Source organism: Indicator indicator, chromosome 10 (genome assembly GCF_027791375.1).
Source record: "Indicator indicator isolate 239-I01 chromosome 10, UM_Iind_1.1, whole genome shotgun sequence".
Classification (NCBI taxonomy): Eukaryota; Metazoa; Chordata; class Aves; order Piciformes; family Indicatoridae; genus Indicator; species Indicator indicator.
Genome location: NC_072019.1, coordinates 36,167,521 through 36,299,142, shown reverse-complemented (window position 1 = coordinate 36,299,142; position 131,622 = coordinate 36,167,521). Strand labels below are relative to the sequence as shown.

The 131,622-nt window shown below is 52.6% G+C and overlaps 5 protein-coding genes across 35 annotated transcripts; 3 read left to right on the top strand and 2 right to left on the bottom strand.

The window, feature by feature from the left end:
• The first annotated feature begins 1,897 nt into the window (after positions 1-1,897).
• On the top strand, positions 1,898-3,301 carry PARS2 (prolyl-tRNA synthetase 2, mitochondrial). The gene has a single exon (XM_054384598.1). It carries the CDS (start codon positions 1,898-1,900, stop codon positions 3,299-3,301), a length of 1,404 nt encoding a protein of 467 aa, XP_054240573.1.
• Positions 3,302-4,836: 1,535 nt separating this feature from the next.
• Positions 4,837-15,348, top strand: TTC4 (tetratricopeptide repeat domain 4). Its single transcript, XM_054384280.1, has 10 exons — positions 4,837-4,908; positions 4,983-5,100; positions 5,230-5,391; positions 6,428-6,505; positions 7,805-7,929; positions 8,217-8,303; positions 9,466-9,680; positions 10,853-10,934; positions 13,940-14,022; positions 14,965-15,348. The coding sequence occupies exons 1-10, from the start codon at positions 4,837-4,839 to the stop codon at positions 15,065-15,067; spliced, it is 1,125 nt and encodes a 374-aa protein (XP_054240255.1). The 3' UTR covers positions 15,068-15,348.
• An 833-nt stretch (positions 15,349-16,181) lies between these two features.
• On the bottom strand, positions 16,182-17,413 carry TMEM205 (transmembrane protein 205). The gene is made up of 3 exons (XM_054384585.1): positions 17,325-17,413; positions 17,079-17,259; positions 16,182-16,466 (listed from the first exon to the last, which is right to left on the bottom strand). The coding sequence occupies exons 1-3, from the start codon at positions 17,411-17,413 to the stop codon at positions 16,182-16,184; spliced, it is 555 nt and encodes a 184-aa protein (XP_054240560.1).
• Positions 17,414-21,205: 3,792 nt separating this feature from the next.
• On the bottom strand, positions 21,206-42,142 carry ACOT11 (acyl-CoA thioesterase 11). Its single transcript, XM_054384232.1, has 17 exons — positions 42,120-42,142; positions 37,340-37,415; positions 35,328-35,520; positions 33,923-33,992; positions 28,943-29,003; positions 28,631-28,732; positions 26,918-27,053; positions 25,778-25,934; positions 25,304-25,423; positions 25,063-25,207; positions 24,504-24,559; positions 24,318-24,384; positions 24,138-24,221; positions 23,898-24,031; positions 22,441-22,572; positions 22,233-22,359; positions 21,206-21,486 (listed from the first exon to the last, which is right to left on the bottom strand). The coding sequence occupies exons 1-17, from the start codon at positions 42,140-42,142 to the stop codon at positions 21,340-21,342; spliced, it is 1,830 nt and encodes a 609-aa protein (XP_054240207.1). The 3' UTR covers positions 21,206-21,339.
• A 16,658-nt stretch (positions 42,143-58,800) lies between these two features.
• SSBP3 (single stranded DNA binding protein 3) lies at positions 58,801-128,071 on the top strand. Of its 31 annotated transcripts, XM_054383985.1 has the most exons (19): positions 58,801-58,856; positions 59,002-59,074; positions 59,282-59,343; positions 60,022-60,106; positions 106,282-106,371; positions 110,138-110,140; positions 115,931-116,011; positions 116,968-117,027; positions 119,765-119,831; positions 119,944-120,020; positions 124,153-124,244; positions 124,352-124,400; positions 124,707-124,742; positions 124,941-124,995; positions 125,464-125,534; positions 126,381-126,459; positions 126,637-126,665; positions 126,849-126,950; positions 127,971-128,071. In XM_054383985.1, the coding sequence occupies exons 1-19, from the start codon at positions 58,801-58,803 to the stop codon at positions 127,998-128,000; spliced, it is 1,197 nt and encodes a 398-aa protein (XP_054239960.1). In that variant the 3' UTR covers positions 128,001-128,071. The 31 variants fall into 31 exon arrangements, with proteins under 31 accessions (XP_054239960.1, XP_054239959.1, XP_054239958.1 ...); XM_054383984.1 differs by lacking the exon at positions 110,138-110,140 and having other exon boundaries at positions 124,180-124,244; XM_054383983.1 differs by lacking the exon at positions 110,138-110,140.
• Positions 128,072-131,622: the final 3,551 nt, after the last annotated feature.

Below are 131,622 nucleotides of genomic sequence, written 5' to 3'. Positions count from 1 at the left end.
TTTCCTGCCTTGTCTGCTCAAGAGGACTTCCTGCTGCTGTTGCTGTCACTGTCTCCTGCACCGGACCACGTGGCTGGGGCCCTTTCTCTCTCTCAACTGAATCCACCGACATCCAGGGGAACACAAGACCATCCAGGCTTGGTTTTATATATTTTTTCCCACTTACCCTCATCCCTCACCCCTGTGAACCCTCCCCCCCCACCCCCCGTTACTGAGATAGATATAGAGATATCTATGTATGTAAAAAAAAATTTTTTCCCTTTCCCTTTTGTGAAAAGAGAAAAATTTACTCCTCCTACTTCCAAACAGACTCCAGAATATTTCTTTCATGAATTTTTTTTTCTTTTTCTTTCCCCTACCCCTTTTTTTTTTTTTTCTTTTTTTCTTTCTTCTCCCTCTCCACCCTGCTGAGAAAAAAGGGAGAGGGGCAGGGGGAGGAATTTATATCTATTATCATTTGAGCTCCTAAACTCAGAGCTCAAACTACCCCACCTGTACATGGGCCAGGTGAGGATGGGAGGAGCTCCTCACAGTGTCCCCAACTTTTTGTTAACTCTCAGCCCTAAAGCAAGACCACAAAACTGAGGGGACTGAGGACTCCCAGCTGCCTCTTCCTCCTGTTGGGGTTTGGTTCCAGTGAGGCACGAGGGACATGGTGTAGTGCAGCAGGGCTGAAGGCAGGAACAGGGAAGAAAAGGATTGCTGGGTGTCAGGGGGTTAGGGTTCTCTGTGAAGCCCTCTGCTTCCCAAAGGGGAAGAGAAAGGGAATAAGGGGGAGAGACTGATGGCTTGGAAAAGAAAAGTAAACCAGCTTTAATGAAAAAAATAATAAAATTGAAGATACACAAATATACACCAAATTAATATTGAACCCAGCCCCTCTGGACTCGGTGGCAAATGGGAACTGGATTCAGGAGCTGGGAACTGGATTCAAGAGTTTTATGAAACTGGACTCAGGAACACATAAGTTGAGACCCAAGGCAGGAATATCTTGCTGGCCAATTTAGGGTCACCTGTCCTGTCCACTCCTCTCTGCAGATGTGGCCTTTTACTTTCTGCACCCCCGATGTGGCACACCAGATTTAACAGTGACCTTGGTCTGCACAGGATCAAGTCCCTGAGCAAGAGCCTTTCTGCACAGCAATTCTTGGGAGTAAACTCTTCAGTGTTATCACTGCTAGGAGCAGCCACTGTCTGCAGAAACACACTGCGAACTTCAGAAGTTCTGTTCTAACTCAAACCCAGGACACTATGGGAAACATTCACCTTAGATGAGAAGGAAGTTCTGAGAGCTTACAGCAGCAAAGAGCCACCTTGAGTCAAGCTGACGGTAGAAGCCCTATCCCTGGAAACATTCCTGATCAGGCTGGACGGAGCAACCTGATCTAGTTACAAATGGCCCTGCTGACTGCAGGGTGGGGTGGAGTAGGTGACCTTTACAGGTCTCTCCCGACTCTCACCCATTCCATGATTCTGCGAGTCTGACGCCTCATGCAGCTTGTTCTTCCCGCCCGGCAGGGGGCGCCCGCCCCGCACCCATACCATAGAGTCCCGGCCTACACCTCCCTCCGGCAGGGACATGTTCCGCTAACTTCATGATTCCGGCCGAGGTCTCCCACGTGACAGGGGGCTGTGCTTCCCATTGGCTGTGCCGGCGGGGCCGGGGCGCGTGGGGGTCCCGGCGGGTTCCGCACACCTCTAAGTCGTGGCCGTGTCTGTCCGTGCCCGGTTGCCTGTATCTACACGTCCCGTGTGGACTCCTGTGCACCCCTAACTGTGTCGGTGGGAGGGCGCGCTGCCCCCCGGTACCTGTCCCGGGCCGTGCATCGGGTGTGCAGGGCCTTCCTCACAGCCAGCGCTAATTCCCCGTCCCCATTCCGCAGGTCCCGGCTCCGCCATGGAGGGCTTGCTGAGAAGATGGAGGCTCCCAGCGCTGAGCGCCCGGCAGCGCGGCTCTAGGCTCCGGCACGGTGCACCGGGCAGGGCGAAGCGGCTGCTGCTCTCGCAGCTTTTCCAGCCCCTCAACCTACAGGGCGAGGCGGCTGGGGAGGGCAGGGCCGGGGAGCCCACCTGCCGGAGCCAGAAACTGATGCTGCAAGCGGGGCTCATCCACCCCTCCAGCCCTGGCTGCTACTCCTACATGCCGCCCACCGTGCGTGCCATGGAGAAGCTCATCAAGGTGATGGACGAGGAGATGCAGGCCGTGGGTGGGCAGAAGCTGAACATGCCCAGCCTGAGCTCAGCGGAGCTGTGGCGCGCCAGCGGGCGCTGGGATCGGATGGGGCCGGAGCTTTTCCGGCTGGTGGACCGGCACGGCAAGGGCTACTGCCTGGGGCCCACGCACGAGGAGGCCGTGACAGAGCTGGTGGCCGCTCAGAGAAACCTGTCCTACAAGCAGCTGCCGCTGCGCCTCTACCAGGTAAGCAGGAAGTTTCGCGACGAGCCCAAGCCACGCTTCGGGCTGCTGCGCAGCCGGGAGTTCTACATGAAGGACATGTACACCTTCGACGCCTCCAACGAGGCCGCCCGGCACACCTACCACCTGCTGTGCGAGGCCTACCGCAGCCTCTTCGACCGCCTGGGCCTGCCCGTTGTCAAAGTGCACGCGGCCACGGGCACCATTGGTGGCACCATGTCCCACGAATTCCAGCTCCCGGCAGACGTGGGTGAGGACAGGCTGCTCCTGTGCCCAGACGGACACTTTGCAGCCAACGTGGAGACATTAAGTGAGGAGCAAACGGCGTGCCCCACCTGTGGGGGAAAGCTCTCCCAGACGAGAGGGATTGAAGTGGGGCACACATTTTATTTGGGCACCAAGTACTCCTCTGTCTCCAACGCTGTCTTCTACTCCTCTGACAACAAACCCCAGCTGGCAGAAATGGGTTGCTACGGTCTGGGTGTCACCCGCATCCTGGCAGCCTCCATCGAGGTGCTCTCTACAGAGGACAGCATCCGCTGGCCGAGCCTCATTGCACCTTACCAGCTCTGCTTCATTGCCCCCAAGAGAGGCAGCAAGGAGGAGAAGGAGGGAGCTGTGGTGCTGGAGCAAATGTATGATGACCTTGCTGAAGCACTGCCCCACCTCGCTGGTGATTCGGTGCTGGATGACAGGACACAGCTGACCATAGGCAAAAGGCTGAAGGATGCCAACAGGCTGGGCTATCCCTACGTGATCATAGCTGGGAAGAGGGTTTGTGAGGATCCCCCTGTCTTTGAGGTCTGGAATCAGAACACTGGTGAGGTTTTGTTTCTAACCAAGGAAGGTACCATTAAGTTGTTGAGTAAAGTGCAAGTCCCTTAAACTCCTCGTCTCTTGAATCTTATCTTTCCTGCACTAAGTTTAGGATGGTACAGGAAGTTGCATCTGAACATGAGTAAAAACTTCTTTACTGTGAGGGTGACAGAGTGCTGGAACAGGCTGTCCAGAGAGGTTCAGGAGTCTCCTCTGGAGATACTCAAAACTTGCCTGGGTGCAGTCTTGGGAAGCCTGCTGGAGGTGAACCTGCTTTAGCAGGAGCATTGGACTAGATTTCTAGAGCTCCTTTCTAAACCCTACCATTCTGTGATTTGTGATTCTGTAATCTGGTGTTTTGCAACCATGTCAGGGTTGAGCTGGACTCAGCCCACATTCCCCATAGGGCCAGGAGTGTTTCTCTCTCTAGCTGCAGGCCCCTACAAGCTCCTTTTATTGGCACACATAGCCCTGTGCAGCTGTGGATGCATGGGGGTCAGCCCCTTTTTGCCCAGCCATGGCAAACGTGGCCTCTGTTGAGCATACAAAGAGCTGTGGCTGCAGGAAAGGGGTGGGGAGGGCTTTCCCTTGCCCTTTACAGGTGCTGAGTTGTCAGCATGAGGGATTTAAAGGAGAAGGAAGGTGCCTTTCCTCTGTTTGCATCTTGTCTTCGGAGACACTCAGGTTCCATGAAGGTGAATGTTAATTTATAGCAGAATGGTGAACTGGAGCCTTGAAAATGCTGTGGTGCTGTGAATCTGCAGGAATTAGCATGAAGAAAGATGTCAGGGACCTGTACCTCAGCCCTGCAGGTTGGTGCAGCTGACAAGATACCTGGACTTGGGTGGTGGTGGTGTGGTGTTGGGAATGCAGCCTCAGCATGGTAGGAAACGTTTGCAAAACAATTAACCAGGAAACAGAACATCTGGGGACCTGCAAAGCCTGGGGGTAAGGATGATCAGAGGGTTAGAGCACCTCTCCTATGGAGACAGACTGAGAGGGTTGGGGCTGTTCAGTCTGGAGAGGAGGAGGCTCCAAGGAGACCTTATTGTGGCCTTCCAGTATCTGAAGGGGAGCTACAAGAAAGCTGGTGAGGAATTTAGGGTGTCAGGTAGTGATAGGACAGGGGGGGAATGGAGCAAAACTAGAAATGGGGAGATTCAGATTGGATGGTAAGTTCTTCCCCATGAGGGTGGTGAGACACTGGAACAGGTTGCCGAGGGAGGTGGTAGAAGCCTCATCCCTCGAGGTTTTTAAGGCCAGGCTGGATGTGGCTGTGAGCAGCCTGCTGTAGAGTGAGGTGTCCCTGCCCACGGCAGGGGGGTTGGAACTGGATAATCCTTGAGGTCCCTTCCAACCCTAACAATTCTGTGATTCTATGCCCAGGCCATGTTGTTGCTAACTGGCCACAGTCACTTTGTCTTGGAGGGTGGTGACATCCCGTTCCCGGGCCTGAGGGGGTCACCTAGTCCTTTCCCCTGCCCCAGGCAGGATCTGCTCCGCCGGCCATCCCCGTGCAGGCGAGCGGGGGCCGGAGTGCGCCGGTGCGGGAGCTGAGGTAGCGGGGCCGGGCCGGAAGGCGCGGGGCGGGTCCGAGCGGCAGCATGGCGGAGACCGGGGAGGGCGGCGGCGGACCGCGGTACCGGGGAGCCTTCAACTCCGACACCTGGGAGGAGGTGAGGCGCCGGGGCCGGGGGTGCGTGGCGCCGGGCCGGGCTGAGCCGAGGGGACACTGTGTGTCTGCCCGCAGGAGCTGGAGGCCATCCCCATGTTCATGAAGCGGTGCCCGGCTGAGATCGACGCGGCGCGGCAGCCCGACCTGGCCTGCCTGCAGTCCCTCCTGTTCGACGAGGAGCAGAGCCCCGCAGGTGGGCTGCCCGGGCTGGGCTCTGTCCGTCTGCCCCTGCGGCCGTGGCCGGGTGGAGGCTGCTTGGGGTGCCCGTGAGGAGAGCTGCCGCCCGCGCTCAGGTCGTGTCCTCTCCCTCCATCCCCTGCAGAGCTGGCCAAGATGTACAAAAACGAAGGGAACGAGTACTTCAAGGAGAAGGACTACAAGAGAGCTGTGGTGGCCTACAGCGAGGGGCTGAAGAAGAAATGTGAGGACCCCGATCTGAACGCCGTACTGCACACAAACCGAGCGGCTGCGCAGTTCCACCTGGGTAAGGAGCTGTGCCCTATCCTGCCTCCAGGGAAGGGGACTCTGCAGTCTGCCTTTGCCTTTCCTGCCCGCTTTGGGTTTTCTTTTTTCTTGTCATAGAGCATACTAAATAGCTCATTCGTGAGAAAAAGACACTTTGAACCCTGAAGATCTGGCTGAGTTCAGAGCACAGCTGCATGCAGGGGTTGTGCTTTGTTCATTACCTGCTGCTCAAGCCTTGAGCTCCAGGAGAGGGCCAAGCTTTTGGTGCTGAGCAGATTCACGGGGCGATTGGAACTGTGGGGGGATGCCCTGGCCTCAAAAATCTGTTGAAGCAACACATTCTATCACTCTTTGCTGGCCATGTCCTCCTCAAGCATCCACCCACCCTACCACCAGTACCCACACAGCAGGGAAGGGGTTCTTGGCCTCTTAATGCTGTTGTGTGTTGCAAGTGGGAAGTGATTTGTTCACAGTCATGGTTTCTTCTCACCTGCATGGTGGATTCCTGTCCTTTGTCTTGAAAGAGTTGGGGCTGTTCAGTCTGGAGAAGAGAAGGCTCCAAGGACACCTTCTTCTGGCCTTCCAGTATCTGAAGGGGGCTACAGGAAAGCTGGGGAGGGACTTCTTAGGGTATAAGGTAGTGACAGGACTGGGGGGAATGGAAAAAAAATATAAATGGATAGATTCAGATCAGATATTAGAAAGAAATGGTTCACCATGAGGGTGGTGAGACAGTGGAACAGGTGGCCCAGGGAGGTGGTAGAAACACCATCCCTGGAGGTTTTTAAGTCTGGATGTGGCTGTGAGCAACCTGCTCTAGTGTGAGGTGTCCCTGCCCATGGCAGGGGTGTTGGAACTGGATGATGCTTGAGGTCCCTTCCAATCCTAAAAATTCTATGATTCTATGATTCTTGCTCTAAGTTTGCTCCATTCTTCCTTTGCTCACCTCACAGTGAGTGAATCACAGTCTCCACATAAGCTGTTTTGTTACCTTGAGATCTAGTTGGATTTTAAACATAAGCGAAAGGTTCTGAGCAGTTTTGCTTCCTCTGTAGGTAACTACCGCTCTGCTCTCAACGATTCCATCCAAGCCAGAAGACTGAAGCCCACCCATCTCAAAGCAATCATCAGAGGTAAGAGCTAAAGGACTAAAGGTCACAGAATCACAGAAACATTCAGGCTGGAAAAGACCCTCAGGATCACCAAGTCCAACCAAGAACCCTACTCCACAAGGCTCACCCCTAAACTGTAGCCCCAAGCACCACATCCAAACCACCTTTAAACACATCCAGGGTTGGTCACTTTACCCCCTCCATGTGAAGGCTATTCCAATCCCTGACCACTCTTTCCATGGAGAATTTTTTCCTACTGTCCAGTCTAAACCTACCCAGTGGCAGCTTAAGGCCATTCCTTCTTGTTCTATTGCTAATTACCTGTGAGAAGAGACCAGCAACCAGCCTCTCCACAACCTCGTTTCAGGTAGTTGTAGACTCAGGTAGTGAGGTCTCCCCTCAGCCTCCTCTTTCCCCAGCTCTTTCAGTCGCTCTTCATCAGATTTATTCTCGAGGAACATTGTTTTGAAACAGCTTTGCAGTGGTAGTTTTGCTTAGGATGTTGTTACTGTTACAAACCCTGGAGCAGACTGTGGTTGGCTATTGCTTTGTTTCCCTGCCTGTTTCTGTGTGTTAACAAAGACTTTATAAACCTTAAAATTGCTGTGAGTGGGCATCAGGCTTGGTGTTTGAACAGCATTCATTTCAGAAAAGTAAAGTGGTTTCTGTAGGAGGCTTTTTTCCCTCTTGTTATTGCTGTTTCTCCCCAAAACAGAGCTCTGTGTTTTGCTTTGGATTTTGGGTCAAACCACTAATTTTTTTGGCTCCTGAATCTGCCAAAGAGTCATTGGACCTCTTTCTGTAGAGCACAGCACAACTTTGTCTGTATTATTGTGTTATTGACCATGCTAGTTTTTGGAGGGTTGTATATTTTTTCTCCAGCATTCCTCACTCCATGAAAATCACCACTTTATTTTTTTCCTTTATGAGCCTAACAATGTTGTGTTCATTATAATCATAGACATCATAAAGCTTTTTTGGTTGGAAGAGACCTTTAAGATCATCAAGTCCAACCATTAAGCCAATACTAGCAGGTCGTTACTAAAGCCTGTCCCTCAATCAGTAAAATCAACATTTTACTTGGAGCAGACACTTCCAGTATCATTCTGCTGATTTCTGTGACTAAAGGAGCAAATGTGACAAGAAATATTTCAGATTTTCTTCTCAGCTGACCTGCTGGAAGCCTGCAGTCAAACATGACACTTAAAGACAATAGCTTGTGCTGCTGGATATGCCTCTGGAAAGCAGAAGGGCTGATGCTGTCTTTATAAGCACCATTCTTGAGTGTAAGTTGTACACTGAAAACCTTCATCCTTCCAGGAGCCCTCTGCCACATGGAGCTGAAGAACTTCTCTGAAGCAATAGCATGGTGTGAGGATGGCTTGCTAATAGATTCCAAAGAGAAAAAGCTTGTGGAAACAAGAGCTAAAGCTGACAAATTGAAGGTAACTATTAAGGCAGTTGAGCATTTACCAATTCTTGTCACCTGCTCTGTGTTGAGAAGCACTTTGGGATTCTTGGTTGGAGTGTGCTCCGTACAAGTTTCTGGGCAGTACAATATCCCCAGGCAGAACTGAGTGGTGCTTCCACATCGTGTGTGGTTGTTGAGATATGGGAGAGAAAGAGCCAGAGGGGACCCTCCTGGAGATGGGAATGGATTTCTCCACTCCTTGGCAGCACAGGGTAGCGATGGGCATTGACCTGCTTGTGTGCAACCTTGTCTTATGTGTAGCGAGCTGAGGAGCGGGATGCAAGGAGAGCAAAGGTGATGGAGAAGAAGGAGCAGTGTCAAAAGGAAATCTTGCTTGCAGCAATAAAGGTGGGTTTGTGGGGTTTGTTTTCCTGGGGTGTTTTATTTTGCTTTCTATCACAGTATATCAGGTTGGAAGGGACCTCCAGAGATCATCCAGTCCAACCCCCCTGCCAGAGCAGGATCACTTAGGGTAGTCCACACAGGAATGCATCCAGGTGGATTTTGAAAGTCTCCAGAGAAGGAGATTCCACAACCCCCCTGGGCAGCCTGTTCCAGTGCTCTGTCACTCTCACTGTAAAGAAGTTTCTCCTCATGTTGAGGTGAAATCTTCTATGTTCAAGTCTGAACCCATTGTTCCTTGTCTTACCACTGTGAACCACCAAAAAGAGCCTGGCCCCCTCCACTTGACACCCACCCCTCAGATACTGATAGACATTGATCAGATCCCCTCTCAGTCTGTCCTCTTTGTCTCTGAGAGATTTTGCTCACACACAGGTTTTAGGGGCTAGAGCCAAAAAAATTGGGGGTAAGACCACAATTCTCCCTGTCTGCACAGCTCTACCTATTTCCATATTTCAGGTGGCAACTGTTAATGCAGAATATGAACACAGTGTTAGGAGATGCACTGAGCATCCGAGAGAGGTCTCCAGCACACTGGGCCAATGAACTTTGCTTTACTTCAGAGGATAGAAGATAACCATCCAGTAGTGTGGAGGAGAGAATCAGTCCTGGATCCTCTCCTTAATGTTTGAGCTACTTTTAAGTATTTTTAGGTTAGGTAAAGTTGGATCTCCTGCTCTGCAGTTGTCTTTCCAAAGACAAGTGTGAGCTTTCTTCAGTTCTCTGATAAAGTGGATGTTTTCAGGAGCTGGGATGTGGAGTTGTACCCTGAAGTTATGCCTGCTAGGTCCCAAAGGAGAAGATTTCAGATGCTTCCCTTTCCCCACATTCTGTCAGGCTCTTTTCTCAGCATGAAGGCTCCTCTGGGTTCCCACCTCTCCTCTGTCTTATGAGGAGACTGGGGTGTCTGGCTGAGGTTCTGGATTCTACAGGGAAGACCAGTCACCTGCTACTGCAGGAAGGCTTTTGGTAGCATGTTTAAGAGCTGACTCATGAAGAGTTGACACAATTTGTCCTTTTACTGACTGCAGATTTTCACTCTCACTCTCCCCACCATACCTGTTTGTGTTTTGGTCAAGGTTTTTATTTTTCCCTTCCTGCCCTTCAGGAAAGAAACATCAAGCTGGTTCTTGAGCCTTCAAATGAAGAAGAGGAAATATCGGATGGCCTGGCTGAGATATCCTTAGATGGGTTCCACTCTGGCAATGCCACGGGGGCCAAGGTGCACTTAGATGCTGATGGCAACCTGAACTGGCCTGTCCTCTTTCTGTACCCTGAGCACGAGCAAACAGACTTCATTGCAGCTTTCCATGAGAACTCCAGGTGAGTGCACTGTCAGCAGCACTCTTGCAGAAAGGAGGTGTTGGAGAAGATGAGAACAGACAGCAAGGGATGCACTGCCATGCTAATGAAGTGGCGCCAGATTGCTCATCTCCTAGCTGGCCCTGCTTTGCAGCAGGAGGCTGTAGCAGGTGACCTCCCAAGGTCCTTTCCAACCTCAATTATTCTGTGACTTACAGATGCAGCTTTAAAATGTGACAGGAAAATGCTGTGAGGGGCCAAATATGATGCTGCAGAGAAACAGGTCTGAGGCAAGGGGCTTGCAGGGGGAGCACAGACCAGTAGCCAACAATAGAGGTGACCCCTCCACACACATGGATTTCAGAGGGTTGCTAAGCTGCTGTCTCAAAGCCCTCCAAATATGGGAGTTTTGGAAAGAGGATTAAACTTAGAAACTCTAACTGGCTTCCAAAAGGGACCTCTTGTAACCACCAGCTGGCTCCATGGTTTCCTTAGGGCTTACAGCAGGCCTGACTGGAGTGCTGCAGACCTTTCAGGCTATGAGCCAAGGTGAGAGTTGCACTTTTCGTGATGGTTAACTTCAGTTTCTGCTCTTGCAAGGTTAAACAAACTTGGAATGTGTTGCTTTTATTTTATGTGGGGAGATGATGCATTCCTCAGACCTACTAATAAGTTTAGGACTGCAAAATTCCTGTGCCAACAGATTGGTAAAGCTGTGATCCTTGTATGGCAGCAATCACTACACCTTTTCATGACCAAAAGAAGTGAAAAAAGGCTTCTTAAATTGGCCACCAACACTCTTGGAGTACCAAAATAAACAAGCCTCTGACACACCAGCATGCTGTCAGCTCTGATGAAGTGTGGGACCATGTAGAAGGAAAGAAAAAAATCAATTTTAGGTTAAAAGCAGGCAGTTTATTTTGACATCTTTATCAGTGTGGAAATGAAAAGTTAAAAATAATTGGCTGCTGCACTGCTCAAGTTTGAAACTGGTGCTAGAAGTTACAGCAGGGTCTCAGTGTCATTGGGAAAGGGATGAGTTGGAAGGGAAGAAGCAGTTGGTGATCTAAACTTAATTCCAGGTTTGGTGGCTAGCTTGCTGATGTATTTTTGCCACCATTCAAGTGGAACTGTACAAATCACTGAAGCTGAACACCTTGTCTAAGCTAACCAAGTGAATTTTGGCTTTCCAGGTTTATTGACCATTTAATGGTGATGTTTGCTGAGTTACCTCCTTGGGATGTAGAAAGAAAATACCTTCCCAGCAATCTGGAGGTGAGAAGTTTGAGTTTCCTTCTCTTTCAGGGTGGTTGTGGTTTGGTTTGGTTTCCTTTTCTGGAGTGAGAATATAGCCAGGTTTGAGTGTATGAAAGCAATGCCTTCATTACTTGTTTACCATGTCTGGATGGGAAATAAGGATCTGGAGAGCTGCACTCACTTGGAAACTCAAATACTTTCTGGATGTGCTGACAGGGACACAGAATTCATTGATGAAAATGAAGGTTCTTTGTCTGCCACTGACAGTGGTAGACAGTCCAGTTCTGGTGTCCCCATCATGAGAAGAACACAGAGCTGTTGGAGTGAGTCCAGAGGAGGCCACAAAGATGAGCCAAGGGCTGGAGCACCTCTGCTGTGAGGATAGGCTGAGGGAGCTGGGGGTGTTCAGCCTGGAGAAGAGAAGACTGCTTCCCAATAGCTGAAGGAATCCTACAGGAAGGCTGCATAGGGACTTCTCCTGAGGGTGTCTAGAGACAGGACAGGGGGGAATGGTTTGAAGCTGAGGGATAGCAGGGTTAGACTGGAGCTTAGGAAGAAGTTCTTTAGTAGGAGGGTGGTGAGACTCTGGAATAAGCTGCCCAGGAAGGTTGTGGATGCTTCCTGTTTGGAGTTGTTGAAGGCCAGGTTGGATGAGGCCTTGAGCAGCTGAGTCTAGTTGAGAGGTGTCCCTGCCCATGGCAGAGAGATTGGAGGAGATGATCTCTGAGGTCCCTTCCGACCTGAACTATTCTATGACATATTTGGCCGAATGCATTTATAAATATTGCTCAGATTCTCATCTTTGTAGTGATAATTAAGATTTAGAGCATCAGGCTGTAGGCTGTCAGCTTTTTTCAACTGCATTAGGAAGTTGCTTGATACAGATAAGAAACTGTTATTAAAACCCAGGTTCTTTTCAGGACTTAATGGGTTGTACTCAAACACTTCATCCCATCAGGCCAACAAAATGTCAGTTTAGACTATAGCAGAGGTGGGATGTGAATTCACAGGATCACAGTACATTAGGGGTTGGAAGGGACCTCCAGAGATCATCCAGTCCAACCCCCCTGCCAAAGCAGCATCACCCAGGGTAGTCAGCACAGGAATGCATCCAGGCAGGTTTTGAAAGTCTCCAGAGAAGGAGACTCCACAACCTCCCTGGGCAGCCTGTTCCAGTGCTCTGTCACCCTCACTGTAAAGAAGTTTCTCCTCATGTTGAGGTGAAATCCTCTATGTTCAAATTTGTATTCATTATTCCTTGTCTTATTACTGTGCCCAAAGAGCCTGGCCCCCTCCACTTGACAGCCTCCCCTCAGATATTGATAGACATTGATCAGATCCCTTCTCAGTCTTCTCCAGACTAAAGAGCCCCAGGGCTCTGAGAGATGCTCAGGTCCCCTAATCATCCTCGTAGCTCTCCATTGGATTCTCTTCAGCAGGTCTCTGTCTCTCTAGAACTGGGGAGCCCAAAACTGGACACAGTATTGCAAGGTGTGGTCTCACCAGGGCAGAGTAGAGGGGGAGAAGAACCTCCCTAGACTTGCTGGACACACTTTTTTTGGTGCACCCCAGGATCCCTTTGGCTCTCTTGACCACAAGAGCACATTGCTGTCCCATGCAAAACTTGCTGTCCACCAGCACTTCAAGGTCTTTCTTCGTGGAGCTGCTTTCCAGCAGGGCAGCCTCTAACCTGTCCTGGTACCTGAATTGGTTGTGGCTGCAAGAGGTTCTGAAAAGTGTTCAGCAGGTGGATGCAAATGTTTATTCCTCATTTTACACTTGAGTGTCACCAGGTGCCAGGCCTCAGTGCAGCCCTTAGTGCAGTGAGCAGCCAGGTTCAGAAGGACAGTGGCTGTGTACTTGACCTTGGAATTAAAGCTCTGCATGTGCAGTCTAAGGCACAGTTGCTGAATTAGAATCTCAGATCTACTCTGTTTGGTCAGGTACTTTTAAACCTGCTCAGTTTAGAATTGGAATCACAGAATTAAGCAGGTTGGAAAAGACCTTTGAGATCATCAAGTCCAACCTATCACCCAACACCATCTAATCAACTAAACCATGGCACTGAGTGCCTCATCCAGGCTTGTTTTAAACACTTCCAGGGATGGTGACTCCACCACCCCCCTGGACAGCACGTTCCAATGGCCAATCTCTCTTTCTGGGAAGAATTTCTTCCTCACATCCAGCCTAAACCTCCCCTGGTGCAGCTTAAGATTGTATCCTCTCATTCTGTCACTGTTGCATAGGAGAAGAGACCAACCCCCACCTGGCTACAACCTCTCTTCAGGTAGTTGTAGAGAGCAATAAGGTCTCCCCTGAGCCTCCTCTTCTCCAGGCTAAACAATCCCAGCTCCCTCAGCTTTTCCTCATAGGGCTCATAAGGGAAAAGCGGGGAACTAAATATGAGAAACAAGGATGTTGGGAAAAAAAAAAAACATGAGTTGTTGTTTAGAGGGGGTAACAAGCCTGAGGAAAAATGAAATCCAAACCCAATCAAAAAGCATGCAGGAACACAGGTCAAAATGTTAGAAAGGGAGGAATTCAAGTTAGCCTCTTGCCAAAGCATAACAGAGAACATGAGGTCCACTCAGAGCAGCGCCAGTCTGTCTCTAAAGGTAGCATTGAAAAGTTGCTGTTACAAATGCACTGCCCCAGGTCTCTCACCTCTGTAAGAACAGATCAGCATGTCAGCCAGGTGATCAAACTTTGGATTGGATAAGCTCATGCCACTGCTGTGTTTCCCCTGTCAAAAGGCAGCGCACAGATTTGCTTTGCTCCTCTGTAAAGCACAAGAGCAGGCAGTGTGTTTTGCTTTCCTGCTGCCACTGCCAGAGGAAGCTACACTGGTTAGGATAGGGGGAAAACTTGGAATTTCCACACCGCTGAAGCTGGCACCCACACAATGGGTTCCAGCTCCACAAGTTTGATAAACCTCTAGCAGATACGCTGTTAATGGATTTGGTAGTTTCCTTCACATTCCTTAGGTGTGTAATAACCCTCCTTCTTTTTTTTTTCTTTTTCAGCTCTACTTTGAAGATGAAGATAGAGCAGAAATGTACGAGCTGAACCCAGGCCACACCTTGCTACAGGCGCTGCAGCACAAAAGGTGAGGTTGTAGCTGTTCATGTCCAGAGAGAGCACAAGGGCAAAACGAAGTGTGAACTTTGGGCTTCTAGTGCAGTTTGTTCTCTGATTTAATAGTCCTAACTCTTCTCTGGTTTAGAAGTCCTGTCTCTAGGAGGTGTAAAGTGTATGGATTTCATGCCTGGCTTTAGTGACTTCCATACTTTTTTTTTTCTCCTCCCCCCCCCAAAAAAAAAAAATGAACGACTCTTTCCAGGACTGGGTGGGAGATAGGAAGGGGAGTTGGGCTACACCCAAGCAGCAGCACAGAAGGACAGTTTCAGCTCCCATCTGCAGAGTACTACTTTAAAACCCCAAGAGCAGCAGCAGCTTATAAAGAGAGGATATGGAAGGTTAACAATTCTCTCACTGTTAATAACACTGCGTGAGCAGTGCCCAGCACAGCATATACTGCACAGTTTCACTCTGAAACAGACTTTAAAATGCTGGGCAACTATTGAGAGAGAAGAATTTGCTGTTTGGGCAGCCAAAAAAAGTTGCTGTGAAGTCTGTGCTGTTAAATTGCACCATTTTGTATCTGGCTGGAGAAGGCCTGCAGCACAGCGCCAGGGGCTTGGTCTGTCGCAGTGGGAGCAGAGCTCTGGGTCTGCTGCTGGGCTCTGTCTGAGCTGTCACTCCATAAAACTCAGCAGCATTCAGAAAGCCTCAGATTTCAAGCTGTAAGGGCAGCTGCAAAAGAAACCTCCTTGCAGAGGGAGAGGAACAGATTTAATTAGAAGTAGCTGTTGGGAGAGAAATTGATTCACAAACCAGTCCTGCTCGGATGTGCACAGCCCTGGTCAGCAAAAGGCTTCCCACCAGCCCTGGGGGAGATTGGCCCTTCTGTGGGGGCAGGAAGTACCTTGCTTTGCACGACAGTTGGCCAGCTACAAGGAAACCAAAGGACTCCTTTTAATCTTTGCAGGTATTTTGTGAAAGCTGGGACCCCAACAGTTTTGGCGCTTGTAAAGCACTCTCCTTTCTCCAAGAAGTATTTCAGCGGCAAGAAGGTTCATCGGCTGTCATGAGCAGGAGTGAAACAAGGAATCCTCTGCAAGAGGCTGCTGGTTGGCATCCCAGCTGCAGCCTGCAAGCTCCTGCTGGAGCAAAAACCCCTTGCACACTTCAGAGGAGAAGTAATCTTGGCACACAGGGAAGCTTCCAGGAAAGCAGTACAGGAGAATGAAGGACTTACCAGAGGGGATTATTTGTTTAAAAAGAAACCCAGATGGCTTGCAGAAGGTCTTCTCTAGTGCAGGCTGCATGTGGGTTTGAAATAAACCTGAAGCAGTGCCAAACACTGGCTGCAGTTGAAGCAACAGCAGCTGGGGATGTGCTTACTTACCTGTGACAAATCACTGATTGCCTTGGAGGTGGCCTGTAGCTGCTGGGTTTTAACAGCAGTGGTCTGGGGAGATACCTGCCTTAGTGTAGCAGGCTGGATGCAGTCAGATTCCTGCCTGGCATGAGCAGCTGCTAGGTTTTCACCACTTGGCTCTGCTGCTGGCCAGGGTAAAGTAGAGCCCTTGGTTTGGAGCAGTGTTTTACTGGCCCTTTTTACTACCTGACTGACTGTCCTTTAGAACCTGGAAATAAAGCTGTCTATTTTAAATAGACTGACTTCTGCCCACTAAATGGGACAGTAACTCTGCTCACCTCATGAAACACTACAGGAGAATGACCAACAGCAACTCAAAACCCACACACAACAGCCTTGTCCCCTGCCCTGACTGTTTCAGCCAACAGCCATGTTCTGTGCTTCTGTACTAGCTTTCAGCATTTAATTACAAGCAATTCTAAGTCTCTCCTTTCTCCTTCTTCTGCAGTCTCTCTCTCACTGCAGCTTTGGCCACATCTAACGCACAGGGCATTAAAAAGCTGCTGAGCCATAGACACTCCTGCTTAGATCAGGGAGGAGTTTTCTCATGCCAGAGCTGGGTTTAGACAGACCTGAAGAAATCATTTCCTATTCCCTAACTTTCTGCACCATGCACAAATACAGTTCAAAGTATCTCCATCTGAGGATGAGGGCATTTAATCTCAAAGCTCAGGGTAACTTCACACCAAGGCAACAGGATGTGGCTCCCTTTGCCCAGAGTGCTGCTTCTGCCCAGCCAGCCTTCCCCTGGCGTCATCCTGTTCTCACAGGGCAGGGAGAGCAGCAGCCAGGTAGTAGAGGTTCAGACCGTTACACACAATGCAGCAGAAGTTGCAGAGGGAAGAGAGAGCATGGTAGAAGGTGAGCTCCTGGGACAGCTGCTTGTAGGTGGGGTTGGAGGCAGGCAGCTGCTGGCAGGACTGGTGGGTGGCTGGGCCGAGGCTGTGGGTAAGCTCCATGAGGTGCATGGCTGCCACCGTGTCAGAGGTGACCCTCCTGAACCACTGTGTGTTCAGCACTGAGGCAGCCACACAAACAAAGAGGACGAGCTGCAGGGAGCAAAGCTTGCTATGAGTATCTCATACATGGTGTCACAGTGCCACAGTATATTAGAGGTTGGAAGGGACCTCCAAAGATCATCGTGTCCAATCCCCCCTGCCAGAGCAGGATCACCCAGGGTAATCTGCTCAGGAATGCATCCAGGTGGATTTTGAATATGTCCAGACAAGGAGATTCCACAATCTCTCTGGGCAGCCTGCTCCAGTGCTCTGTCACTCTCACTATAAAGAAGTTTCTCCTCATGTTGAGCTGAAACCTTCTATGTTCAAGTTTGAACCTGTTGTTCCTTGTCTTATCACTGTGCACCACCCAAAGGAGCTTGGCCCCCTCCACTTGACACCCACCCCTCAGATATTGATAGACATTGATCAGATCCCCTCTCAGTCTTCTCAAAACTAAATAACCCCATGCATAGTGGTTACATTTCTCTCTCCCCCCAGTCCCCTGCAATCTGGATGGTAGCTGGTTTCTTTTAACCAAAGCCACATGTGGACCTCATCACCACCCTGCAAAGCAGCCTCAGTGGAACAAAGCAGAGTGGGACCACGAGGAGGAAAGGGTTTGGGCTACAAGCAGCTCGTGTTTTAAACTGGGAGGCTTACCTGGGTCTGTTGTTCATTGCTGAGCAGCTCGCTGGGGTGGTGCATGGTAAATAGGGCAAGGCTGAAGAAGGCACAAGCAGAGCTGATGTGGAAGTAGTAGGGGAAGAGCTTGAGCTGGATGAAGCTGAAGGTGCAGCGAGGGAGATGGCTGCTCATCACAAACCCTGCAGGAGGGGAGAGCAACTAGCTCCTGGGGCAGGCCCCAGCCCTAGGCCTTCCTGCAAGGCAGAGAATCACAGCAGCCTGCACAGACTGCAACCTACCAGCCAGGAGGTGGAAAGGCAAAGCAGGTGCAGCAGTTTGATGGTGGTGGAGGCCTCTGCATCCCTCACCATGGTGTCTGGCTGAGGACTGGTACCTCCATGGCAGCCAAGCCACCCTCAGATTTGGTGCTGAGTTGATGTTGCTGCTGTCACCTTGCTGGATCCAGCACACACAGTTTAGCTTCACAAGGCTGCTGGTTCAGGAAGAGCTTTGGAGCTGACAGGGCCCCAGCCCCACCACCAGGTGCCCACCTGGGCTGCAAACCTGACTTTCGAGCCCCTTTTGTCTCGGGGGCAGGGCACTGCATCAGCACCTGGTAACCAGCCCTCTTGGGTGGGCTTTCAGCAAAGTCCAGCCAGAGCTGCAGCTGACCCCTGGCAGCAGGAGCAAGCAGAAAATCAACAGGAAAGGGAAAGGAAAAGCCCTGACAAACATGCCTGCCCATGCTGCAGGCACCAAAGAAGCCTCTTGGGAGAAGTCTCCCATCTGAAACCAGCAACAGCTCTTGCACATTGGAACCAAAAAGCCTGAGGGTTTGAAGCAGGGGTGGCTCCCAGGCCCACCTTGCTGCCCCAGGCCCCAGCATGGCACAAGCATGAGAGCAAGGGGCAGCAGTGGGTGGAAGGAGGCTTAGAGGGAGCTGCCTGCTCCGTTACAGGGAGTGCTTTGGAAATTAATTAAAACAAAGCTGCTGGGAGCAGCCCATCAATTCTGCCTGCTGCTTATTCCTCCTCCTCCTCCCCTCGGCTGGCTGCCTTAAGGCATGAATTACAGCAGGGGCAGCCTCCAGAGAGACATTACATCCCACTCCCCTGCAAAAAAGACACATATACTCTGTGATTTTTAGATACCAGTTCCAATGTTTTTATTTAGACTTCTGCCAACTCAGGGCCTTGAAACCTTCCCATGATGGCATCATGTCCTGGGAAAGGCACTCAGATCCTACCTGGAGTACTGGCCTGCAAATCCCCAGCTCTCTTCATGGCCTTTGCTTTGCCAAAAGTTTCTTTTGGCTTTTCTGGCATAATTCCTTGCTCCATCCTCCCACAGCCCTGTCCACTGCACCATGGCAGGGTGCATTGGTGGGGCTTTGATCCCTACATGATGCTGTGCAGGAATCATAGAATTGTTAGGGTTGGAAGGGACCTCAAGGATCATCCAGTTCCAACCTCCCTGCCATGGGCAGGGACACCTCACACTGGAGCAGGTTGCTCACAGCCACATCCAGCCTGGCCTTAAAAACCTCCAGGGATGAGGCTTCCACCACCTCCCTGGGCAACCTCTTCCAGCAGCGATGGGCACAGCAGGCAGCTGGCACAGAGCCCTCCCACTTCTGGGGTCCCAGATCTGCCTCTCTCTGCAGGAATTAGCAGCCAAGAGCAGTAAGGCAGCTGGGTGCTTCCGTGCAGAGGAGGCTTGCTCAAAGCAGGGGGTAGCAGTGTGCCAGGATTTCTTTTTTTTTTAAAAGAAAAGAAGAAAAATAGTGACTGATTGCTAAACTGGCCCCAGAGTGATGCATTTGGTGTGGAGGGCTCTAGGAATGGCTGATAAGGACAGGCTGCTCCCAACTGCCTCCAACCACCAGCCAGCAGAACCCTTCTCCTTGGGAGGTGGCTGTGGGATGAGGCAGCTGGAGATGGGTACTCGTCCAGGGAATGTCCAAGCTACCCAATTCTGCTGTCCACCACTCCCTCACCGTTCCGTCCAGCAGAGTAAACTGCAGGACCACGTTTTTTTTCCCAGCCTGCACATAAAGCAAAAGGTACTTCACACCCTCGCAGCTCCCTGCTGTGCTCCCATCCATTTCCTCTTGCCTCCGGGTCTCTCCTGCTCCGTCACCCTGCGCCCGTATCCAGGGCTGCCCGGTTCAAAGCAGACAGGAGAAGCAGGGGTCAGTTAAAGTTTAATGCTTAGGTGAATGCACTTAAGTCAATCAGCAGCCATTTCTAAAGATAAGCAGAAGGGATGGCTCGCATCCCGGGGATAGAAAAGCAGGATTTCTCCGAGCCTAGGAGATGAGAGGGCTCTCCAGAGAGAGAATGTTTCGTACCACGCTCAGCTGGAGACTGCTTTATCTTCTAGTGAGAGTGCAGCAGGGGGTGGTCAGGGCAGCGCTACGCCAAGCTTCACGCAGAGATGCTTATGATCAGAGAGACGGCAGAGATGAGGAGCTTATGGCTCCTCCGGGGGTCGGAGCTGCCAGGCTCCTTCTGTTTGTAAACCTGGTGGGTAGCAAAGGATCTTTCTAGGGACTGGGCGTTGCAGAAGGTGCCTAGAAAAGACCCGTGCTCATTTCTGGTGCCCCACAGCTTCGTCTGACCCCAAGCACAGCATCACCATCACCTGCTCATGGTTAAACTCTTAAAAAAAAAAAAAAACCTTTCTTGGAGTTAAGAGCCTGGAGGACCTGCTAGCAAAGGGAAGAGCACAGCTGCTGTTAAACCTGCTGTGCCCACAGCTCTGCCTGCACAAGGGCTCCAGAGGCTCCTTCTCTTCCCAGCAAGCAGCAAGCCTTCCAGAAACCTCAGTGCCATCAGAAAACCTCTATGTGAGCCTGGGAGGAGGCTCTCAGCAGGCCTGTGCCTGAGAGCAGACATCTCCTGGGGTGTGACTGATGGGCAGCAGTTCTTGTCACCCGTCCTGCATTGCAGTGGCTTTCCTGGAGCATCTCGGGGAGGCACAGGTTGGCAGCAAGGTCTTTGCAGTGCTCCTAACCCCATCCTCTGCTGCTGTGGACGTCTGTGAAACAGCTCTGTGCTGCCATCAGAGCACAAACACCCCTGGAGGCACTCAGGTCGTTAGTGCTCAGGACAATTAGGGACAGGTGTCAAAGCCATTGAAACTCTGGGTTTCAGCATCTGCTTGCAGCTACTCTCTGTGTGCAGCTACTCTCTGTTTCCTCAGCAGCCTTGCTCAGACTTAGGACAACAAGGTTTGGTTTTGTCTTTTTTTTTTCCCCTCTAATTTCCAGTGTCCCTAAAGGAGTTTGGAGTTTATCATTCAAGGTATTGGTGCACCAAACAGATGGGAACAAGGGACAGCCTCTTAGGTCTGCACCAGCCCCTGCTGTGGTGGCAATTCCTCAAGGTAGTCCCCAAAAAACACTTGCATGGAGCACTGGTGGACACCCGCCTTCATGCAGCCCACAGTCCTGCCTCAAAGGACTCCCTGTGTCCACAAGTGACCCTGGGCAGCCTTCTCCCCACCTCAGCTAGGGAAGTAGCACTTGCTGGGGGCGTGCTGGAGGTGTGTGCCACTCACCCCATGCTCGCTGGCCAGGCAGCTGCAGAGCAACCCCTGGAGTAGACACTCAGCCAGGCACAGGGAGACTTTCCCTTTTAGTGCACTTTTGTCACTACCCCTTCTGCAGCCCCATGGGGTGGGATTTGGGCCCAGCGGGAGCTGGGACTGTTTGCCAGCTTTGCCCTAGAGAAGGAACAGCACTGGGCAGCCATGGGAGGAGTGGGATGCTCTGCCAGCTCCCCCTGCACCGAGGATGGCCACGGCACTCTCCCCACCCACATAATTTCTCCCTGTCTCCACTCACATCATTTCTCCCTCTCTCCACCCACATCATTTCTCCCTCTCCCCACATCATTTCTCCCTCTCCCTCTCAGCTGCCTCAAAGGGAACCAGTTTCACCCTTTAAGAAACAGTAAAAAAAACCCGACCAAACAAATAAATCTGTTTGAGGAAGACTTTGGATCCTATAAAGATTCAAGTAGTGTTAAGTGAACTAGAAAACCAAGTCCTGTACATCTGCTTATAAAATTTCTGCATAAAAAGGAGAAGAGGAAGAAGAGAAGACACAAGAGGTCAGCGCATGGGGCGAGGTGGTACATTGATGCTCCTCCACCCCAGCCTTTGGGACCTCTCCCAGGCCAAACCCCCGGGGAGATAGAGTCTGAATCCCCCATCCCATGTTCTCTTCCACCAGGGAGGTGTCCCCTCCTCTGCCTCTCTGTCTGCCAGCAGGGCTGCCATGGCTCTAGGGGTCCTACAACCGCACGATCAGGTGCTCATTGTTCTTCAGCAGGAACCTCTCGCAGGCCTCGAAGGTGGCACAGAAGTTGGAGGACAGCCCTGCCACGTTGGTGGTGACGTAGTTAAGGAATCCTGGTGTAGCCTGGTTGTAGTAAGCTACCTGCAAGGCATGGGAGGCGGTGAGCAGGGGGCGTGTGGGGATGGGGGAGCTTCCCTTGTGGTAGTTTCAGGCTGTGCCAAGAAAATTTTCCACAGAGCTTGAGCAGAAAGTAGCAGAATGTAAATAAATTACTATTGGACATAAAAAGAAAGATAAAATCCCTGGAGGTGTTTAAGGCCAGGCTGATCTAGTGTGGGGTGTCGCTGCCCACGGCACGGGGGTTGGAACTAGATGATCCTTGTGGTCCCTTCCAACCCTGACTGATTCTATGATTCTAAATTCTAAACAATCCCATTGGAGAGATAAACATAAGCTAGTAAGGTAAGGGAACTTTCTCTTTCTTTTCAGCTTCCTTGCTCTGGGAGACAGTAACTTGTGCTTTCTGCTGGCTTTGCTGACATTGGCTCTGTTCTTTGTTGTGCCTGAGTATCTTAACAAACCACTCTCTGCTCTTTCTGTCCTCTATCGTGTACAAAAGGGTAGGGAGCAGGGAGGAGGAAGCTGTTGTTGGCTCCCTGGTTTTGTCCAGGGGGGGGTTCTTGTAAATATTGTAACTATTGTGTATTTTGGACATATTCGTTGCATTTCACATCTAGGTTGTAGTTTTGCTTGTAAATACAGCTTCATTTTGCTTCCAGCTGAGCTGGTATGGCAAATTTAATGTTGGGAGGGAATTCTCAACCCACCCCATCCCCAATGGGGAGCAGCAGACGACACGGCCCCACGGCAGGGCCACAGCATCTCACCTTGCTTATCTCCTCTGACTCTGGCCAGATGCAGAAGCCGGAGCAGAGAGTCTCCCCGCGCGTGAAGCTGGAGCTGGCAGGGTGGGTGGGCAGCGTCACTGAGCGAAAGGCCACCATAAAGGGGTCCCTGGGGAGGAGAGACCCCAGTGAACCGGTGCAGCCCAGCCAGCAGTGAGCGGAGCAGGGGACACAGGACAGGGCTGGTTACCCCCTGCTGCAGGGTTTCCGCCGGGATGCCAGGATGACGAAGTCCTGCGGCTTGTCCTCATGGCTGAGCGTCTGGGTCACCACGTGGTAGATCATGTCGTCATCATCCACCTGCTGCACAAGCTCAGCGCTCCTGCCAGGCAACAGGGTGCTGCTCAGAGAAGTCCCACTGAGGCCACCGAGTCCAGGGGCTTCACAGTATCACAGTATATTAGAGGCTGGAAGGGACCTCAAGACATCTTCGAGTCCAAACCCTCTGCCAGAGCAGGATCACCCAGGGTAGTCTGCACAGCAATGCATCCAGGCGGGTTTGGAAAGTCTCCAGAGAAGGAGACTCTACAAACCCCCTGGGCAGTCTGTTCCAGTGCTCTGTCACCCTCACTGTAAAGAAGTTTCTCCTCATGTTGAGGTGAAACCTTCTATGTTCAAGCTCGTACCTGTTGTTCTTCGTCTTATTACTTTGCACCACCCTAAAGAGCCTGGCCCCCTTCACTTGAAACCCACCCCTCAGATATTGATAGACATTGATCAGATCCCCTCTCAGTCTTCTCTTCTCAAGACTAAACAGCCCCAGGGCTCTCAGTCTCTCTTCACAGGGGAGATGCTCAAGTCCCCTCATTATTCTCATGGCTCTCCATTGGACTCTCTCCAGCAGTTCTCTGTCTCTCTTGAACTGGGGAGCCCAAAACTGGACACAGTATTCCAGGTGTGGCCTCACCAGGGCAGAGTAGAGGGGGAGAAGAACCTCCCTAGCCCTGCTGGACACACTTTTCTTGCTGCACCCCAGGATGCCATTGGCTCTCTTGGCCACAAGGGCACATTGCTGTCCCATGCAGAACTTGCTATCCACCAGCACTCCAAGGTCTTTCTCTGTGGAGCTGCTTTCCAGCAGGGCAGCCTCTAACCTCTACTGGTGCATTTACAGCTCATCACCACTGTCCCCAAAATATTTTGGGGGACCCAAAAGAGATGTTTTCTGTGTCAAAGTGCAGCCTAGATGGAGCCAGGACAGGGACACATGGTGAATCCTAGGATCATAGAATGTTAGGGGCTGGAAAGGACCTTCAAAGATCATCAGGTCCAACCCCCCTGCCAGAGCAGCACCATAGAATCTAGCACAGATCACACAGGAACACATCCAGATGGGTCTTGAAAGTCTCCAGAGAAGGAGACTCCACAACCCCTTTGGGCAGCCTGTCCAGTGCTCTATGATCCTCACAGTGAAGTTCTTCCTCATGTTGAGGTGGAACCTCCTGTGCTGTAGTTGATATCCATTGCCCCTTGTCCTATCACAGGGTGCAGCAGAGCAGAGTCTGTCCCCTCCCTCTGTAGACTCAGCCCTCAGATCTTTATAAAGGTCTTTGGGAGTGCTGATGTCTCTGAGGGAAGCTTGCTCCCAGGGAAGCCCAAGAAGGCTTAGTTCAGGGGTTGATTCTGGGGGCTCCACCCAGCACTCACGCGTAGTGGCTGTCCCACTCGTGCCGGCGCCGCAGGTCAGAGAGCAGGGAGAAGGCCTGGTCGGCGGCCACGCTGACAGAGATCTCGATGCGGAAGGACAGGAACTTGTCCTCCTCCAGCGTGTACAGCCGCACCTTGGGGAGCACAGAGCAGCTGCTGAACCACCCAGCCCCTGTGCTGCCCACGCCTGGGGGGCATGAAGCTGCTCAGGGTGGGGAGGATCTGGGCAGGCTTGGGTACCTTCTCCTTTTCTCTGGCCAGTGCCCAGTTTGCTTTGGCTATGAGCGTCTTCAGTGCAGAGACGTTGTTGTAGCTCAGATAAACCTGGGGCAAGGGCAGGAGGTGAGGAGCAGGCAGGGGGCAGGGGGCAGTGACTCCCGAGGGGCAGAGCCCAGCGACTCCAATGGAGCAGAACCCTACCTTGTTGCTTTGGTCCCAGGGCACGGAGAGTGGCACCTCGGTCTGTTTGCAGGAGACGACATATTTTCTGCAGGAAAGGGACAGTTTCCCTTATGGTGGGACACAAACCACCCACAGTGGTCCCCTTATCCCAGCATCCCTCTCCTCCCTCCTCCGTCCCACACCCCTCTTGCTTTTTCCACTCACCGGTCCAGCCGAATTTTTTTTCTAGCACTGGCTTCTCTGTACCTTCTCTCTCCCTCCTGATAAGTGGGGGGAAAGAGATGAATCACAGAATCAGTCACAGAATCAACCAGGGTGGAAGAGACCTCCAAGATTATCAAGTCCAACTGATCACCCAACCCTATCTAATCAACTAGACCATGGCACTAAATGCCTCATCCAGGCTTTTCTTAAACACCTCCATGGACAGTGACTGCACCACCTCCCTGAGCAGCCCATTCCAATGGGCAACCTCTCTTTCTGTGAAGAACTTCTTGGAACTTCTAAGATCAAGCCTAAATTTCCCCTGGCACAGCTTGAGACTGTGTCCTCTTGTTCTGTCACTGGTTGCCTGGGAGAAGAGACCAACCCCCACCTGGCTGCAACCTCCCTTCAGGTGTAAACATCAATAAGGTCTCCCCTGAGCCTTCTCTCAAGCCTTCTCTTAAGTTAATAGGGAGAGCCTTCCAGGGCTAAGCAGGGATTCCCATGGTCCCATGCCACTGCTGCAGGGAGAAGCCAGCCCAGCCTTGCCCATCCTTACCCCTGGCTCAGGTGCCACCATGGGCAGGGAACAGGGCCGTCCCTCCTGGTCCAGCACCACGAAGGTCATGAATGCACTGTTGATGTGCCTCGGGCTGGTGGACATCTCCTGGCCATACGCCTCAGCACAGACCCCCACCTCCATGCTGAAGGGGAACAGGGGGAGAGAAAAAGGGGTGAGGGTGTGGAGAGCTGCCAGGAGGGTGGGATGGAAGCCCCCCCTCCCTGACAATGGCACCCACCTGTTTTTGAAGGAGTTGTTGACAATGGCTTTGAGCACCAGGCGGTCCCCGACTTGTGATGGTCCCCGAAAGTGGAACATCTCAATGGTTTGCAGCGTGGGATAGGCATGGCATAGACGGCTACAGGGAGCAGGTGTTACCCTCCCTAGTCATCACCCCATATCCCAGCAGGCTGAAGGAGCCTCCCTGAACAGCCAGAGCTGAAGAGACCCCCCAAAAATGTCATCCCTGGATTCCAACCACCAAAACCAGCCATGAGAAGAGACAATAAGCAGACTGCAGTGAATGTAAACCCTTCCCTGAAGTCCTCCAACACCAGGCACCCATGGGATCCCACGTGTGGCATTGCCCAAAAGTGACATGCTGGGGACCGTCCCTTTGGAGGGTCCCCACAACCCAGCTGGGGCTTGACACAGCTGGCTGTGTGTCCTCTCCAGGCATGTGGTGCCCACTCCTGAATCCCTGTCAGCTCACCTGGCTGCAATGGTGGCCACGTTCTCCATCCAGGCCATGATCTGCCCACCAAAGGTGTTTCCCTGATGGTTGGCATGTGGGGGCAGCACCAGCTCCACGCTCTCCACCCGGGTCTTCTCCGCTGGCACCGCCGCACTGCCATCCCGTGTCTCCAGCTCTGCCCCTGGGAGACAACAGGGTTCAGGGTATCACCCAGTGGGACCCTCTCTGCGAGCATCCCACCAGCCCACACAGCTCCCTTCCCTGCAGCCACCCTCCTGCTGCATCAGTTCCCAAGCTGGGCAGTACAACACAGCCTGGGTAGGGACTGGCTTGAGAGCAGTCCTGAAGAAAAGGACTTCAGGGTGCTGGGGGATGAGAAGCTCAACAGGAGCCAGCAGGGAGCACTTGCAGCCCAGAAAGCCAACCAGAGCCTGGGCTGCATCAAGAGAAGTGTGGCCAGCAGGGTGAGGGAGGTGATTCTCCCCCTCTGCTCCACTCTGGTGAGACCTCATCTGGAGTACTGTGTCCAGTTCTGGAGTCCCTATTACAAAAAGGATCTGGAGGTGCTGGAACATGTCCAGGGAAGGGCCACGAGGATGATCAGAGGGCTGGAGCTCCTCTTCTAAGACAGACTGAGTTGGGGCTATTCAGTCTGGAGAAGAGAAGGCTCTGAGGAGACCTTACTGTGGCCTTCCAGTATGTGAAGGGGGCTACAAGAAAGCTGGGGAGGGACTTCTTAGGATGTCAGGTAGTGATAAGACTGGGGAAGGAATGGATCCAAGCTAGAGGAGGGGAGATATATATTAGACATCAGGAACAAGTTCTTCCCCATGAGGGTGGTGAGACACTGGAACAGGTTGCACAGGGAGGTGGTGGAAGCTCCATCCCTGGAGGATTTTAAGGCCAGGCTGGATGTGGCTGTGAGCAACCTGCTGTAGTGTGAGGTGTCCCTGCCCATGGCAGGGGGGTTGGAACTGGATGATCCTTGAGATCCCGTCCAACCCTAACAATTCTATGATTCTATGAGGTGGTGCGGCTGATCCCCCACTCAATGACTGGAGCATCTCCCAGGCACTCTTGACACCCCTGCCCAGCACCCTGCCACAGAGGCAGGATGTCCCTGGTGGGGCTGGAAGCGGAGGCTGGTGAGCAGGGTACCGCTTTCACGCAGGCTGCGGATGAGGAGGTCCTTGAGGGTGTCCTTGTGTGCCAGGCGCATGCGGCGCCGCTCGGCAGCGATACTGTGCTCTATCTTTTCCTCCTCCGTCTGCGGGGTCAGAGGCTGCAGCCTCACCTGCAAAGGGGACACGGGCACAGTACAGCCCCACTGCAGGAGCAGCCAGGGCCCCTTTGGGCACTGCCACAAGCTCCTGTAGCAGCCAGGGCCCCTTTGGGCACTGCCACATGCTCCCATAGCAGCCAGGGACCCTTTGGGCACTGCCAGGCACTCCTGTAGCAGCCAGGGCCCCTTTGGGCACTGCCACATGCTCCCATAGCAGCCAGGGCCCCTTTGGGCACTGCCAGGCACTCCTGTAGCAGCCAGGAACCCTTTGGGCACTGCCACACACTCCCATAGCAGCCAGGGTCCCTTTGGGCACTGCCACGTGCTCCCATAGCAGCCAGGGCCCCTCTAGGCACTGCCACATGCTCCCAAGGCAGCCAGGGCCCCTTTGGGCACTGCCACATGCTCCCATAGCAGCCAGGGTCCCTTTGGGCACTGCCAGGTACTCCCATAGCAGCCAGGGCCCCTCTGGGCACTGCCACAAGCTCCCATAGCAGTCAGGGCCCCTCTGGGCACTGCCACAAGCTCCCATAGCAGCCAGGGCCCCTTTGGGCACTGCCACAAGCTCCCATAGCAGCCAGGGCCCCTTTGGGCACTGCCACATGCTCCCATAGCAGCCAGAGCCCCTCTGGGCACTGCCACATGCTCCCATAGCAGCCAGGGACCCTCTGGGCACTGCCAGGTGCTCCTGTAGCAGCCAGGGTCCCTCTGGGCACTGCCACATGCTCCCAAGGCAGCCAGGGCTCCTCTGGGCACTGCCACATGCTCCCATAGCAGCCAGGGTCCCTTTGGGCACTGCCAGGTACTCCCATAGCAGCCAGGGCCCCTCTGGGCACTGCCACAAGCTCCCATAGCAGTCAGGGACCCTTTGGGCACTGCCACGTGCTCCCATAGCAGCCAGGGCCCCTTTGGGCACTGCCACAAGCTCCCATAGCAGCCAGGGCCCCTTTGGGCACTGCCACAAGCTCCCATAGCAGCCAGAGCCCCTCTGGGCACTGCCACATGCTCCCATAGCAGCCAGGAACCCTTTGGGCACTGCCACGTGCTCCCATAGCAGCCAGGGCTCCTTTGGGCACTGCCACATGCTCCCATAGCAGCCAGGGACCCTCTGGGCACTGCCAGGTGCTCCTGTAGCAGCCAGTGCCCCTCTGGGCACTGCCACATGCTCCCCTAGCAGCCTGTGTCCCACTGGCAGCACCAGCTGTGCCCCTCCTGGGGTGCTTTGTAGCTGCTCATGGAGAGGCCAGAGGGCAAGGGATAGGGATTCCCTGGGAGATGCCCCCCAGCAGGGATGGGCACTGATGCCAAGGAGCCATCCTGCAGTACTGGTGATGAGGTACATCCATGCCCTCTCCAGGCACAGAGGAGGGGGTGGCAGCAGCAGGCAGGTGCTCTCCATGCCCAGAGCAGGACTGTGAGTCCACTGCCCCATATACATAAGATAAGGAATCACAAACCCAATTGTGTGCAGGCAGACACGAAGTGATGACAGATGCCAGGGTGGAAAGCTGGGCCCAGCCTAGCCCAGCTCTCCCCAGAGGCCACTGTCCTCAGTCCTGCCAACCAAGCCCTCCACAGCCACCACTCACCTTGCCACCAGAGGGATGATGTGCCACAAAGGTAGCATAAGCCTTGCAGATGCTGCAGTGCTTCCCACTGCACAGGTCCTCGTAGCTCACCTGGATGCCCACCTAGGAGAGGGCACAGCACTCCTGAGAGCTGGCTCTGCTCCCAGGGAGACCCATATCCTGCCAAGCACAGCAGGAGGGGACCCACATTTGGGATCAAAGCTGGGAACTGGGGAAGGAGCTGGGGATGCTGTATTTGGCTGTGGTGAATGGGCACAGGGTGAAGGGGACAGGGGCAGGGGTGGGAGTGGAGGCGAGGGGCTACACACTGACCTCCATGCTGGAGTTGAAGGCTCGGTTCACTTTGGCTTTGATGTTGACGACTTGCCCAACGCTGGAAAACAGAGAGAAGAGAGAGCAGATGGGAGTGAGCAAGGGGCAAATGCCTGTGGTTATCCAGCACATGTGCTGGCACTGGATGGGTCCCCATCGAGGTGCCAGTGGTGTTATGGCTCACAGTAAACTGTGGTAGCAGCTGCCTGGGACAGTGGGATCATGCTGGGATGGCCAGCAGGACATGGGATGGCCTTCTTCCAGCCATGGGAGCTCACGGGTGGCCAGCCTGGCAGTGAGCTGTCACCCCTGAGCATCCAGCAGGACATGGGATGGCCTCCTCCCAGCCATGGGAGCTCACGGGTGGCCAGCCTGGCAGTGAGCTGTCACCCCTGAGCACCTGCATGCAAACAGGTGCCTAGGTCTGGGGTGCTGCCGTGTCACCTGAGGGCTGCAGAAGTGCCTGAGGTTTGCTTGGCACCCCCTGCCATGCAGGCATGCACACTCCTGCTGGAGCAAACAGCTTCTGCAGCCTCACATGCACTGTCCTGCACAATGGAAGCACCCAGGGGACCCCGCCATGGGGTCTTGGCTGGCAGTATCAGCCCTAAGCTACAGGCACCTTGGCTGCTCCCATCCCTCCTCCCCTCCAAGGCCTCCCAGCAATGGACACCTTGGGATACTTGGAGCCAGCAGAAGGCAGAATCCAGCCAGGAGCATTTTGTACCATGCCTCATGTGAAACATCTGCTGGCAGCAAACTGCTGCTTGCAGAGTCCAGGAGCTCCCCTCTGGGCCTTAGCAGGATTCAGAGTGGACATATACACAGCTCCAGTTCTGCAGCCTAACCTCCTCCAGGCTGGTACTGACCAAATGAGCAAATGCAGCTTGCTGGTGACACCAGCAGCAAACAGAGTCCTTACCAAGTGCATTGCTAAACCAGGAGAATCCCTCAGCCTCTAAAACAGACCAGTGCTAAAAACTCCATGGGAAAGTAAACCCTATGACTGCCACTGCAGGTTTGCATCAGAGGGGCTCAAACCCAGAAGTGAAGGAACTCTTCAAGTCATAGAATGTATTGGGGTAGAAGGAAGCTTCCTTCTCCAGTTTAAATCTCCCCTGCTCCAGTTTAAATCATTGCCCCTTGTCCTATCACTACAAGGCCTTCTAAACAATCCCTCCCCAGCCTTCCTCTAGGTCCCCTTCAGGTACTGAAATGCAGCTTTAAGGTCTCCTCAGAGCCTTCTCTTCTCCAGGCTGAACAGCCTCCTTTATAGGAGAGGTGCTCCAGCCCTCTGATCATCTTTGTGACTCTCTTATGGACCTGTTCTAGCAGGTCCATGTCCTTCCTGCATTGAGAACTTCAGAGCTGGAGGCAGTACTCTAGCTGAGGTCTCACCAGAGCAAAGGGGCAGAATCATTTCTCTTAACCTGCTGGCCACACTGCTTTTGATGCAGCCCAGGCTGCCACTGGCCTTCTGGGCTGCAAGTGCCCGTTGTTGGCTCATGTCCAGCTTCTCACCCACCAGCACCCTCAAGTCCTTCTCTGCAGGGCTGCTATCAATCTCCTAATGAGATTCAACCTAATGAGGTCTAACCTAATGAGGTTCAACAAGGATAAGTGCAGAATCCTTCATCTAGGAAGGAAGAGTAAACTTCACCAGTACAGCCTGGAAGGTGATCTGCTGGAGAGCAGCCCTGTGGAGAAGGACCTGGGAGTCCTGGTGGATAACAAGTTATCCATGGGACAGCAATGTGCCCTTGTGACCAAGAAGGCCAAGGGGATCCTGGGGTGCACTAAGAGGAGTGTGTCCAGCAGCTCCAGGGAGGTTCTCCTCCTCCTCTACTCTGCCCTAGTGAGACCTCCCCTGGAATATTGCATCCAGTTCTGGGCTCCCCAGTTCAAGAGGGACAGGGATCTGCTGGACAGAATCTAATGGAGAGCTACCAGGATGACTGGAGCACTGCCTTATGAGGAGAGGCTGAGAGATCTGGGGCAGCTTAGTCTGCAGGAGAGAAGACTGAGAGGGGATTTAATAAATGCTTATAAATATCTGGGTGCTGAGTGTCAAGAAGAAGACATAGGCTCTGCTCACTTGCACCCTGTGATAGGACAAAGGGTAGTGGATATAAACTACAGCACAGGAGGTTCCACCTCAACATGAGAAGGAACTTCTGCACTGTGAGGGTCCCAGAGTACTAGAACAGGCTACCCAGGGAGGTTGTGGAGTCTCCTTCTCTGGAGACTTTCCAGACCCATGTGGATGCGTTCCTATGTGACCTGTGCCAGATTCTATAGTCCTGCTCTGGCAGGGGGGTTGGACTTGATGATCTCTGGAGGTCCCTTCCAACCCCTAACATCCTGTGATCCTATGATCATCATCCCCCAGCTTGGATTGATATCGAGGATTGCAGGTACAGCACCTTGCAGTGTGTTCTTCAGCACCAGAACCTCCCCCTTTCCCCCACGCATGACTTTTGGCTTCAGGTGACTGTGATCATCTCCAGCTACTCGACATGCTTTGCACATTGGCTCTGGCTGGAGCAGAGGTGGCAGGAAGCTGGGATGGTGCCTGGGCCAAGCAGCAGCCCTGTGCCAAACGGTTAGCAGGGTTAGGTGAGCAGCCTGGCGCGGCTCAGAGGCCATGCCGCCGTCAGTGGGGTTATAAGGCTCCCAACTCACACACAAGGCTGGCTGCTCTAGGGCTGCAAAGGTCCATACCAGATACTGCTCCTCTGGGCCTGCTGCCCTGCAGGGCTTGCACATGGCTGGCTGGTGTGAGAAGAAAGAGCAAGATGGAGGGAGAAGGTTAGAGGTGATGGAAGCCGCCGCATGGATGCTCCAGCTGGGTTTGTGGAGAGCAGCAAGCTAGGGCAGGGGTCTGGGCAGGTGTGCTGGCAGCCCTGCCTCTTTGTGCTACAGCCCCCAAAATCATACCCCAAAATCATTACAGAAAAGTCTGGATTGGAAGGGACATTTAAAGGTCATCTAGCCCAACCCCCCTGCAGTCAGCAGGGACATCTGCAGCTAGATCAGGTTGCTCAGAGCCCTGTCCAACCTGAGCTGGAATGTTTCCAGGGATGGGGCATCGGCCACCTCCTGGGCAAATGGTGCCAGTGTGAAAAAGTTCTTCCTTTTATTTAGTCTGAATCTCTCTCTTTTAGTTTAAAAACAGTAACCCTTGTCGTCTCAGAAGAGGACACTAATATGCTTTACCTTCTCTCCCTCCAAACGGCACAAACTGGTGCCACAAAAGCCACACAAACCCTGGCCACAATCCTCCCGGGAGGCTGCGTTTCTGCACAGCAGGGCTGAGGGATGGGAAGCAGCTGATGCCGCGGTGGTGAGCTTTTATGTCAGCGATGTTTTTGGGTCTGCTCTGTGTCCTGAAGCTCCTACAGCTCCTCCCTGCCCCTCCCTCGCAGTGGGAGGGCAGCAGAAATCACAAACAGCCGGCGAGGAGGAGGGCAGACAGCAAGCACTGCCCAAAACTCCTCTGCCTTCAAACAGCTCTGCGGGAAAGCCCTGCCAGGCCCCTTGCTCGATGCACGAAGCCAGACCGCAGCAAGTGGGATCTGAGCCAGGAGCAGCACAAATCCCCTGACCCTTGGAGCAGTGCCTGGCTCACCCCCACTGAGGGGCAAATGCCTGGCAGGGTTTGATTTAACTCTCTGGAATGGGTCTCAGGTCCATCCTCCCACTCCCAAAACCCACAAAGGAAGCTTCCCAGGAAAAGCCGCTCCAGGAGATGGAGCCATGAGGTGTTGGGCACTGCACTCAGTGAGCTGACTTCGTGCAGGGCATCACCTCCAATGGTGCCACCTGATGGGCACTCCAGCCTCTGCCAGTGGTTTGCCGTCCCAACAGCACCACAACATCTGACATGAGATGGAGAAAGTGGGAGTTTAATGTTTCCTTGGTGATAAGGCTGAAACCCAAGAGTGAGTTGGACTTCCTGGCATCAGACAAACCAGCCAATAGCCTGAGACCCCAGCACCAAACCTGGGTGCCCACACTGGTCTCTCTCCTCAGTGGGGAGGCATTTGTCCCCAGCATGGTTAGGAGCTGCTAGGCAGCATGGATCAAGGATCCTATATGGCACAGCTTGCTTGGCTGGGCCAGCCTTTGGCCAGCAGGCCCCCAGGGGACAGAGATGCCAAAAACCCCTCTGCTGGCACAAGGGCACCTTTGCCATTGGGTCCTGCATGCACCTTTTTAGATGCACCAAAACACCCACTGAGCCCCCTGAGATGCTACCTAGGGATGAGCAGATGGGCATTACCCTGCATGGGGAGGCTACAGGGGCTCTGAGAGAGGAATAAAGGACATAGCAGCACCACCTGGGCTTACTGGGGGTGTGGGATGGGAGGAGACCACCTTGGGCAAGTAAGATTTACTCTTGGTGGGAATGCTTATGGTGTCCCCTTTAATGTGGCAGTCCAGGGACTGAGTGTATTGGGATGGGCACCTCTATGGGGGCAGTGCCTAAGGGGGTGCTAGGACAAGCTTTGGAGAGGATTTTGGCCAGGCAATGCTTAGCCTGGCATATCTCAGCAAGTGATGCTCAAGAAGGTCCCACTCCCCCCAGCACCCAGCAGGTGGGTGGGTGAGCCTAGCCACAAGCCAGGCCCCAGACGGCTGCTACAGAGACATGATTTGCCAGATTGAAGTTTTACAGAGCTCTGAGTGGGGAGCTGTTCCTTGAGCAAAGCCAGAGAGGAGCTGGGGTCAGGGGAAATACCAGGAAGCCAACTCAGCAGGAGCTCCCCAGGTGCCCAGACAGCAGATAAATCAGTGCACAGTCAGCCTGCAGAGCTGGGGCCTCAGCCCCTGGCTGTTCCATGAGCTCGGCACTGCCACCACACTTCCTGTCTTTACAAACATGCTGCTCCCTGTCCCACCTCCAGCTCCACTGCCCACATTGCACCCAGCAGATGGGGAAAACCTCCACCCACCTGCCCCACCGAGCAGAGTATTTACCTAATGGTGTGCTCAAAGTAGATATCATCCATGGACGCAGTGACGCAGGGGCAGCCGGCGTGCCTCTCGGCTGGAAAGGGAAAGCAAACTGCATAAGCCCCCTGCCTTGGGGCTAGTGAGACCCTGCCTGATGTCCCCTTCCCTGCTCATGTCACATTTCTTGGAGTTTGGGGTTTCTCCATCCTGCAGCCGTGTGGTTTGGAGGGTGGGTGGTAACCAGGAGCTGCGCTGCCCACAGGCAGCTGATGTCATCTCCCCGTGCACAGCAAATATTATCTGCGTGGAGTCCCAGCCTTCCCTTGGTACTCCAGGAACCTCAAACTGCAAAACTTCCCCAAGAACCTCATCAAACTGCAGAATGTCACCCATTTTCGGTCATAACCCTCTCATGCTCAGTGACCCATGGCATGCTTGGCAGGGTGGCCAATCTGGCTCCATCACTGCTCTGCCTGGAGAAGAGAAGGCTCCAGGAAGACTTTATTGTGGCTTTTCAGTACTTAAAGGGGCCTGAAAGAAAGATGGGGACAAACTTTTGAGCTGTTGTGACAGGACAAGGACTGATGGTTTTAAACTAAGAGAAGAGATTTTGACTCCTTGTGAGGAGAGACTGAGGGAGCTGGGGCTCTTTAGCTTGGAGAAGAGGAGCCTGAGGAGTGAACTCATTCGTGTTATAAAGATGTGCAGAGTGAGTGCCAAGAGGATGGAGCCAGGCTTTGCCCTATGACAGGACAAGGAGCAATGGGTGGAAGTTGAGGCACAGCAAGTTCCATGGAAACAGGAGGAAACAATTTTTTTTTTTACTATGAGGGTGACAGAACACTGGAACAGGCTGCCCATGGGGGTTGTGGGGTCTCCCTCTCTGGAGATATTCAAAACCTGCCTGGGTGCGTTCCTGTGTGACCTGCTCTAGGTGGTCCTGCTCTGGCAGGGGGGTTGGACTGGATGAGCTTTTGAGGTCCCTTCTGGCCCCTGGCACTCTGTGATTCTATGAAGAAACACTGGCACAGGTTGCCCAGAATGCCCAGCACACCCCATCCCTGGAAATATCCGAGGTCAGGGGTCTGAGTAGCCTGATGGAGCTGCAGCTGTCCCTGCCAGAATGACTGGGACGCCATCAGTGGCATCTCGCTGTGTCCTGTGCAGCAGGCACAGAAAAGGGAAGTATTTTGGAAGAAGCAGGCATCCACTTCGATCTGCCTCCAAGCAAGGGTGCCTGCGGCAGTGCCTGCCTGCTCCCTCTCCTGCCCAGCTCTCCAATTACTCAGCAGAAAGGCAGGACGCGGGGCCACAGCTGGCGTCAGCTCCCAGGAATGGCACCGGCCCGCCGGGCACGCTGGCGGTGAGCTGGCCTCTGGGGACACCAGCAGGTCCCTTTCCTCCTGGCTCTGCAGGACGATTTGCTCACCGGAGAGGCAGGCGGCCGTGTCGATCCACTTGAGCAGCTGGCCGGTGCTGAGCTCACCGCGGTGATTGGTGTGACAGGGCAGGACCATCTGGCTCATCTGCACCTCGGTGGGGTTGCGGGTGGGCGAGGGGCTCGCCATGGCCCCCGATGTCTCCTCCCCTGGCTCCCGGGCGCACGACAGAGAAGCTGAGCCCTGCAGGAGAATGAGAGCTTCATTTACCCAAATGGGAGGAAACTCCCCCAAGAAAACAGTGACCCACACGACTCCCTCCTCACACAGAACCAGTGGGACCCCCAGCCCTGCACAGCCCCAGGCACCATCGAAACTAACACCTGAAAGAATGTTGTGGTGAGTAAACAAGTGATAGGGCAAGAAGAAGTGGCCTCAAGCTGTGCCAGAGGAGGTTTAGGTTGGACATCAGGAAAATTTTCTTCACCAAAAGGGTTATCAAGCTCTGCAACAGGCTGCCAGGGAAGTGGTGGGGTCACCATCCCTGGAGGGATTTAACAGGCAGGTGGATGTGGTGCTGAGGGACATGGTGGACTTGGCAGTGCTGGATTAATGGTTGTACTTGATGATCTGAAAGGTCTTTTCCAACATAAACAATTCTATGGTTTTATGAAAACCCAGCCAGCCCATTACCAAAGACATGATGCCCTCAGCCAAGAGGGGGGGGGGGGGGGGGGGAAATCCCTCTCAAAAGAGCTCCATGGGTGATCCTTGCAGGTTCCCAGGCCAATTATCACCCAGCCCAGCTACTTCCTCCTCAAAACTGTGCAAAACCCCTCCCAAAGTCAATCACTTCTCTGGGAAGGAAGTTTGCTCCCCTGACAGTTTAGGGCTCAGGGCATTGCAGCAAAAAGGGTGGTTTTGGGCTCCCAGGACTGGGTATGCAACGATGCTCCACACCTTCCACCACCACCCACCTCTGCCAAAGGAAACACTGAAAGCAGTTTACAAGCAAGGGCAGGGGAAGCATCCTTGGTTCGGGGTTGTTTGTGCAGTCAGGTTTGGTCCTGGTTGGCTTCAGCGTTTGCTGGACTGGGCGCTACTCTCGCCTGGGAGGAGGGTCGGGAAAGAGCAGCTGGTGTTGCAACTGTGGCGGCAAGAAAAGGAGCTGCTGGGGTGTCAAGTGAGCCGTGTTACACAAGGGCTGAACTCGGGTAGCCTGGTGAGTAACTGAGGAGACACGAGGAGCCGTCTGGGCTTCGTCACAGCCCTTCCTTCCGCTCCCTGCTCCCTCCGTGCCCCCCCTACTCACGGCGTTTCTTGCCAGAGCCCTGCTGCAGCAGCAGCTCCTTTGCCCTTTGCTTTGCCCAGCCCGTTTTGAAGATGGGTTGGGGCTGAAAATGAAGCCTTCCCGACTAGTCTGAGCTCAGCGCCTCTCAGAATAGCATTTTTTCTCTCATGGGTCTAACCTCTGTTTCCATAGCTACTGGTACACGACATCCCAGGGACGGCACAAACCTCGGCTTAGCAGCGACGGCAGCAAACACGGCAAGCCAAGCCTACAGCAGAGGGTCCCCCATCCCAGAGCCAGACAAAGGCCTGGCTGCCTCCAGAGGCAGCCCTCCAGAGGGCTGCGAACCCCTCTGTGAATCTCCTGGGCTGTTTGACAGTGTGAGGAAGTGCCTATACGAGTCACACAGGGATGTTTTGGGAAGCCAGCAGGCTCCAGGGTAGGAGCCAGCAATGCAAAGAGCTCCCAAGCTGCCTGCTGCAAGGCGAGCAGCCAACCTGGCCATAGCTCCTGATGGTCGTTTTCCTGGTGCTTGTCACTTCCAAATTGCAGGGGGAAAGCTGGTACCCCATAGGAACAGCCCTGACTCTGTGCTAGCCAGCAAGAGGCTGTGGATGCTGATGAGGAATGTGTGGGGAGTGGATGCAACTGGAGCCAGTGCAGGGCTGGGAGCAACTCCCAGCATGAGGTGACATTGGCATGGCACAGCCTTGGTTAGTAGCCACTGACACAATAGGAGCTCTGAGGTTAGATGCCCAGCACATGGAGTACCTGGAGGCCATCGCAACAGAACCTCAAGATCTCTTCAGGGACTACAATACTCTCCTTGACCGCTTTTAAGAGATACCTGGAAAGGAGGAGAAGAGTGGCTCCAGTTAGAGAAGAACTGTCAGAGCTGGGGGAGGAGGACATGGATGTCCACCAGTGAGGACCAGGCAGTGTATAGGACTAGTCCTCACACACTGTCCCTGCACCCCACATGGATGTCCCTCTCCACACCACTGGCCTCTCACCAGCAGCTACTGTGGGGGCTGCCAGAGCCAAAAAACAGAGAAAAGCAGAGGCAGGGCCAGCATCTGCCATTCCTCATGGATCAGCTCCAGCACTCACAGGCTGTGATGGAAAGAGCCCCAGCTATTCCAGGGTGCTGGACTGAGCCCAGGACACGGTGCCATGGCCCATCCCCTCAGTCCTGGGTGCTGCATCAATACTTTCCATGTCACTGCGTGTGACGGACAACTGTGTCTCGAAGCTCTCTGGCCAGCACAGTGACGCTGCCACGGTCACAAGACAGCCAGGGGCATATTTTTGGCAGTGGGCAGGACTCACACTGCTCGCGGGTGGTACCAGGGACAGCAAATGGGAAGTGCCCATCACCGGCAACGCCACTGCACCCTGCGTCGTGGAGCCTTGGCATCCCCCAAGGACATCCTGTGTCCTTGTGTCCCCACAGGCTCCCTGGCCACATGCACTGCGACCATGTCCCGGCTGGACACAGGGGTGGCATTGCAAGGAAGGGCAGTGTGGGAGCTGCAGCAGGACCAAGTGGAAGAAGAGCTTTACACTTACAGTCTGCTTTTAAGCACAACATCAACAGCCCCTTGGGTTGCCTGCAGCTGTCCCAGCAAATATCCTGCTCCCACATGGATCTGGCTGGGCTGCTGGAGGTGGTGGCTCCCTCCCCAAGGCTGAAGGGATGCCAGTGGGACCAATCGATTTTGGCACAGGGTCAAAAAGGTGAAAGCTGTCTTCATGGGAGCCAGCACTGGGGCATCACACAGCATGCACTCATTGTGGTCAGGACAAAATGAGGGTGCTCGGAGCACTGACAGCTACAAGTGGCACCACTGAGCCTCTCAAGGCCTCCCACACCTGCCTCAGCATCACTGAGCTTTGCTTTCCCCAGACCTGTGACCTCTCCAGGCTTGCTATTGAGGCTTGGGAGCTTATTATGACTCACCCACCCTTGCAAGAACCTGGTGCAAGAGTTGTTCTCAGGTTTAGCAAGCTAGATGTGCTCTCTGGATTTGCTTTCTTGCAGGCACAGGTGGTGACAGTGGCTAGAGTTGACCCTGTCACACCCCATGACCACAGCCAAAAGCAGAGAGCAGGTGGTGCAGGCCATACCAGGAAACCCAAACCTGCTCTTGATTGCAACTGTGTCACCTTGTCTCCTGGGCTGAGTTATTGGGGAGGAGGGGAGGTTGAGAGGGAGAGAGGGGGCCAGGGAGGTGGGAAAGAGCTGTCTGCTTTGCATTTCCCTTCCCACCTATTTCTGAGGTGACCCCAGCCTCTGCTCCCACTCTGCACCCTGGCCCCTGACCCTGCATCAGCAGTGAGCTCCAGAGCCCCAGGACCATTCAGCCAGGGGGTATTTATAGAGTATTGGGTTATTGAAACTCAGTGAGCAAGTGTCTGCTCTCATTAAAATCTTCAGCCTCACTCAGCTGTCACAATTTTAAAGCTGTTGACTGATGCAGCCCTCAGGTCACCATGGCAACAGGATGCAGTACCCAGGCAATGATGCTCTTACTCTGTCACCCCTCGAGTGACCCACTTCTACCCCAAAAAAAAAAAAAAAGAAAAGAGAAAAGGAAAGAAAAGAAAAGAGAAAAGGAAAGAAAAGAAAAGGAAAAAGAAAAGAAAAGAAAAGAAAAGAAAAGAAAAGAAAAGAAAAGAAAAGAAAAGAAAAGAAAAGAAAAGAAAAGAAAAGAAAAGAAAAGAAAAGAAAAGAAAAGAAAAGAAAAGAAAAGAAAAGAAAAGAAAAGAGAAAAGAAAAGGAGAAAAGAAAAGAAAAAAGAAAAGAAAAGGAGAAAAGAAAAGAGAAAAGAAAAGAAAAGAAAAGAAAAGAAAAGAAAAGAAAAGAAAAGAAAAGAAAAGAAAAGAAAAGAAAAGAAAAGAAAAGAAAAGAAAAGAAAAGAAAAGAAAAGAAGAGAAAAGAAAAGAAAAGAAAAGAAAAGAAAAGAAAAGAAAAGAAAAGAAAAGAAAAGAAAAGAAAAGAAAAGAAAAGAAAAGAAAAGAAAAGAAAAGAAAAGAAAAGAAAAGAAGAAAGAAGAAGGAAAAGTTTGCATTAGAGAAAAAAAAAAACAGCAGAATATTTTTTAGCCTCCTGCCAGGCTCACTTCCTGCACAGCCAAAGGCAGAGCAAACCAGGGGGTGGTATAGAGGGGGAGATAGGGACACACCCCAATAGCTCCTAAATGCTGGGGGAGAGGCACCCCCTGGCATTCCACTGTTTTCTTGTGCCCTGGCAGGGGGATGTCTCACAGCACCATGCACCCACAGGCCATGAGGATGGTCTCTGCTGCCAAACTGGGTGCTGGCCTCTTGGGAAATCACTGGAGAACCATCGGTCTGGGGTAGCAAAACCCACTTGGGTCCTTCAGCCCCAGGGACAATGCCAGGCAGGGGTACAGGACAGCAGTCGATCCCTCAGATCCTTGAGCCCAGTGGAGGTGGGGTTTTTGCTTTAGCCACCCCTGGGCAGCAGATGGGAGGGAGGGATGAGGGTGAAGCTGGGGCAGGGATCCAAAGTGCTGGCCTATGGGGGGCTCTGGGTAGAGTGGTGTAGCCCCACATCTCGAGCTGCTCCCCAGAGCTCTCCCATCACCTCCCCACCACCTCCCAAACACCTAATTCCCATCTTCCCTCACCTGGTTTCCTACCCCTGTCCCAAACCTTTGTTGCATCTTTACTCCCCCCTGACCCCCTGGGAATATTTAAAGAAATAAAGGAAGGAGATGAGATGGGATGGGATGGGAGAGGAAAGTGGTGACAATGAGGTTCTCCTGCGGGATTATTGGTGTCTAATTGAGCAATATCCATGGTAACAGCAAATCCGCACGCGTTAAAAAATTAACCTGACCTACTTTGGGAAATTTTGCTGTCTCAACAGGGCAGTGAGGGTTCTCCTTCCCTGCAGACCCAGCCTGCCAGTCCCCCTGACAGCAGCAGCAAAGCCCCAGTGCTCTCAAGGATGGGTTGTGCAGGGTTTGTGCAAGGGACGATGTCTCCTCCAGCAGGACCCTGACCCACAAGTGGCAGCAGAGATGCCCAGCTCAGCTCAGCTGCATCACCCCATGTTTGCTAGGATGGAGTGAGGTAACCAGGTGCCAGCTCCTTTGTGGGACCACTGGGATGAGAGGGACCAAACTGCTGGGTCACAGCAAGGTGAAGAAATGTGTCAGATCCCTGTGGGAGGTCTCAGCAGGACTCCAGGAGAGCAGCCAGCCTGGAAGGAAGGCCAGGGCACCTTGTGAGTGGTATTTTTGGGACCATCGTGCTTTCTCTGGAGTTTCATGGAGCAAAGCAAGGCTTGGGGCCAGGAAAGTGCAAACCAAGGCCCAAAGGCAGCAGAGGGCTGCAAGACTCCCCTTGTAAGAGGCTGACAGTTGTATATCCACCACCCATAAGAAACCTTCATTCAGGGTGAATGCAGCAGAAACCTCTCCAGCCCCCCTCACATCTCTCTCCACTGCTTGGTTCAACCCTGGGTGGAGCATCCTCAGCCCTAGCTGTGCCCACAGACCCCAGCCTCACCCATGTCCCCAAACACAGCCACGCTGCTCTTGGTTTACTGCTATGGGAGCAAAGTCCCCTCACGATGTCTTCTGGGGAACAAAGGTACCCTTGCACTTCTGCTTCCAGTCCAGCAGAGTCACATTTCACCCTGTTACAGCTGCAGCCACTAGGGACAAAATTCATGAGCGTGGAGACACCCAACAGCATCACCCAACCCAGGCACCTTTGCCCTGCCATTCACCAGCTGCATTCCTGGGAAGGAATCTGCTATAGCATTGAGACCACCACAGTTGAGACCACCATGGTCAAGCCCACCAAGCTGAAGACCACCAGAGTGGACATCACCGTGGTGGAGACCACCACTCAGTGGATACCCACTGTGGTGGTGCAGTGGTGTCCATCCTGGTGGTCTCAATTGTTCTAAGTCACCACAGCTGAGGCCACTGAAGTTGAGACCACCACAGTGGAGACCACCAGGGTGGAGATCACCCTGGTGTCATGTGACCCACCCCATCTGGCCACCCATGCTGCCCCAGCCAGCCCTGGTGCATCCCTCTGCCCTTCCTGCAACACCAGCATTCCCAGCAGCCCTCCACCCACGTTTCCCAAATATTTGTTCCCTGCTTAAAAGCCTGATTCAAGCTAAAGTCCCCTCTGTCCCCAGCATCCATCTTGGCATGCTCAAAAAGCCCTGGGGGGAAGGTTGAAGTTTCTGGCTCTCACCCACTGTCCACACTGCAGCCGGAGAGTGCCACATCCCCTTCAGCGAGCCGCCCGTGCCAGCCACGGCTCGCTGCAAACCCTAAGGGCAAGAGGGCATCACCCAGGCGAACAGGGTGGGCACAAGAGCTTTCATCCCACATCCTCCCCCTGACAGAATCACCCAGCACCCGACTCAAGCCGGGACAAGTCACTGCTCCAGCGCCGAGCACGGAATCTCCTCAGCAGCGCCGGGCGATGGCTCCTGCTCACCCAGACCCAGGGGCGCCCAGCCTTGTCCCTGTCGTCCCCAGCTCCCCCTGGCCCTCACCTCAGCCAGAAGAAGCTGAGCATTTGCGGGTAGTGGCGAGGCGACGACTGGTTCGGAGGAGAGGCGTCCGGACACCTGCGAGCGCGGCCGTCACGGGGCGCGGACGGCAAGGCCAAGGCTGGCACCGTGCCCTGGGCCGGGGCCAGCACACACCCCCTGTCGCTTCCTTATAGAGCCACGGATAACTATTCTTAAGGTAGCGCCTGGCAAATCTGCCCTGGCCCGGAACATGACCGGAGCTCTGCTCTCCCTGCTGCACTGCCGCGGGGACTGTGCCGGGCTGTGAGCGGAGAACGGCGGGCAGCACCTGCATGCTGCCAGCGGCTCTGCTGAGCAGGGTAGTGCCCCCTTCCTTCCGTCTCTCCCTGGCAAGCAGCTGCTGAGATGAGGTCCTGGGCCCCCACAACAGCCCCATGCATCATCCCCTCTTCTCCCCCAGTCACACCAGTAAGGGACATGGAAGGCCCAGCTGCTCCCCCAGCCCACTTGGTACCGACAGCACCACATTAACACCAGGGTGCCCAGCTGCTCTCACAGGCTGCTTGGTACCAGCGGCACCACACTGGCACAGGGGGTGCTCAACTGCTCTCCCAGCCCACTTGGCACTGACAGCACAACATCAGCACGGGGTACCCAGCTGCTCCCCCCAGCCGCCTTGGTACCAACAGCATTACACTGGCACAGAGGTGCCCAGCTGCTTTCACAGCCTTCTTGGTACCAGTGGCACCACATTGGCACAGGAGTGCTCAACTGCTCTTCCAGCCTGTTCAGTACCAACAGCACAATATCAGCACAGGGGTGCCCAGCTGCTTCCCCCAGCCCACTTGGTACTGATGGCACCACATTGGCACAGAGGTGCCCAGTTGCTTGGCCAGCCCACTCAGTACCAGCAGCACTGCATTCAGCACTGGGCTACTTCCTCCCCTATTTAAACTTTCCTGAAAATGTTTTTATTTGGTTTGGGGGTTTGGTGGGTTTTGTTTGTCTAGGGCTTTTTGTTTGTTTTTAATTTTGTGTTTTGTTTTGGTTTTTCCCCCAGAGCTGCAGATGCCAACACCAGGCTTGCTGGCAGGGAAAAACTTCTCTGGAGCCACTCTACTCCTCAGCCCTGCTGCCTTTGAAGTATTTCAAGGCTTATAATAATAATAAACAAAAGTAGATTTTTCTTTTTAATATATATCTAACAAGGAAATCAAATGCCAATTGCCCTGTCATCAGACTACTGACACAGCCTATTGGGTTTGGGGGAGATGTTGCTTCTATTTGTATTTTATTTAGGCACTTTTATAAGCAAATCTTAGTAATCGACGTACAAGAGTTTGATCAAAGCTCCTTACAGGCACAGGCAGCGCAAGAGTTGCTCTTGATGAAATAATTAAACAAATTCAGCAGGAATAATGGCAAATAAGAATAACAAAGCAGAGGAGCAGAGCAAACGCTGGTGGCAGGCACTGAGCATCAATGTCTGATGTGGCTGGGGCTGCCCCTGCTGCACTGGGGCTTCAGCAACCCCAATTTCAGGCTGGACATGGGAAATGCTCATCCAGACCCTAGACCCCGCTGTAGATGAGGGGGAGCACCCCAGTACCTCTGAGAAGGCCGGATGCGCAGGGCTGAAACTGGTGGCCCAGCCTGGGTGTTGTTTTCCCATTGAGGGTTAGGAACCTTTGGGGAATGGAGAAGGCAGCGCCAGATCCAAGCACCAGTGATGGAGATTCCCTCTGGAAGAAGATGGTTTTCTTGCATTGTCCGAGGCCTTTAGCCCCACTGAGTGCTCCCTGCTCAGCTGCTCGTACACAATTTGCATCTCTCCATCAGCTTTCTGAGCGTGGGAAGGGGGTGTCTGCTCTGCTCCCTCCCCCCACACCCTCTCCCATGCCTTACGGCTAACCGTGCCCACCCGAACGCGAATAACTTCCATCCCTTCGGCAAACAACCTTTCCTTTACAGCATTTCCCTTTGGAGGGACAGAAAATACGATTATTTTTCACCAAGATGGTTTTTCTACCAGCACGAAGAAGCCCAGGTGCCCTGTGAGGGTCACGGGTGGCCAGCTCACCACAAGCCTCCTCCCAGCAGATCTCACCACCTTTAGCAGGGAGGCTCCTCGGGGAATCTCTTCCTCCCTCCTTCGGACTGTTTGTTTCTGCAGCCAGCGATTAGGATCAAGAGGTTTGCTACACCAAGGGAAAACGATTCTTCCCCCTCTCCCAGTCGGAGGGAGCAGCACAATTAGAAACACTTCAGATCCTTGACCCGTGCTCAAGCCTCCAAACAAAAGTCGCAAGGAAAGGCTTGATGTTTTCCAGGCCCAATTAGGACAATGCTGTAATTGTGGCTTGTTGTATTCCTCCAGCTCTCTGCTGCCCACATTCCTTCACCCCAGCACACCCGGAGAGCATGCACCCAGTCCGGGCTGCCCAGCCAGCGTAGGCAGGAGCCAGCTTCTTCCTTCTGATCCATCACCATATGCCCATCTTTGAACAGCTCTTTGGTGCGTGATGCCCAGAGAGTGGATAATTAGCTAAATGAATTAATTGACATTCATATTCGTAATTAGCAACCGGTTACAAGCAGCTATTCTCCTTGGGACGACTGAAATTTCTTGGGGACTGCTGTTAAAACACTGGAAAATCGTTTGGAAGCAAACGAGGGGGGCGGTGTGTGGCACACAACCGATGGCGCCCGGCTTCTTCCCTCGCCCGTAAAAGCCACCACGCCGTAAACAAGCCCGTGCAAAAGCAAAGCAGGCTGTGAGACGTGTTGGAAACGCTGCTGCTGCTGCTGCTGCTGCTGCTGCTGCTGCTGCTGCTGCTGCTGCTGCTGCTGCTGCTGCTGCTGCTGCTGCTGCTGCTGCTGCTTGGGAGGAGGAGAAGTTTCTGCTCAGGAGGAGAAGTTTCCAGCTTTGAAAGAAATCGGGGCCAGATGGGCGGCCTCCAACCGGCAGCTCCCACCAGCTCCCCAGCTAACCCTTTCCACCCCCGGTTAAGCAGAGAGCTGCAGCGAGGCCCCAGCAGCAGAGGCTGCCCCGTGCAGAGCAATGGGAATTGGATGTCGTGAGTGTTAATTAAACCATTAATTACTGCTGAGCACGGGAAAAAAAATAAAAAAGAAAAAAAAAGTGACCTATTGGTTTCCTTGCTTCTCAGAGCAGTCAGAAGGAAAAATCGCTCAGGGGCTTGGCAGCAGGAGAAAGGGGCTGTGGTGTAAAGTCAGATCTTTGCTGAAATGTGGATTTTCTCAGCTGTTAAATGCTGACTCGGTACCTGTGTGGCTGTGGCTGACCCCAGCAGCCCTGCAAGGCCAGGAGTGAGACTTGCACCAGGAGTGACACCTCCAGCCCTTGACTTGATGCTGGGGGAGGGGAGGAGTCACTGTGCTGGGGGCTTGGAGATGCTTTTGAGGTGTCCCAGGTTGCTCCATGTGCCCCTAGCAAGGAGCCTGCTCCTCACCACAGGGCATCCTGTGGTGCCCCTGGCCATGCAGACACCCATATTCAGCACCCACAGTGTGTGGAGGCACAGGCCCAGGAATGGAGTTTTGCAGATGATCCTGCACCCCAAGCAGGTAGCAAGCATGTCTCCCCCTCTACAGGATAATGGTGTGGTACCCAAATTTGGGCTTCATATCTCTTCTCCCTAGGAAAAGGTCCCCAAAACCTGGGTGCCAGCTGGAAGAAAGGAGGCTGGCACAGCAGGCACCGCTATAAGAACAGCATGTTATGGAAAAGAGAGGAAAAAAATGAGACTAAGACACCAGCATCAGAAATTAAACCCTCATATCATCTTGCTGCATCAGGAGCTGCTGCAGCACCATGCCATGGCTACACTGCACACCTGGGCTGTTAGTCCCACATCCCCCTGAGCAGGGGGGGATTGTACCCCACCAGCCACTCGGGGATCAGCATTTGCGGTATGGGACACTGCAGGATGGGGCAATGGGGTATGGTGATGGGATGGGGGTGATGGGACAGGCTGATGGAATAGGATGATGGAATGTAGTGATGGGACATTGTGATGGCATGGGATTATGGGATGGGGTGAAGGCATCCCATGAGTTTAGGTCTCCCTCAAAGAGGGGCTCTTCCCCAGCTCCTGGTACAGGATCAGGGCCATGTCACTCTGCCAGGAGTCCTGTTCTTGGCTCCTCCAAGCTGTCAAAGCTCTAGAGTTCCCTGGCAGTGCTTAAAGACAGAGGAAAGGGGCAAAAAAAAAAAAGAATCAGAGCTCAGAAGTAAGGTGGTGGAAAAGGCTGGGCCAAGGAGCTGTCACACCACCCTTTCAGATATTACACACCCTGGTAAGTTCTCAAACACTTAGGCTGCACAAGATAGCAGGAAGGCTAATTTTTCTTTAGCTGCAGGCAAAAAAATTCAATTACAAGGTAACCTATTTTTCAACTCCTTCATTGGTATTTATTTAATTTCTTAAGGCCGGCTCAGCCGCCTGATAGCAGAGAGAAGGAAAGGAGCAGCTGTGTGCTGTTCAGCTAAGCCTGGCTCCAGCTCACTGTGGGCTTGATTTTGGTTTTAATTCAAGCATTAAAGCCCAGAGCAAAGGTGGTTTGTTTGGGCACTGATAGGCAAAGATGATGGCATGTGACATGGGCACCAGTACAGCATCCAGCTGTGACAGGGATGAAGAACACCAGGAGCTTCTCAGAGCATGGGGAAAGTCCAGTGGGAAGCAAGACCTTGGGGAGAAGGTTTGGGAGGTGCGAGGGAACAGGCCTACTGTGGGTGGTCTGTGTGGGCAGGGACTGCCCGGAGGAGTCACTGAGGACAGGGTCATCTGCAGGGGTCTGCAAAGGCAGGGAGAGTCTTTAGAGGGGGGAACGTAGGGACACCCAAGGGCTACATGAGGAGAGACACAGGGATGGAGGTCTGTAAGGACAGGGACACGCTAGGGATCCATGAACACTGGGGGATCCTAGGGAAGGACACAGGCACAGCATGCCCTGAAGGGGTACAGGGACACAGGGCACCTGGAGCACATGGGCACAGGACGCTCCCAGTGGCAAGGGGGCACATGGGCACAGGACACTGAGGGTGCATGGGGACAAGGACATCCCTCACAGGGGCACACGGACATTGGAGGTGCATGGAGATGGGGACACACTTTGCAGGGGGTCAAAGGCACAGGACACCCCTTGGGGGGCACACATACACCACACACTGGGAGTGCACAGGGACAGGGGCACCGCCTGCACGGACACCCTGGGATACCACGCACACATGGGCACAGGACACCGGCACTGCACGGGAACATAAGCACAGAGGGGCACAGAGGCACAGGGCACTGGTGAACATACGGACGCAGGACATCGGGTGCACAGGGACAGAGGACACCTCGCGGTGGGGCACACGAGTACAGGACAGCAGTGGGCACACGGGGACGGCACAGCGAAAATGCACGGGGCCAAGGACACTCCTTGCGAGGACTCCTGATGGGGCACAAAGGCACAGGACGCCCCCGGGTGAGACAGATACACGGGCACAGGACTCCTCAGAGGGACGCACACACGGGCACAAGACCCAGAGGGTTCCGTTCGGTACCGGCGCCGCCAGGGGGCGCCGTTACTCCGAGAGGCCGCTCTGCCGCCCCTCCGCCCCGCACCCTCTCGGCCCCCCCGCGGATGCCCGTGGGCTCCACGGCTCCGCGGCCCGCCCCGCCCGGGGCGCACAGGCGCGGCCTTCCGGCGACTGCGGCCTTCCGGCGGCTGCAGCCTGCCCCACAGAGCGAGGCCAGAGACGGGGGCGGGCGCAGCGGGGGACGGAGCCCTCCAACACCCCCGGGCCCCTCCGGAGGGAGAAGGAGAAGGAAAGGGGGGGCCGGGGCGGAGCGAGCGCTCCACCAATCAGCGCGCGGCAGTTTCAAGAGGCCCCTTCCGCGCCCCGCCCCGCCCCGCCCCGCCCGGCGCCGCGCTGCTCGGCGGGGGGGATGGTGGCCCCGGGGGAGGACACGGCCCGGCGTGGCACGGCCCGGCACGGCCTGGCCTGGCCTGGCGACCCCACAACCCTGCGGCCCGGTGTGCTCCCTGCTCTCCGTCCTGTGCTGCCCATACCGGCAGGCCCTGGCCCACCGCGGGGTTAGGGGGAAAAGCTGTGTACTCTAAAGGGATGCGCTCCCACGTGTGACCGTGGTTACGGGGCTGTGGGTGCTGCCAGGGCAGTGCTTCGCCTCCGCCTCCTCCAGCGGGCCTAGCTGCCGGGCCGGGGTGGCACTTACCCCCTGTTACCCATAGGGACATCCCCCAGCCCTTTATAAATAATGCAATATTAATGTTATTAATTATGCAATTTAATTAATGATGCGCAGGCAGCATCCACCGGCAGCTTGCTGCTGATGCCTGCCTGCCTGCCTTGGGAAAAAGCCTTTCGCTGGCTGGGGTTTTGCAGGAGCTAGAGTTGGAGAGGGCCTTGAACTCCCGAGGAGCCGGGTACAGCGAAGGTGATGGTTAGGCACCGCAGCCGACGCGCACCGGCCTCCCTCCAACCGCCGGCACAGCTGCACCGGTAAACAGGAAACCCCAACACCGCGCGGCTCCCGTGGGACCCTGAAACCCCAGCGCCAAGGCGAGCAAATGGCTCCTTCGGAAAAAACAGCAGCGGCTTGGTGCAGCGAGGGGCCGGGGTGGGAGAGGAGGTGGGTGGCAGCACCCACCGCCGCCGCCCGCTCGCCTGCGCCGAATTCATTTGAATGCGAGCCATGCAGAGCGCTCACCACCGCCACTGAGGTGTGGAAATCTCGCCCAGCTGAGGAGGGTTTCTTCCTGCAAGTCAGTCTGGGGAAAAAAACATAAAAAGCCTTATTAGAAGGTAGGGGAACATTTAAGACAGCAAATTTGGCCCTTCCCGGTGTCTGCTTTGTGCTCCAGAAAGGCTTGGAAATGGAGGAGTCATTTTCTGAGGGATACGGTGAGCATGTGGTGCCCCAAGCCATTTGGGACCCCCCCTCCTGTGCTCACTGTCAGCATCTCCAGCATCACTAGCAGTCATCACGCCCCAAGGTTTGGCTTTCCTGTGGGAAAGAAGAACCTTGAGAGGGCAGCATCCTGGAAATAATTAAAAATCTGTAGTTTGGTCAAGATTAAAATTCAAAACTTAAACTGACAGTGGTGGTAGCAGTGTTTTCCACTGGTGGGAGAACAGTCCTGCAGTCTGGGGGTGCAGCATCCCATGTTGGAATGCAGTCTGCAAGGGTCTGTGCCCAGCTGAGATGGCAGCAGTGCCCATCCACAGCAACATGCTGCTCACATACCAGCTGCAGGTAAGGGCCATGGCACTTCGGGAGCTCTTGGTGCTGATACCTATTGAATCAAGCCATGCATCTTTGTCAGTGCAGGGCAAAATTAGGGATGGGGGATTTAAAAGTATTTTCACAGGTGGTGTTTCAGCAGAATTGTCCCAGTGCATTGACTAAGCACAGGCATCCTCTCCAGCAATGGGCACCCTGAATGGTCCTGGTGGGAACAGGTGGGCAGTGATAGACCAACAGTTAAGGAAAGGAACTGGGAGAGGGGGAGCTGCTCTAGGAAGTCAGAAAAGGTGCCACCTAACCACCCAAGTTTGGAAGAATTTGGGTATTATCACAAGCCCTAGTGGCAGGGACTGAGGTCTCCTGCTCCCAGAGCAGCATGGACAGGGTGTGGGGATGTCACCAGCCTGGGCCAGAGGCAATAAAGTGCCTGGAGTGATGCAGCAAAACAGGCTGGAGTCGTGTGTCAAAATAAATCATCCATGGAGGCAAGGCAGAGAGGAGGAGGATTTCTGCTCTCACGCCTCCCTGCATCTAACAAAGCCTCAGAGAGCCCAGGCTGGGCAGCGAGAGCCGGGGCAGGAGCCGGCTGGCCATGGCCCCAGCTTCCCCAGAGCGGAGCAGGTTCTGTCCAGGCGTTCCAATGCCCCAGCTCTCCCCAGTGCTGATTTTCCATCCCTTCCAAGCTACCCTGGCTTTACCTTGTGGCAGGCAATACACAGAGCTGCCAGAAGTGATAAAATGGCTGTCCCCCAAATTTATGGAGTTTATCTGTGAATAACTCTCAGAGGTGAGGCAACCGATGAGCCAGGAAGGAGGAGGGCTTTATTTCAGGATAAATCTACCCCAGAGCAATCCAGGGGAGGCAAGGAGCCCAACCTTAGCCCCAGAGACCATCAGGGCTATGCCCCACACCCCTTGGCCTTGTGGGGCTGGGGCATCACCGGGATGCTCATCCACACTGGGGAAAGCCAAAGGCTCCTTTCCCATCCACAGCGTGTTTATGAGGAGCTAAGTCATGAAGAGGCTTTGGCACATCTCCATCGCTCCTGCAGAGCCTGTTTAGCACAGTGGAGAGCATTGCTTTTTCCAGCTGCACGTGCATGCCCGTGGTTTCCATGCTGGCCTCATGCTCCATTCCCACCACCATCATATATCTCCCACCCCCCACTGAAAAAAAAAAAAAAAAAAAGAAAAAAAAAGAAAGAAAAAAAAAAAAGCCTGTTTGTATTGATGGTCTGTGGAGCAGCTTCCCGATTTCTGGGGCAGCACAGCTGAGGCTGATCAGGATTGAGCTCCCCCCTCCCTACTCTGCTGCAGTAACATCCATCCGAAGTTTCTGAGCCTCTTCTAATTTTGAAGGCCGTTAGCAAAAGCAGGCGCTGCTGCAGCCAAACGAGACTGCCAACGTTTCCTTTAAAAGCTGCTCTCACTCCGAAGGACTCTTCTAGATGGTTTGCTTTTAATAGCAGGCTGCGGGGTGCAACGCCCAGCTCGCGGCTGGGGTGCGGGAAGGGACGGGACGGGACTGGGTGGTGTTGGATGCCGGATTGCAGCCGTGCGTGGAGCCACATCGTGGGCCGCAGCCCCGCACCACGTGCACCCCCTGCCCAGCTGAGACTAGCCAAGCTCCCCACCCCTATGCCAAGCCCACAGCCCCGCAGCCTCACCTCCCTTCCTTCACTGGCTCTCAGGGAAACCTTTTAAGGCAGAGGGGGCCAGGTTCAGCCCGTAATTGTGCTAATAGCTCAGGGGAGAAGAAAAGGCTGAGGAGCAGCCGGCAGGGAAACAGTAGCCAGGCGAGGTCAGCCCGCTGGTAGGTGCGAGTGCTTTGAAAACCCAGTTGCTTCTTCCCTGTAACCAGAGTCGGGAGAATGAAGCTGAAGTGTGAAAAATGAAAGTGAAAAGATAGGAACCATCCCACGGCTATTTATTCTAAAAATACTGACCTAAATACTTAAGCACACATATAAAAGTCGTTGTCTTTGCTGATTTCCTTTCTGAGAAGCTCTTGGTTTGGTTATTCTCTCGCTCAAGACACCAGAAGAGGAGGCTTTTTTGGAGGCGCTGAGACCATGTCCTAGCCTGGCACTCCCAGAGTTTGCTGTAAAGTCCAAAACTAATTGGAAAGCCCAGCTCTAAAATTCATTCATTAAGCTGCACTTAGCAGCCTCTGTCAGGCAAAGGAGAGGCTTTGGCTGGGTCTTGTGCGATGGCTCTTGTGTTTCTTGCCAGGTGGGACAATGGCAGTGGCCTAGGGCACACAACAGGCATGGTGAAGCTGCAGAGGCAATAGTAGAACAAGAGGTTCTGCAGCAGAGGGAGGCATGAGGGCAGTGGCCCTGGCATGAAGCATCCCTCATCTTGTGGCGTTGAGTAGAGCTGGGTTATAGTTCCCATCCAGGCTGTTGCTTCCCCCTGGGCTGTTGTTGCAGGCAGCTGCAAGCCTCTGCCTCCTCTCTGCTCACCTGGCAGCAGCCAGTGCAAGGGGGCTGAGCCTGGCTTAGTGCAGAGGTCCCTGGGGCCAGTGAGCTGGCCCAGCAAAACATTGCAGAGGAGCATTGGTGTCCTGCAGGCAGCCCCTTAGTTAGAGATTTGGCATTTTCCCACAACTCTGGAGGTGTCTGGGCCAAGTACTACAGTGGATGGCAAGGAAAATTCAGGTGTGGGGCCCCAGGTGATGCATGGGCTGGTGCATGGGGACCCTTGTGTGGTACAGCCCTCTCCATGTGTCGTTGTGACCTCACTCTGCACATCCTTCCTCGGGAAGAATATGGAGGTGTGTTGTGAGTGGAGGCACAACGGATGGAGAAGCAGGGGCAGAAGTGCTGGGTCAGCAAGTTGTGCAGGCTAGACATGAACGATGAGCGCGCCGAGGGAGAAGAAAGAGACCGAGCTTAAACAAGTGAAGGTGAAAGCAGGCAAGGGAAGCAGCTCCTGGCCTGGGGGTTGGAAAAGGAGAGCTGGGCACAGTGTTTGTAAATGCCAAAATGAAGGTGCAAGCCAGGAAAACATGGGCTGGGTGAAAAGGCAGGGGTTTGAGTTAGGGAAAGAGGTGCTCAATGCAGGGAAGGGGGTGTTGTCCATGTCCTGGGGTGAGCCTGAGGAAATGGTTCCAAGCTGCGCCAGAGGAGGGTCAGGCTGGATATTAGGAAATGTTTCTTCACTGAAAGGGTTCTTAAACATTGGAATGGGCTGCGCAGGGCAGTAGAGGAGTCACAATCCCCAGAGGTGTTCAAGCACCATGTGGATGTGCCGCTTAGGGACGTGGTTTAGTGTTGACCCTTCAGTGCTGGGTCGAAAGTTGGACTGGATGGTCTTGAAGGTCTCTTCCAACCAGATGTTCTGTGGTGCATGCAGCATCCTGCAGCCAAAGGGATGGATGAGTGCCAGCCAGCTCCCCTCGCTGCCTGCAGGGAAGTGAGGTGGCTGCATATGACTGGGCATGCGAGCAGAGCCAGGGCAAGGCCTGGGAGCAGCAAGGGCTGGTTTTGAAACCTTGGAGGATGCCACAAAGGCAAGTGCCATGGAGAACACTAGCTCCAATGGCAGGCTGCTGCTTGGGGAGTCTCTCTTCTAGCTCCTGAGGTCCTTCTTTTTCTCAAAAGCTCCTGGGAGCAGTGGAGCATACCCTCGCGGGCAGCAGAGACAGTTGGATCACAGCTCACCCTGCAGCAGCTTTTTTTATTTTTTTGCCTAAAATAAGGCTGCTAAAATAAATGCACAAACTGCCACCGTGCTCACAGCAGGCTCACATCCCCACGTGTGCCCCTGGCACCCGGCCACCCTGCTGCTCTGGGAGCACCCATTGAGCTGGTGGCAGCAGAGGAGAGGGACATCAGCTCCAAAACCCAAGGTCACCCTCTGGCTGGTTGTGTGAAGCACCCTGGAAAAGCAGAGCCAGGCAGCTCCTGCCTGTTGCAGGGCACTGGTGGGGGTGGCCAGCTCGGGGCATTGCTGGCAGTGCTTATCAGGCAGGGACAGATGGGAGAGGTGACAGATAAGGGAAGGAACAGGAGTGATAGAACCCAAAGGCACTGCCCCAGCACAGCAAGGAGGATCGGGACCAGACCCAGCAGAGCTGGATTTAGATCCTGTAATGCAGGCCATGTGCCTGCTGCTCACCTAAAGCCCTCCTCGTGAGGGCAGCGGGTAAGGAAATGACTGAGGTTACACTGCCGCTGCAGTGGGGTTCCTGCCTGGCTTCTGAGGCAGCTGACAGCCACTGCTGCCCTGTGAGAATAGCTAATGCCAGGCAGCAGGTAGCACAGCTCAGAGGTCATCCTTGTGGGATAATCAAGGGAACCCCAAGACATGAACCATCGTACTGTCTGCAAGGTCTGCAGGCACACACAGCTCTGCTGGGTGCCCCTGGGAGGGTCTCTGTTGTACCATTGCCATAGGAGACCCTTACACTACTCCAGGGCCCTTTTTGGCCCCACATAGCTGCTGCTGGAACACAGCTGCAGGAAATGAGCAGGGCCAGACACAAACAGTCCATCATGGCAATGCCACCGTCTCCAACAGGAGCCAGGTTTGGGTTATTGCTGTGCCACCATGTGAGGCAGGACCAGAGCTCCTGCATGGTGATTTGCTTGGGAATGGGATATTTAATTGCAAAACATCCTTCTTTTAGGGAGATGCAGGCTAGTGGCAAGGCAGGGGGAGATCGGAAGCACCAGACTTGCCCAGGGTATCTGGCACTGGGTGGAGGTGGGCAGAGGTTGTCAAGGCTATGCGGTGGCTGGAGTCTTACATTGTGGGGTGGTCTTGGCACAGCCTGCCTTGTTCCTCAGGAGTCCAGTCAGATCTCAGAGGGCAAGCCTGGGGGGCTCACAAGTTGTCTATGCCCCTCAGATGGGGAAGTCCTGCTTGCTGGTTGTTATCTTTGGCTCTTTCTCCTTTCAAGCCTTCTTCTGTTTGTTTCTTCTGCAATGATGGGAACCCCTAGAGTTAAAATCCCAGGAGTACCAGCTCTGGGAATGCATCAGCATCATGTCCCTTCCCCTTAGCCCAGGAAAGCCAAGGAGCTGTGTCCCTCATGGGTGCTCCTGCTGGAGCTGTGTCCCTCATGGGTGCTCCTGCTGGAGCTGTGGCCCACATGGGAACTCCTGCTGGAGCCACAGCCCGGATGGGTGCTCCTGCTGGAGCTGTGGCCCACATGGGAGCTCCTGCTTGGCACTTTGTGGTGCTTGCCTGCAGCCGAGGTTAATGCAGGTATTGCGGGTAAGGAAGGGGAGCTGGGGAGCTGCTGGGGAATAGCTGCCACACTTTACATTCACAGCCCATCTATTTTGCAATAACTTCACCATGATGTTCCCACGTAGACAAGCCTAAGCTAGCATAGATAATGAAATGGGTTAAAGGAGACAGGCAGAGGGAGAGGAGCCAGCAACTGGTAGTAAATCAAGGAGAGAGCAGGGTTAGTTTAAATTCAAGGACTTGGTGGCAGGGCAAGTTTGGTTTCTGCTGAGAGGCACAGGGTTTAGAGGATCAGACAGAGTCTAGGAAGTTCTGTCTTCCTAGACAGAAAGTGTCCCCTTGGCAGGGCCACCAGCCTGTCTGTGTCCCCATCATCTCCTGCCCTGCTCCTCCTTGTCCCTGCCCCATGGGTGCCACTGGGGTTAAGCACAGCCAAGGGTACCTGGCCCAGGTGCTAAAGAGTGGCTGGGGATCCTTAAGGAGCTCCTGGCTGGGCAGGGAGGCAGGGGGCTCTGCTTCGCAGCAGAAGATCCTGCCATTCCCAGCAGTTCACGTTTGGGACCTGGGGGGGACACAGCCACTGAGACTCCCCCAGCTTCGGTGCAGGTTTTGAAGCAGTCCAAACAAGCTAATTAAATCCTGCTCTGCTTAATCAGAGCCATTGAACACCAGTCAGAAGAAATTAATCCTGTGTTTTATTAGATGCTGTTTGAAGTCGTGTTTGGCACCTCATCCTCGGTTTCATCTCCTTCTGGGGAAGGAAGAAGGACATTTGTGGAGAAGAGCGAGGGTGCAGCAGATGGCAGCAGGGATGATTCAGGGGCTTGAGGAAGGAACTGTGACTCCAGAGGCACCTCTGGTGGGGGGGGACGACAAGACACCTCTCCCTGCATCCCACAGCCCACCCCCTTCCCCATGGCTGAGAGGCTGCGAGGCAGGCAGGCATCCCAAAAATACGTGTTCCTCTGCATTGCATGCTAATGACTCTGCTGATAGGTCCCACCGCAATTAAAGCACACAGAGCATTAATATGCAACATGGAGAGGCCACTCTTCCCACAGCTACTCCCTCCCAAACCTGTCCTTCCTGCTGCACATCCCTGCCCACAGGCAGCCTGCCCATGGGGATCCCACAGCAGCCCTGGCCCAGCCGCTGGCATCTGCGCCTTTCCCCCGCCATGCCTGGGGGCTTCTGCCTTTTCCCCCCCAGCACCTTCTCCTGCCTTTGGGCTAAGCGGAGCAGGGTCTGCTGGATACCCACTGAACAGGTGCTGTGCAACGTGGCCCTGGCAAGTGAGGCATCCTGATGACTGGGAGAAATCCACAGCCAGGGTTAAAACAACCAGCTGGGCTCTTGGTTTGGGTTGTTTTTAATGAATGATGGTGCCTTAATTGCTGCAGCCCAAGAAAAAACACAGCTGAAGAGAAAGCCTATCCAAGAAAGGTAGCCCACAGGTTTCCCTCCAAGCCTTGGGAGCGCTCAGTAGCCTTGGTATGTTCTCTTGCAACTTGGCTAGATGGAGCTGCTAGCTTCAGGTGTGGGGTTTTCTGCTTTCCCTAAATTTCCTGCCATGACTTGTGTAAAAAAAGCTACGCAGAGATATTTAATTGCGCTCTGCAGTAGTGATGGTATGAAATTAAGTCTCCTTTCTGATCTTTAGCTAAGCTGGTCCAAAGCAAGAGCTTATAATTTGCTCTAATCATCAGGTCGCAGAGGATGTGAAGGCAGGGCTGGTACCTGGTGAATTCACACGGGACATGAGTTACCACCCTGGGCTGTGCTGGCACTTGGGGGCTGGCAGGTTGGGCTCTGCCACTCTGGGATGACAATAGTGATATTTTCTTTTGGTGCTGCTTATGGGAAGCTTTCCATCAGCTGCTTTTCCCCATCTGCCCTAGCTGCAGCCAAGGACTGAAGCTGGTCCGGAGCAGAGGAGGGAAAGCTGTAACAGCTTCTTGGCCTCCCTGGCTGTTCGCTCCTCTGAGCAGCTCAGAGATGTCCCTCCCTTCTGGTTGGAGACCTGCAATCAGACTGCTGAAGGCACCCAAGGGAGCAGAGATTCCCAGCTCCTGTCACATTTCCCTGAGCTAGCTTCACATCCCAAACAACTCTAGGGGCTGGGGGGAGGAGGTGGTTGGGCTTTGTCTACTCATCCAGCCCAGAAAATCAATCAGTTGAAAGGAAACAAGCTCCTGATGACTGGGAGTGGGGCAGGGTGGTATGCTGGGAACAGAGAAGCTCTTTAGCTGCTGAGGGCACAGTGCCGATCCTGCTGGTGGCATTAATGCTTTCCACCTCCACACAGAAGGTACAGAATATGGGAGTATTATTTTTAACTGGAGATATTCAGTGAACATCTCACGTGCTGCTGGAGGGTCAAATTCATCCCATAGCCTCAGTCCCAGGGGAGGCTCCTGGTTATTTTTGAGCCCATCAGAGCAGCAGAGGAGCAGAGGGATGCAAAGGCCTAGGAGACACAAAGTCTGGGATTTGTCTGGCCTGGCCCTCTGGTCTCTGCTTCAGAGGCATGCATGGAACACAGCCTAATGCTTCTCATCATCTCTGCTGTCACCCCAGCCTGTACCCTGCAAAGCACCAAAGTCCTCTCTTTCCAAAGACAGAATCTCAAACACCTTCAAGTTCTGATCCTTTTCGACCTACCGCACTGCAAGGAGATACTTTTTTTTTTTTTTTAATTCCCATGGATTGTTTTAAACCTTGCTTTAAAGCGAGTTTGGCCCTGCTCAGGCAGGTCCCAATGGCCCTGAACATTCCCACGGGGTGCAGCAGCACCCCCCACCGCCCCAGGAGTTACTCCTATGCCCCGAGCCTCCCTGCGCTCACGTAGGGCCCTGCTCAGGCTCTTCGCACTCCTCAGTGTTTTGCAGGACGAGGCTCCATGCTTGTAGCCTCCCGATTTTAACGATCAGGAACTAATTACATAGCCCCTATCCAGCGCGCAGCCGCCGACCCTGCTGGGTTTTTGTTCAGCATTTTGGAGGTAGAGGTGAGGCCGGGGCAGGAAGGGGGGAAAGAGCTTTTTGAAGCCCTTATTTTTTGTGCTGTTCGAACATGTGTTCCTGTGGAAACTGCCACCAGTCACTGGGAGCAATTGGTGGACTCCTGTGTACCGGTAGAAATAGCTGTCGGTGGGACAAGGGGTGCAAATCCAAACGAGCCACCCAAACGAGGGTGCAGCATGGCCTTGCCCAAGCCTCTAGCAAATCCCCGGTAAGGGGCAAAAGGTCTTCCCACAACCCACTCTGAGGGACCCCAGCATGGCAGCGGGTCTGGGACATTCCCCTCCCCCCCACATCCAGACCAGAGCTATGCCCAAGGAGATGGTTTTTTTTTCCCCCATGTTTTTAACGGCAACCAAGCGAAACCAAACCTCGCTCCAAGAGGAGAGGCGCTGAAGTTGGCAGCCTGGGGGAGGGAAACTCGGCCCCAGGCTCCCCTCAAGGCTCCTCACAAGGCAGGCAGCCTCACTCTGAAGTAACCGCCTGCAGCCCCGAGCTTGGAGTGAGGGACCCGGCGGGGCCGGGCTGGAGGCGGTGTGAGGTGGAGGCTGGAGGCCGGTCCCCGCCCCCGCCACCCACCGCCTCCGGCCTGGCCCCGCCGGGTCCCACCCGGCGCCGCGGCCAGAGGCAGCGCCCGCCCGGGTTCAGCGCCGATCCCTCCTCCCTCAGCAACCCGGCGGGCGGTTTCAAGTCCCCCCTTCCGAGGTCTCCGCAGCGCCGACCAATCAGCGAGCGCTGCGCGCCGCGGCCCGGCGTGTTAAAGGGACACACCGCGCCGCCGTGCTAGGGGAGTCGTGTTGCCTACAGGAGGAACGTGGGGCGCGATAGGACCGCGCGGTTGCCGCTCTCCCTCCCTTCTTTCCCCGCCGCGGGAGGCCGCCCGCCCGCCGCCTCCGGAGAAGGGGGGTGGATGGGCGTGTCGCTGGTCGGCCCCGCCTTTTCTCGGCGCTGATTGGTAGCAGCTAACGCTCGTCAGCTGAGGGGGGGTGGTGCTCGGCGCGGCCACGTTCGGGTGCGCGGCCAGCGGCGCGACGGGCGCAGCGAGCGGCGGCGAGCGCGGGGAGATGGGGGCGCGGCGGCGGCCGGCGCTCTGACAGCCCCCGGCGCTCCTTCAGCGGCAGGCACAGCGGCTCCCGGCAGCGGTGGTGGTGGTGGTGGTGGTGGTAGCGGCAATAGCGGCCGCCCCCTTCCTCGGCGCGGACCATGTTCGCCAAAGGGAAGGGCTCGGCGGTGCCCTCGGACGGGCAGGCGCGGGAGAAGTAAGCACCGCGGCGGCCGGAGGAGCGGGGGGTAACGGGGTGGAGGCGACGGTGATGGGGCGGCTTTGTGCGGGCCGGGAGATATGTGTGGGGGAGAACCTCCTCCTTCGTCCGCCGCCTCTGACCCGTCGCTCGGCTGTTGCAGGCTGGCGCTGTACGTCTACGAGTACCTGCTGCACGTCGGCGCCCAGAAGTCGGCGCAGACCTTCCTGTCCGAGGTGAGCCCCGCTGCCCCCCGCGCCCTTTGTGCGCCGCCGCACGCATGCCCGCCCTCCATCTTGCGCGGGGCGGCGGCGGCGCCGGGGGGTCGCCACGCGTGGGGGGCCCACGCCCACTCGTGACCACCCCCCACCAGCCACCACCTTCCCCTCCTCCAACCCCCCCACTCCACCCCACACATTTCCCCGCCTTCCTCTTGCCGGCAGATTCGGTGGGAGAAGAATATAACGCTGGGCGAGCCCCCCGGCTTCCTGCACTCCTGGTGGTGGTAAGTACCGGGGGTGGGTCTGTCCGGGCGGGTGGGAGTGCGCACACGCACCCGGGTCCCCGTCACGGGTGCCTCACCTGGGCTGCCCGACAGTCCCGGACTGGGGTGTGGGGGTTGTACCGGTGGAGCTCGGCCCCATGGGGTGAAGCTCCGGTGACGGCGTGAGTCAGCAGCGGCGAGCCCCACACCGCCTGGGCTTCTCGTTCCCGCTCCCCGCAGGGTGCCGAGGCGCGGCGGAGCTAGTCCCGGCCCCGCGGGAGCGGGCGGGGAGGCGGCAGCCCTCCTGCCTTGCAGCCCTCCTGCCTTGCAGCCCTCGGGGATGGAAAGCCACTGGGGATGAGCAGAGAGCCCCAAGTTATGGTGGGGCACTTGGGGCGCCTGGGGGATGGCAGGTTGAGGTGGCAGCGCTGTGGTGAGAGCTGAAGAAGTCACTGAAGCGCCACGGATGTTAGCCCTTTTAAAGGGTGCTTTTGCCTTTTAAAACACGCAGTGTCACCCATCCCGGGGGAAGCAGCAATGTCAAGCTTGGACGTGCGACCACTTCTGGCCGAGGTCCGCTCCCTGACCGTGGGTCCAGTGGGGTGGGAAGATGCTTACCTCTGCCGATCCCCCACCCTGTCTCAGTGTGGGAACGCTGACGAGTAACCATCTCCTCTCTTGACTTTCTCCACCACGCAGCGTGTTCTGGGACCTTTACTGCGCAGCTCCCGAAAGGCGAGACACTTGTGAGCATTCGAGTGAGGCGAAAGCCTTTCATGACTATGTGAGTAACAAGTTTCTAATCCTCGCGGTAATTACGGTGTTGGGGAGCTCTGGCTTCTCCCGGCGAATTGAAAGTCAACTGTAACCCACTGGCAAAAGCCTGGTGAAGTTTTTTTTTTTGTTTTGTTTTGTTGTTTGGTTTTGTTTTTTTTTTGTTTAGTTTTTTTTTTTTTTTACCAACAATGTCCTGATTTGACTGAACAGTCTTTCATAATGTTGCAATTATGTAAATTAACTCTGATAGTTATCTTAAGCACTTAAAGGCATTCTGGCTATTGGTAGAATGAAGGAGTTTTGCATAGCAGTGAACAACAAAGCCTTTTCTAGAGGATGGTTGGTGAGATACTTCATGCTGAGGGCATCTCCAAGGGTGGGCAGGTTGGTTTGGATGGGGAGGAGGGGGAGGTTCCCCCAGATTGCTGTTGAATGCCCTGGTGAATATCTCTTTGCCTTTGGCATGGCTCAGGGTGGGCTTGGTTGCCTGCCTGAATCCTCCCTTGAGACGAAGGTAGAGACGTCTTTGCTCATTGAAGGTGGTGTTGCAGACCCCCTTTGGCTGATGATGTGTGTGTTGTCTGTTGTTATTGTGTGGTGCTCTCTGTAGGGGTGTCAGCATCGCCCAGGTGTGATGCTCCTGGGGTGGGATGCTGGGGCTGAGGTGCTTCCCCAAAAAGACCCTTCTTGGAAGGGATTCATGGCATGGTGGCTCCAGTGGGCAACGGGTGGGCTGCCCGCTCTGGTCCCTGAGCGTGTTGCCTGTATCCACAGCATCGGGAGGAATTCACATCAAAGGATTAGTCACCTGGCTGTGGGCTTGGACCCTAGTCAAGTGAGTTTAAACCCTGTAGCAGGAGTTGGTTTTGTCTGTTCTGGGGAGCCTGTGGTATGGAAACCATTTTTCCTCCCTTCCCAAGTTTCTCATTGCCTCGACATGCCTGGGTTGAGATGCACAAGGGAAGGTTTGCAGGCAAGCAGTGCTTGGGCGAGCGTCTTGGGGACGTCTGCACTGCGCCTGCGTGCTGGTGCTGGACGTGGCTGTCGCCCTGGGGTGCAGGCAGTGCCAGGCTGCCAGAGATCCTTGGCTGGCTGCTGAGCTGCCCCTCTGCTGGAAAACCGCCCATCCTGCCAAAGCAGATCTGGGTGTTTGTCTGTCCCTCCCCAGCGCTGCTCTCTGCATCGCTTGTTTTTTACTGGGTCGGATTAAGATGGTGAACTCCTGAACCAAGGGGTCACAGCAGATAAGCAGTGGCACATCCACCAGTGCTCAGCTCAGCATGGCCAGTTGCTCACTTCCTGGGCCAAAATCTTGGTGTTTCGGAGCCCAGGTGGAACAGCAGACTCATGAGGAGCAAGGCAAAGGTAGATCTTGGGGCAACAAAGCCACAGGTGAAGGTAACATTAGCAACTAAGACGTGGTAATGCTCCATTCACAGCAGCCTCCTCATCGTGTCTGAGGATTTAGTGTATTTAGAGAAATTAATCTTTTTTTTAGCTTGGTAATAATTCTAACAATAGGCCTGAGTGCATTAGATGATTTGCATAAACTTCTTTTAATACACGTTGCTGTAAGCTTACAGTAAATAGACACAATCCTGATTGTTTTTAGTTCTTGCTCTAATGCAGTTTTGTAACAGCCCCAAGTGCTTTACCTTTTGGGTAAAGAAGATTTTTCACTCTCCTGGCCTTGGTGACGTTGATTTGGTTTCCCTGGGTGTGTTTTGGCCTCAAAGTAGGGGTTGTGCTCCGTGGTGTGGCAGGTGGCAGATGCTCATGGCACAGCCCCTCTCTGAGGAGAGGCATTTTCTCGGCGTGGCGTGTACTTTACAGGGTGAGGGACCTACCTGGCCAAAACTTAAATATTAACCAAACAGCCAAATGAGAACTCTGGGAGTGTGAATAGTGCCTTGTTTCTCGACAGTGTCTGTGCTAGGGCAGGCTGCTGGTAGTGGTGAACACGATGGCCAACCTGGCTGATGGGCACTGGAGTGGGCATGCAGGCTTTTATCAAATACCAAACCCTGTAACCCATCAGCAGCATGTGGCAGCTAAAAACAGGGCACAGTCTCTGAATGGGGCTGGATCAGCGAGGCATGAATCAATTCCTGTGGTAGTTGTGGTTAAAAATATCCCAATACAAGCCTTGGCCCAGGTTGATAGAACATGGTATTTACACTTGGCCAACGATGAGCAACTTCGGCAAGGCCAGTTTGGTGTTTGCCCAAAATATGGCATTTATTTCCCCAGAGATGATATATTCACTGTGCTGCTCTAAAGACAAAACCAGGGTGGTGCCCTGGGGAGCAGCACAGCAGTGCTGAGCCAGCTGGGGCTTGGCACAGCACCCTCCTGTAGCTGGTGCTGGAGGGGTGCTTGCATGGGAGTTGTGTCTTCGTGAGGGGAGTGCCTCATTAGTGGGGTGCTAACAGTGGGATTTGCATGCTGTGCCATTTCCATTTCATTTCCCAGTGTAACTGTGTGAAAACTATTAGAAGCAGCAGGACAAATCACCAATTTCCCCCTCCAGTTCTTCATATTTAAGTCTTCAGCAATAGCGGCAAGAAATAAAAGAAAAAGAGAAATCTCAATTCTCTTTTTTTGGGAGACCCTTGAAAACTGTAGGCTCTTGATATGGCTTTTCTCTTGAGCTGGAACAAAAGGCTGCTGGTAGAAGGGTGCTTCTTGGGAGAGAGGGGATGGGAGCTGGGGTTCACCTGGCACAGGCAGGAAGAATGCTGTGCTTCTCTTTCCTTGGGACTGCCTTGTGTCTCTTAACACAACTAACAAGTGCTGGTTGGAGGGTTACTAGTTGTGGTCTCCCACCTTTATCAAAAGAGTTTGTCCAAGTTAACAGAATCACAGAAAACATCCAGTTGGAAGAGACCTTCAAGCTCATCCAGTCCAACCCTTGATCCAAGCACTGAAGGGTCAACACTAAACCATGTCCCTAAGCCCCAGGTCCACACACTGCTTGAACACCCCCCCAAGGATGGTGATTCCACCACTGCCCTGGGCAGCCTCTTCCTATCTTTGAGAACCCTTTCAGTGAAGAAACATTTCCTAACATCCAGCCTGAACCTCCCCTGGGGCAGCTTAGAACCATTTCCTCTGGTCCTATTGAATGTCATCAAGGAGAGGAGGAGGCTGCCCCCTCCTCGCTCCAACCTCCCTTCAGGTAGCTGTAGAGAGCAATGAGATCTCCCCTCAGCTTCCTCTTCTCCAGCACCCGAGCACCCAACGACTCCTAAAACTCCCCCCAGGTCACTGCTTTGGTCTGCTGTGCTGAGCAGAGCCCTGGGGTGAGCGTGCTGGCATCCTGGGGTGCTCCCACTGCCCCCCCCTCAGAGCCGGCGGACTCCTGGGGGCTCGCTGGGCATGAGAGGGGATTTCAGCCACCGCCTTCTTGGGCTGCTGGCTGGTGGCAGTTGAGCATTTCAACACCCTGAAAGCCAATACAATTTGAGTTAGCAGTGATGACTGCCAGTTTAAATACCGCAGTGAATTTCTGTCAAAGAGGTAATACACAGGAAGGGGAATTGCAGAAAACTTGATCACCTGAACCACTTCAGTCGATTTTGGCCTCGAGCTACTGAAAATGAACTTAAATCTAGTTGGCTGTTGCTGCAGACTTTTTGTGGTATGGCTCTGCCTGCCTGGCCAGCTCAGGAGAGTTAAAATTGGGGTAGCTTCTGGCAGACAAGAGACTTTGGCTTCATCCTTCCCCTCCTTTCCAGCTGCCCACTGAGAAGGACCCATACCTGGGAACATTTGAAATGCTGTTTTCTTTGCAGTGCAAGATGTATAAAGTGGTGGCTTCAACCTGCCCTTAATGCAAAGCATTGATTTATTACTTCTTTTCTGGACTTTGGAAAGCTGCTGCAGTTCTTTCTGACTTGGGTCTGGAAGGATGCTCTGCTGCAGCAGGGATGGCTGCTGCTGGAAAGGTGACAGTTGGTCTGGGAAAAGATGGTGTGCTTGGGGCTTGTGCCCTCCCATCCTGGTTGAGGATGGCCAGGGCTCTTCCATTTTCATCACCACCTGAAACAGTTCCACTTGGGTTGAGGTCTTGCTGAGAGGGCTTCTGAAGCCCCTGGATGGATGTAGCTTCCAGACTTGCTGGCATTGCTGTGTGAGGCTGCTTGGTGGGGAATGAGCTGAAACCCAAGGGGCTGAAAGGGTTTTAGCCTGTTGGCCGTACAGACTGGGAGTGTCGCCTAGGTGCTGGAGTTTGAACCCCAGCTGTTCCCTCTGCTGTGAGTGCCCTCCCAGCCATGCTTTGGAGGTGAGGCATGGGAGATGTTCCTTTTCTGCTGGATCTGCCCTGACTGGCTATAGGACAGGCGCCCATCCCAGTATAACTGCCTGGATAGCCCTGGGTTGCAGAGCAGCACCTCCTCATTGTTGCAACATCTTCTGTTCCCTGGGGACTGTGTGACCATGGTTTGGTACCTCAGCAGTGAGGTGGCCATGTGAGACCTCTCCTGGGAAGACATGCTCTGCATAAGGGTTTGGTGTGACTGTGACCTCTCCTGTGCCAGGCTGTCTTCTTGATCAGCAAAAGCTATGAGACTCTGTTCCAAGCACCCACAGCTGCATTGCATGGGTGTGGAACCAGCAAGCACAGTCTTAGTGGTGGTGGTCCCATGAGTGCTCCTGCAGTGGTGTGGTGGTGGTGGTCCCATGAGTGCTCCTGCAGTGGTGTGGTGGTGGTGGTCCCATGAGTGCTCCTGCAGTGGTGTGGTGGTGGTGGTCCCATGAGTGCTCCTGCAGTGGTGTGGTGGTGGTGGTCCCATGAGTGCTCCTGCAGTGGTGTGGTGGTGGTGGTCCCATGAGTGCTCCTGCAGTGGTGTGGTGGTGGTGGTCCCATGAGTGCTCCTGCAGTGGTGTGGTGGTGGTGGTCCCATGAGTGCTCCTGCAGTGGTGTGGTGGTGGTGGTCCCATGAGTGCTCCTGCAGTGGTGTGGTGGTGGTGGTCCCATGAGTGCTCCTGCAGTGGTGTGGTGGTGGTGGTCCCATGAGTGCTCCTGCAGTGGTGTGGTGGTGGTGGTCCCATGAGTGCTCCTGCAGTGGTGTGGTGGTGGTGGTCCCATGAGTGCTCCTGCAGTGGTGTGGTGGTGGTGGTCCCATGAGTGCTCCTGCAGTGGTGTGGTGGTGGTGGTCCCATGAGTGCTCCTGCAGTGGTGTGGTGGTGGTGGTCCCATGAGTGCTCCTGCAGTGGTGTGGTCGTGGTGGTCCCATGAGTGCTCCTGCGGTGGTGGTAGTGGTGATTCCTTGAGTGCTTCTGCAAAGTGCCCTTTTCAGCCAGTGTATTTGAAAGATGTTGTTTAGGAAAGGAAGTGTTCTGGGACAGGTTTGGCACAACAGAGGGACAAGAGTTGGGAACAGCTTTGTAGCCCCAGGAAGCCCCCACGGGCGTTACCTGAGCCCTGGTGATGGGGCTTAGCCGGTGGCACATGTAGCTCCATCCCATCTCTGCACAGGACTGTGCTCCATCTGGGCTCCATCCAGCTTGGCTCTGCAGGGGCAGGGTTCCCCAGTAGGTAACCAGAGAGAGGAGTTTCCTTTGGGAGTGGCAGGCTGCCAGGAGCAGCTGCAAAACTCCACATCACTTGAAAACCCAAAAAGAATAAACACAGATATTCCCTCTCTTGGCAGCCTGCTGGGCTCAGCCTTCCTTCCCAGTTTCGGGTCCTGGTGTGCCCATTCCTCCTGTTAGTCTGAGTGTCTGTTTTTACTGGAGTGCTGGGCAAAGTTGGATTAGTTTAATTTTGTATTTTAAACATTCGTCTGTCATGACAGAGGAACCTCTGGTGCTGTGCTTCCCACTGCCCCGTGGCAGGACCCGGAGCATTCCGGAGTAGCACCTTTCCATGGGTGATGCTGATGGAGAAGCCTCTGATGTGAAACTGGAGGTCAGAGCCCAGAGCTTATGTCTTAGTCTTTGACTGGGGAACCTAAATATTTATCCTGTTCTGTCCCTAATGAAAACAAATTGTCAACAGTTGTTCAGTAACTGACTAAATTAAAATCTGTAATTAGTCAATTAGATTAAAGAGTTGGCACAACCCGATTGTATCATGCTGGTTAGGTTATTAAGAGAAAGGGTGTGATTTTTAATTACTGAATGCTAATTTTGACAGTTTCAAATGGAAACAGACGTTCCCACCCCCCCCTACCCCACCCCAAGTGCCTCTGCAAAAATAAAGCAAGGGAGGGGGTTTATATCAACAAATGATGTGAAGATGCGAAGTTTCTCCAGCTCTGATCCGGGAGGGGTTTTATCAGAAAGCCCGGGGTGGGATAGGAGGAGAGGGGTGGATTTCTTCAATCCTGGCTGATGATGGGAGTGCGGTTGGGGGTTTGTGCCACACATAAGGACCCCCTTATGCTGGAGTGGTTGCCTGGGTTCTGCTCAGAGAAGTCCTCACTTTGCTGTGCCCATCGCCTGTCTGGGTGTGTGCGGGTCGGTGTGCCCTCGCCTTGAAGCAACGAGGCAGACTTGAGTCTTTTTATTATTTTCTGCGGGGTTTTGTATGGTTATAAATCCGCTCCCCCTTCCCACTGCTCGAGAGGGGCAAAGCCCACAGCAGGGAGGAGGAGGAGGAGGAAGGCCTGGCTTGGTGAGCACTGCAGCCCGGCGCCATCCCATTGTTTGCCCCGCACGGCCACGTGGGCGAGCGCGGTGGGGCCGGCGAGGGGACCCGGCACGATGGGCTGCGGGGGGCCCCCGGCAGATGCTCGCTTCTGGGCGAGCACAAAGCTTCCCAGCCCTGCCCTCCGCTGCTTTCCGGGGTCTCTTTGGAGGAACAAAAGAGGGCGAGGAGCTGCGGGCGGCCGTGCCGTGCTGTGCCGTGCTGTGTCGTGCCGTGCCGGTGAGGCTGGCCAGCCGTCCGGCGTGTAGGTGGGTGGGGGGTCCCTGTCCGTCTGCAGCGGGCAGCGGGGAGGTTCGTTAGGTCAGGACGCTGCGTATTGGGAACGAGTGAGGCTTTCCTGTTCTCCTGATCATTTCCTTCCTTACCTTGAAAACTTGGATTTTCTCCTACCTTTTGTTCCCTATTTTTCTCTTGCAAAGCTGTCTATGGATCTATTGGAAACAGCTGCCGGAGCCAGTGCCGGCGAGCAGGCAGGGCTCCGGCTCTTTCTCCTCTTTCACTGTGCGGAGCCAGTACCACCTAAATGGCACCCGGCTGTGAAAAGCCCTCACTGACAGGGGGGTGCCCTAGAGAGGACCTGGGGGAGCTTCTACAGCAGCATTTGTCCCTCTTTTATCTGGGGATCCATATAAAGAGAGGGAAGGCAGAGCAAAGGATGCAGCGCCTGGAGCAACTGATGCTCCCTGCAGTGTATCCAGCCCAGCTGGTGGTGGGGTCTGCTTCACTATGCCTGCGGGAACGATGAAGCTGGCTGTGTCCCCATGAGCATCACATGGCCATCTCACCAGCATCCCACACATGGGTCAGGTTTTGGAACTGCTGCTGAAGCTTCTCCTCAGCTCATGAGCATATCCCCCCTTATTTCCCAGCAGCTTCCCCCTCTGAGACCTGAACCTTGCAGACCCAGGGGGGTAGACACCCCCCCCCCTCCCTCCCCAGGGCTAGGGGCCTCGGTGGGGCGGAAGCAGAGCTTTGCTCTGGGCTGACAGGGAGTGAAACTGGCTCTTGGCAAGTACACAAATACCTTGCCTCCGCCTCAGTTTGGGGTTTGTTTTTCTTCTCTCAAAACTCCTGCTCGTGGCCACAAGTGCCAGGAGCCAAGTTCAAAGCTACAGCTGTGCAGTCAGGGGGGTTTCCAAAACACAGGGTGACTGCTTGTGGGTGCTGCTTCCCACACAAGGTGGGAAACAGCTGTCCACACCCTCCCACCCATTGCCACCTCCCTGCTTTCATCCTTGCATCCCACAGAGGTGATGCCCAGCCCCTGTGCTTGGCTAGGGCAGGAAGGGCACCTGAGGAGGGGGCTTTGGGTGAGGTTTGGGCAGCTCCCTCTGCAGTAGGGCTGGCTTTTCTTTTGTCTCAGGTTTCTGTGTTCAAATCGAATTTTTTTTCCTGGAGAAGAAATTCCCATTCCTGCCTGGGTTCAGTGCTGCATGCAGGGAGGCTGTTAAGAGCAGAATTAAGCAAAACATATCTGTGTGTGTGTGTGTGTAGAGATGCAGTTTGATCTCTGCAATGTTCACAATTAAGGTGCATACAGGGATGCAGATGGGCAGGGGTGCACGGGCCAATGTATTTGTTGCGTGGTTGGGGTACCAGAGCAGAGCTTTCCACTCCTCCATCAAGTGCTCTCCCACCTGCCTTACTCTTCCCCCTCCATGGCTATCACTGCCCTGACTGGTTGTTTTTAGCCACCAGTTGTTCTTAGCAAGGTGATTTCCACTCCTGCATTCCAGGCGGGAGGCCATGGGGGCTGTCTGTCTGTCCGTGTGTGAGGCAGCGCTGCTTGCAGCCTGCTGCCTAAAGATAAAGTCCAAAGGAGGACCTCTGGCTGTGTCTTTGGCTAACGTTTTCTTTTTAATTTTTTTTTTCATGTTTCTGCATCAACCCTTGAACGTTTGCTCTGGCGCCTCTTCTCCTGGGGTGCGGCTGCTTTCTGTAGTGAAAATGAGCTCTCGCTGCCCTCCTGCCTGCCTCAGGGCTTGGGTTGGGGGCTTTTCCCTCTCATTTTCCCTGGGTTTGGGCTGGTTTCTTAGAACCTCCCAGAGCTGAGCTTGCACCTAGAAATGGGATTTTTTTGGCGACAAACTGAAGTAGAGGATGCGCTGCAGCAGCTCTACCTCGCCAGTGTGACTTGCCTGGTGTGGCCATGGTGCCACCATCCCATGGTGATGCCAGCCCAGAACCAGTTCCTCCTACCTAAACTGGGTTTTCTTCTGCATCCCCTTCCTGCCCCAGATCCCACCTGTGCAGCTGCTATTGCACCCAGGGCTCCTAGTCCAGCATTGATGGTTGCCCAGCAAGGCAAGTGGCCATCTGGCATCCTGCTCCTCCCAGAACAGCCTTGTTGCAAGGATGTCCCCAGCCTCGACTTGCCTTGTTTATTCATTTCTGGTAACTTTAAGGTGGGGAAAACCCCTGCATCACCCTCCCCCTCAGCCCCCAGGCAGCTAGCAGTGGCAGGCTCTGCCCCTGGGCAGACAGGGAGCTGCTGCCTACCCTGAATGCTCTGCCTTGCAGCTCAGTTTCCAGGCTGGGGAGGAGCTGGGAGCTTGGGTTGTTGTTTTGGGGGGGTTGAAGTGGAAAACAAACAAATGATAAAAAAAAAAAAAAAAAAGTGGTGCAGGCTGAGGAAGGGGGCAGGGCGCTTCCTCCAGCGCACCCTGGTTTGGGGTGAGCAGATAAGGCTGCACCATCACGCTGGCAGAGCATCCTCCTTGCCCTCCCCAGCCCTCGCTGGGTGCTTCTCCCTGGTTTTAGGGGGAGTTCTACTGGGATAAAGACAGCCTGTGGGGCTTGGGGACTGTGTGAGCCCCCATGTCCCTCTGCCTGGAAGTGATGCTTGCAGGGAGGAGCAGGAGAGGGAGAAGTGCTTCCCTCTCCCTCGGCTCCTTTCTGTAGGAGAGCCATGCAGCTGGTGGGGTGTAAATCACACCCAGCCTACCCCCCACACTACCACCCATCTGCCTGTGGGGCAGGGAGGAGGGGTCATGGCTGGTAGCATCATTGGGAGGACTTTCCATTGTATCTTCAGCCCCCCTTGCCCTCCTCCTGCATTCCCAGCAGCTCTGGGAAGGAGCCCACTCTTCCCTAAGGAGCAGAACCTGGGTCTGCCTGTTGGTGTCTTTTGCAGGATGTGAACCAGGAGCTAGGTCTGGTTTTGCAAGGCTCTCTTGGTCTGGTTAGAGGCAGGGGTAGCCATGGGTTGGAATGCTTGGCCTCATCAAGGAGGCTTTCAGCAGGGGTGTGTTGGGTAGATACGGCTGGGAGTGGAGGTGGGAACTCCTGAGGAAGCCAAGTACTGGTCCACGGTATGCACTGGCATCTTCAGCCGAGCTCAAGTGGCAGTTTTCCATGGAAAAGCCATGGCTTTGTTGTACCCTGGACATCACAATGCTGATAACACCCAGGTGATTCACACCATCTCCATTGGAGGAAAGGTCCCAGCTGGGGCTCCCAGGGCTCGTTTCCTCGTTAAAGGCATATTTACCTGCTTGTCCCAGAGCCCTTCAGGGTGTCATGGCATGTCCTGACATCTTGTCTGTCCTTACCTGCAGTCATGAAGGAGTTTCCAACATGACTTACATAAAGCCTTTGTACTTGGATTGCTCCACTGTGCCGCACAATGGCTTCTTTGTCATCTTGCCAGCTAATTAATTTTAACTTTTACCCTTGCTCCAGCATGGTGCACCGTCTGCCTGCTCCATTTGAAGCTTCCCTCCCCCCATTCCTTAAGTGTTTTCCAAGCAGTTTGACTTGTTGCTGCTGAACACAGAAGAAAACAGCTGGCCCTGCTGGTGTTCATCTTCTGGAGAAGGAGCTGCCCTCGGGCTGCTGCCAGGGCTGAGGCTAGTGAAGAAAAAGCCATTAGGAGGTTCAAGTTTTCTCCAGTGGCTTGTTTCTCCTGGCTGGCAGCTGAAGGTCCCCCTGGAGAACATCTGATGAAAATAACAGGCTCTGCCTCCCTGGCTGTTGATTGGCACCGCATGCATCTTGCAGCCAGGGCTGAAAGCCTTGGCTGCATCTTCAGGACAAAAGCCCTTGTGGTTGGGAACATGTGTGCTCTGAGGTGTGATGGTGATCATTTCTGCAGGCTCAGGCTCTCTTTGGTTGTGTCCTGAAAACCAGGTGTTTTTTTCCCTTGCATCCTGTGAGCAAGCAATCTGCAGCACCAGCTCCGGGTGCCACCGCAGCATCCATGGTGTGAAAGGGAGCTTGCTGCTGGTACCCTCCAGGATGCTGCAAGGGAGCTGAGCATCTCCCAGAAAAGAACCAGGAGGGATGTGACCCCAGCCTGGTGGGGTGGGAGAAGCCCATAGTATTGTCTTTCCATGGTTTGGAGGGATGGAGATGACCAGCACAAACAGCTGGATTTGCAGCGATGGGGGTTGGATGGGGGTTGGTTGGGTTCATGTGAGCTGTGCTGGGGCAGAGGGGACCTCCCCTCTGCTCGGGATGGGGATGGTGGTGGGGCAGGGAATGTGGAATTGCTGCCTTTGTGTTTAATCTGGTTGTGAGGATGGCTGTTAGAGATAATGAATTTTGCCTGTCCCCATTGCTGTAATACAAGAACCCAACTGTCTTTCAGCACCGCGAAGGTCACTCCTCTTTATTCCTGGTTGTAAATTTTGCTGGTTACAGATGTTTGGGGTTGATGGACATGGCTAATTAAGTTTCTCCTGCCAGCCAGTTGGCAAGTTGCAGGGTTGCTGACGTAGGGGCAAGGTCAGACAGTGCCAGTATCCCCTCAGTGTGGCGGCCCAGCCATGAACCCACCTCACTGCAGCCCCAGAGCAAAGTGGGACTGTTTGCACCTGGACCCTTGCACCTCTCTTTATGATGGCTTTGGAGGAGAGTGGTGGGAAGAAGACAGCGTTGGGAGTGACTTCCCCTCTTGCTGCCCTCATTTTGAGGGAATATTTAGTGGGAATACTTAACTGTCCCCACCCTGACCTGAGAGCGGGAAGGGCTGTGGAAAAAAGATACCCTTGATTTTTGCCATCAAGCTATCTGTGACTCCAGCACCAGTGGAGGCTTTTTCTTTCCAAAGAGATTTTTACCAAGGGAAAAATACTGTGCTGGGTGGCAGAGCCGTCACCCCACACCCACTTTGTGCCTTGGGAGGGGGGAGAGCCCTTTTCCCTAGGGCTTGAGGCCGGTTTGCACCCCAGTGTCCACTGAACCAGTCAGGAGCTGAAGCATGCACTGCCCGCACGCTCAGAAGGCAGCACGTGCTGCCGAGCCTGCCTGGCTCCCCCTGCGCGCCTCATTTATGCCGTTCCACATTTTCTCCTCCTTTCCATACCTCTTCCTGTCCTTTTTTTTCCTGTCCTTCCCTTTTTTTTCCTGTCCTTCCCTTTTTTTTCCTGTCCTTCCCTTTTTTTTCCTGTCCTTCCCTTTTTTTTCCTGTCCTTCCCTTTTTTTTCCTGTCCTTCCCTTTTTTTTCCTGCCCTTCCCTTTTTTTTCCTGCCCTTCCCTTTTTTTTCCTGCCCTTCCCTTTTTTCTTTCTTCTTGCTCCCAAGCTCCTGATTACCCCAGCAAACAGTAACAGTTGAGGCTCCTTCCTCCTGTACATCCCAAATGGGTTTTTATCCTCCCAGAGGAGAGGTCCATTGTCCCACCTCACCCCACTAGGATGCTATCCCTGGGTGGCAAGGAGGCTGTAATTTATGTTCAGGTTACTTTATCGTCATGCAGCACAAACCCACACGGTCCTCGTCGTGGCTTGCTCCTGGCCTCTCCTTGGTTGCAGCCAGCCTGGTGGTGCGGCTGTGGGCGCCCATCGCCTCCATGCCGGCGTCGCTGCTGGGCACAGTGTCGGCCATCTGTCCCCATCCCGCGTGGCGCCAGCCTGGCGGCTGCTTGCCACAACACCAGCAGCAGGGCTTGTCCAGCATCTGCGAGGCCACAAGGGTTCGTTGTTCAGATTCAAGAAAAAAAAAAAAGGAAAGTTGTTTGTTTTTTCTTTTGTTTGCCCCCATTTCACATACCTAACCTGACTTTGTTTCTGCCTGGTTGGTTAGTTGGGGTTTTTTTCGTTCCTCCTTCCCCCCTCCCCACCACCGTGCCAGGCGCATCCGAAGTTTGCTGGGCCTGGCGTGCGTGTGCGGATGCCGAATAATTTTATTAGCCGCCTGGAAAGGAGCCAGTGCGGCGAGCACCATGCGGGAGGTTCCTGCTGGGCTGCCTTTTCCTTTCTTTCCCTTTCCTAGCTGCCCCCCTCCCTTGCCTTAACTGCTGTCCCATGAGTCGCATCATTGCTGTTACCCTTTTATTATTTTTTTTTTTAGGGGCTTTTCTTTTTTTAAAAAAAAGACATTTTCTCCCTAAAGGGTTAAAAACGATGGGGAAGTTCAGCTAGCACTTGCAAGATATGGTTGCCTTAGCAACAGGCCTCCTAATCTGGTAGGTGACCTGAGAGACTGTGGAAGATGCAGGGGTTGGTTTGGCATTTCATTATTTCATGAGGCTGCGGCTCTCCAGCTGGTTCCTTTCCCAGCACCACCGTGGCTGCTCCCCCCTGCTGCCGCCCCCGGCATTCCTCGGCAAAGCTCTGGGGGAGCCGATGGCTCAGTCCCCTCCTTGGTCCCTTCCATGGGTGCTGGTAGGTCCTGGGAGCTGGTGTCCAAGGAGGGGGAGATGGCTTCCTGCAGTCTGCCTAGGTGATAGTTATTCAGTTTTGGGGTTGCAAGCTGGTTCCCTGCCTTGCCTTCTCTCTTCCTGAGGGATTTGCCATGGTGGCTTTGGTTACTAATCCATGCAGCCCCCTGGCAGCTGGAGATGCTCTCATTGACGCTTCCAACCCCCAAATGTTGGGGTCTGTGCTGTGCTATCAGGGGGAAGCTCAGCAGTGGGGCTCTTGTGTGAGGAGCTCGGCACTGAGCAACAAACGGATGGGGCGTGAGTAGGGCGCAGTGCAGGTCCTCGGGGGCTGGAAAAGGTGATGAAGATGAGATGCAGGGGTCCAGGCAGCATTTTGGGAAAGGAAGGTGGGTTTGGGAGGGGTATGGCAGTGCTCTTGCAGCTGCTTTAGGCTACTCTGAGCTCAGGAGTGCAGGAGAGCACAACCAGCACCTGACAATCACAGAATCAACCACATTGGAAAAGACCTCAGAGATCATCAAGTCCAACCTATTACCCAGTACCTAACACCTCATGACAACTAAACCATGGCTCCAAGTGCCACATCCAATCTTTTTTGGAACACCTTCAGGGATGGTGACTCCATCACCTCCCTGGGGAGCCCATTCCAATTATTCTTTCTGTGAAGAACTTTCTCCTCATCTTGAGCCTAAACTTCCCCTGGTGCAGCTTGAGACTGTGTCCTCTTGTTCTGGTTGCCTGGGAGAAGAGACCAATCCCACCCTGTCTACAACCTCCTTTCAGGAAGTTGTAGAGACTAATAAGAGATTTGTAGAGAGCAATGTATGGATGGTCCAAGACCTGAGCATTCAGGTGCCGTGTCTCTCTCTTTCTTTCTTGGCAGCATTCTCAAGTTGGTGTTTCCCCAGTGCTCTCTCTTTTCCCTTGCTGTTGTGACCACCCTGTGCAAAGCATTGCTGAGCACCTGCCGGTCCTCACCGGTGGTGGTAGGGTTGGACATCTAAATGAAGAAACCACATCAGAAAGCTTCCCTGCCAAGGGTTTGACCTCACTGAATCTCCAGGTGCTGTCAGACAGGCGCTCAAACTCTTCTGCCTGCACAGCCCCATGTGGGATTTGGGCAAGTGTTTTACCACATCCAACAGCACTCATTGGCACAAAACCACTGCAACCTGGTCCAAAATGGTCAGCTCTGGTGAGGCCACGCCTTGAGTATTGTGTCCAGTTTTGGGCACCTCAATTCAGGAGAGATGTGGAGGTGCTGGAGCCAGTGCAGAGGTGGGAAACAAAGCTGGGGAAGGGCCTGGAGAATAAATCTGATGAAGAGGGACTGAAGGAGCTGGGGCTGCTTAGTTTGGAAAAGAGGAGGCTGAGGGGAGACCTCATTGCTGTCTACAACTACCTGTAAGGAGGTTGTGGAGAGGCTGCTGTTGGTCTCTTCTCACAGATAATTAGTGATAGAACAAGAGGGAGTGGCCTCAAGCTATGACTGGGTAGGTGTAGACTGGACATTAGGAAGAAATTTTTTCTCAGCAAGAGTGGTCAGGCGTTGGAATGTGCTGCCCAGGGAGGTGTTTGAGTCACCAACCCTGGATGTGTTTAAAGGTGGTTTGGGTGTGGTGCTTGGGGATGTGGTTTAGGGGTGACCCTTGTAGAGTAGGGTTCTTGGTTGGACTTGGTGATCCTGAGGGTCTTTTCCAACCTGAATGTTTCTGTGATTCTGTGAAATCCTCACTGAGCTCTTTGCTGGGACAGCCAAGCTGCTCTCTGCCCCAAAGAGGGATGGATTTCCTTCTCGCTGTGCACCTACCAGTGCTTGCCATGTGTGGCACTGCCCTTGGCATCCAGCCACATTGGCTGGGCAAGGAGACCCCCCATGAGAAGGGAGGTATCCGAGGGGCTGGGGGCAGCGAGAGACTAAAAGAGCTGGGATAGTGCTGGGAGGAGCATCCCATTGCCATGGGTCCTGGTGGTGCAGACCTCTTTTGTTTTGCCCCACTCCTGCTATGGCGCGGCGGCAGCTGCCTGCGGACGCCGGGGAGAGCAGCCTTTGTTTATCTGCCTCTCCGGCGGCGCGGGGATGCTCTTGGAGCGAGGTGCTGATCTGTCATCTCCCAGGCTTTATGCATCCCCAGACAAGAAATCAGCCACGCAAAGCACAGACTTCTTTTTTTTTGTTGTTGTTGTTACTTATCGCCCAGCTCCGCGCAGAGCGCAACTGCTGAAGGCAATCTGGTGTCTGTGATGCCCAGATTTATGGTTTCCCAGCCTCCTTCGAGGTGTTGGCTTCCACCAGGAAGCAGAAAAAAAAACCTGCTTGGGGCTGTTGGTGTAGATAAGAGAGGATCATGATGGGCCACAGCATTGGACTTGGGCAGGTTTTGTCCCCAAACTGGGGAATGGCCCCCAGGGCCCATCATTATCTCAGGTGGGACATCATCTTCCCTCCTCCATCTTAACTGGTCCCCAAACTGGTCAATGGCCCTTAGAGCCCATCATCACCTCAGCTGGGACAACATATTCCCTGCTCCATCTTAACTGGTGGAGACAGGAGGACCAGTGTCCCACGGAGCTGGAACACAGGTTGGCTTGCTTTCTGGGCCTCCTTCACTCAGGGCATGCTTCTCCATGCCCCCTGTTTGACCCCACCAGGGTGGCAGAAATTGCCACTCTGTGAGCAGGGAATGAGCCAACCAAAGGGAGGAAAGCCAGGGCAGCCAGCAGAATCCCTAGAAAGCCCATTTTTATATCACTTCATCCCTTTTTTCTGCCCCTCCCTTCCCCCCATCTCTGCTTTGTGAGGTTTTCCAGGATTTGTCCCTCTCTTGACAGGGATTTCAAGGCAGCCAGCCAGCTCCCCAGGCACAGACAGCAGCGTCCATCCGTGGAGCACTGCGCTCTGCCTGCTGAGGGCTCCAGGGTCTTGAGCACAGGGTTGTATATGTTGGGGTTTTTTTCTTTTTTCTTTTTTTTTTTTTAATTAAAGAAAATCAAAATTTCCAGGGAAAACAACAATATCAAAAAAAAAAAAGCAAAGCCACCCGTCTCCCCCCCGCCTCCACCCTGCTGAGAAGCAGCTCTGCGATGGCGGCTGGAAAGTGGAGCTGTAAGTGTTGCCTGTGCCATCTGCTCCGCTTGGAGCTGTGGCTGCAGCCGGCGCAGCCTTGCTGGGAGGGGGGGCAGTGACTGCTGGGGTAAAGGTGGGATCCCCCCCACCCCATGCCCTTTATCCCCTTAACGAGAGATCTTGGTGGTCCTCTAGGTAGGTCGGAAGCTGAGGTTGGCGTGCTCAAGCCCCCAGCTGGTGCTGACTGGAGGTGACCTGTGAAGCTGGGATGTGCAGGAGGGTTTGTAGTCCCCTCCTGTGCACCTGGGAGGATGAGGTCGTAGGATCAAAGAAAGGATACAAGAAAGATACAAAGAAAGGATACAAGAGAGCTGGTGAGGCACTTTTTAGGGTGTCAGGTAATGATAGGACCAGGAGGAATGGAAAAAAACTAGAAATGGGTAGATTCAGGTTGGATGTTAGGAAGAAGTTCTTCCCCATGAGGGTGATGAGACACTGGAACAGGTTGCCCAGGGAGGTGGTGGAAGCCTCATCCCTGGAGGTTTTTAAGGCCAGGCTGGATATGGCTCTGGGCAACCGGATCTAATGTGAGGTGTCCCTGCCTATGGCAGGGGGTTGGAACTAGATGGTCCTTAAGATCCCTTCCAACCCTCATGATTCTATGATTCTATGATCATAGGATGTTAGGGGTTGGAAGGGACCTAAGAAGATCATCAAGCCCAACCCCGCTGCCAGAGCAGGACCATAGACTCTAGCACAGATTGCACAGGAACACATCCAGGTAGGTCTTGAAAGTCTCCAGAGGAGACTCCACAACCTCTCTGGGCAGCCTGTTCCAGTGCTCTAGGACCCTCACAGTGCAGAAGTTCCTCCTCATGTTGAGGTGGAACCTCCTGTGCTGTAGTTTGTATCCGTTACCCCTTGTCCTATCACAGGGTGCAACGGAGAATAGCCTGTCCCCTCAGGATTAAGGTGGTTGTGGGATGGAATGTGTCATGTGGAGGGAAATAGGCAGGTTTGGGGGGGTTGCAGCTTCACTGACTGCCTGAGTGGGAAGCATGTACTGGCAACTGGGTGCTCTGCAGAGTAGGTGCATCCCATGGGGACCTCTAGACAATCGCTGGCTTGAGAACAGCTCAGCATGACACATCTGGTGTCCTCCCAAAGGAGCTAACAAAGGAAACCTTCCTCCCCAACGAGAAAAAGTTACAGGTTGTTTCTAAAAAGAAAGAAAATGCATTTGGTTCTGGCTTTGTTATGGGAGCATCTTTGGGTTCCCACACAGGTTCCTCCACAGCCAGGCTCCTGCTGTCTCTTCAGCTGGGGCCACTGGTGCAGCTGGGTTTCCCCTCTCCCTTACCTTCTTCTTACAAAGCTGGTGATTTTTTTGAGATCTCCCAATGATTCAAGGCAGCAGTTGCAGAAGTGGGGTGTGGAGGGAGCCTGGACCTTCTCCCTTTGAAGGCAACAGCCTGTCCTCAGCAGCCATTCTGGGGGTTCTTCCCCTTCTCACGCTGGGTTCAGCATGGTTGGGTTGTTCTTTATGGGGTTGTCAAGAGGTGAACATCCCCAAAACATGTGATGTGGGAGATCAGTTTTGGCTTCAAGTTCTTGCATTGTTCCTTGCCTTGTCCCTACCAGCAGCAGTTTTGGGTTACATCTGTAATACCGTTTTTGTATGAAAGGTGGTGTGCAGAGGTTGGGGACTTGGAGTGGGCACCTGGCATGTCCCCCTTCTTCCCATCAAAACATGGTCCCTTGCTGCTGACAGAAAGGCAGTGCTGGCATGGGTGAGTTGAGCCAAGGGAGAAGGACAAAACAAAACCAGAGTGCTTGTAAGGAGGGATGGGAAGCTGAGGTAGGGCTGAAGGTGTTGGTGCAGGGATCTGCATAAGTCTTTTGGTCTTGCTGGGCTTCAGAACAGGGTGGGAAGAACCCACCCTAATGTTCTCCCACACGATATTTTCAGCTGGTGTGCATGGTCAGACCTTTACAAGGGTTTCTGGGGTTCAGCACAGACTGTAGTAAAACCTCATTAGAGCTCAGCACTTTACTGGGGAACCTCTTTGGAGCCCCATCTCAACCCTGTGGAGGTGGTGGTGTTCATAAGACACATCCTTCTCAACAAAAGCTGGCATTCAGGAAGCACCATGCTGACAAGTGTGCCAGCTCTCCAGAGACGCTCCCTATGTTAGCCAACCCACCCCACAGGGTGCTGATTGCGTGTGGGGGGTTGACCCTGGCTAGACACCAGGTGCCTACCAAAGCTGCTCTATGGCTCCATTCCTCAGCTGGACAGGGGACAGAAAATACAACAAAAAAGCTCCTGGGTTGAGATAAGGACAGGAAGAGATCTCTCACCAATTACTGTCACAGGCAAAACAGACTCAGCTCAGGGAAAATGAATTTATTACCAATCAAGTCAGAGTAGGATAATGAGAAATAAACCAAATCTTACCTTCCTTTACCCCTCCCTTCTTCCAAGGCTTATCTTCACTCCTGATTTTCGCTACTTCCTTGCCCCAGCAGTGCAGGGGGTTGTGGGCAGTTCATTACTTCTTGGCTCTGCTGCTCCTTTTTTACTATCACATTCTTCCCCTGCTCCAGTGTGGGGTCCCTCCCAAGAGACAGTCTTCCATAAACTTCTCCAATGTGATTCCTTCCCAAGGGCTGTAGTTCTTCACAAACTATTCCAGTGTGGATTGCTTCCATGGGGTGTAGTTCTTCAGGAACAGATTGCTCCAGTGCAGGCTCTCCAGGGGCTCACAGCCTCCTTTGGGGGGCATCCACCTGCTCTGGCATAGGCTCCTCCATGGGCTGCAGATGGGTGTCTGCTCCACTCCTCCACTGGCTGCATGGCAATCTGCTCTGGTGCCTAGAGCACCTCTTCCCCATCCTTCTTCACCAACCTTGGTGTCTGTAGAGTTGTTTCCCTCCTCTCTCTGGCTGAAGTTTCTCACTTGTGCCTTTTTTCCCCCCCCTCCTTCTTGAATACGGTGCCACGGAGGCACCGCTGCCATCGCTGATGGGCTCAGCCTTGGCCGGTGGTGGGTCTGCCTTGGCTGGCATTAGCTCTCCCAGGAGTAGGGAAGTTCATAGCAACTCCTCACAGAAGCCACCCCTGTGGCTCTCCCTTCTACCCAAACCTTGCCACTCGAACCCAACACATTGTGAGTGGCTTGAGGCAGGGCACTTGGGTGGCTGCCCCTGAGCTGAGTGTTCTGAAGTTGGTTTAATTGGGCTGGAACAATTATTTTAGGCTTTTGCATCAGGGAGGGAGAGCTATAAATAATCACCCTGCAAGCTTGTGTGGTGACTTTGCAGCCTCCCTGTGTGGTGGGGGGGTTGTGTTTGGCTTGGGTAGGTTGTTTTGTGTGGTGTGTTTGTTTTTTGGGATTTTTTTTTTTTTGCTGCTTGTCTTGGTGGCTGAGAGTGGGAGACTTATCTGCAGAAAATGCAACTTGAGTTGATTAAAGAAGCTGCTGCCATTGGCCTGAGCTGCCCAAGGTTCTGCAGAAACTGTTAAGCTTTCTGAGAAACTACCCCAGGGACCTGCTAGGCTGCAGCCTGGCCCCAGGGTGGCGGCACTGGGGACTGGGGGGAGGAGGAGGAGGAGTAGTAGGGCTGCCCAGGCTCTGGGAAGGAAAACAAAATGGAAAACAAAGGATGTTGGTCTTGGTGGCCTCATATCAAGGAGGACTTGCTGGAAAGCGGTGTGGAGGCTGCAGTGGTGATGGGCACTTTCCTGTGCTTGCACCTCTCTGATGGCAGCAGCTTGCACAGCCTCCAAGACTTTGGAGCTTTTGGTTATTATGGAGCTGGGTTTGAGCCAGGGACTGATGTGGAGGTGAAAGCCTCTGTGTAGGCCCTGCACCCATCCCTCAAACTCACCCATCCTAAAGCCCTTGAGAGCCAAATTGCAACAGCGCAGCAGAAACAAACAGCATCTAAGCACACCTTCTTTTGTAAGCCCTCTGTCACATCTCAAATAAATTTGCATCTAAATTGACAGACTGGTTTTAATGTCTTCTGGCTGTGTAGTGTTTGAAGGCCCAGGCTTCCCACCTAGGTGGGTGCCAGGCTCTTGCAGGGTGCTGGCATGGTGGCACCGAGCAGTCTCAAGGTGGAGATAGGAAGAGGCTGAGTGCTCACAGGGAAGCAGAAAACTTGGGTTTTCCTTATTTTTTTTCCCCAGAAAATATTTGTGCACATTACTGAAAGGATTGAGACTTAACTGCCATACTGGTGGCTGAGGATGGCCAGCACTGGAGGACAGAGGTCTGGGCTTCCCCCTGGAGATGCTGGGCTGGGCTGGGCTGCTTGTGCCCTGGGGCCCATGCAGTGCCCTGGGTTTGCAGGAGCACATCCCACATCTCGCCAGCAATTAAAGCACATCCCCATGGTACGTACAAGCTGCCAAAGACAACAGCCCTGAGGCACCTGAGTCCTGGAGCATGTCTCTCTGGCTGGTGCATCCCTTGGTACCTGGCCTTGAGGAGCATTGCTGGGGTTGGGGCTGGGCCTGGTGTGAGGAGATGTAAGAAGCAGCATATGGGAAAAGGCTGTGTTGAGCAGAGCATCTCCTGAGCAGTCTGGATGTGGCAGCTTTCCTTCGTCATCCATTATTTATTTAATCCCTCTGCAAAACAAATTCACTCCCCAGCACTGATTCTGATGACAGTGCTCCTTTTACAAAAGAGGTGAAAGGCACAGGTTTTGTTCCTGGTCTCAAAGCCTTTCAACAAAAGGTGTTTCCCTGAAGCCCATGTTGATGGCAGTGAGGTATCTGCAGGGGTTTAGGGCAGTGATGGAAATTTTGGAGCCTCAGATACTGAAGCCTTGAGTGACGCCCTTCCCTCTTGCTCACCCAGGACCCGCAAGGGCATTTGCTGTGGCTGGCCTGGGGGGGATCTAGATGCTCAGCTTGCCTCAGAGCTGAAGGTTCCTTGAGGGTGTAGCTGCTTGTGCAAGGACAAGGGACTTCATTGGGTACATGCTGTTGGAGAGCAGCTCTGCTTTATGGGCACACAAATGAGTACCTGTGTGGGGTTTGGGGCCAGCAGGGTGGTTTGCAGTGGGGTGCTGGCGGTGTCCTCAGGTGCAGCAGTGGGTTGCTGGCAGTGTCCTCAGGTGCAGCAGTGGGTGCTGGAGGTGTCCTCAGGTGCAGCAGTGGTCAGGCCCAGCTCTGAGTTGCTTGCACCAAAGCAAGCAAGAGCAGTGGGGTGGGAAGTTGGGAGGGAGGAGATGCGGCGTCAGAGCCACGTTTTTCAGGATGGAAATAACTGTCAGCCCCATTCAATCTGTTGCCTTGTTCCCGGGGGACAATTGCAAAACAGGATTACTGGTACTTAAAAATTCATAGAAAACGTTTCTTATCACAACGTCATAATTGTTATGACTCAGAAGAGTAGAATTGCCATTTTCCTGTGCCTTTTTTTCCTCCTCCCCCCCAACCCCCCCCCAACCACTTTTGTTGCTTGCTGCAGCTGTGGAGTCATCATCATCCCAAAAAAAACCCATCTAAAAACCAAACCAGAAACAAACAAACAAACAAAAACCCCGAAACCAAGCCCCAACAAGTCACCAAACCAGGGCCATGCTTTATTTTGTTTTATTTTATGCTAACTGCTGCATTTGACTTGAAAATGATGTCCCACTGGGTCTCGTGGTCAGCGTATTACGGCGTGATGGATGGCTGTCAGAGCGGTGGTGGCTGGCAGATTGCGATGGGTGGAGAAGAACAGATGCCCTGTGACTTCAGGGGCTTTAGTGGAGCCCAGGACTGAAGAGTGGAAAACAAAAGCAGATGGGAGGGCTCTGCTTGGGCTGACCATTCTTCTCCAGCCCTGTGTCGGGGAGGGAAGCTTGTCGGGCAGCTGTGCCCCACTCTGTGTTCTTCCTCTGTGCTGAGTCCCATGTAGCCATGGGTGAGCCCAGCTTGACCCAAGGCCTGGGCCTATGTGCAGACCATCACTGCAGATCTTTAAAGGGCAACCTTTTCCTTCCCCCGTCCCTGAAAGAACAGCTTGCCTTCATGGAGTTCATGCTCCGTTTGATGGTTCCTGTTAACCCTTGGCCCTGCTGATGGATCCCTACCGGGCAGGCTCTAGGGGTTACCCTTCTGGAGCGTGGCTGCTGGTGTGTTTTTGTGCTCTGCATTGTGTTTGTCTTTGGAGTTGTGCAGGACCCACATGAATTTGAGCTGTGACAACGGAAGGAGGCGAGTGAACCTGGTCTGCCAGGGCCTCTTTTGAGTAAAGCCTTTTGCAGGTGCTGCTCTGTGATTCACTGTCCTGTTCCTCCTGCAAACTTTCTACCCTTACAGAGGGCTTGGGCAACATTCTGCCTTGCCCTGTTTTTCCACTTCCACCTCCATATTTCCTCATCTTTTCATCCATTTACCTTCCAGTCCATCCACACTTGGGCAGGTTGCTGCTGTCTTGCTTAGCTGGAGGTTGTTGGGGATGGCAGGGTTAATGGCAAAATTAAATTTCACTGCTGTTTTTTAAATTAATTGAATCAGCAGCATGGGTAACGGGAAGCAGTGGTATCATAATGTATTTGATATGGGTCTTTAAGTCAGCATTTGCTGCAAAATCTAGAGTGCTAGATCTTGGGGGAAGTGATGGCTAACTGATATATTGCAGTTATGGCCACAGTACAAAGGCTCCTGCTATGTCTTAAAAGGTGCAGGTCATAAAGCTGAGGTGGTTTATGGTATGGCCATTTTCCCTGCCTGCTTCCCATGGTGCTCCTTGATAGTACTCGGAAAAGCCCTGCAGCTGGTGGGAGCTCACAGTGCTCCTGGCTTGGTCCTTTGGGAGGCACCAGACGTGGATCACAGAATCACAGACAGTTAGGGGTTGGAAGGGACCTCGAAAGATGCCCTCTTGGGTGGCAGAGCAGCATTGGCGTTTTACTTCCAGGGCTTTGTGAAGTTTTAGCTGTCTGAAGAAGCAGTGAGGGAGGCTTTTTCCTCCAAGAAGAACAGCAGAAAGCTGTTCACTGATTTACAGCAACATCTGGGCTTTCCATAATTGGTGGTCCTCAGATGGTTTCAGGATGTGCCTTGGAGATGAGAAACTACCCAGGCTGCTGAGGGCCAGCATCCCCTCATGATGTCCCCACAATGCTGAAGATAGTGCTCCAGATCAGACCATCATATTTGGACGTTACCATGAGAGTGGTGGAACACTGGAACAGGTTGCCCAGGGAGGTAGCTGAGGCCCCTTCCCTGGAGATATTCAAGGCAGGGCTCAACAGGCCTCTGGGCAGCCTGATCTAGTTGAGGATGCCCTTGTTGACTGTAGAGGGGGTTGGACTAGATGATCTTTGGAGGTCCCTTCCAACCTATGATCCTATGATAAAGGGCTTCTTTCTTCTTGTCTTTTATCTGGTCCAGCACAGTGGGACGGCATCACAGTGTGATACCTCTCGGGGGCCCATGGCACACTGATAGGTTCCCCTCTTTGCCAGCGCTAACAAAGGGTTGGTTAATTAAAAAGTGACCAAAAGTGTAAACCATCACGGTTTGTGGAGTTGCTTGCACGTTTCCACCTGTGCATGGTTCCTGCATCCTACCCCAGGAGTCTGAAGCTCACTCTTGTTGGCTCCTTATTCCAGAGATCCCTGTTGCAGAGATGAGCCCCAAGGGTACCTCGACAGCACACAGCCACCTTAGCAGCTCTGCCTTTCAGGGCCAAAATCTCAAGGCTGCCTAACCAACTGAAACCTCTTAGAAGCTGCCTTGATATAAGTATTGGTCTTCACATTTAACTCTGCTTTGCCCAGTTGATACCAGGAGCTGAACATCTGTGCTGTGAGGAAAAACTAAGAGACCTGGGGCTGTTTAGTCTGGAGGAGAGAAGGCTGAGAGGGGATCTGATTAATGTCTATAAATGTCTGAGGGGTGGGTGTCAAGATGAAGGTGCCAGGCTCTTGGTGGTGGTGCCCAGTGATAGGACAAGGAACAATGGGTACAAGCTAGAACACAGAAGATTCCACCTCAACACAAGGAGACACTTCTTTATAGTGAGGAACAGGCTGCCCAGAGAGGTTGTGGAGTCTCTTTCTCTGGGGACTTTGCAAACCCATCTGGATGTGTTCCTATGTGACCTGCCCTGGGTGATCCTGCTCCGGCAGGGGGGTTGGATTGGATGATCTCTGGAGGTCCCTTCCAGCCCCTTGACATTCTGTGATATCTCACAGGCTGGTGCCGTGGAGCAGGAGCATGGCTGGCTTTGGGAGCAGGGTGTGGGAGGGACACCAGAAACCCTTGGTGCTGAGAGCTTATTCCAGTGCATTAGTTTAGATTTTGTATTAAGATTTGCTTGTTATTTCTGCTAGTTATGTCTCTAATGAGGTGAGACGTGCCATATGTTGTCCGTGGGGAGGGAGTGCCACAGGTGGGATGGGGGTGGCCTGGTGAGTGGATGTTATGTGAAAGAGCTTCACACTGCTTCTCCCGTTCAGGGAGACAAACCACCAACCGGTCCAGCCATGCTGCCAGCCTTGGTGCCTGTGTCACTCCATGAAACCATCTACCTGGCAGTGGCGCCTTCTTGCTCTTCATCACTCTTGTCTTCCCTAGCTCCCAGCAGGTTTTTCCTTCTGTTCCTTCTTGCCTTCTCTTACCCACAGCAAGTTTTTCATTGAATAGTTTGTGTTGGAAGGGACCTTTAAAAGTCATCTAATCCATCTCCACTGTGGTGAGCAGGGACATCTTCACCTAGATCAGGTTGCTCATAGCCCCATCCAACCTGACTGGAATATTTCCAGGGATGGGGCATGTACCACTTATGTGGGCAACCTGTTTTGTTCCAAAAGAGCATGGCTTTGGTGTCTGACTGGGGGAGAAATGGCTTTGGCCAGCTCTGAGCAACCCCCAGTCTGGCAGCTTGGAGCAGGAGTTTAAACTGTATCACCTTAAAGAAATATTTATTGGTGAGTGCTGAACTTCATTTGAACAGGGCTCTGCTCTTTAAACAATTGTTGGAGCCAGAAGCCCTTAATTATGGCTAATTATTTTCTGTGGTGAATCTATATGGGAAGCTCATCAGCGTGAGGTCTCCTCTGAAATGCTCCAGTTGCGTGTTCAGACACCATCCAGCCTGAATGTCCCTAATGGAATAAGAGGCTGAAGTGTTGCTGCTGGCCTGGCTGCCTGACGAGGCAGGAGCCTGCCTGCAGTTGCTTTCAAAATCAGGGGGTCAGGTCAGGCTTGCAGGAGCCTGGAGGCTTCCAGGGCAGGTGACTGGGGACCAAAGGGCAGGCAGGAGCAAGACAGGAGCTGTTTGGGACATGGACTTTAAACTCTCCAGCATTTCAGGTTTGTTTAAAAACCAGTTGGGTAAATATTTGTGAAGCAGTCGGGATCCGGCTGCGGGGTCCGGCGGCGCTGCCGCAGCCAGGCAGGCTGCTCTCTGGCCTGTCGTGGACCTCATCCTGCCCTCGGCAGGAGATGTGTCCACCCACAGCCGCATCGAGGGGACAGCAGGGACACTGCAGAGACAGTCCAGGGTGCTTAGAATAGTCACACAGGCCTTATTTCCCTAGGGTTTGGAGCGAAAATGGAGGTCTCGTTGTGTTGAGGACAAGTCTCTCGGGGAAGCTGCACTTTGTATTCCAGGGATGTCTCTTCTGTGCCAACCTGGGGGTGCTTTCTGGGGTTGATGGTGTCCTCATCTGCTGAACCTGGAGCTCCTGCCCTGTGCATGCATCTTGGAGGGTGACTGCTTGGGGGGTCTGACTTGGGCACCCATGGCATGTGTTGAGATAGGTAGGGCATCGCAGCACTGGGACTCACTAATGCCACAGGCTCAGGAGATGGCAGGGCAAGGATGGTGTTACAGGAGATGGCAGGGTAAGGCTGGTGTGGCAGGGATGGGATGGCAGGGTAAGGCTGGTGTGGCAGTGGGTGGGATAGCAGGGTAAGGATGGTGTGGAAGGGGAAGGCATGGCAGGGTAAGGCTGGTGTGGCAAGGGTGGGATAGAAGGGTAAGGATGATGTGGCAGGGGATGGCAGGGTAAGGATGGTGTGGTAGGGAATGGCATGGCAGGGATGGCGTGGTGGGGAATGGCATGGCAGGGATGGCAGGGATGACAGGGTAAGGATGGCACAGCAGGGGATCGCATGGCAAACTGATTGCACGGCAGGGATGGCAGGGCAGGAGGGGGAGCGGCTCAGGCTGCCTGTACACAGCAGCTGTCAGCGCTGCTGCCTTCGCCTGCCCAGCTCCAGCCTCTTCCTCATGGCACAGATGGTTTTAACACTTTGCTGGGCCCTTTTTAGCTATAATTAACTCTTGTTTGCAAGTGGGAAGACACTTCTCTCCTCTTGGCAGAGCCAGCAGCTCTCCTGGCGGTGTGCTTTTTTAAACCTATGCCGTATCTATCCCCCCAGCAGCAGTCTGTTGTTTTTACCAGGCTCTTTTATGGCTCTGGGCTGCGCCCCCACCCCTCCTTTTTTTTTTTTCTTCCCCCCTTGCTCTTGCCTGGAGGTAAAATCCACAGGGATTGGAGGTGCAGGAGGCCCCAGCTCTGGGAGGGGAGTTAACGAATCCGGCCAAGGCAATACAAAAGCCAGTGCCTGGGGAAGGGGGGAGGATGGGAGGGGGCCCTTCCCTGTGACAGGAGCCTTTGAACCCCCCCCACACACACATCCCCAGCTTTGTACAGCCTAGCAGGGTGCTGCCCACACAAAGGGCCCTGGTGTTGCTTCCCTGCTGCAGCCAGCAAGAGTTTTCCCAGGAGGGGCTGTGGAAATGCCAGCAGCCATGGGGAGCTGCTGTGATGAGCACCCAATCCCAATGGGATGTGGGGAGGGAGGAACACCACAGACCACCAGAGCTTCACCACCATGGGACTGCCAGCAGCTCAGGGATCCCAGGTTGCCCCCAGAGGGATGGGCAAGAGAACAGTGTCCTCTCTAGTTTGTACTGAGCCTTAGAAATGGGGACAGGCTGAGAGAGCTGGGGTTGTTCAGCCTGGAGAAGAGAAGGCCCTGGAGAGACCTTACAGCAGCCTTCCAGGATTTGGAGGGAACTACAGGAGAGCTGGAGTGGGACTTTTGACAAAGGCATGGAGGGACATAGAATCATAGAATTGTTAGGGTTAGAAGGGACCTCAAGGATCATCTAGTTCCACCCCCCTTGCCATGGGCAGGGACACCTCACACTAGAGCAGGTTGCTCAGCCACATCCAGCCTGGCCTTAAACACCTCCAGGGATGAGGCTTCTACCACCTCCCTGGGCAACCTGTCCCAGTTTCTCACCACCCTCATGAGGAAGAATTTCTTCCTAACATTCAATCTGAATCTACCCACTGCTGGTTTTCCTCCGTTCCCCCCAGTCCTATTACTACCTGACACCCTAAAAAGTCCCTCCCCAGCTTTCTTGTAGCCCCCTTCAGATACTGGAAGGCCACAAGAAGGTCTCTTCGGAGCCTTCTCTTCTCCAGATTGAACAGCCCCAACTCTCTCAGTCTGTCTCCATAGCAGAGGAGCTCCAGCCCTCTGATCATCCTTGTGGCCCTTCCCTGGACATGTTCCAGCACCCTCCAGATCCTTCTTGTAATAGGGGCATCAGAACTGGATGCAGTACTCCAGGTGGGGTCTCACCAGAGTGGAGTAGAGGGAAAGAATTGACCTGCTGGCCACACTTCTCTTGATGCAGCCCAAGCTCTGGTTGGCTTTCTGTGCTGCAAGTGCACACTGCTGTCTCATGTTGAGCTTCTCATTCACCAGCACCCCCAAGTCCCTTTCTTCAGGGCTGTTCTCAAGAAAGGGACTTGGGGGTGCTGGTGGATGAGAAGCTCAACATGAGCCACCACTGTGCACTTGCACAGGATGAGGGGTGATGGCTTCAAACTGGAAGAACATGGATTTAGATTAGACATGAGAAAGATATTCTTCCTCATGAGCGTAGTGAGGCACTGGAACAGGTTGTGATGGCTCCAAGCTTAGAAATGTTCAAAGCCAGGTTGGATGGGGCCTGGAGTAACCTGAATGTGTCCCTGCTCATATCAGGGATTTTGGAACTAGATGATCTTTAAGGTTGCTTCCAACCCAACCCATTCTGTGATTCTATGATGAAATCTAACTGGTGGGCCACAGGGCTTCCTCTGCCTTTTGGGGCCCTTGAGGGCTGCCTATAGCTCTCTGTGGGCTTTGGGGGTGTTCTGTGCCTAGGGGAGCAAGGGGCCTCTTGGAGCTGGGAGGATGTGGGATGCTCAGTTTGGGGAGCGAAGAGGGTTTACTTGGTGGATGGAGCCCCAGCCTGGTGCCCATATGCATGTCACTGTGCAGAGGAGGGTGCAGACCCACCAGCACTGTGCCTAGGCAGGTGTTGGGGCATTTCAGGAGCAGCTCTGGCCGTGAGGAGCTGCTCTAACCTGTGGGTATAGAATCATAGAATGGTTTGGGTTGGAAGGGACTTTTAAAGGCCACCTGGTCCAGCCCCCTTGTAGTTAGCAGAGACACCTTCAGCTACATCAGGTTGCTCAGAGCTCCAACACAACCTGACCTGGAATGTTTCCAGGAATGGGGCATTTACCACCTCTCTGGGCAACCCATGCCAGTGTTTTCACCACTTCATCATAACCAATTGCTTCCTTCTATGTAGTCTAAATCTTCCCTCTCTCAGTTTAAAACCATCACTCCTTGTCTTGTGGCAACAGGCCCTACTGAAAAGACTGTCCCCAGCTTTCTTACAGGTCCCCTTTAAGTACTGAAAGCCTACAATAAATTCTCCAAAATCAAATGGTGGGTGTTAAAAAAATGAAAGAAAAAAAAGCCTGTCAGGAAGTTCCCATCAGCAGTTCACAGCCATGCTCACCATGCCATCCTCCCCCTCCACTCATCATCCCACCCATCCCTGGGACTCTGCCCACCCACTCTGTAACCAGGTTTTCCCTGGTGCTGCCAGTGTAAACAAGACCTTGGGGTGATGCTCAGTGCTCTCCCTGCCCCCCTCTGCTGTCTCAAAGCCTGGGGCTAATTTATTCTTTTTAATTTATTTTTTTTTCCTTGCTCTCAAGACTTGGAAGTTTTCCTGCCTCACATTCTGTTTTATTGCTGGGGCAGGGGTTTGCATGCTGCTTTTATAGGGTCCCTCCAGAGTTGCCTTCAAAAAGCTCCCAGTTTATAAATGGGGGGGTTGTGTTAACTGCCTTGTTTTGATGGGGAGAGGTGCATTAGAAGTGAAATAATTAATGTTTTGTCAGCTTTAAGGACAACAGAACTTGGAGTTTCATCTGACCAAACTGCTCTGTATGCATGGCAAAAAAAAAAAGGTTCCTAATATGACACACACACCACCCCCACCCCCATTTTAATCAGAAATCCTTCCCTAGCCAGGTGTGCACCTTGCGAGTTATACAACGCCAGAGGGACTTCCCTGCAGGGAAGCTTCATGGCTTGACTGTGCCCAGACTGCCACTGCCAGCAGTGCCAAAGCAGTGTGTAGAGCTGGTGTTAAGGTAAAGAAAAGGTTAAAGCAAATAAAAAATGTTAAAAGGTGACTAATACGAACCCACAACATTTCCATTTTAATCAGAAATCCTCCCCTAGCCCAGTGTGCACCTTGTGAGTTATACAGCCCCAAAGGGGCTTTTCTGCAGGAAAGCTCCATGGGTCAGCTGTGCCTGGAGTGCCACTGCCAGCAGTGCCAAAGCAATGGTGTTAAGGTAAAAAAATCTTCAAGTAAATGAAAAAAAAAAAAGTAAAGGTGACTAATATGAAACACCCCCCCTGTTTTTAATCAGGAATCCTTCCCTAGCCCAGTGTACACCTTGGCAGTTATACAGACCCAGGGAGGCTTCTCTGCAGGGAAGCTCTGTGGCTCGGCTGTGCCCGGACTGCCACTGCCAGCAGTGCCAAAGGAATGTGGAGAGCTGGTGGTAAGGTAAATAAAATGTGAGGCCACTTTGGAGCTGTGTTTCCTCATCCCAGCTGGGTGTAGGGGAAAGAAAGCAAGGCTGGAAGTGTGGTGGTACAGCGAATTCCCTCCAGTCCCTTGGGTACGCACCTCTTCTCCTGCAGAGCACGCTGAAATGGTTCAGGTGCTCTGGAGATTAAACTCTTGCAGCCTTTTCCTCCAAAAAATCCCAGCCTACTAGGGAAGATCTGCCCCTTGCCCCCAAGCTAGCTTAGCCCCTGGCTTTTTTCAGCTGTGGAGAAAGCCACCAGTTCTTGGGAGCAGCATGGAATTACATGCTGGCTTCCATCAGATTTACTCCTCCTGTCCTTTGCTTTAGCTGTTCTATTAATTTTCAAAAGCCTCAAGCAATTTACTAGACCTGGGAAACAGTTTTTTTGGGGGGCAGCACCCACAAATAACTGTGATAAACACTGCTGTGAAAAAAAAAAACCAGGGGGAACAGACACAGGGACTCTACTCAGCTAGGTTTCAAGAGTGGTTTCAGAGTGTAATCTCAGCAAGTGTGCACACAGCGGTTGGGAGCATCTCCCAGGGGGGCTTACACCCTTTTCCCACCCATACACTGCTTTTGAGGTCCAAAGCACTGCTCCTGGGAGGGATATGGGGTGCAGAGAGGTGACCCTAGGTGCTTCCCGAGGTCATGTTTGGGATGCGAGGGCTCCATATGGCTGGAAGGGATTAGCCTGGAGGATTAGATGAGCTGAGAGGAGGGGAAAGTTGCTGCAATCCCCCTCCCTTCCCCAGACCCCTCATCTCTGACCCCCAGAAGATGCACATAGGATGATTTCTGGGGATGATGGGCACTGCTTTGATTTTGGCTGTGCCTGTGGAGCCACAGCCTGCTCTCTGTGCTGCAGTGGGAGGGTGATAGGCCAGGCTGGGGTCCTGTGCCAGCAGGTGCTGAGGAAAACTGGGATTTTCCTCCTGCCATTGCCTCTCACCCACGGGTTGCATCTCCCCCTGAGCTCCACACGTTGCAGGCCTGAGCTGTTCGCTCAAGCTTTAAGCTTGCCTAGACAGAGCACTCCAGTGAGGCTGGGTCAAACCTGATTCCCAGGGACCAGGAAGGAGTGAGCCAAGGCATGGCACTTGGGAGGTTACACATCATGACTTTGGGGCTGTCCGGATTTGGACTGCTGTGGGATGCAGGATGCTCTGCAGCTCCATAGCTCCAGAGGAAAATGTTGGGTGGGATGCAGGATGCTTTGCAGCTCCATAGCTCCAGAGGAAAATGTTGTGGGGGGATGCAGAGTGCTCTACAGCTCCATAGCTCCAGAGGAAAATGTTGGGGGGGATGCAGGATGCTCTGCAGCTCCATAGCTGTTAGATGTTCAAGAAGAGACTGGATGAGGCACTTAGTGCCGTGGTCTAGTTGATTGGATAGGGCTGCGTGATAGGTTGGACTGGATGATCTTGGAGGTCTCTTCCAACCTGGTTGATTCTATGATAGCTCCAGAGGAAGATGTTCTGGGGGGATGCAGAGTGCTCTGCAGCTCCATAGCTCCAGAGGAAAATGTGTGGGGGGGGATGGAGGATGCTCTGCAGCTCTGCATTTTCCAGGGGAAGATGGGGGGGAATGCAGGATGCTCTGCAGCTCCATGTCTGTGCTGCTCTTTGGTGTGAAGCACTGCATGGAGGGCAGAATATTTCTAGCACTTTTAAAACATTGACCTGGGATTTGCAGGAATCGTGCTGAGACACAATGGCTTTTCTCCATGCATGGCAGCAAGGGCATAACTCAATCACAAGTCTGTATTTCTGTGGTGTTCCATCTTGTTTGGGATTGGTCTTTGCCAGCAACTTTCCTTGTGCCTTCCCAGTGTTGTCCCTGCAAAAAGCTCATGGAGGGCCAGGTTGTCTCTCTGAGCATAGCTGCAGCCTCATGAAGGACTTCCGAGCTTCTTGGGATGCATCAAGGGTGCAGAGACCTGGTGGCCTCATCATGGCAGTGTCCCAGAAGGCTGGGTGCTGTAGGATGGGTTCTGTAGAATGGGATCCTATAGGATGGGTGCTCTTTGGTTGACAAGGAAAACAGACGCCTACAGCCATCATTGCTACTGAATGCAGCAGACCTCAAAATTAACTTCTGGTGGAAGGTGTCCCTGCCCTAGCAGAGGGGTTGGAGCTAGATGATCTTTAAAATCTCTTCCAACCTTCATATGTTTCTATGATTTGCAGTCAAATCTGCCCTTCCTGGTTCATTCAGTGCTCTGATGAGCTGCCCTGACTCTGACCACAGCAGTACCTGCTACTCCTGTGCAAAGTCCATCTCCTTCCTCCCCATCCACCTCACAGTGCCGGACTTTGTACCCACGGAGCAAGTCCCAACCCTTATTTAAATCAGCTGCCACCTTAATTTAAGACATTTCCATTCCTCCACCAGCATATTTAATAGAAGATGCTGTGCAGAGTGGATGCTAGAAAGCATCTCCAAACATCAGCAAAGCCACATTTGTGGGGGAAAAAAAAAAAAAAGATGATTTTTGCTCGGCTTTTTCTTTTGCTTTTTCACTAATCTGCTGCTTTAAGGAGGAAACAGATTGGGTTTTAAATTTTTTTGTTGGTGTTTTATTTTTTTTAAGCTTGTTGTGGAAAAACTTTGCACTATGAGCAGGGATGGATGCTTGGCTGCTCCTGTAGGTACACAAAACCCATTTGAAGGCCTGTGAAAGGTTCTGGCGGTGCTTTTCAAGCGGCTTTGTGCTGTCACATGAAGGTGGTGGCCATCAGCATCTTGTCAGAGCCAGGCAGATGGTGTTCACCTGCTCCAGACCAACTTCTTTTTCTTCTTTTTGCCCTTTGCCTTTGGTGTTGAGGAATAATACCAGGGCAGCTGTTGGCAGTAAAATAGGCTTAAGCAAATGGGATATTTTGGTATTCAAGTGCATGACAAGAATGGGAGAATATGCATTAATTCCCTCCTCTCTTTTTTTTTTTTTTTTTTTTTTTTCCTCCCTGAGGCAGGAGAGGGTGGAGAAAAACTGGGATGTTTTCCCATGGGGCAGAGCTGAAGTTTGGGTTTGTGGGAAGTGCCGGATACTGCGGTGTTCCCAATAAAGGGAATGGATGGGGGTGTTTTTCCTTTCTCTGAGGAGTTCAGAGTGTTTTCTGGGAAGGACAGGAAGGCACAGAAGTACGGAGTGTTAGGGGTTTGGAAGGGGCCTTGAAAGATTGAGTCCAATCCCCCTGCCAGAGTAGGATCACTCAGGGCAGGTCACACAGGAACACATCCAGGTGGCTTTTTAGTGCCTTCAGTGAAGGAGACTCCACAGCCTCTCTAGGCAGCCTGCTCCAGGGCTCTGTCACCCTCATAGTGACAAAGTTTTTCCTTATGTTTATGTGGAACCCTGGATCTAGATGAGGTTTTGGTACCAGGCAAGACTGGCTTCCCTTGCAAACTCCTGGCTTACTTTGTGTTATTTTTGATTGCATGAAGCACATGGTGGCAAAAAAATTAACGAATTAACAAAATAAAAAGAAAACAAAACAAAACAACCCAAAACACACAGAAGGAAAACCCCAATTATTTCTGATCTGTGCCCATCTTTAATGGGGAAAGCAGTGATGGGTGCTGGATGCCTTCAGGGTGTTCTGTGGTGTGCTGGCTAGCCAGAGGGATTGACAGTGTCCTCCTTGGCTGTTAGCAAATCCTTTGGACAAGTTCAAACTGTTTTTTCAGTTGCCTGTGGTGCAGCGCTGTGGATTATATATATATATGTGGATTATATATGTTTTACTCTCTTTTAAATTAGATTACTCATTTAAATCTAGCTTGTCTTATAACCCCTTTCCAAAATTCACTTGGCAGTTTCGGTGTGGAAGAAGGCAGAGGAGCAGTGATTTGTACAGGAGGTGGGAAGCGGAAGTCTGGCTGCCAATGGCAGCAATCACTCTTAGAACCATTGAATGGTTTGGGTTGGAAGGGACCTCTAAAGGTCATTCAGTCCAATGCCCCTGCAGTCAGCAGGGACATCCTCCATTAGATGAGGTTGCTTAGAGCCTTGTCTTGCCTGACCTTGAATATCTGCAGGGATGGGGCCTCAACTACCTCCCTGAGCAACCTGTTCCAGTGTTTCAGCACCCTCATGGTGCAGAATAACATCCAATCTAAATCTCCTCTATTTTGAAGTCATTGCTTCTAGCCTTTGCAAACTGTCCCACTGCAGCCCTCTTTATGTACTGGCAGGCTGCTATGAGGTCTCCCTGGAGCCTTTTCTTCTCCAGGCTGGACACCCTCAGCTCTCTCAGCCTGTCCTTGTAGCAGAGGTGCTCCAACCCCCTGGTCATTTTCATGGCCCTCCTCTGGACCTGCTCCATCAGATCCCATCTACTAAAACCTTTGAGTAGGTGTTTCTTTCACCTCATCACCAAATTATGGCTTCTTTTTTGAGAGGGAGCGGGTACTTTTCCTTATCTGAGCTTTCCATAGGCTGGATTTCAGTAGTGGTGGTTAAGGCAAGGGTGGAAGATGAGCTCATCCAACCCTACATGCTTCTACCCCAGTGGCAGCAGTGCAAAGCAAGGAGCATCACAGGCAGTGAATTCTTGTCTGCTTTACAGCTTTGCAGAAAACTCCACCAAATTACCTCCCCTCCAGCAGCTTTGCTCTTTGGGTTTTAAAACTCATCTTTAACAATCTCAACTTAATCTGTAAGCTTTGTGGAAAGCTTACATCAGGAGCAAATCCAGAAGGAACCTCTTGCATCTGGTGCAGGAGAAAATGCAGGTCATGGGTGCGAGGAGCTGCACCACACTGGTGGCTGGGTGGCCCTCAGTAGAGCTGAGCATCCTGTGGTGATAGATGAGCAGTAGATTAATAGTCCTAAGCAATTGCATTATCTAATGAAAATTTTATATCATTATTTTATATAACTTTTTTGGCAGGTAGACCCTGGAGTGGATGGTATTGATTGCTGGAAAAGTGCCTGGCCTGTCTGTTGGTGGAATTATTAGGGAATGGAGAGTAATTAATACCTATGTATTTACAGCATTTTCCAGGCTGCTAAGTGCACAAGATGCATTTGAGCTGTTTGGCAGTGGGAAGGGTTTGTAGGCTGGACATGGGGTCTTAGGGTACTGGGAGAGCTGGGACACCTGGCTTCACCTTTGCTCCAGTCTGGGGCTGGGGTGGGATCAGCGATGCCCATGACAGAGCATCCCTGAATACCAGAAGTGGAGTGCATCTGTGTGCCTGACTGAAGGAGTGCTCTCCTCTGCAAAGCCTTTCCTAAGTTGGGAGCAGCACTACCAGCAAGGCCAGATTAACTTGCCAGAAGTTTCCCTTTGCAAAACCTTGCTGGCCACACTTTGCGTGTGCAAAAGCGACCCTAAGTTGCCATTAGCCTGGTTGACACTTCCTGGGCTTATCCCCTTCTCTCAGACACCCCTCACTCCCTACCTCCCCCCTTTAATTCAGTTGCTGTGAAATTTTTGCAGCCCTGCCAAGTTATTTCCTTGGGATATATTTAGAGAAAGCCAGCTCAGCAGAGCGCGCTGGGTGTTTGCGTAAGGATGTTTGTAAATGTTAGCAGGAACGCTGTCGGGCTGGCGAAGCAGATGTCCCCGAGATGCTACCAAGAGCCTTATTTACAAACTTGTAAATGACTGAAGGGGTTTCCTTCCCGGGGATAAGGGGGACGCCGATTTAAGAGATTAAAATCCTATTGTTTCATGGCCAGAGCTGCTGTCTCAGATTATCCTTTACAAGGGGGGGAAAAAAAGCCCGACCCTGTATTAGCTTGAAACAGCATTCAACTGTTGTGCCTTTTTTTTGCCTTGCCCTTTTTTGCCTTGCCCTTTTTTGCCTTGCCCTTTTTTGCCTTGCCTTTTTTTTGCCTTGCCTTTTTTTTGCCTTGCCCTTTTTTGCCTTGCCTTTTTTTTGCCTTGCCCTTTTTTGCCTTGCCCTTTTTTGCCTTGCCTTTTTTTTGCCTTGCCCTTTTTTGCCTTGCCCTTTTTTGCCTTATTTTTTTTTTTAAGCTCAGGGGAAAAAAAAGGGCTGGGGGTTGGTTCTTTTTTCTGTAAGGAGGGGAACAAAGTGGCTGAGCATGGCTGTTCCCAGCCGTGGCATAGGCCGGTGCTTTGTCTGCTGGGGGCTTCCTGTGGAGGTGATGTGTTTAAAACAAGCACAAAAAGCTGATGTTGGCACAGAGGTATAGCTCAGCTGAACTCATGTGGACAGCATGGTGTCCCATATGGGAGCGTGGTGATGGCATTTGGGGCTGGGGCTGTTTACTTTGAAAAAGAGGAGGCTGAAGGAAGACCTCATGGCTCTCTAAAATTACCTGAAAGGATATTGTAGAGAGGCTGGTGCTGGTATCTTCTCACAGCTAATTAGTGATAGAACAAGAGGGAATGGCCTCAAGCTATGACTGGGTAGTTTTAGACTGGACATTAGGAAAAACTTCTTCCCAGCAAGAGTGGTCAGGCGTTGGAATGTGCTGCCCAGGGAGGTGGTTGAGTCAGCAGCCCTGGACATGTTTCAAGGTGGTTCGGATGTGGTGCTTGGGGATGTGGTTTAGGGGTGAACCTTGTAGAGTAGACTTCTGGGTTGGACTTGGTGACCCTGAGGGTCTTCTCCAACCTGAATGTTTCTGTGATTCTGTGATGTCGTAATACTGCTGCAAGCCCTCTTAATCCGGTTTGGTTTATATCTTCCTCTTGCCAATACATGAAACTTCAGCCCAGACTCCTTTTACCTTCTCTAGAGTAAACCTATTCAGGTTTGTTTTGTCTCCTGGAACGTCCAGCCCAGTGGCTTGCACCAAGAGGAAGCAGGATGATCTCTGGTGTACCACAGCACACCCCAAAACCACCCTGAGCCCACCCAAGAGGCTCTACAAGCTCCTCAGTTTTGAAGTGGGTGCCAGAGTGGCTGCCAACAGCTGGCATATGGGCAGCAGTTGCACCCACATCTCACAGAATCACAGAATGGTTTGGGTTGGAAGGGACCTCCAAAGGTCATCCAGTCCAACCCCCTCTGCAGTCAGCAGGGGCATCCCCAACTAGATCAGGTTGCCCAGAGCCCTGTCCAGCCTCACCTTGAATATCTCCAAGGGATGGGGCCCCAACCACCCCACCAGGAAACCTATTTCAGTGTTCTACCACCCGCATAGTAAAGAGCTTGTTCCTAACATCCAATCTAAATCTGCCCTTCTCTAGTTTGAAGCCATTGCCCATTGTCCTATCACTGCAGGCCTTTGCAAACAGTCTCTCTCCATCCTTCCTGTAGCCCCCTTCAGGTACTTGCAGGCTGCTATTAGGTTTCCCCGGAGCCTTCTCTTCTGCAGACTGAACAACCCCAGGTCTCTCAGCCTGGCATCGTAGCAGAGGTGCTCAGGCTGGTGTTCTATTTATTTATTTATTTGTTTGTTTATTTATTTTCATAGCCATTGATGCAGCACAGATGCTGTCCCCAGCCTGCAGAGGGGCCTGATGCCAGAGAGCATCTGAGGGCTCTGTCCAGAGGCAGCGGCCAGTGTGTTGAGTCTCCCCCCGGCATTAATCGGGTTACTGCGAGGTGTGGGAGGGTTCTATTATTAAATTTAAAACCTGTCTCTATAAGATGAAGGCAGCTTTAACGAGATGAAAAGGCTTAACTGGAGTCCAATTAAATTCCATATTACCTGTTTACGCAGCCCGCCGAAGTCCTGACCTGCACACTGGTTTCTTCCTCAAGCCCCAAAGCCTGAGCTCTAGGCAAAAAAAATGAAATCAAAGGAGACAGATAGACAGACAGACAGACACTAGATCACCAACATGTCCCCAGCATCCCCACATGCTGGTACTGGAGGCAGCTGCATTACAGTGTCTTGCTGCTGTGGATGTGAGGTGTGAGATGCAGCTCAAATCACAGAATCATCAGGGTTAGAAGGGACCTCAAGGATCATCCAGTTCCAACCCTCCTGCCATGGACAGGGACACCTCACACTAGATCAGGTTGCTCAGAGTCACATCCAGCCCAGCCTTAGAAACTACCACCTCCCTGGGCAAGCTGTTCCAGTGTCTCACCACCCTCACGGGGAAGAACTTCTTCCTAACATCTAATCTAAATCTCCCCTCCTGTAGCTTGGATCCATTCCCCTTAGTCCTATCATTACCTGACACCCTAAAAAGTCCTTCCCCAGCTTTCTTGTCAGGCCCTTTCAAATACTGGAAGGCCACAATAAGCTTTCCTTGGAGCCTTCTCTTCTCCAGACTGAACAACCCCAACTCTCTCAGCCTGTCCTCACAGGAGAGGAGCTCCAGCCCTCTGATAATCATCATGGCCTTTCTCTGGATACGTTCAAGCATGTCCAGATCTTTCTTGTAATAGGGGCTCCAGAACTGGGCACTGTACTCCAAGTGGAGAAGAGAGCATGGGCAAAACCACCTTGAAGCAAAAACCCAAAGGTCCAGCCATCCTTAGCCTGGTTTTAGGTCTTCCTTAGCTTGGTTTTAGGTCTTCCTTTAGCCTGGTTTTAGGTCTGTGCCATGAAGGTACTTTTCACTCCTCACCTCCTTGCTGGGTTGATTGTGTCTGTGACTGGCAGGGCAACTGGTGCTGTTCCCCATGAAGGCAGCATCCTCCCTGTTGCCTGCCAGCACCTTGCTCCACTGTTTGGAGATTATTTTTATCTAAGTAATGTTTGTCAAAAGCTGGCTGCAGGATGCTTTGGGGTGAGCTGCATTGGAATGGGCTGCCCAGGGAGGTGGTGGAGTTACAATCCCTGGAAGTGTTTAAAAAGGGACTGGGTGAGGCACTTAGTGCTGTGGTTTAGTTGATTAGATGGCATTGGGTGATAGATTGGACTTGATGATGTTGAAGGTCTTTTCCACCCTGGTTAATTCTGTGATTCTGTGCATTGACCAAAGCTGCTCTTGAGGAGCTTGTGGTGGGGACACCGTAACAGCAGAGTAAATGCCACCAGTAGGAACCTGGTTTTCATAGTCAATAGAAACCATCACTTGTGTTGGTGAAGCATGGCAGGTTTGGGTGCGTGGCAAGCTAAGGCTTGACTGCTGCCCTGCCAGCCACCCCACAGGGTATTGTCTCACTGTGGTGCTGGGAGCCTTTGCAGGATGCGATGCATCAGGGGGCAGTGCCTCAGCCCACCTTTGATGCTCTTGGGGATGGCTCAGGCTTGTCCAGTGGTACGGATGAAGGAGGAGGAATCCCCTTGCAGCATCCACAGGCTGCCATACAGAAAGCTCCACAGCTTCCCAAACCTTCCCTTGTTGGGTGCTGCTGTTTATTGCCAGGAATACCCTGGGGCTGGGGACAGCAGCGTGCTGTCAGTGGTGGCAGTTTCAGCCCACCAGTTTGGCACTGGCTTTTCTGCTTTTTTAAATTCATCTCCTGAAACCCTGTTGGCTGGAGCCTCCCAGCTCCTCTCGGGTTGCATCTGCCCTGCATCTAAGCCGCAGGGCGGGGGGCAGGAAACGACTCGCCACACCCTGCTCTCAGCAAACCATCCTGCCTAGCAGAGACCTCACCTCGGGGCTGGAGAAAGCAAATAAATAAAAGCACTTCTCTGCAGCCCCTCCTGGGGCTGTGGCACCAGTGGAGGAGGTGAGTTGTGTTCCCCGCTCAGCTGGCCTGGGAAGGCAGATTGGGGTGGCACTGAAATGCTGGGGGGGATGCTCTGGGGAGCTGCTGGCTGCAGCCATACCGGTGCCTCTTCCCTGCTGCTGCTCTTAAAGACAGTTGCCACAGTGGAATAACCTGGTTTCTTCCTAAGGATTAGGTTAAGAAAGCAGGATAGTTTGAGTAGCTCTTTTACATGCTATGTAGATTTGAGCTGAAAAACCCAACTGGTTTGGCAGCAGAGCCAACCAGCACATCTTTTCCTTTTTTTTTTTTTTTTTTTTTTTTCTCCCTTGTTTTTGCCTCATATCTGATGCTGGTGGCCCTACCTGAGCAGGCTCCTGCTGCTAATTCAAGTGCCCAGCTCCTGGCTGTGCTGTTTTGTCCAATTTCCATTGCCTCCTGACCTCCATCCTTCTTTATTTGCAAAGCTATGCTTGCAGGCAGCAATAATAAATCAATTAATGACTCTGATGAATCGTTTAATGGCTGACAAAATAACACTACAGTCAACAGCTTGGATCTCTACAGCAGTACCAGAAGATGCTGGTTGACTCAGGGTAGGGAGACGAAACAGAGCCTGTTAGCTCAATTAGTGCAATTAGTGTGCGATTTAAAGGCTTAGACGGCATCTGCCGGCGTAGTGAGCCGGTGCCTTAACGGAGAGCTTGGCTCTGGAAGCCAAACATGGCCATCCACATTGCCACCACTCTGCTGGCTCCCACCAAAAAAGGGGGGGAAATCTGACATAAGCTTGGGGGGGGGGGAGAAAAAATATCATATGTGTATATATGCCTATACACATCTTGGTGTGTATGTCACTATACATCCGTGCCCCAGGAGCTGCATTTGATTTAGAATCGCAGAATGATCTGGATTGGAAGGGACCTCTGAAGGTCATCTGGTCCAACCCCCTCTGCAGTCAGCAGGGATATCCTCAACTAGATCAGGCTGCCCAGAACCCTGTCCAACTTCACTTTGAATATCTCCAGGGAAGGGGCCCAAACCACCTCCCTGGGCAACCTGTTCCAGTGTTCCACCACCCTCATAGTAAATAACTTGTTCCTAGCATCCAATCTAAATCTGTCCTTCTTTAGTTTGAAGCCATTGCCCCTTGTCCTATCTCCACAGGCCTTTGCAAACAGTCTCTCTCCATCCTTGTAGCCCCCTTCAGGTACTGGCAGGCTGCTATTAGGTCTTCCTGGAGCCTCCTCTTCTCCAGACTGAGCACCCCCAGCTCCCTCTGCCTGTCCTCTTAGCAGAGGTGCTCCAACCCCCTGATCATTTTCATGGCCCTCCTCTGGACCCTCTCCATCAGGTCCATGCCCCTCCTGTGTTGAGGGCTCCCAGCCTGGACACAGTACTCCAGGTGAGGTCTCACCAGAGCAAATTTCCCATCTGCTCAAAGGCTGTGCCAGAGCTGCTCTTGCTCATTGGCAGCAGTGGTCTTTGGTGTGATTTGGTAGCAGGAAATCTGGGCTGTCCCATTCCAATGGGGAACCTTAACGTGGCTGGATGTGCTTTCAGTTCAGTGCTAGCTTGGACGTGGTGACACAGTGGGTGTCATCCTCCTGCACCGTGACGGTGCTGCCTGTGTCCATATGGCTTCTAGGCATCTCCTGTGCCTGCACTGAGGGGGTTTGTGGGGTTTTTAGTACTTGCCTGGTGAAAGGGGCCTAGCAGGCAAACTCTAGCTGAAATCTTCTGCATCCCTGAAAAGAGTTTCTAAACCAGAATCACAGAATGCTAGGTGCTGGAAGGGACCTCCAGAGACCGTTGAGTCCAAACCCCCTGCCAGAGCAGGGTCACCCAGGGCAGGTCACACAGGAACACATCCAGACGGGTTTGGAAAGCCTTCAGAGAAGGAGACTCTGCAACCTCTCTGGTCAGCCTGTTACAGGGCTCTGTCACCCTCACCATAAAGAACTGTCCTCGTGTTGAGGTGGAACCTCCTGTGCTCCAGCTTGTACCCATTGCTCTTTGTCCTATCCCTGACACCACCAAAAAGAGCCTGGCACCTTCATCTTGACACCCACCCCTCAGATATTTATATAGACATTGATCAGATCCCCTCTCAGTCTTCTCTTCTCCAGACTAAACAACCACAGGTCTCTCAGTCTTTGTTCATAGGAGAGATGTGCAAGTCCCATGGTGAAAATAAGCCAGGTAAGGAGAGCTAGAAGGGCAAAAAGTCCTTGTTCTCTGGAAATGGGTACTGGAAAGCCCTTGGGGCTTGGATGCTGACCCTTGGGGTTTAGCAAGTTTTTTTTCCCACTGTCTTTTTTTTTTTTTATCTTCTTTTTTTTTTTTCTTTCTTTTCTGCCACATCCCAAGAGTTTCATAGAGCAGCTCCATTCATGGCAGCTCTCCCGTCACTTCTATGGGGCTAAAGGTGCCTCCGTGTTTACCTTTGTGGAGGTAAAGGGGAGGGGAATAATTAAAGAAAAAAAAAAAAGAAACAAAATGTCACTTCACAGCCTTGTAAATCATTCATCAAGGGCTGACCAATTTGGCTCCCATCCTACAATATGCTCAGGGCACTTGCAGGTTTTTAATTACCGAGTTCTGCCAAGTGCCACATGTGTGAGGACCTTCAGATTCCCACTTGTGCTGTGCGGGCAGAGGTGAGGTCTGGGGGTGTTATACACAGGGCAATACTCTGTGGTTTAGTGGGAAAACGGGCATTTGCTTCAAGGTTTTCTTTGGCTGCTTTGCCCTCCTTCCTCTGTTGCAGGGGGAAGGAGGAGGGCAGCGTTCTTTGCCCCTGTGTCCATAAATGCAGGTCCCTCTTCTATCCCCAAATGCCTGTCCCTCCTTGATCCCCAAACACTTGTCTCTCTTCTACCCCCAACCTCTGTCCCTCCTTGATCCCCAAGCCCCTTGTCTCTCTTCAGTCCCCAAACCCCGTCCCTCTTTGATCCCCAAATGCCTGTCACCCCTCTTTTATGCCCAAATGCCCGTGCCTCTATCTCCAAATGCCTGTCCCTCCTTGATCCCCAAATGCCTGTCCCTCCTTGATCCCCAAACACTTGTCCCTCTTCTACCCCCAAACCCCTGTCCCTCTTTGATCCCCAAACCCTTTGTCCCTCTTTGATCCCCAAACCCTTTGTCCCTCTTTGATCCCCAAATCCCTGTCCCTCTTTGATCCCCAAATCCCTGTCCCTCCTTGATCCCCAAATGCCTGTTGTGCCTCTCTTTTATCCTCAAACGCCTGTCCCTCCTCAGTCCCCAAACCCCCCTGTCCCTCCTCAGTCCCCAAACCCCTGTCCCTCCTCAGTCCCCACCACTGCAGGATCCATTTCGCTTTGGGAGATTCCCCCAGCAAAGGATTATGGTGTGCTGGAAATCTCTTGAAACCATAAAATATCACCTTGGCAGCTTTATTGCAGCACTTGGCCGCCTTGGGAGAGAAGCGTTTTGCGTGATAGAGGGTTTAATAAAGGAAATTCCAAATGGGCTTGCTGCAGTTTGGGGCTTGGTCTTCTATATTTTTGCATTAAGAATCGTCATCTGCTTTGCAGAGAAACTACAATATGTTCATGGCCTTGGATTAAGATTTGGTTTTACTTTTATAGCTGACCCACTTGGGGGGATGGAGGGAAGGAGGGAGGAGGAGAACTGGGTTCACTCCCTCTCCCGTCTATTTTTGCTGCTGTCTGATGTATAAAAAGAGCCTGGAATGGGCAGGCTTATTTCTCCTGCCAGGACTTTTTTTTTTTTTAATTAACTGTAAAAACACTCAGATCTGGGGTTTGTTGTTGATGTGGGGAAGGCTGCTTGGGATGCCTTATTCAGGGGCAGGAGGGAAGTGAAGGTCATGGGATGTGCTGGAGGGTGCAGGACTCTATAGCTGCAGGAGGACCCTGGTTGTTTGACAAAGCGGGTCACTTTGGGGGGAAGGCCTGTTCCTGTCATCTCTAGCATGTGTGTTTCAGAGATGCTGCGGTGGGAAAAGGAGCCACTCATCCAACATAGACCTGCTCTTCATCCTGCATGCCATCTCCTGTGGAGAGCATGATGGAAGGGCTGCAAAGGACGGTCCTCAGGAAGGCACAAAGCAATGCTTAGCCTGATGCTCTCCTCCCTTTCCAAGGCTTTATGGTCCCGATGAATAGAGAGATTCCCAGCCAGGCATTGGGGTCTCACTTTGCCGAGTCTTAGTCCTTAATTTTCTAGGCTACCCAAGTCCTGCTTCCCTTCTCTGCTCACATCTTCTTGTCACCACAATGGATGCCGCTGGGGGCCAGGGGGGGCTTGGCTGCTGTCAGGATGTGAGATTTCGTGGCTCAGGGTGCTCCAGGCTTTGGGGTGAAACCAAGCCTGAGCAGGCTCACATGTACCCCGTCTGCCTGTGGGTTTCCTTAGTGGAAAATGTTTCTACTGATGTGGGATTTTTTTGTTTGTTTGTTTTGTTGTTTTGTTTTGGTTTTTTTTGTAGTGGACAATTTTCCTCAGCCCTGCCATGTGGTTGTAGGTGGCCTTCCAGTATCTGAAGGGGGCTTATGAGAAAGCTGGGGAGGGACTTTTTAGGGTGTCAGGTAGTGATAGGGCTGGGGGAATGGAGAAAAACTAGAAATGGGTTGATTCAGATTGGATGTTAGGAAGAAATTCTTCCCATAGAGGGTGGTGAGACACTGGAACAGGTTGCCTGTCATGAAAATCTGTGGAGTGAGTAGATATGTGATCCAAACTCAGTTAGTGTCACTGTGGCTGCCTTGCGACTATCCTGGGGATGGGAGTTTGTTTGGCAGTGGCTAAATCAGGAGTGCACTGGAGTGGCACAGGTACTTCTCCCAACCCAGCAGGGATGTGTGCCAGCAGGACTCTTTGGGGAAAGACCTTTTTCCTACCATTTTCCTTCCAGGAAGGAGCTTCCCATAACACTGATGCTTTCCCAAGTGGGGTGATGGCGTATCACCCTTCCCTCAACCCTGCTGGAGTTACTCCTTGCACCAAAAATCCATCTTTTGTTTATCAGTGTCTGATACCCAGAGAGGAAGTAAATGCAAACAGAGATGCTGAGCAGGGTGTCCAGGTACTCCCCATCCATCCCTGTCCCTCCTTTTCAGGGCTGGAGCCACTTGGATGGCCTGTCCTGGGAAGGCATGAGGGGAAACATGACCCTGCAGACTGGGTGCGATGAATTTGGTAATTCATAAGAAAACCTTGGTGTGCTGGTGAAGTCAGGGAGGCTCTTTCAGAGGGTAGAAGTCAACCAGCCAGCATGTGAGGGGAGGTGGGGGGGTAAGAGAAGCATTTAAAAAGCCTTAAAACAGCTCTGCCTGGAGTGCCGCACTGGATGAGGCTCCTGGGTGGATTAATGAGGCTAAGTGCCTGGGTAAATGAAAAAATAAGCTCCAGAATTATCCCTGGGTTCTGTGCAGCCATCTCCTCTGTGGGCTAACCTCAGAGGCCGGTGCCTGTCTGGCTCCAAGCATCCTCTGCTTGAGGACCTGGGGAGCGACTCTGGAGGTGACGGCAGCGACTCGGTGCGGTGCGGCAGGAGTGGGGCAGCTTTCTTAATGTGTCTTCTTCTTACTTCTGACTCCAACCCACAAGACCAAATGCAAGGTCCTGCATCTGGGTCGGGGCAATCCCAAGCATTGATACAGGCTGGGCAGGGACTGGCTTGAGAGCAGCCCTGAAGAAAAGGATTTAGGGGTGCTGGGGGATGAGAAGCTCAACATGAGCCAGCAGTGTGCACTTGCAGCCCAGAAAGCCAACCAGAGCCTGGGCTGCATCAAGAGAAGTGTGGCCAGCAGGTCAAGGGAGGTGATTCTGCCCCCTACTCTGCTCTGGTGAGACCCCACCTGGAGTACTGTGTCCAGTTCTGGAGCCCCTATTACAAGAAAGATATGGAGGTGCTGAAATGTGTCCAGAGAAGGGACATGAGGATGATCAGAGGGCTGGAGCTCCTCTGCTATGGAGACACACTGAGAGAGTTGGGGTTGTTCAGTCCGGAGAAGAGAAGGCTTCTGAGGTGACTTTCCTGTGGCCTTCCAGTATCTGAAAGGGGCCTACAAGAAAGCTGGGGAAGGACTTTTTAGGGTGTCAGGTAATGATAGGACTGGGGAGAATGGAGCAAAACTAGAAATGGATAGATTCAGATTGAATGTTAGGAAGAAATTCTTCCCCATGAGGGTGGTGAGACATTGGAACAGGTTGCCCAGGGAGATGGTGGAAGCCTCATCCCTGGAGGTGTTTAAGGCCAGGCTGGATGTGGCTCCAAGCAACCTGCTCTAGTGTGAGGTGTCCCTGCCCATGGCAGGGGGGCTGGAACTGGATGATGCTTGAGGTCCCTTCCAACCCTGACAGTCATTCAATGATTCTCTGTTTGTCCTGGTTTTGTTCCCCGCAGAGCGCAGCTGCCGCCCCGAGTCCTGTGCTTGGAAACATTCCCCCAAACGACGGGATGCCCGGGGGCCCCATCCCGCCCGGCTTCTTCCAGGTAGGCTGCGGCTGCCCGCGCTGCTCGCCTGCACACCACACACCTCCTCGCTTCCGCTCTGGGTGTCGGCACTGCTCTGCCGGGGGCGGGGGGGGGGGGAGGGAGGGAGTTTGTCCAAGGGGATGCTTAGGAAAGCAGCATGCCTGCAGAGCTGACCTGTCTAGCAATAACTTGTGTTCTGCTGTCCTTCCATGTTTGCTTTCCTTTTTGTTTTTTTCTTTAACTTTCTTTTTTTTTTTTTGTATGTGTGGCCTTCAAGCAAATCTCTTTCTTGCTGGAAGAGGTTACTGTGTGTTTACCAGCTGTGTTTTCTTCCCAGAGCTGCTCGGTTTGTGTTTGGGTTGGGATTGTGTTTGTTCTCCACTCTTAACAGACGCCCATAATTGAAAACATTCTGGGTTTTGATTCTTGAAACTTTTTCCCCCCTCCTCCTCGGGTTAACCGCTTGATTTTTTCCAAATGCAATCACTGAAAGCATTAGCAAATGCTAGCTGTGGCTGCAGACAGGAGCCAGCTCCAGCCAAATCCCCAAATGCTGTGGAGGCACCTTGTAATCAGAAAGCCCCCAAAGTCCCCTTGCTTCTTCCTTCCCCTGTGCTGAGCTCTGATGGAGAAGGGCTTGTGACGTGGGTTTGGAGTGATGCTGATCAGGAGCAGAGACTGATTAATGATGCTGGGAGGGATCTCAACAAGCACAATGAAAAGGAGTTTTCCAAACTTGAACCATGGGGATTTGGTTTTGGTGGGTTTTATTGTTGTTGTTTGTTTCCCTGGAATCTCTTTGCATGGCATGAGCCACGCTGTTTTGCAGAGGCAGAAGCTCTCAGTGCGTTCAAGTCTTCCTTCTCTAAGAAGAAACACTTGTTGGTGTAGCAAAGGGGATTGGAGCTGAAAGGGAATATTTGTTTTGGCAAAGCTGGATTTTCTGTTATCTGGGGTTGTGATTTGTCTAGGGGAGAGCTCCTTGGGCAGCAGACAGGCAGCCTTGATAAGGCACTTGTGATTTATTGTGGTGATATCTGAGCCCAATACCACCATTTGTGTGTGCATGGGGAAGGGGGAGGACGGTCCTAGTTTTTTTATGTGTTTTTTTTGTTTGTTTGTTTGTTTTGTTTTGTTCTGGTTTTTTGTAAGAGAGCTCCCATTTCCTGAACATGCTTCTGACAAAGAATATCAGTGATCTTGGTTGGGAACCCTAAAACAGGCGGCTCTGGTAGCAGCGCTCGGTGGCACGGGGTGCAGCCAACAGCAGAGCTGCTATCTCACAGGTCATAGCTGCTGCCAGCTATTCCAGTGCCAAGCTGCTGCTTCCAACAAATGTGTCTCCAAAAGCCCTGATCTTGGAGCCGAGTGTCCTTTGGGGCTGCTGCTTCACGCAGAGCCTGTGAGGGCTGCAAAACTGGCACAAAGTTAGGGCAAAGCTTCAAGAGTATGGGGTGGTTTTCCCTGAGAGGGGAAGGCGAGGAAGAGGAGTCTCATCTCTCCAGACCTGCTGTGCATGCTCCCATCTCAGCTCTTCCCGTTGACAGCCTCCAAGCTGTCCCCTCTGCTTTCCTTTCTGCCCTCCCGTAGCATTTCTCCACCGAGGGGTCTGATTGAGGAGCAGACAACCCAGCCTAACTCCCTGCTGCTCATGTGGTTTGACAAGGAGCCACTGGAGAAGGGGGACTCAAAAGCAACCCTGCTTTCCTAAGGCTTTTTTTTTGAGGAGGGATTCCTGAAAACTCAGTAGACACAATGGCACCAGCACAGGTGTCCTGTCTGGGGATGCTGCCCATCCCAGCAGAGCTGCCAGAGGGAAGAGAGGCTGGGTGCTGATGCATATGGCTCGCATGTGACATCGCAGCAGCCTGCCTTTCCTGAAAGCCCTCCAACATCTGGTTTTTCCTCCCAGCCCTGGGGATGGGAGGGGAGGAAGGGAGAAGAAAAATCCCACCTTTTAACACAGTCTGAACATCACCCCTCGTGAAAGCTTGCTTTATTGTGGCTGCTGGAGCTCCTTCCAGCTTCAGGAGGTGCTGGAGAAGATCAGCCTTGCAGAGGTGGGCTTGGAGGCTCAGTGGTGAACCAGTCTCAGCACAGGGATAATTTTCTATCTCTGGAGGAAATTAAAGTGCTGGACTTCAAAATGCAAAACCAATAAGGTCATGGGAGATGCAAAGGATTGCTTTCCAAGCCTTGGGATGCCAACAGTGGGAGTGAGGTTTTTGATGGAACCTCACCTTGGCTGATGACCTCATGTGAGGAGCCTGGAGGATTCAGTGGGCTCAGGGGATTCAGCATCTCGCTCTTCTGCACCATACTGCAGACACCAGGGACTTCCAAGAGATATCCCTGAGGATAGCAGACATGGACAGACTGTTTTGGAGAGGGTTTAGGGGGTCTGATCCTGTCCTGGAATGGTGAGGCATCACACCAGGAACTGAGGAGGAAGGCACCAGTGAGGCTCAGACTACAGAAACTCCATGCTGGCTCCCCAGGGGTGCGTGAACCCCTACAGCCCCACACATTTGGCTGTGCACTGCTGTTTGGCAAAGAAAAGAAATTATATGGACCGTTCCTGGGAGCTAGCAGCCCAGAAACCCGTGGGAGTGAGCTTGGAGGAGAAGTGAAGTGTTGGAGAAGAGAGGAGGAGTCCAGGCTGCAGCACTCGTCCCCAGCTGCTCTCTAGCAGGCAGAGTCCCTCCCCTGCACTGGAGCTCAGTAGCAACCTTCAGGCTGGGGGCCAACAGAAACGTAGAATATACCAAAACGACATGAGAGGAGAGGCCCTGGTCAGCCTTGGGTTGCCAGGGCATCACCTGATGCCAGCCAATGCCATGGTGTTGGGCTATGCTCTGGACAAAAGGTGGCTGGGTTGACGGCCGGTGTGGGCAGACGCTTTAATTTTAATCTTTCTCTCTTTGTCCCATGGAGATGAGCAAACAAACCCTCTGCTCATCCTCCAAAAGGTCACCAGAGGCGTTTCTGCTTTTGTTTTGAAAGCTGGATGGGTGCCAGAGTGCAGCTCCCTCAGAGGAGAGCCCTGGGGTGCCAGGGAAACGCCGGAAGGGAAATTGAAAATTGAGAGCAATTAATGCCACACCTTCCTAACACCGACTAGAGGAGGTGGTGGAGGAAGGGGGGGTCCAGCCAGCAGCCTCCCCAGCGCAGCCACGGCTGCCCTGGGCGGCGCGAAGTGCCAGTGCCCCGTGCTGATGAAATGGAAAGTTGCCCATAAATCAATGTCGGGGCTGCCTTGGCCACACAGCAGCAGCCATGCATCAGCGCCGTCGCGCCGGCATGCACCAAAACAAAGCGCCACCTGCTCCGTGCTCCCACACTGCCCTCTAATGCAGGCACCTCGGCAACTGGTGGGGATTTGGGGGGTCCGGGGGGGAGGGCTCCAGAGCACGGAGGGCTCCCTCCCCTGCATCCCCTTCCTTCCCCACATCTCCCTTCTGCAATCCCCAAGGTGCAGCACTTTGGGTAAAGTCGTCCTTGGTGAGTGAGGATGGTGAAGCCAGGGGTAATAGCATGGGGTCCATGTTGTCCTGCTGTATCCTTGGATGCCACCATTTTCCACCCTGCTCATCCTGAATCCCAGGGGGATCTGCCACTGTTCTGTGGCTGCTGCCAGCTGTGGTCAGCCAGCTCTGGCGAGGCGGCACCGGAGCTGCAAAACCAGGCCGCCCTTCCTGAAGTCCTGGGGCAGAACTCTGCATCAGCCTCACAGCAGGCAGAGTTTGAAGTGCAAGGTGGCTGCTGAGCTGCAGGGAAGGAAAAGCAAGTGTCAGAGAAAGTTCTTTTTTTCCTGGAAGTTTAGTAGGATGCCTGAGGCTTTTGTACCGAGTGTCTGGAGCATATGGTGGGATTTGCAGGCAACTTTCTCTTGGGTGCTCCAGCCAGATGGAGGTGACAGTTCTTGGCTCCGGCTGACACGGGTTTGTTTCCTGAAGAGCTTGTGTTAAACATATTCCTTAAAACCAGGCTTCTGCAGTTGGGAGCCCCAGCTGCAGGCAAGGCAGAGCTCCTGCCCACGGCTGCCTTCCACCGTCTGGGGGGGAACTTGGCCTCCCTTGCCTCGCCTTGCTGTTCCTCTCTTTGCCCTGCCTCGCTTCGCCTTGTCCTGCCCTGCCTCGCTTCGCCTTGTCCTGCCCTGCCTCGCTTCGCCTTGTCCTGCCCTGCCCCGCTTCGCCTTGTCCTGCCTTGCCCCGCTTCGCCTTGTCCTGCCCTGCCCCGCTTCGCCTTGTCCTGCCCTGCCTCGCTTCGCCTTGTCCTGCCCTGCCTCGCTTCGCCTTGTCCTGCCCTGCCTCGCTTCGCCTTGTCCTGCCCTGCCTCGCTTCGCCTTGTCCTGCCCTGCCTCGCTTCGCCTTGTCCTGCCCTGCCTCGCTTCGCCTTGTCCTGCCCTGCCTCGCTTCGCCTTGTCCTGCCCTGCCTCGCTTCGCCTTGTCCTGCTGTCGCTCTGGGTGACACGATTGGGTCTACACCCAGCACCACGTGCTGGAAGGTGACTGTGGTCCTCCTCTCCAAAGGTACCTGGAGCATCTCTCCTAAAGGCTTCTCCAGGGAGATCTGATTTTTGTTTGGGTGTTGGGTTTTTTTTTGTTTGTTTTTTGTTGACAACTTGCAAAACTTCCGTCTCCTTCGGTAGAAATACAGCTGCTCTCCAATAAACCCAGGCACGTGTTTAATTAATCTGCACCTCATATCTGTTAGTGTTTTCTAATGTTGGAACCAGGAGGCAGGGGCAGGTAGATTAAAATGCGAGATGCCTTCCTATGGCTGACTCCAAATCATCAGCATCTCGGGGCGGCAATGCTTTTGCCTTCTCCTAACCCTCCTACATTGTTCTGCCACCCCCAGAGGTGCTTGAAAATGTTTTTAAATAGGAAAAAAACCTCCCCCATTAACTGGAAGGATGTAGCCCATAAAACATGATCCATTTGTGGTGAATTATGCTGCAAACATAAATTGCCGCGCACAGGCCTGCAATCGCTGCTGCCATTTTCCATCTTTAATATTTTACAAGAAGTTTGAGGAGTCAAGCTCATGAAAGACAGAGTGGAAAGAACCTGATCGCCTGGAAACTCCCTGCAGAAAGCTGCAGCAGCAGCAAACTTGGGTTGTCTGCCAGGCCAGGTTGGGCTTTCAAAGTCCCCATAGTGTGGAGGGGAGAAAGAAAGGAAGAGGTTTGGGTGCAGACAGCTGTCAGAAACAGTTTCCTCTAGCACTGTTTTAGCTGATTGGAGTTTTCTGAGGCAGCTACAGGAAGGTGAGGAATAAGCCTTAGTGCTACTAGGGCTTCTCTCAGTTTGGGAGAGAAAAAGGAGAGAATTATCTTGGCACAAGAAAGACATGGACCTGTTGGAGCAGGGCCACACAAATGATAGAGAGCTGGAACCCCTCTGCTGTGAGGACAGGCTGAGAGAGTTTGTGTTGTTCAGCCTGGAGAAGAGAAGGCTCCAGGGAGACTTTCTTGTGGCCTTTCAGTACTTAAAGGGGCACGTAGAAAAGATGGGGACACCCTTGAGCAGGGCCTGTTGTCATGGGACAAGAGGTGATAGTTTGAAGCTAAAGGAGGGGAGATTTAGACTGGAGACAAAGAAGAAATAGTTCACAGTGATGGTTGTGAAAAACTGGCCCAGGTTGCCCACAGAGGTGGTTGATGCCCCATTCCTGGAAACATTCCAGGTCAGGTTGGATAGGGCTCTGAGCAGCCTGATCTAGTTAAAGATGTTCCTGCTTACTGCAGTGGAGTTGGACTAGATGACCTTTAAAGGTCCCTTCCAACACAAAACATTTCGTGATTTTAGGAAAGCTGGTTGCTCTGGTTGGGAAGAGTGCTGGTCTTAAGGTGAAAGTGAAATAACTACAGTACAGGTCCTGTGTGCCTGGCACGGCTTGTTGGTTGGAGCTCTGCTGAGAGGGTGTGACTCCAGGGCGCTTAGGATGTGGAGGAAGCAGGATTTTGTGTGTGTGTGTGTGTGTGTGTTCAGCCTCCTCTTGTAACAGCTCTAGTTAATAACTGCTAAACCCACGTTTTTGAAGACAAAAGGATGGTTGTGTTGGTTAGAGCCTGCATGCCATCTCTGCAAAACACTTTTCAACCACCATGATCCATCAGGATCCTCTGCAGCAAGGGAAACCCGTGCAAAAAAAAGCTGCTGATCCGCAGGCATTCCTGGCTGAGCGCAGGTCCTGGCCCCGAAACATCTGCAGATGGTTAGGGAGATGACAATACCCAGAGGGGGCTGCGTTCCTGGGGAGCAGAGCAGCCCTGCCAGGAGGGGACCGCGGTGGTTGCAGCCTGGAGTCAGTGTTTCGGATGCTGCTGCTGGTTGCTGTTCAGAAAAAGCAAGAAAAGAAGGAAACCAAGTGCAAAAAAAAAGGAAGAAAAAAACTCCAAAATCCCCCTTCCAGCTCCTCGCTGCTTGCCGAGATGTTTGCATGAGCTGGGCATCTACAGTCAGGCTCTCCTCAAGTCTTTGCTGGGAGTAGTTCCACATGGGATAATGCCGCAGCAAGGATGCAGCAATACCAAGCCTGGAGCTTCCCAGGGAGCAGCCTTGGGGTGGTGGGGCAGGACTGCGCTCCAGAGGCTGCGTTCAGATGATGCTCTCTGGATCTGATGGCTGCGAAGGACTTTCCTCTGGTGCAAACACCACCGTGTCCTCCAGGTGCTGCTTCTTCAGCAATCAAACTCTGCTTCCTCTGAAGCAATAAATGCATGCTCAAAGCATCACCTCGGGGGCCAGCTGGGGAGCATACAGGTAGCTGTGTCCCACACACTTCCAGTATCCGTTAAACCCACACCCTGGAAGATACAAGAGGGAGGATATCAGGGCATTTAATAGCTTCGGGATGGAGTCTACCTGCCTGTCCAGTCAGTACCTGGATGACAGTGACCTCCTCCTTGCAGCATAGCAAGGCAGGCAGTGGGGAGGGCCTGTTGACTCTTGCATTGATGGGACTTGAAAGTTGGCTTCTGGAGTCCTTGTTTTTCTGTTCTGTGTGGTTTCATCACTCATTCTCCTCTGCCAATCCTCCCTATCCCAAATCCTGCAGCTGTGCTATGTAGCAAGGGATTTAGTGGTGACCAGACCTTGTTAGGGGGTGCTGTCCTCCAGAAACTGCTGGGGGAGGTGGCTGCCACCCCAGTGCAGTTTGCAAATGCAGAGTTTCCTTCTCAGAAGGAAAAGTAAGCCAAGGTTCATGCATGGAGAGGACTAGAGCTAAAGGAGGCTGATGCCACAGAGGTTGTTGTTCTCCACTCTGGTGGGAAGTGAATGGAGAATGCAGTTGTGTTGGCACCCGAGGGTGGTCCCAAGGTGCTGTGACCTTTTCCAGCTGAGGTTCACTGGGAAGTAGGGGCAAGGGAATGCTTGCTTTCAGTTCCTGGAGAATAAATAGTGGTGTCTCAGAAGGAAAAGTAAGCCAAGGTTCATGCATGGGGAGGACTAGAACTAAAAAAGGCTGATGCTATAGCTGGACCACAGAGGTTGTTCTTCTCCACTCTGGTAGGATGTGACTGGAGAATGCAGTTGGGTTGGCACCAGAAGGTTGGTCCCAAGGTGCTGTGACCTTTTCCAGCCAAGGTTCACTGGGCAGTAGGGGCAAGGGACTGCTTGCTTTCAGTTCCTGGAGAATAAATAGTGGTGTCAGTGGTGGGACTTCATTTGCTGAGTGGAGAGGCTGTGGCAGGAGGCTGTTGGTTTCCAACCGCTTGGCTCCATCTCTCTGCTGAACTGTTCAAATTAAAAAAGTAAAATAAAATAAGAGGAAAAAAAGCCACCCTCTTGCTTTATTTACATCGCACTCAAGTTTCTGCTGTACAAAAGATTTGCAGGTGCAAATATGTCCTTCCTTCATTAACTTCCCCTCCCTTTTTAATTTATGTGATTTCAATTTTCCTTCCCTGTACTGTTAATTAGGGGACCCTCTAATCAGTACCATTATCACAGTGGTATTCATGTTTAGGAAAGCTGCTAAACAAATGCTTGCAAAATTGCTAAATGGCTAATTAATGTCTGTTAATTAAGAAAATTGCTCATGGTAACAAACCATGCCATTGCTGGCAGCAGCTAGAAGGCGAACACTTGTTGAAATCAGTAACGAGGCAGGTAGGGAACATCTGCTCCGGCGCCGCTCCTGGAGCCTGCCACCGCTTCCCGGCCCCCCTCCTGACAAAGCTCCTTTGCTTTCTTTACCATTGACACCTCCTTGGACTCAAAGAAATGCTGCTTTTGGTTTTGTTTTGTTTGTCTGGTTGTTTTTTCCCCCCCGATGTTAGCACGCACCCCTAGATTGTTGCACTGAGCTTGTGGTTTTTCCAAGCAAATTTTCCTTCCGTGCTTTTAAAGGGGGGAATTGGAAATGAAAGAAATAAAGACTGGGTGTTCCAACCCAGAGTGTCAGCAGCTGCTGCTGTAGTGCAGCCTTCAACCCTGCACCAACTAATCTCTCCTTTTTCCCCCCCCTAGACATCCTTTCTTTGGTTGCAAGCCATTTTACTCTGCATCCTTAGGGAATCCACCTCCAGGAAGGATGTTGCATCTGTACCGGCTGGTGATGCGGCCCCGCTTGTGCTGGCCATATGCTGCCCAAGAGCGAGCTGGGACGTGCTCCTCGTCCTCTGCCCTTGCTCCAGCACCTCCAGTTGAACTGTGGTCAAACACCCCCCCCCCCCACAACACCCAACCTCAGAGGTGTTTCCAACCTTTGGGATGAGAGAGTTAAATTCTTTTTCCCTGTTTTTTTTTCTTGGGTTTTTTTTCCTTGGGTTTTTTTTCTTGGTTTTTTGTGGGGTTTTTTGGGGGGGATGTTGTTTTGGTTTTTTTTTGCATTACCCCAAACCTCTCTGGTCCTCTCCTCTGTGTTTTTTTCTACCTCGTTACACACCCTTGCAAAGTGTTTCCATGTGTGTTGATCACAGAATGTGGTAGGGATTGGAAGGGACCCGAAAGATCATCGAGTCCAACCTTCCTGCCAGAGCAGGATCACCCAGGGCAGGTCACCCAGGAAACACATCCAGGCAGGTTTTGAATGTCGCCAGAGAGGGAGACTCCACAACCTCTCTGGGCAGCCTGCTCCAGGGCTCTGTCACCCTCACAGTGAAAAAGTTTTTCCTTCTTTTCCTTATCTTTGCAGACTTGGTGGAACTACTGGACCATTTCCTGTCAGTGTGGCTTCTGTATTTTCACTGATGTTCTGATTTTTAATATTTTTAATTTTTTTTTGTGGGGGGGGGAGGGCAGTATATCATGATTCATTGTTCATTGCAAATGAACCTGATCTAGTGTGAGGTGTCCCTGCCCATGGCAGGAGGGTTGGAACTAGATGATCCTTGAGGTCCCTTCCAACCCTAACAATTCCATGGTTCTATGAATAGAAACCTCAATTAAAAAGATCTTAAAAAAAAAAAAAAAGATGATGATTTAAAAAAAGACCAGTGGGAGAAGTGTCTCCCTGACCAAACAGGTCCACCTCTCAGTCCTTTTTTTTAATTTTTTTTTTAAAGCTCTTTTCTTGCGCTTTCATGTGCTAATCCATAACCTCCTTCTACTGTCTGACCTCACAGGGACCGCCTGGGTCACAGCCCTCGCCACACGCACAGCCTCCACCCCACAATCCTAACAGCATGATGGGACCCCACAGTCAGGTAAAGACACTAGTGATGGGTAGGGCTGTGAACCGCGACGTGTGCTCGATTTGCTGCTTCCTCTTGTTTTTTTTCTTTCTTGATTCCCCTCTAGAATCACCGCTGGGCAAGCAGGTATCTGCTCGTTGGGGACTATCCCCCTGGGCACCCCAGCTCTGAAGAGAAAAGTTGGGGCTTTTTTTCCTTTTTATTTTTTTTTCTTCCCTCCCCCCCCCCCCTTTTTTTTTTTCTCTCTTTTTCAAAAATTATTTTTCCTTTTTTTTGTTTTTAATTCTTTTTGGATGTGCAATTTTTAACAAACTGAGAAGTCAATCATGGGTATCATCAGACTGTTTTACCTTCCCAAGGTAGCCTGAGAAATTTAACTCAAATGTGTTTTTTTTGCTTTTGTTTTGTTTTTTTTTTTTAAGCTTCTTTTTAAGTAGCAGCAGTTGTTTACCAAAAAAAAAAAAAAGAGTGACTTTAAGTCTTTTTGTCTTTTTTTTATCCAGCAACTAGCATTGGGGTTTTTCTTTTTTTGTGTGTGTGTGTGTCTGTATGTGCTTATTTGCCACTGTGGTTTTGTTTTTTTTTTTATATATAGCTATATCTTTATATTTAAACTTGGACAGTCTTCTAACACTCAGGGTTTCCCATGCACTAATTTTAACAGCCTTACCCTAGCGTTGCTGACGCCAAAAAGCTCTCAAAACAATAAATCCGCAGAGAAAAAAAACAAACAACGGACGCCAGGCACCATTTTTTTTAAAATTATTTTTCTTAAAATTATTTTTCCTTTTGAAACTTCACTTTTTGTTTTTCTTTTTAATAAGGATGTCTCCAGAAAAAAAAAAAAATAAAAAAAAAAGTCGAAAGCTAAAGCAAACCCAACCGGCGTGTACAGTCTGGCCGTGGTGCGTGGGGAGCCTGCTGCCTCCCCCCAGCCTGGCCCTCACCTCCCTTTTGTGTCCCCACAGCCGTTCATGTCGCCACGCTACGCCGGAGGTCCTCGGCCCCCCATCAGGATGGGCAACCAGGTACATGCGCTCCCGGGTCTCTGCTGGTGGGTTTCCCTGGGGAGGGGTTGCAGGGTGGCTTTTATATGGGGAGGGAGACAAGGAGCCGTGTGCCCTGTAGGTGCTCCTTGGGATTGAATGGCAAAGCGTCGCCTCCGTGGGCATCCTCCGTTGCCTTGGTGCCGGAGCATCGAGTGTCACAGAACCAGTTCGTTTTAATTGTCTAGTGTCCCCAGCAGAAGGAGGACACAGAGATGTTGGGGTGAGTCTAGAGGAGGGCCACAAAGATGAGCCAAGGGCTGGACACCTCTACTAGGAGGATAGGCTGAAGGAGCTGGGGTTATTCAGCCTGGAGAAGACTCCAGGGGGACCTTAGAGCTGCCTTCCAATAGCTGAAGGGATCCGACAGGAAGGCTGCAGAGGGACTGCAGAGATAAGGACAAGGGGGAAAGGTTTGAAGCTGAGGGAGAGCAGGGTTAGACTGGATCTTGGAAAGAAGTTGTTCAGTAGGAGGGTGGTGAGACTCTGGAATAGGCTGCCCAGGGAGGCTGTGGCTGCCTCGTTCGCGGTGGTGTTGAAAGCCAGTCTAGATGAGAGGTGTCCCTACCCATGGTGGTGAGGTTGGAGTAGATGATCTGTGAAGTCCCTTTCAAGCTGAGCCATTGTAGGATTCTATGACATGCTGGAGACTGGGATTTATCAGGGTGTCATCTGCTCTACAATTTGCTTTTCCAGGGAGAAAATCAGAACAATATGGGGTGAGATACAATTTGAAACCAAAAAGTGACAGGCATATGTGTCTGTGCTGCTAACACGGGAAGGAGGGATGGCCAGGCTGGATGAGGCCTTGAGCAGCTGAGTCTAGTTGAGAGGTGTCCCTGCCCATGGCAGGGAGGTTGGAGCAGATGATCTCTGAGGTCCTTTCCAACCTGAGCCATTCTAGGATTCTTCTGAGGCTCAAGCATTTCCAGCGTGTAAACTGGTGGGGAGGTGCCCCTTTTCTCTTGGTGTGCTTTCAGCACGGGATCGCTGCCCGGCTGGATTTTCCCTTGCAAGGGCAGAAAATTAAAGCGATGGAGATAATCCTGCTGCGGGGTTGACCGAGCTCTTAGATCAGCGGCGGGGTCAAGCAGGGCAGGTCGCTGCTGAATTTTTGGGGTTGGCTTTATCCTCTTATCCCAGCTTAAACAAGGGCAGTTTGTTTCTGCCCTTCCGGATGGAGGCTTCCACCCCACCCACTACCTCCACACGTGGCCTTCGCCAGAGGAATTCACCTCGCTCCCAGCCATGCTGAGCAGATCTGTAGGGTGATGCCTGACCCAGAGATTATTTCTCATTAAAGAGAAATTGGAGGAAACCTGTAATTCCTTGGAGTAGCAAAGGTGCCTGTGCAAAAAATATCTTGGGAGCTTGCTTTTTGGCTAACATTGTTTTTATATAGTTTTTTTTTAGCAGAAAGAGCCAAGATAGGAAATGGGATGTAGCAGCTTGCCTCGTGTTTGAGGCTTGAATCACTGGAACTTGCAAAATGATGGTGGAACAGCTGAGATCTAGCTGAGAAAAGATCAGTGGGGGCTGATGCAGGACCCCTCAAGACTGGCTGGGCCAGAATAGCTTCCCACTCATGGCACTGATGGCTAGTTTGACAAGGTATTGACTAACAGCACCTTCTCATAGGACAGTTTTAAGGGGCTCCCATCCTGCTACAGTTCTGGGCTCGTCCTGAGCTCCACCGGTTGTGAGCATAGTGAACTGGGGCAGGCAGGAGACATATTTGAGGAAGCTTCTCATACGGCAGGGTCGAACATCCAGGAACGGGTAAAATGAATCAGAAACATTTTGTTATTTTTTTCCCCCCTAAACACCACACATAAAACACAGGTTTGTATCTCCACAGGGCTTGGCGAGGTTATGGTCACATCCAGAGGGACCAGAGGAATAAATAGGCAGGCAGGAAGGTCAGGCAGCAGAAGCGTAAATACCCATCTCTACAACCTCCCTCGTTTACTTATCTTCCTCCTGCTGCCAGCTTCCAGGCTGCAAAAAAAATTAGGATTGGGCTAATTCTGCCTCGGCATGGCCATGTGCACCCAGTCCCTGTGCTGGAGAGTGGCAGGAGCTGTCTGTGTTGTTATTCAAATAAAAGGCAGAGCTGTTGCAAAACTGTTTACAGTTTGCTTGCCCCAGGCAGATGGTATCTGTGTTTTTCTCTCCCTTTATCTGTTTGGAGCAGTCTTTGAACTTTAAATAGCCATGGGTTTGGGGAGGGGGAGCATCCACCTTCCCCACTGCCTGTGTGGGGATGGGTCCAAACGCTGGTCTCCTGCTGCAACTGGAGCATCTCCCCGGTGGTGGTGGCTGATGAATCTCTGCAGCCTGTGTGGTTTGGCCCTAGTGCTGTGTAAATAGCAGGGAGCCACGCTGCTTGTCTCCTTTCCCTGCTAGCTTTGGCACCTCTACCCTGTGCAGCCCAGGCTTTCCCCTAAAATAAAGCAGCCTGACAGTGCAAGGGGTAAGGGGAGGTGCTGGCACCTTGTTTGGTTTTTAGAGGGTGGTTGTGAAAGAGGAGGAGAGGCAAACACCTGGAGCGTGTAGGAAGCTGGTTGAGATGCGGGATGCTTGGGCAGTAAGTTAATACTGGTGGTACATCCTGAGGAGCACACCGAGGAGCCCTGCTAAAGCCTTGACCCAAATACCTCTCTGTAGGCTGCCTTTGAGCTATCATGGGGTTTTGATCCTCCTCCCATTGTTTTCACAGCCGCCAGGTGCCGTTCCTGGTACACAGCCATTGCTGCCCAATTCGATGGATCCCACGCGACAGCAAGGTAAGCCCAGCAGAGGGGGGGGTGGTTGTTCAGGGTTCCTAGGAGTTAGCTGCTAATCTGGGACCTGAAATGGCAGCTGTGCCACCTGACACCCCTGCTTTCCTCCCAACAGGGCACCCTAACATGGGCGGCCCCATGCAGAGGATGAATCCTCCGCGAGGGATGGGCCCCATGGGTCCTGGTCCGCAGGTAAGTCCAGAGCCAAAGAGCATCTCATTGCCCAGCACCATTGAAACAACCTCCTGGGCCTCCAAGGCCTGGGAGCTCTCCCCTGACACCCTGTCTCCCCATTAGTCTTAATGTGTTTTACATTAGCCTTGCATCTGGAAATCCCCCGTTTAATGTGAGTGAGGGCTCCATTGCTCCTGAAGGGTATTTGCAAGGTCCCTCCTGCCCTTCTGTCAAAGGGGATGGCACTTAGCTGCCTGCCGGAGCAGCCATTGAGTGCATTACACTGCCGGGAAATAGTTCTGACCCTAACAGCAGGAAAGGGGAAAGAGGCCTGCATTTAAAATAAATAAATAAATAAATAAGCAATGTCAAAGATCCCTTTAGCAGACAGGGGAATGAGGCTTTCCCCTGCGAGCTTCCCCTCCGCCTGCCCTTCCTGCTTGCCTGCTTGAGCGCCGCGTTTCGGGAGAGGGGAGCAGCCTGTTGGAATTAGGCAGATCTGGGTTAATATATGCTGCCTTGGCCTTGATTTCGCTTCAAGGAGTGGCTTCTTGTTGACTCACTCCTGTTTGTTCCTTCTACAAAGGCTTCAAAAGCAGATCCCCCATGTTTTGGTTGGAGGTTTATCCTCACTGCATCGTCGCCTACGTCAAGTTTGTAGCGTGAGGATCAGAGTCTGTCAAGAGAAGAGCAGGCATGCCGGAGTTTTGTTTTGTTTTTTCCCCCCCAGAGACTCTCGAGACAAGTGAATATTGTGTAAAGAGGGAGTTGTGGCAGCTCTCTCTTAACACCAACCTGCCGAGGGATGCCTGGCTGTCTCCCCAGGCACCTGGCTCCATCCTAGGGCAAAGGATCAAAACCTCACACTTCCATCGTTTCACAAGGGCAGACCTTCTGGCTGCACCGTGGCTCTGCTTAAAATCCTCCTTTCCTTGGAGAATTGCACCCAAAAAAAGAAAAAAAAGAAAGAGTGACATTTGTTGGCGTGGCCTGTGCCAGGGAGAGGGGTGGTGGCGCTTGGCCTGGGGGAGGCTGCTCGTTTCCCACTCGCAGAGCTCGCCGAGAAACTTGGAAGCGGCGGCGAGCGCTGCGTGGGCTGGTGGCAGCTCGGGGAGCTGGCGGGAGCTGTGAAATGTTCAGAGCTTTATTTTTGCCTCCGCTCTGCTTCCCTCGGTGTGTTCTACACCAGGGAGAAGAGGGGGTTTGAAAGGCAGCCTTCCCCTCTGGAGAAGCACCGGGCTCCCCAATCTGGTACCCGCAGGGCTCTTCTGCCTTCCCTGCAGCCAGCCGCCAAAAATAGCAAACCAAAGCAAACCCTTCACACCTTCCATGCCCAGGGCTTCTTTTTTAAGTCTTAAGCTTTGCGTCAAGACCTTCCCAAACGACTCCTTAAATGATTCCAAAGGGTTGCAGAGAAATGTGCTCTTGTGGCCAAAAAGTCCAATGCCATTGCAAGGTGTATGAGAAAGGCTGTGGTTAGGAGTTAATTAGGGGCAACGGGTGGAAGTTGAGGTGTAGGAAGTTTCATGGAAACATGAGGAAAATTTTTTTCCCTGTGAGGGTGACAGAACACTGGAACAGGCTGCCCAGGGGGGTTATGGAGTCTCTGTCTCTGGAAATATTCAAAAACCCACCTGGATGTGTTCTTCAGGGCAGCAAAGCTGGTGAGGGGTCTGGAACACAGCCCTCTGAGGAGAGGCTGAGGGAGCTGGGGGTGTTTAGCCTGGAGAAGAGGAGGCTCAGGGGAGACCTCATTGCTGTCTGCAACTACCTGCAGGGAGGTTGCAGCCAGGTGTGGGTTGGTCTCTTCTCCCAGGCAACCAGCAACAGAACAAGAGGACACAGTCTCAAGCTGCGAAGGGGGAAGTTTGGCCTTGATCTTAGAAAGAAGTTCTTCCCAGAAAGAGAGATTGGCCATTGGAATGGGCTGCCCAGGGAGGTGGTGGGGTCAATGTCCCAGGAGACATTGTTTAAGAAAAGCCTGGATGAGGCACTTGGTGCCATGGTCTAGTCAATTAGATAGGGTTGGGTGATTGGTTGGACTTGATGATCTTGGAGGTCTCTTCCAACCTGGTTGATTCTGTGATCTGGTATAGTTGATTGTGCTCTGGCAGGGAGGTTGAACTGGATGATCTTTTGAGGTCCCTTCCAACCCCTAGCACTCTGTGATTCTGTGATTCAGAACATCCAGCCAGGACGTGGCAGCTTTCTGGACAGCAGTGCTTAGACCACAGCGACGATGAGTCATCCCTCAGAGCCCATCACTGCTGCCTTTTTCCTTTTGACAGTCGCAGTTTCAGCTCTGCAGAGGCCAGGCTTAGGTTTAGGTAGTGCTTCTGTGAAGAGGGTTTGTAGCTCACTGGGTTTCAGCAGCATCTCACCCAGAGCCTAGCACCCAGATCGCTCAGCACAGCTGTGCTCCCTCCCTGAGCATCTTTCAGATGGCTTCTTCGTTTCCCAGCCTTTCAGCTCCAATTAAAAATGCTGAGCTCATTTATTTATTTATTTATTTATTCAAACAAGGGGTTTGATGCTGCTATTCAGTGTAAAGGGCTGGAATTTCAATCAATTAAGGACTTGCTGGTAATTTGTTTTGGGGAAAAATATTTTTTTTTTTTTGGTCTTTTCTCCCTGCCTCTTCCAAAACAAACTTTGGCTATGCCCTCAGCAGAGCACCGGAGCACATCCATAAATCCAGGGCAAAAAAAAGTTAACGGCGCTGAAGTATTGCAGTTAAAATCCAGCTTGCAGCACTCCAAGGGGCTGTGAAATAGGAAGCAGCCAGCCATCTTCCCTCCTGCTCTAGCAGTTTTTTTTTTTCTCTAAATGGCAGAAATACAGCCCAAAAAGATGCATTGCGGGAGGGAGGGAAGGTGGAAGGGAAGGAGTGGCAGCACGACCTAAATCCAGCTGCGCGTCACCCAGAGGGCACAGGGAGCAAAGCACAGACAAATGGAGCATGGCGTTCGGGGCTTTCCTCTTCCTTCACTGCCTTGTGCTTAGCTTTGTACTGGGGCTGGTTTTAGGAGATGAGGGAATCCAGATCTGAGACTCCCAGTCCTGGCTCAAGGCTTAGCCAGGGTGGAATAAACCAGGAGAGGAGCCCTGAGGGGCTGCCTGCCCTCAGCCGCTCCCCACTGCTGCAGACCTGCTCTGGGAGATGAGCAGAGAGCCAAGCCTGGATTGGCTTTCCCTACACCAGGCATCATCCTGGGAGCAGAGGATGCCTCTCCATCTCAGCAGGAGCTGGGGCACACTGCAGCAATAACCTTCCAAGCAGCACCTTCTTATCTCCTGCTCCTGTTTCCTCCTGCACAAACAGGCAAGCCCAAAAGGCTGGTGGTGGTGCCTGGGTGCTGTGAGCAGGTTCATCTGCCTAAGCTGACAGGGGGTTGTTCTCCCTCCAGCAGCATGGCTTCAGAGCATAGTAGGGACTCGGGGGCTCAGCCTGGCTCCCTTCCATGTCCAGCTGCCTGGTTTTTTTTTTATCAGCACAATTGCTAATTCATAGAAATTGTTAATTCATAGATTCATGGAATGGTTTAGGCTGGAAGAGATCCAGTTCCAATCCCCCCTGCCATGGGCAGGGACACCTTCCACTAGACCAGGTCACTCAAAGCCTGGCCCTGAACACCTCTGGGGAGGGGATATCCATGACCTCCCTGAGCAACCTATTCCAGTGTATCACCACCCTCACTGTAAAGAATTTGTTTCTAATCTCCAGGCTAAATCTCCCCTCCTCAAGCGTCAATCCATTCCCTCTCATCCTATCACTACAAGCCCTTGTAAAAAGTTCCTTTCCAGCTTTCTTGTAGGCCTCTTTCAGGTACTGGAAGGCCACTCTAAGGTCTCCCCAGAGCCTTCTCCAGGCTGAAGAGCCCCAACTTTCACAGCCTGTCCCCATAGGGAAGGTGCTCCAGCCCTCCGATCATCTTTGTGGCTCCACGACCCCACAAGAATCATCCACAAAACACTCCAAATGGCATATTCTGTAATTGTCACTGTGTTCAACATTTCATTTCTTTCTTTTTTTTTAAGCTGATTTTTGCAAACTAACCCTCTTGGGTTTGGGTTTTTGTAGTGGTGATGGTCGTGGTTGGTGGGATTTTTTCCCCTTCTCTTGCCTTCTGTGGTTTCCCTTCCCTTATAGCACACTGACCCTTGGTTCTCGTTGCAGAACTACGGCAGCGGCATGAGACCTCCACCCAACTCCCTAGGTCCCGGCATGCCTGGAATCAACATGTAAGGGCAGACCCCTTGCTGGGGATGTTGGCCACCTTGGGCTTTGTGGGACCCTAAGGACAAGCCCACAACATTCATGGCTCTTTCCTCTTTAATTTTGACCCCAGGGGGCCGGGAGCTGGCAGACCGTGGCCGAACCCCAGCAGTGCTAACTCAGTGAGTATCTCACAGTCCTTGGAGCAAGAGCAGGGTTGGCTGGGGACTGTCCCACAGGTTTCTCATTAGCTGCATCCTGCTAGTGAGAAGGGATTTGCCAACCTTGTGTTTAGATCCTGCATCTAAAGCTAGAGCCCTGCTCCTGTGCTGCTCTCCCTGCAGCAGGATGCAGCTGTGGGGGGCTGGTGGGCTCTGGCACTCCCATCCTGGGGGATTTAAGGGGGCAGAAGGGGCTCTCAGCAGTGCCCTGCTGCAGTCCAACCCCTAAGCACCCCACAGCTGACCGTGGCTCTCTTCTCTCTGTAGATCCCATACTCTTCTTCATCGCCTGGTACATATGTGGTGAGTCCTGCTCCATCCCTTCTGTCTTCAGGGTGCAGGGATGTTATAGCTTGGGGAATTCACATGGTTTGGGGGGAATCAGTGCTGAGGGTGAGCTGGGCTGGGTTTGGGGGGGCGTATGGGCAGCATTTGAGAACATTTGGGGAGGTGTGCAATGCTCATGTTTGTACGGTTGACCCCTGCTTTGTTTCTCCACAGGGCCCGCCCGGTGGCGGTGGTCCTCCAGGGACACCTATCATGCCCAGTCCTGCAGGTATGACACCCCTGAGACCCCCTCCCATCTCTGGGGCCAGCCTTCCTGGGCTCCTTGCCAGGAGACCTTCATCCCTGGGGCTGCACCACTGAGCACAGGCCACCCCTGCCCAACGGGTGCTAACCCAAGGAGCAAGCGGCATGGGCTGCTTGGCTTCGGGGTGGTGTTTGGGAACGTTCCTATATCCTGCTGTGGATGAATTTGGGTGCTGTGGGACTCGGGGAGGTGAGGAGCGTGGGAATTGCCTCCCTGCACTTCCCAAGCAGGAGTGGAATTATTTTTCACAGTTGAATTTCCGTGATTAAAAACTTTGTGGATCTTCATTAAATACAAATTAGCCGGCAAATGGCGGTACTTAGAGGGAATTTTCGGTGATAAAATACAAAAGAATGAGTTCAAGTGGCACGAGTTTGTTTTAATTAAGAAACGAATTAATCACCCGACTTACTGGGCTCCACTGTTCCACAGATTCAACAAATTCAAGTGACAACATCTACACAATGATTAATCCAGTACCGCCCGCAGGCAGTCGATCGAACGTAAGTCTGCTTTCTAATAATTTACATATCAGATACCATAACAAATCATAATTAACTTCCATCAGTTGAGAGGAAAGCACTTTAATTGATTCCAGCCATTTGTTACCAAACAGAAATAAAACAAACCATCGAAAAAAGTGATTAACTCTTGGGGGTGACTTTTTTAATTTTTTTATGCTGATTAAGAAGGGCGGCGGTCCCGCTGGCTTCGGCCCAGCCGGTGGCAGCTGCCTGCCCGGCCAGATGCTGTGGTCTGCGGGGTACAGGCAGACCCAAATTACCTTCAAACTGTTGGGTGGGAGCTTGTGCAGTGCCATGGCCACCCAGCTAGCCAGGTTTTGAAGTTGAACCCAGAGGACCAGTAGAAATTAGTACATTCAGATGGGATGTTAGAAAGAAATTCTTCCCCATGAGGGTGGTGAGACACTGGCACGGGTTGCCCAGGGAGGTGGTGGAAGCCTCATCCCTGGAGGTTTTTAAGGCCAGGCTGGATGTGGCTGTGAGCAACCTGCTGTAGTGTGAGGTGTCCCTGCCCATGGCAGGGGGGTTGGAACTGGATGATCCTTGAGGTCCTTTGCAACCCTGACAAATCTGTGATTCAATTCAACTGAAGCTGTGGTGAAGATCCTTCAGGACTTCAGTAGCTACTGAAGGCCTACCCACCCTAACAGTTCTATGACCATGAGCCCCTAGGTGTGCCCCACAGCCTCAGAGGGTGGATGCATCTCTCTTCTCACCCTGCTCTGGAGGGGTGGCTGCAGAGGGGACAGTCCCCAGGAGCCACCGGGGCTGTGGCAGACGTGTGGGGTGGTTTTGTGGCTGATTGTAGTTTTGTCTCCTCCACAGTTCCCGATGGGCCCTGGCTCTGACGGCCCTATGGGCGGCATGGGAGGCATGGAGCCCCATCACATGAACGGATCGTTAGGTGAGTGCAGGGGGGCTGCTGGCAGAGCTTCCCGCTGCCCGCTCCCACCACAGTGGCAGCCATGCTTGAAGCACAGCCTTTAGTTGGAAATCACATCTGGGGGGTTGTGGCAGAGGAGCGTGGGGGCTGTCACTTCATGCTCAGTAAGGTTGTTCTCCTTTGTGTCCCCCCGTGCAGGGTCAGGAGACATAGATGGACTTCCAAAAGTAAGTGAGCTGCAGAATGGGTGTCTGGGCCCTCATTGCTTGGTACTGGGGTGCTGGTGTGACCCCAATGGATGGGTACACACCGGGGGGATGTGACTGGGGCAGGCAGGGCTGCGTCCTGCCCCCATGGTGTTTTGGGCGGTGTGGGAACCTGCTCACTGCCTCCCCCTCCATCTCCCACAGAATTCTCCAAACAACATAAGTGGCATTAGCAATCCCCCGGGCACTCCAAGAGACGACGGGGAGCTGGGAGGCAACTTTCTCCATTCCTTCCAAAATGACAATGTGAGTGAGCGCCTCCCTAGGGACAGGGGGATGGACCCTGGGCCGTACCGTCATGGGGGCAGTGGGCTCAGGGGTGGGTGCCATTTGGGCCTGGGTTGTGCTGTGCATGAGATGCTCCAGGACAGAAAATGCAGAGGAAGAAATACACCGGTGGGTGGAAGCTTGGCTCTTCAGCAGGACAGGGGGATACTGAGGGGAGGGGAGAGGACCCTACCCTATGTGATGGGGAGGAGCTGGTGTCAATGCAGCCAGCTGTGCTGGCCTGGCTGGGTCAAGGCACTGTGCCTGGCTGCAGCCCATTCTTCCTTCCTGTGTTAGCAGCACAGACACACGTGCCTGTCACTTTTTGGTTTCAAATTGCATCTCACCCCATATTGTTCTGATTTTCTCCCTGGAAAAGCAAATTGTAGAGCAGATTACACCCTGATAAATCCCATTCTCCAGCATATCCTGCAATGGCTCAGCTTGAAAGGGACTTCAGAGATCATCTCCTCCAACCTCCTCACCACAGGCAGGGGACACCTTTCAACTGGATTCAGCTGCTCGAGGCCTCATCCAACCTGGCCCTTAACACCCCCACAAAGGAGGCATCCACAGCCTCCCTGGGCAGCCTATTCCAGAGTCTCACCACCCTTCTACGGAACAACTTCTTCCTAAGATCCAGTCTAGCCCTGCTCTCCCCCAGTTTCAAACCATTCCCCCTTGTCCTGTCTCTAGACACACTGATGAAAAGTCCCTCTGCAGCCTTCCTGTAGGATCCCTTCAGCTATTGGAAGGCAGCTCTAAGGTCCCCATGTAGTCTTCTCTTCTCCAGGCTGAACAACCCCAGCTCCCTCAGCCTATCCTCCTAGCAGAGGTGCTCCCAGCCCTTGGCTCACCTTTGTGGCCCTCCAACAGCTCATGTCTTCTCCTCCTGATTTATTAGCTCCAACTAGGTCGCTGCGTAGTGGTCGTCGGCCTTGTTCAGCGTGCAGGTGTCCGGCTTGCCTGGTTTCTCACCCTGGCCTCTCTCTCTTGCAGTATTCCCCCAGCATGACGATGAGTGTGTGATTTCCCTCCCCCTCCTCCTCTCCAGGATCAAGAGAGTCAGCTGCCGTTCGGAGGATCTCAACGTATTATGCAAGAAGAAGAAGAAGAAGAAGAAGAAGAAGACGAAGCTAGGTGTATGGGCAGGGAGACGCGTGATGGGGGCCAACCCCCCAGGTTTAGTTTCATGCAATAAAAAGGCTGAACTTTTTATTCCATAAAACATGAAGGACAAAACTTAAAAACAAAACAAACAAAAAACACACAAAAAAACCCCACACACAGAAAAAAAACAACAAAAAAATAAAAAAACCACACAAACAAAAAAACCCCACCCCACAAACAAACAAAAATGTTTCAAGACGAGACCAGACCCTTTCTTTGTGCAGAAGGGTTTAATACATGTAGATGACACTTCTTTTTTTTTTTCCCTTCTCCTTTTTTTTTTTTTTTTTTTTTTTGGAAAAAGGAGGAAAAAAAAAAAAAGCCTCTAGCAACTCAACTCCGAGCTCTTTTGCTTTGTTCTTTTCCAATAAAGACAGAAACCGACTCCCCCCTCCCCTCCCCCCCTCCCGTTGTATGTTTGTGCCGTGCGACACCAGGAAGCTAGTCTTTAGATCTGCAGCCTCATGTTGTCTCTGTTGTAGTCATGTTTTTTAAATAAACTGGACAGTTTACAATGGTTGGTTTTCGTTCAGAAGGCCTCTTGGTTGCTTGCTTGCTTGCTTGCTTGCTTGGTTGGTTTGGTTGGTTGGGGGATGGTTTTGTTGTCGTCGTTGTTGTTGTTGGTTCGGTTTGGGGTTTTGTTGTTTGGTTTTGTTTGGGGTTTTTTTTGGTTTTGGTTTTTTTTCTTCTCCTCCCTTTTGGTTCAGTTGGTTCATTTCGCAGCACAGCGCCTTCCTCCTCCCTCCTCCTCCAGGTTACCAAGATCTGCTTTGGGGAAGAGACTCCAGCACCTCGTTACAAACTTTGGTAATGCAGGTGGCCCCTTCTAGGATCACATCCTCCAATGAATCATGATCTTGCTCTCTGTGACTGTGGCATGCACTGTGTTAGTCTTTCCTGCCCCTCCCCCCCCGCCTTGAGTACAAGGAGAAATCTCTGTCTCTCCCTTCCCCAGAGTCCCTCAGCTGGTTCACTGCAAACAAAAAAAAAAAAAATTGGTTTACAAAGGGTTTTTTTTAAATTATTATTATTATTCCTTTTTTTTTTTCTTTCAAATCACCAAAAGGGTTCATCTGACCTGGGACTTTGTGATCTTCAGCTAACTTTGGGGTGGTGTGGGGGGTTTGTTTCTTTGCTTTGGGCATATTTTGATGGTGGGGCAGGGGAGAGGGATGTGGGGTGGGGGTGGGGAGGGGGCTGTCTTTTCTTTCTAGAGATGTTGTTTCACTTATCTATGATTTGGAACTGGATGGAGGTATTTTTTAAGGAATTCTTGTTGTTCAAATGTAAACCTTGCTCTTCTGTAGGCTCACTCTGTAACAAGCAAATAAAAACTGCTGGCAAGCATCAGAGGCCCTTCCTTCTGGTGGGGAGAGGAAAGGCTGAGCCAAGGCGGTGGGGTTGGGCTCTCTGTACATGACCCTAACCCTCCTCCCCTCCCCCACCCTGTAGTTTGGTCTTTGGTTTCTTTGGGTTCTTTTTTTTTAGGTTGTTTTGTTGGTTTTTTTTTTTTTCCTTTTGTTATCCTTCAGCTTCCATTTCTGCTCCATGTACCTTTCATATTCTGTAAAATATTCTCTCTCTCCCTTGGATTTGACCTTTGTGCAGATTATTGAGAAGCTTTGTATCTTGTTTCAGTGTTTTTTCTTAACCTTGTAGTCTGGTTGGAAAATATCAAGAGGGGGGAAGAAATAGAAAAAGAAGAAAAAAAACCCAAGAAAAAAATTAATGCTAATAATAATAATAATTCTCCATTGTAGTTTGTGTACAATATTTGTTGCTAATGTTTTATTAAAGGGATGTCTTTTTTTCTGCACCCATTCACTGAAATGTTTTTGGGGGGGAGAGGAACATTTACCTTGTTTTTATTGTGCTGACTTGCAAGACAAGAACTTTTTTCTGCTCGTTGGTTTGTAGTGTGGAATACAGATTTTTTGGGTTGGTGGGTTTTTTTATGTTTGCCTTCTTTTTTGTTGTTGTTTTCTTTTTCCTTAGGTGCTTGAATTGTGCTTTACCTGTAGAAAGGCTCTGGGAACGGGTGGGGGGGAGGGAGGGCTGGTTGGGATGGGATCCAGGGGACGGGGAGTGTCAGTCTCTCCTAGTTACAGTCAGGTTAATATTGCCCAGGTAATGCTGAGAAATCACCAAGCACAGGTTGGTTACATCACAAATACACCCAGGGGCTCCCCAAGGGGTCAATTTTTGTCTTTTCCTTTACTGCTTTACATCTTGTTCAAGGTTTATTTTGCTTTGGGTTGGTTGGTTTGTTTATTTTGTTTGTTTGTTTGGAGTTTTGCTTGGTTTGGGATTTTTTTTTCTCCTTTTCTCCTTTTTTTCTTTTTTCTTTTGTTCTAAAGTGAGGAAATGAGAGACCCAGTTTTCATGTATTTGCAAATGAATAGCTAAATTATTGTCTTCATTGGTATGGGATGGTTTTTTAGAATGAAATGGTTCTCCCCTTCTCACCCCCCACCCCACCCCCCATGCTGTAATAAATATCAACATCCACATTTTATTTCCATGCTCTGCAGTTTGTTCCTGCTGTTTGCTGACAGACCTGGGGTGGAGTATTAGGATTTGGGAATTTTTTTTTTTTTTTTGACCTTTATTCATTCAGGACCAAACCCAAGGTTTGGGATGTGGGAGTGGAGGTGATGGAGAGCAGAAAGATGGCTGGCATTGGGGGTGGAGTCTGGGGAAGTGGACAGGGACTCAGCTGTGGGGAAGAACCCAGGTGAGGTATGGTTCAATGACCTTTGTTAACCCAGGAGAGGTTTGGTTCAATGGTTCAAGGTTTGGAAAACTGAATATTTAGCCTAGGAAAATGCTCAGGATGCTGAGGATGTGGTGTGCCAGGCCCTTGTCCTCCCCAGAGGGGCTTTCTTTGGGCTAAAAAGTGTGAATTGTTTTTTTGGTTTTTTTCTTATTCGTAACCTGCCCCCCAGGGATTCCCCATTAGAGGCTGGAGGAGTTTGGATGCTGGATGGAGCCTGGTGTGTCAGAGATCAGGGTTGTCCCACAAGAGGAGCTGGGTCCTGCTACCTCTGGGGTCCTGCAGTGCTGAGAGGTGAGCAAGAGAGAAGAGGCACAAGTGTCACCTTCTAAACTATTTGTGTGACATGTATTCACATACAGAGACTCAGAATGGGGTCTGCTGCTCCCCTCCTTGGGTGAGGGCTGGCTGCAGTGCAGAGTGGCTGGGTACAGGGTTGCAGAATCCAACTCAGCTCCAAAACCAGCTGCTGGAGATGGAGAAGCCCCAAAGAGGCTGAGCTGCCTCCCTGCAAGGCAGCACCAGAGGCTGCTGCAGCACTTGGGGAGAGGCTGGGGCTTTTGAGGTCTTTGCATGAGTGTCTGAAACACTCCCAGGAGCTGCTGTCTCTGTTCTCTGCCTTGGACTAGTTCAGACAGGATACGGCTGGCTGCAGCTGCAACTTCTCTCCCTCCTTGCAGGAATCTTCAGCGGGTTGTGGGGTTTGGG

Excerpts from the sequence above, each read along its gene's own strand:
- TMEM205 (XM_054384585.1), bottom strand. The coding sequence starts at position 17,413 with ATGGTGAGGGATGCAGAGGCCTCCACCACCATCAAACTGCTGCACCTG. Across the intron at positions 17,260-17,324 it reads CTGGTAGGTTGCAGTCTGTG|GCTCTCCCCTCCTGCAGGGT; the intron begins CAGGCTGCTGTG and ends CAGGAGCTAGTT. Across the intron at positions 16,467-17,078 it reads GCAATGAACAACAGACCCAG|CTCGTCCTCTTTGTTTGTGT; the intron begins GTAAGCCTCCCA and ends TGCTCCCTGCAG.
- SSBP3 (XM_054383985.1), top strand. The coding sequence starts at position 58,801 with ATGTTCGCCAAAGGGAAGGGCTCGGCGGTGCCCTCGGACGGGCAGGCG. Across the intron at positions 124,401-124,706 it reads ACCCCAGCAGTGCTAACTCA|ATCCCATACTCTTCTTCATC; the intron begins GTGAGTATCTCA and ends TTCTCTCTGTAG. Across the intron at positions 126,666-126,848 it reads ACATAGATGGACTTCCAAAA|AATTCTCCAAACAACATAAG; the intron begins GTAAGTGAGCTG and ends CATCTCCCACAG.
- PARS2 (XM_054384598.1), top strand. The coding sequence starts at position 1,898 with ATGGAGGGCTTGCTGAGAAGATGGAGGCTCCCAGCGCTGAGCGCCCGG.
- TTC4 (XM_054384280.1), top strand. The coding sequence starts at position 4,837 with ATGGCGGAGACCGGGGAGGGCGGCGGCGGACCGCGGTACCGGGGAGCC. Across the intron at positions 6,506-7,804 it reads TCTCAAAGCAATCATCAGAG|GAGCCCTCTGCCACATGGAG; the intron begins GTAAGAGCTAAA and ends TCATCCTTCCAG. Across the intron at positions 10,935-13,939 it reads ACCTTCCCAGCAATCTGGAG|CTCTACTTTGAAGATGAAGA; the intron begins GTGAGAAGTTTG and ends TTTCTTTTTCAG.
- ACOT11 (XM_054384232.1), bottom strand. The coding sequence starts at position 42,142 with ATGCTCAGCTTCTTCTGGCTGAG. Across the intron at positions 25,424-25,777 it reads GTGGCCACCATTGCAGCCAG|CCGTCTATGCCATGCCTATC; the intron begins GTGAGCTGACAG and ends TGCTCCCTGTAG. Across the intron at positions 21,487-22,232 it reads AGTCAGAGGAGATAAGCAAG|GTAGCTTACTACAACCAGGC; the intron begins GTGAGATGCTGT and ends CATGCCTTGCAG.